This window comes from Bombyx mandarina, chromosome 23 (genome assembly GCF_030267445.1).
Source record: "Bombyx mandarina strain Sakado chromosome 23, ASM3026744v2".
NCBI lineage: Eukaryota > Metazoa > Arthropoda > Insecta > Lepidoptera > Bombycidae > Bombyx > Bombyx mandarina.
In genome coordinates, this window is record NC_143229.1 from 6,219,843 (window position 1) to 6,364,021 (window position 144,179).

At 34.8% G+C, this 144,179-nt stretch overlaps 7 protein-coding genes and 3 long non-coding RNA genes across 12 annotated transcripts in view; 5 read left to right on the forward strand and 5 right to left on the reverse strand.

Annotated features, from left to right (window-relative positions):
* Nucleotides 1-9,536: 9,536 nt before the first annotated feature.
* LOC114250574 (uncharacterized) lies at nt 9,537-10,538 on the forward strand. Its single transcript, XR_016325184.1, has 2 exons — nt 9,537-9,682; nt 10,173-10,538. It is a non-coding gene; the product is annotated as an uncharacterized LOC114250574 (long non-coding RNA).
* Nucleotides 10,539-17,436: 6,898 nt separating this feature from the next.
* On the reverse strand, nt 17,437-20,426 carry LOC114252535 (uncharacterized). 2 transcript variants are annotated; one of them, XR_016325182.1, is made up of 5 exons: nt 20,077-20,426; nt 19,686-19,936; nt 19,352-19,538; nt 18,891-19,021; nt 17,437-18,813 (listed from the first exon to the last, which is right to left on the reverse strand). It is a non-coding gene; the product is annotated as an uncharacterized LOC114252535 (long non-coding RNA). The 2 variants fall into 2 exon arrangements; XR_016325181.1 differs by lacking the exon at nt 20,077-20,426 and having other exon boundaries at nt 19,686-20,066.
* A 602-nt stretch (nt 20,427-21,028) lies between these two features.
* Non3 (Ribosome production factor 2-like protein Non3) lies at nt 21,029-23,587 on the forward strand. Its single transcript, XM_028186307.2, has 5 exons — nt 21,029-21,187; nt 21,269-21,484; nt 22,404-22,677; nt 22,998-23,139; nt 23,275-23,587. The coding sequence occupies exons 1-5, from the start codon at nt 21,165-21,167 to the stop codon at nt 23,562-23,564; spliced, it is 945 nt and encodes a 314-aa protein (XP_028042108.2). The 5' UTR covers nt 21,029-21,164; the 3' UTR covers nt 23,565-23,587.
* Nucleotides 23,588-32,575: 8,988 nt separating this feature from the next.
* On the forward strand, nt 32,576-94,054 carry LOC114248274 (organic cation transporter protein). Of its 2 annotated transcripts, none has more exons than XM_089737405.1 (7): nt 32,576-32,953; nt 86,078-86,259; nt 86,780-87,117; nt 88,736-89,056; nt 90,135-90,765; nt 91,708-91,835; nt 92,536-94,054. In XM_089737405.1, exons 1-7 carry the CDS (start codon nt 32,848-32,850, stop codon nt 92,600-92,602), a joined length of 1,773 nt encoding a protein of 590 aa, XP_089593531.1. In that variant the 5' UTR covers nt 32,576-32,847; the 3' UTR covers nt 92,603-94,054. The 2 variants fall into 2 exon arrangements, with proteins under 2 accessions (XP_089593531.1, XP_089593533.1); XM_089737407.1 differs by lacking the exon at nt 32,576-32,953 and adding an exon at nt 59,808-60,076.
* On the reverse strand, nt 50,901-53,570 carry LOC114251887 (uncharacterized). Its single transcript, XR_016325183.1, has 2 exons — nt 52,778-53,570; nt 50,901-51,797 (listed from the first exon to the last, which is right to left on the reverse strand). It is a non-coding gene; the product is annotated as an uncharacterized LOC114251887 (long non-coding RNA).
* A 5,222-nt stretch (nt 94,055-99,276) lies between the features above and the next one.
* LOC114248277 (uncharacterized) lies at nt 99,277-110,959 on the forward strand. Its single transcript, XM_028181481.2, has 2 exons — nt 99,277-99,437; nt 109,755-110,959. The coding sequence occupies exons 1-2, from the start codon at nt 99,423-99,425 to the stop codon at nt 110,787-110,789; spliced, it is 1,050 nt and encodes a 349-aa protein (XP_028037282.2). The 5' UTR covers nt 99,277-99,422; the 3' UTR covers nt 110,790-110,959.
* A 3,281-nt stretch (nt 110,960-114,240) lies between these two features.
* Bin1 (histone deacetylase complex subunit SAP18) lies at nt 114,241-115,199 on the reverse strand. The gene is made up of 2 exons (XM_028181487.2): nt 115,007-115,199; nt 114,241-114,676 (listed from the first exon to the last, which is right to left on the reverse strand). The coding sequence occupies exons 1-2, from the start codon at nt 115,079-115,081 to the stop codon at nt 114,272-114,274; spliced, it is 480 nt and encodes a 159-aa protein (XP_028037288.1). The 5' UTR covers nt 115,082-115,199; the 3' UTR covers nt 114,241-114,271.
* A 2,551-nt stretch (nt 115,200-117,750) lies between these two features.
* sra (RRM_RCAN_like domain containing protein Sra) lies at nt 117,751-121,154 on the forward strand. Its single transcript, XM_089737772.1, has one exon. It carries the CDS (start codon nt 117,927-117,929, stop codon nt 118,596-118,598), a length of 672 nt encoding a protein of 223 aa, XP_089593898.1. The 5' UTR covers nt 117,751-117,926; the 3' UTR covers nt 118,599-121,154.
* A 2,547-nt stretch (nt 121,155-123,701) lies between these two features.
* LOC149500133 (organic cation transporter protein-like) lies at nt 123,702-131,687 on the reverse strand. The gene is made up of 2 exons (XM_089737649.1): nt 131,674-131,687; nt 123,702-130,368 (listed from the first exon to the last, which is right to left on the reverse strand). Exons 1-2 carry the CDS (start codon nt 131,685-131,687, stop codon nt 128,859-128,861), a joined length of 1,524 nt encoding a protein of 507 aa, XP_089593775.1. The 3' UTR covers nt 123,702-128,858.
* LOC114248273 (organic cation transporter protein) overlaps nt 130,690-144,179 on the reverse strand; it is a 19,241-nt gene continuing 5,751 nt past the window's right edge. Inside the window, exons 2-3 of the mRNA XM_028181476.2 lie at nt 137,311-137,422; nt 130,690-134,872 (exon numbers count right to left, since the gene is read on the reverse strand). Coding sequence (XP_028037277.2) covers nt 133,372-134,872; nt 137,311-137,422 — 1,613 coding nt within the window. The 3' untranslated portion in view covers nt 130,690-133,371. The remainder of the gene's footprint in view (nt 134,873-137,310; nt 137,423-144,179) is intronic.

The following is a 144,179-nucleotide window of genomic DNA, read 5'->3' on the forward strand; positions in this document are numbered from 1 at the left end:
TGAATCTACTACCAGATCGGAATCGCGCCCCGCTGAAAAGATCCGGCGAGAAACTCAGCGAGCTGATTCATGGGTTAGGTTGCACGGCGAACTCTTTGTCGAGTTCGACGAGTACGGTTACCGGGGTCCCTAAGCCTGCTCCTAGTGTTAGAGCTGAAGGCGTCTAGTGCAAAGGTTATTGGATCAGATGGATCCGTAAGGACGTGTCTAGGGCGTCGACGGTGACTGGCTCCTGCGTGATCAGGATTCGGGGAGTAGTCAGCGGCGGCAACGATAAGGCGATTATCATGACGCTTCCGAGAGATTTTTTTTTTCCTACCTAAGCTGGTAGCCTGGAGCGGCTATTCCAGCGTAACCGTAACTAGTAGGTGAGCTCACGGGGCTCAAACCTGACGACGATCCTAACACGAACCCTAGCAAGAGTCGTGCTTCGCAGAATCTACCACCGGATCGGAAACGCGACCCACTGAGAAGATCCGGCGAGAAACTCAGTGGGCTGTGTTTGAGAGTTAATTTACTCGTCGAGCCCTTCGTCGCAAGCGACGGGTTCGACGAGAACGGTGACCGGTGCTTGACGTACCTAGAAGCACCGTTAATGGATCGGGAGGATCCGAGATGACGTGTTTTGGGCGACGTCGACTGCTTTCCATTCTGTCACGGCGGCCACGATGAGAGGGTTCTCGTGTCGTGCCGCTTTGTCGAAGTGGTCCGAGAGATTTGCAAAGCTGAAAGTATATATACTCAAATATTTGAGAACTTTAACCGCGATGCAGGTTTTTTGTTTAATAACTTTGTCAATTGTTACATAATTTCATCGTTTTCATCAATAATTAACATGTATACTGATATAACATGATTGGAATAAATTTGTTTTAAAATTTTATGATTTTTACTGGTATATTTTTAAAGAATTCTGAAAAACATTATGCTGGTGTTTGTTCTTTCTTGGTATAACAGTGGACTCCAAACTGCAGTGGGGACCTCATATACCTATAAATTGGCGAGTAAGCTCAGCTCTGCAGCATACGCAGTAAAAAATTAGAATGTTAACAAATGCGGACACGGCTCGTTTAGTTTACTTTAGTTACTTCCACAGTGTTGTGTCCTATGGCATTTTGCTATGGGGCAATGCGGCTGATGTAGAAATGATATTTTTTCTGCAGAAAAGAGCTATACGTGCTATTTATAACATGCACTCAAGGGAATCCCTGAGGGAAAAATTTAAAGAAATTAAAGTTCTCACTATGCCATCCCAGTAGGTATATCTTTGAAAATTTGATGTATGTTCGTAAACATATTGAGGAGTTTCTACATCTGTGCAATAAAGCTTACTGTAAAGTCAATGATTATCTAGAAGATTGCACAAGGTGGAAATGAGTTGCTCGCTCCGGGCATTTCAATATTGTAATAATTGTTATGTTATAATTACTTATTGTAAAAATGATATTTAAAAAAATCTAATATTCAAAAAAATAATCTAATATTTCAAAAAAAAAAAAAGACATGCCCGCTGTGTTTCTTGCCAATTCTTCTCAGGACGGAGGTTAATTTTTGTGAATTGGCGGTAGTTCTTTTGACGTTCAACAAGTATGTACTTTCATTTATGTTGAATAAAACTTTTTTGATATGATTTGATTTGTTTTTGGTGTACAACGCCATCTAGTGGTAGTTATTCAAAGATATTCTCTTAGAAGAGCTTATTTAATGTTCGTCGTTCAGTGTTTCCCAATTTAAATTTGATTAATTTTAATATTAATTGGATTTTCTGTCTAACTAATAATCTTGTAAATGAGCATTATTTTGGACTTTAAACAGACAATTTTCTGTTTAAATTTTACACTTCCTTCACTTTTACAGCACTTTCCGATAATGCTATTTATAAAGTTTTTTAAATTTAGCATATTTATTAGCTGGATAGTTATTGGAAAATCGTCGATCTTTTAAAGTTAAGTCATTTCGAAAGTTTATACATTATAGTATCCGCTACGTACTTTTAAGATATTGAGTAAAATATCATCAATGAACACTTTATGACACCATTTTATTCGCGATTCCATTTTATTACTTTATTATTCGAAACATCTGAAATATTAGTATGAGGAATTCGTTGTTAAGTCGTGAATCTGAATTAGATAAAAGCTACTTATTAAGCTTGAGAAAATACAGTATGGCGGTAGTCTAGTGGTATATAAAAGAAATTCGATTTATTTTATTATTGTTTTAATATTAAATTATTATTATCTAATTATAATTGCATAAGTCGATAAAAAATGCTATGCAATAGCTTTACCGCGGCAGTCCCAGAGTGCCACACGTGTTTTTTTTATATTTAATATTAAACAGCTGACCTTATTATAAAACCAACCTTACCTTATTTGGAAGCTAGATGCATTCTAAAATTCTATATTATAAAAAAATATAATATAACAATATATGGTTTGCGCTCTGTAAAACATTAAAAAAGAGAAAAAATAAACATTTTTAAATTCAATACTCGGTGAGACATTCATTCATCAGACAGCTTTTAAAGATTTATTTATTATAAAAAAAAGAACACAATATTCCTAACCTAAAAGTACATGTTATTATCCGCAACATGCTTCCTCAGATTACAGAAATAAAGTTATCAGCAACATGCTTCGTCAAAAAGTTAAGGTCATAAAATGTTGAAGTAAGTCTTTCAGAAATGTATTGCTCCACTATTTTATATCCTAAGAAAGAGAATGCTATCGTCTTAATATTTATACCACGAAACAACTTCAGCATTTCGGTTCTAAGGATTAGATATGTATCATCCAGTCCCGACATTGAAGGTATTGAAATAATAGAAGCTCTTCAGAGTGGGCTCCACGATTAATTAATGTCCGAATATAATTTAGAAATAGTTATAACAGAAGATTTCCTTTTCAAAATTTTTGTAATTTTTTTCACAGGTGTCAAGTTTTGTACAAGTGAGTTTTTATCTACGGAGTACAAGCATTTAAATAAATTATTAAGTCGACCCAGGAATTCTTGTGTAATACGTTCATTAACGACCATCACTTCATTTTTATTCATTTAGAAGCACTAGAAGTAAAAATACTTAAATTAGACTTAAAAATAAATTTAAACTAATTGCAAAAATTATAATTTCCGTAATTACTGGTGGAGGTTTTGTGAATTTGCACGGGTAGGCACTACCACCCTGCCTATTTCTTCTTAATGGGTTTCAGTTTGAAGGGTAGGTACATGTACAGTAAAAACTGAAACCTTAAAACTCGTATCTCAGGGTGGGTGGCGGCATTTACGTTGATGTCTATGGGCTCTGGTCACCATTTAACATTAGGTGAGCCGTGAGCTTGTCCACCCATCTAACCAATAAAATAAAAACTTTCAACATGAGGCGACTGATATTCCAAACAGAAACCACGGAAAAAACATTTCTTTTGTATACGCCTACTAGAGCATACGGCATGTTATACCAGCTGGTTGGTGGTTAGTGTTGTTCGTGTACATCAGAAATGCTAGCGACACAGCCAAGTCGCTGTCTACCGTTAAGTACTCTCTAAGTTTAAAGAAGGACATGTCACAGCGCCCGGGACACCCTGGAATGCAGTTCATCCTAGAGCCGCATGGTACGTGACAAAATAGATCTCTAGAAACGCACTATGGATGAACGTAGGAGTGGTAAGTGCTAATGTAAAAAGTAGATGGAGGGATCACGTAGAACAAAACTACAGAGCGCTCACCAAAGAACAGTACAAAACACAGAGAGTGACAGAGAACTGAATTCCCTCCGTAGACCACGAGGTTCCAAACGATTACTGTACGTTATGTTTGCAAATTTGATATCAAATACATATTGTTACGCGCTGGGGTTCGGGATAAATAAAATTTCACCAAAGTACAACTAAAAACTGTATTCAACACTTAAGCACTTCACAAACACTTTAAAGCACTCAACAAACACTTTAAAACTCTCAATTCGCTTGTTCCGCTTTGTTTCAGGTGATCCGTTCGCTGTTTCGCTTCGAGTAGTTCCGATTACTGACTGACTGGGCGCCATCCCTACAACGCTTCTATAGCCGATACCTCATCCCTAGAATTATCGAGATTATTCCACACCTCTCTAGTCGTAGTTTCCGGTATCTGTCAATAGATGGCGTTGTAATTCTCGAGCATTCTGGATCCTTCGATATTCGTTCGACTATTCGGCGATAGATGGCGTTACTCTTACCGGCGTAACAATATCAAAGTAATAGGTTGGGGAAAAAGTTTCTTCGCATTTTTTAAGAAAATTCGCAACATTTTTTAATATAGTTTATTTACATTTAACTAAAGTATGTAGGTACCATTTTGTCGATAACTTTTTGCCATCTTAAAGGTAGCGACATGATCCCATTGCTACAGAAATTTTGGGGCTTCTGATCAAAATACCGCGACAATTGGTTTTGGCAGTCTTCTCGTGATGTTAACCTGACACTGCCTAAAGAATTCTGAAGAGACCGAAGCAGGTGGAAATCTGAAGGTGCAAGGTCAGGACTATACGGCGGATGCATTAACACCTCCCAACCAAGCACTCTTAATTTTTGTTGAGTGGCTAAAGATGTGTGAGAGCGTTATCATGATGAAAAACCACACCCCTTCTGTTGATTAATTCCGGCCGCTTTCTCTCAACTTCTTGCTTTAATCTCATCAGTTATTCGCAGTAGAGTTCAGAATCAATGGTCCTGCCTGGTGGTAACAGCTCATAATGAATAATGCCCTTCCCACCACACACACAGCATCACCTTGTTGCGAGTTAACCCGGGTTTCGCCAGTTTGTGAAGCCTGACCGGTCTTTGACCACGACCCTTTTTCGCACGTTTTTGTCGTACGTGATCCACTTTTCATCACCAGCTATCAGCTTCTTCAAAAATGGTTCGATTTCAATACGTCGTAATAAAGAATCACAAATGAGTACACGGTTCATTAGGTTTCTTTCAATGAGCTCGCGAGGTATCCAAATATCGAGCTTTTTTGTGTGCCCAGTTTTTTTTCTAATACGCCAAAACTGTTTTGTGGTCAATTCCCAGTTCTTCAGCTACATCGTAACTACTGATATGCCGATCTTGCTCCACCTTTTCCAAAACGGCATCCATTTTACGTAATAGGGCGAACAGAGCGACGTGCATCAAATCATGCATTGACATCAAATTTTCCGAATTGAAAACGCTTAAACCAAATTTAGGATACTCTCATAGACACTGCACTAGGTCCATAAACATCGCAAATTTTTTTCGACGCTTGCGTTGTATTTTTACGTTTTTTGTAGTAAAGTTTTAAAATGTATCGAATTTCTTAGATTCATCTTGACAGTACCATGACATGGGGTAAATAGGGATTCTGGGGTAAATTGGGACAAACCTGCGGAAGATTCTCAAAGTACTTGTAGCACGGAATCTACCTAATTTTCTTTAAGGTAATATTTATCAATGTATAGAAGAAAAACCAAGCTAACTATGGAAGTACTAAACATGAGTTTAGTTGGTCCCAAAAATTCGTCAAATTAAATTTAAAATAGTGGTTGAAAAGTGCGTTTTAAAACAGCTTAAAGAACTTTTAAAAAAAGTAATATTATCGTTGTTTTTTCAATAAGATCACAGTTTATATAAGTTTTTAATACACCTGGAAATACCACAACAAACGGTAAGTTGCAATATTCTTATTTTAAATACAATATTTCGACAAAATAAAAAATGTATATTTTTTCCTTTCTTTTTGGGGAAAATTGGGACGTATGTAGGATAATTTGGAACGAGACTGGAAAAATTAGGGACGAGAAAACACAAAATTGGAACGCCAAAAGACAAAATAGGGATGGCTTGTTAGGGTTGTCACTGATATCTTATAATAGATTTTTTAGCCTATACTATCACTTAATTGCGTGATGTAAAGAAGGTTAATGTGTTTATCAGTTAGTTTATGTAAGTATTATAGGTAAAAGAAAAGTATATATATAATTACTTTTTTTCGCGACATTTACCTTGTAATATCTTCCCGGTCGTATGTTCTTTATAGCAATAAAAAAAATTAAAAGTTAAAAGAACTCGAACGAATCAAAACTTTTGTTATTTCAGAATCTATTCACGCGTCGAATCATGATTTTGTTAACATTCACAACGAACACACACAAATAAAAACAGGCCTCAGATTTTAAATGTAACATTAATTAAAAATCCGAGATATCCAATTATGAGTGAGTGAATTAATTGAATTTAGTTATTTAGCTTAGAAATAATTTCTTTTATTTTTGTTATTATTGGCAGTAATCAGATAAAGCTGTTTTTTTATCTTTTACTTATTCTTTACTTTTTCACTTATTATTATTTATCTTACTCTTGCTCAAAGATCATTTTGAAAATGTTGATTAAATAAAATTGTATTAATGCATTTCCAGTCCTTTTGTTTTCTATTTTTTATTCTATTTTATGATTTTGTTTCAGAGTTGTGATTTTTAAGGAAATTAAATAATTTTTTTTTTTTAATTTAACATGCACATACTTTTTTTGATCATTGTATTGTTGATTATCATTTACGTCACATCGCTTCGGAATAGAAACCAGCTTAATTTACACTATGTTGTGTATTGTGCTTAAATTATGGATTGTATTCATCATTTCGGTCCATATAAATAATTATATGGCACCTACCTATATATCGCAGTACTGCGAGTTGACAACCCTTACAAATATCCCAATTTAACCCTTAACCGTGTCAATTTACCCCGGACGCTGGGTAAATTGGGACGGCCATTATTTTACCGATTATTTCTTTAAAATGAATAATTAAAATAATGTAACGGTTTTTATCACCTAGGTACGTTCAAGACTCAACTTATTTCTTTGGTTGAGCAGTGACTATTTAATTGGAACTATTTTAAAATTCAATCTGAAGGTCGATTTTGTCCCTATTTACCCCATTGTACGGTACGAAAAATAAATAAAAATCACACATTTTCCTAATTTGAATTTGGAATTATCTTCCTTAAAATTTTAACTTTTAATGATACCAAAACCAGCCAGATACAAAAAGCATAGTCAAAGAGATTTTATTACAAGTCATACATACTATAATGCGAAAATACTTTTTCCCCAACCTATTAATTATCCAATACTGTGTTGAAACAGGAAAATACATCAAGTAATTCAAAACATTTTATACCTACCTACTGATAATATCTTATTACGACAACGTAAGACGCGAAGGCTTAGCCGGTTTTTAAGTGCGTTTTTCCTGCACGGGGTTTACCTAAGTGCAGTACTGTGTAAAGTTATGAAATCTGAACTGTACACACACGGTCTAAACTTATTAAACAGGATACTTGGTTGTTGAAACGATATGATAGACTTCAATGATTATTACCTAAAATTAAAGTAAATTCGACTTCACATAAATTATAAGGCATGCTGGTATGTATAATGCATGTGGTATTACGACGAAGTATACGAGAAGAAGTGAATTTATTTCGAAATGCTCTTTACATTATCAAAAGGTGCCTCCTCTAATCATATTTTATTATGATATGAGGCCCAAATCTGAATTGCATTGTATAATGTATTATATATCTAAGTACTTCGTGGCACAGATAGCCAGGTTTCGTTAGCATTAAATATAGCATGTACCCTTTTTTTAAGCCGTGCTTGCAATAGAATTTAGAAGTCGTGTAACAAATAGGATTCTTGTGCGATAAAAGTAGCCAGTCGCCATGTTTCTGATAATATCAGTTATTGAGTCAATAGACAATTCGTTCTCACACCCCAAGGTGAATGCTAGCAATCATGTTGTGACATTGTTGTGATGACTATTGTCTCCGATAATCAGTCAGTTATAATATATACAGTAGATTGAGGGAATAGAGACTAGAGTTAGAATAGGGACAAATCTGGGATGTCCAATAGTTTTGTTGAATTATTAGATTTAACTTTGTTGAACTGAAAATTACTTTTATAGTATATTTGAAGGTTTGTAACTCATTAAATATATTAAATAGTTATTAACCTAAAGTTAGGTACTTGCCTAACAATTAAATAATGCCAGCCCTATCGAAAAACTCTATTGTCCCCATACGTAACTTGATTCACCCCAAAGCCAAGGTGAATAGGGTCAAGCTAGGTTTTTCAGTTTTTGTGTTTATTTTGTAAAGAACTACGTATAACAACACATCGTATATAACATTTAAGCCTCCGGAACCATTTTTATCTCAATTTTAATGGTATTACTCTAAGAAAAACCATTGAAAATTTGTGTTGGATTTGGAAAGGGTCCCGATTACCCCAAATCTCCGGTAGCAATAGAAAAACCTACACTATTATCTAACCAGGCTTAAATATGGCGATTGTGGTGAAAAATATTTATGGTAAGTATAGGTACATGCATTCGCAAGAATTGTTTTTTTTCTTTATCAGTAGACATGCATTTGTAACTGCGGGAGCTCAAGCTACAGTTAGCTAAGTATCAGAAGAAACGTAAAGTTCAAGATTCAAGATCATTTTTATAAAAAGTTAAACCGTAGTCTTTCGTGACCACGAGCATTGTAAATTATTCGAAGCGTCCGAAATTATAAACGCGAGATTAGACCGTCAATGTACTTTTAATTAAACATTCACATTAACCAAAATTTACTTTTCGAATCAAGTAAACTATTTAATACTAATCGCTTATGTGTGTGTACATGGAAAGTAAGTCAAATGCCTTGTGAGTTGTTATAGCAATAATTAGTAGACTAAGAATGGATATATTTTTAATGTCAGGTGCAGCACACAATACGATCCTAACATTGTCATATTCATGCTATGTTACAGCTGATCTTCACTTCTAGGTATGAGCGGAAAAAAATTTAAAACATGAAAGTATCTAGCCTAGACAATATACTCTGGGGTCGGCTATGGAGGGTAGAGGTAAGGAGAACCGTCTCATATGGGAGAAGCTTGAAAAAGTGTCCCACTTTCACCACTAAATAACGTTAAAAAATCCTCCAGAATGGCGCTAGCATAGGCACAGGGTATGATATGAATTGAGGTGACTGAAGTTAGCCCCTCAAAAAAATTTTTTTTTCATGTTTTCTACTTATTTTCTATTAATTCGTTTGTTCATCATTTGTTCATGATTGTTCACTGTTAATAATTGTTTGTTCTGCATTTATTTATTTAAAAATATACCTACAAGTTAGCCCCCTTCTTGCAATTTTTTATATTTTTTCATCTTTAATGACTCGTAAATATTCATTTTCGATTGTTCTTATATAAAGCACGTTTGTTCTCTTTCGAAATTACTCATTTTTTGTTTAATGAACTATTTGTATTAGTTGAATAAATGTATGCAAAGTATGTGTACTGCGCATGCGTCAACTATAATGCCTAAACTTTCTACGCGGTTTTAATCGTCAAAAAAAAAACAATTATAAATCCTGAACGATCAATTAATTGGTATACAGTTTAATTAAAAAAATAAAAAAATTAATAAATGAAATAATGTGCAAACCGTTTGGTTTACCATCCACATTTGATTGTCGGGCAGATAGAAAACGAAAATTCACTCAAAGTGAACCTCGGCCTGCATTTGTGAAACGGCAAAGACTCACTAATACTCACTATTATAAAGAAGATTGAAGAGAGGACTAAAAATGAGATGTATCATATACCTTTGCCATCTTGTAGTCAAGGTAGGTGTAACTGTCAATAATTAGTTACACTCACAGATCTCATAATCAAATAACAATATCAGAAAAAAGGAGAATAGTTTGTTAGTTAGTGGAATTAGCCAGAATGGGCAAGTGGACCTCAGTTCCTATTACATAAGGTTCTAGGAAGTTTGCGATAATGAAAATTTATCACAGTGTAATATTACTTACTTACTTTAACAGTGAAGGAAAACATTGTGATGAAACCTGGACACCTAAATGTTATTAGGATTTTCTTAGGTGTGTAATCCACCAACCAGCACTAGGCCAGCGTGGTGGACTAAGGCCTAAAAACCCTCTCAATGATAGTGGAGGCCAGTGTCCAGCAAGGGGAGATTTATATGGGCTGATGATGATGACTAGGAAGCTACATACTACTACTATTACTACAGTACACATATAATCCTATATATTTACAAACTATAAGTTTGTTGGGTACCTAGAAATTGATAACATTATTTCATATTTCCAGATGTCCAGCCACTTGAAAATAGGTGTAGTAATGACAAAGCTATCCAAGTAGCTCCAGCGCAGGAACACAAAGGCAAGGCAAGTGTGTATTGCCACATCACCCCTTAATATATCTGAAGCAAGTACAAGTAAACAATCAGAACCAACAAAAAGAAAACTGTTGTACCTGAGGACAAATTTGACAGTGATCAGTCAAATGCAGAAGGATCAGCTGTTGAGAGTTATCTCTCTATATCTCCACTCCATCAAAGACTTGTGCACTTCATTTATTGAAATTAATATTAATGAATATTAATTTAAATTATCGTGCGAATTTTGTGGTCAAAACATTTAAGTGTATTTTATAAATAAATATTCATTCTCAGTATTAATGTTGTTTTAATCTTCGATTGAAAAATTGGTTCTTAATGAATTTAGTTGGAGCTAAATGCTGCTTGGAGCTTAATATTTTCGAATAACATAAACACAGGTGAATGAAGTTAGCCCCTCAAAAAAATTTTTTTTTCATATTTTCTACTTATTTTCTATTAATTCGTTTGTTCATCATTTGTTCATGATTGTTCACTGTTAATAATTGTTTGTTCTGCATTTATTTATTTAAAAATAAAATTTAAAAATATACCTACAAGTTAGCCCCCTTCTTGCAATTTTTAATATTTTTTCATCTTTAATGACTCGTAAATATTCATTTTCGATTGTTCTTATATAAAACACGTTTGTTCTCTTTCGAAATTACTCATTTTTTGTTTAATTAACTATTTGTATTAGTTGAATAAATGTATTATGTATGCAAAATATGTGTACTGCGCATGCGTCAATTATAATGCCTAAACTTTCTACGCGGTTTTATTCGTGGAAAAAAAAACAAATATAAATCCTGAAGGAGCAATTAATTGGTATACAGTTAAAAAAATTAAAAAATAAATAAATGAAATAATGTGCATTGGCGTAAAGTTAGATCAAATACATTTTTTCCATCCTCCTACCTATCGTTCTGAAGGTATAAAAAAGATAGGTTATGAGTTCACATAGGTAATATAAACAAATAAGTAAATATGTTCATTATTTATCTTTCAAAATTTATTTATTTACTGAATTATTTAAGAATGATAGGCATATAAATTATCCTGTTTAATTATCCTAACCAAAAAATATGTTTATGCTTAAAGTCACGTGTTTATGAGGTGAATGAAGTTAGCCCCTCAAAAAATTTTATTTTCCTATTTTATACTTATTTTCTATTAATTCGTTTGTTCATCATTTGTTCATGATTGTTCACTGTTAATAATTGTTTGTTCTGCATTTATTTATTTAAAAAAAATATTTAAAAATATACCTACAAGTTAGCCCCTCTAATGCAATTTTTAATATTTTTTCATCCTTAATGACTCGTAAATATTCATTTTCGATTGTTCTTATATAAAACACGTTTGTTCTCTTTCGAAATTACTCGTTTTTTGTTTAATTTACTATTTTTATTATTTGAATAAATGTATGCAAAATATGTGTACTGCGCATGCGTCAACTATAATGCCTAAACTTTCTACGCGGTTTTAATCGTGAAAAAAAAACAAATATAAATCCTGTAGGAGCATTTAATTGGTATACTGTTTAATTAAAAAAATTAAAAAATAAATAAATGAAATAATGTGCATTGGCGTTAAGTTAGACCAAATACATTTTTTCCATCCTCCTACTTATCGTTATGAACAAATAAGTAAATATATTCATTATTTATCTTTCAAGAGATAATATAGGTATACATTATAATAACTTTTTTACACAGTCGAAATTATATTCCTAACATTAGTAAAATAACATTTTAATACGATAGGTAAGAGGATGGAAAAAATGTATTTGGTCTAACTTAACGCCAATGCACATTATTTCATTTATTAATTTTTTTATTTTTTTAATTAAACTGTATACCAATTAATTGCTCCTTCAGGATTTATATTTGTTTTTTTTTTCACGATTAAAACCGCGTATAAAGTTTAGGCATTATAGTTGACGCATGCGCAGTACACATATTTTGTATACATTTATTCAACTAATAAAAATAGTAAATTAAACAAAAAACGAGTAATTTCGAAAGAGAACAAACGTGTTTTGTATAAGAACAATCGAAAATGAATATTTACGAGTCATTAAGGATGAAAAAATATTAAAAATTGCATTAGAGGGGCTAACTTGTAGGTATATTTTTAAATATTTTTTTTAAATAAATAAATGCAGAACAAACAATTATTAACAGTGAACAATCATGAACAAATGATGAACAAACGAATTAATAGAAAATAAGTATAAAATAGGAAAAAAAAATTTTTTTGAGGGGCTAACTTCATTCACCTCCTAGGCTCGGCTATTAGTAAATACAGATTGCTGGAAAATATCAAATATGCAACTACTTCCATAGGTAAGTTAATTTGTTTGAAATTTAATAAATTGGGGTGAAATTAAATGAAATGGAATGAAACGAGATATGATGAAATGAATTTACTGAGACTTCATTGGAGTTCTTGGTAGAATTCGAGAAATATTACATGTTGAAACTTGAAGGATCGTTAAATTAGCTGTGCGTCTCGATTAACTGTAATAAAACTCGTCGTGGCCCAGTATGGCGCATTAGTGCGTTCGTACTTAATGATGCAATATCGCTAAATACATTTCTGTTCAAGCATGTCAGTCAATGTCTCGTTTTTGTCCTTTCTTATTTCAATGTAATATTATCCTGAATGGACAGTTTATTATGACTGTTCAGTCAAGAATCAAAGCAGTATGTCGACTAAAATGTCAAGCAGAAAAAAAAGTTTGAAAATTGAAAGTATAGGACATTTCATATCTTTAGGGTATCGAAATGCCACTCGGACCATCACCCTACCCAAAAATGATGCAAAGCAATCATGAGTTCCTGTTTCACGTGTGTAACAGCTTCAAAATTATTTTAAGCGACAACACTTAAGTTGTAATATGTGCAACATGTAGATTAGCTTGGATAAAATTTCTGCTTCTATGAGCTATGCATGAACGCACCCATTACGTAATGGAAAAATGGAACTGATAAATTTTAAATAACATATTTAAATTACAACATATTTATAAGCTTGAGGGTAGACATTATCTTGCTGAACACCAAGTAAAACGAAGTCACTTTTTGATTCCTGATTTAATCAACAATATGTTATCTTAACAATTCACTTTAACACTTGTCCAACTTTAACCAGTACGTACAACAGCCATTGAATCACACAATGTAACAAGGATATAGTAAGTGCACCAGGCAAACGCAGTCCAACGAATGTTCCTTGCATTTTTTTTTTTTTTTTTTTCCTACCTAAGCTGAGAGCCTTGAGAGGCTATGTCAGCGTAACCCTAACTTTAGTAGGTGAGCTCACGGGGCTCAAACCTGACGATGTTGCTAACACGAACCCTAGCAAGAGTCGTGCTTCGCAGAATCTACCACCGGATCGGAAACGCGACCCACTGAGAAGATCCGGCGAGAAACTCAGTGGGCTGTGTCTGAGAGTTAATTTACTCGTCGAGCCCTTCGTCGCAAGCGACGGGTTCGACGAGAACGGTGACCGGTGCTTGAATTACCTAAAAGCACCGTTAGTGGATCGGGCGGATCCGAGATGACGTGTTTTGGGCGACGTCGACTGCTTTCCATTCTGTCCGCAGGATCGGGAATGTAGTTACCGGCGGCCACGATGAGAGGGTTCTCGTGTCGTGCCGCTTTATCGAAGTGGCGCATGGACGCCGACTGCAGATACTTACTGATGGACTCTAAGTCCAGGTCGTCATGGAGGTCGACGTTCCTGACGAACCACGGGGCTCCGACGGCTATCCTGCAAAAACGGGATTGAATAATTTGGAATGACTTTAAGTGAGTGCGGGCCGCGTGAGCGAACACTACACTTGCATAGGTCATGACGGGGCGTATGCAAGTTTTGTAGAGTGTCACCTTATTTCTAAGGGACATTTTACTTCGCCTACATATCATCGGGTAGAGACGTCCTAGAATGAAGGCGGCACGATCGCGTACCGTCTTGATGTGGGGGCGGAATGTCATCCTACTGTCGAGGGTGACGCCTAAGTACTTGACCTTCGGGGCCCACGGTATGGGCTGGTCGAACATCGTGATTGGGCGAACGGCGGGGGCGGGGTTATTGACGCGCCTAGTCGGGAGGGGGATGCTCAGCGTGGTGTTCGGAGGGCGACCCCTTTTGAAGAGCACCGCTGTGCTTTTCGTGGGGTTAATGTCGATGCGCCACTTCCGGAACCACTGTCCCATGGTGGTAGCTGCGGTCTGAAGTCGTCGATGAAGCAACGCCTTCTTCCTACACGAGTAGTAGATGGCGGTGTCATCGGCGAAGAGCGCCAGATGGGTCTCCGGAGACCGGGGTATATCGTTGATATACAAACTGAATAGTAACGGGGAGAGGGCGGAGCCTTGCGGGACTCCGGCTGTGACGTGGTTCCTTGCAAGGCACGTACCGCCATTTTATACTGGCCGGCGCAGCTGGCTTATTTATGAGTCACTTCTGTTGCACCTGTTGTTTACGAGTGGAACGACACGGCCGGCGCACCTGGCTTGTGTGAGTCACTCCTATTGCACGTGCTATATAACAGAAATATCGTTAACGCCGTTATATTTATATTTACAAATTGCATATGGATCAAAATATTTTGTTTTTGTGATTAAATCATTCGAATTGGCGTTCCTCTAGTTAAAAGTGCTCATTTTCAGATAAGCGTTTTTTTTCGTACCCGATCCTGTGGACTGAGTGGTAAACAGTTGACATCACCCTAAATACGTCATTACGGATCCTGCCGATCCATTAACGGTGCTTTTAGGTAACTCAAGCACCGCCCCCTGATCACGTAAAAATTTGCGACAGCCACAATTTTGCAGATGTTGTGCAGACGCGTCGCGACCGATCGCAAAACGTCAAATTATTTCGTATCACGTACCGCGATTGTTCGCTTACCGCTTACTGCAGTTTTCTGTCATACAACTAGCGCCAGTCGCAATCGGGTAGCAATAATTGGCACTAAAAAGCCACATTACTTTTTTTTTTGCTGAACAAACCGGCAAATGAATTTATAAAAGCGCGTTACATATAAACATTTCAAAATGTTTAAGTGGAATTCACGTTTGAAACGCCAAGTGAGAGCTGCTAATTCTGTTCTTTTCGATGAAGCGTTACTAAAAATAAGTGATCTAATAATAATTTTTGCTTTATTTTGAATAATAGCTATAAAAATGTAATTGTGTCGTGTCAAACACTGATAACATTTTTTTTTGTAATCGTTTGATAATTTGTAATCAGATAGTTGTTTACGTTACGAACCTATTTTAAAAAAGAATGGATCAAAATTATAGCCTAATTTATTAATTTCATTATCAATTAAGTAAGTACATAAGCTCACAACCCATCTAGTGTTAAGTGGTATAGACCTCACAACGTGAATGCCCACCTTTAGAAACGAGGTCTGAGTTTCAACTGTATACCAAAACGGCTGCCCCATTCTTCAAATTGCAACGCATTACTGCTTCGCGGTAGAAATGGGCGGAATGGTGGTCTTGCGGGTTAATCAAACGCTCTACCACCAACGATTTCTTAAAGAATATTTGCTAATTTGATTTTAAATAAAAGATGAATGAATCCTTAATCATGGAAGTCTTCCATGTATTTATGTCAAATACGTGTTTCATTGGATTTATTGATATCTGCCTGCGGGATTCTAACACTGGTTCAGTCGCATCTTTATTAGAAAGTCGACCGTCTCTACTACACCGCTTAGGCCACGACGATTTCAAATTAAATAGTAAATTCTAGAATAAATGATTTAGTTTTATGGTTTTATCAATAATAACGCGTACAACAGATCCATCTCAGGCCGACATGAGGCCGACAACGCTAGAACAACCAGTCGATGATATTCTAGGCGAGATGCTGCTATTCTTTATCAAGTAATAGATAGTGGATTTGTTTGACTTGGCTAGAGTAGGCTTTGATTTGAATACCAGAAATATAGTGCACTCTTTCACAGCTTGAAGGGAAATAAAATCTGTGCAGACTATTCAAAATAATGTTCACCCAGGTCATGGGCAGTATGACGTGAATAGGAAACTGCATGTCAGACATTAACTTAATGTTCTATATTATTTTTAAACAAATGAATCTAATATTTTAAGACAATAAATAAATATTTATTTTTATAATCAGCCCAGTTTTTCGTCGACGAAGCCATCTTAAGAGAAGCTTCATTGCAAATATCAGGCCGATATTTAGTAAGTTATTTTTATTCATTAACCAGGTACTCTTTGCACTCACTCACGGCAGTAAGAATGTTATCAATCATTATATTATCTAGACTACAGCGGACAACAACGAAGAGTAGACACATCGTGAGCTGTAGTTGTAGAAAGAGGAGAAAATGGAAACTAAGGCGAACCACTGGCTCATGCAGCTTTCATTTCAGCAGAGGCTGCTCGTACGCAGGCAGAGTCCGCGCATCTTCCAGCTGAGATATATAAAAAAATTCAAGGAATTGACCAATATCGGCAAAAACCTTGTTTAAAATAATAAGTTCAATTTTGTTTTAATTTTAGCCGAGTCCATAATAGTTTATATTACCATAAAAACGAAATAGCGCTTGTTACAATAGTCAAGCAAATCCAAATATATACGTTTTACTTTAGGCTGGTACTACAGTAAAATTTATGACACTAATGAGTATATTTTACGCTAATAAAACTACTCTCAACTTAACATTTCAAAATAACTATTTATTTCTTTATTGCTAAGATGGGTGGACGAGCTTACAGCCCACCTGGTGTTAAGTGGTTACTGGAGCCCATAGCCATCTACAACGTAAATGCGCCACCCACCTTGAGATATAAGTTCTAAGGTCTCAGTATAGTTACAACGGCTGCTCTACCCTTCAAAACGAAACGCATTACTGCTTCACGGTAGAAATAGGCGGAGTGGTGGTCCCTACTCGTGCGGACTCACAAGTGGTCCTACCACCAGTAGAATACCAGTATTTAGCTTCATTGTATATTTTGTATTCACAGTATTTGGCATGTTCTGCTTCTAGTCTATAGGGTTATAGAGCTATCACCTTGCTATCATCCTACTTATCTCGGCCCCAAGTTCAGTTATGTTTCTTTGAAGTTATCGGCAGTCGATATTATATTTCAATTGTGGCTTCAATTTCATGCGGCAAGAAGTTGGACATGTATTACAAACAAACTACGATTTCCTAATTTAAGAATTATTATTCAAATAAAACAAAATTACACAAAAAAAAATATTATCAAACTTATCTAACGGCCGTCTGGTGTAGTGGTAAGTGACATGGTCGCTACACAAGGGGGTCGCGGGTTCGAATCCCGCCAAGGGAAGATATTTGTATGATAAATATAAATGTATTTTCCAGGGTTATGGATGTATATTAAATATATGTATGTGTATAATAAAAATCCTACATTTATTTCCGTTATCTGGTATCTGTAACACAAGTTCTTTACGAACTTATCACAGGACCAGTTAACGTGGCGTGATTGTTAGTAAATATTTATATTTATATTATTATTATCACAATGAACAAAAATCAGTGGTGGTTGATCCACATTTTGTCTAAATTATGAATTATGTTTTTCATTTTGTAAGTAATATTCATGTAAGTATCCAACAAAATCTAGAAGAATTATGAATTACTAGTCGATTTGTTATTCATTCTATTCTATTATTTAAAACAGCAGTATATACAATAATATATATAACAATACATCATACAAACGGGGTTAATATAAAGATAAAATGATACAGAACAAATTGAGCACGACAGATTAAAACATTGTCTTAATAAAACAACCTCACAATTTTGCTTTCAAATAGTTATGAATCCATCCTTTACTATAAACACAAAAATGTTAAGGAAATATGTATATTTCCACTAAGCACAATTAAAAAATTATAGGGAGAAATAATTAGGCTATTCTTGCCCTCTCAGTTCACATAATTAAGAACAGCAGTTTTAAAAATCTACATAAAATTACTAGAATACAGAGGTTGGACTAAATTTAATGTCTGTTCTCCACAATCCAATTGAACCACCCTTGAATGTTGACATGGTGCTAAGTGCTGTGTTTCCTCTTCTCTCCCAAAAAATACAATGTTATGAATTTGATAAGAAACATCAATTTCAGCATCTTCATCAGAGTTGGGGCACTGGAAACCCATGTGTGTTTGCCATGTTACGCAATACAAGCTAACAATTATGGTATTGGCCATCATATGATGATCATAATGCAGTACTCTATGTACCAACAAGCATCTCCAACTGGCTTTCAATACTCACAATGGTCAACAGTGTTCCTGGTATGACAATAAACATTACTATAGTACTATATATTAATGGCCTTCCCAGTTTTAAATATACTTTTAGATTGAGTATTATTCTGTAGTCAGGTTACTGAGACAGAGCTCATGATGTTTTACTTGCCTAAAAACCAAACTTTTTCACTATTATGGTGCAGGTCCTGCATAGGCATATTCAGTTGTGTTAAGCCAGACAAATGTATCATGAAATGTTGCATCAATACTTAAAATGTTAAGATCACTATCACAGATCTGAAAAATGTAATTCTTTAGATAAGTACTATCAAATGTATGTTATTGTGAATGATAGGCTTCAGCAAAATACTTACTATTTGCACATTCTTGAAATGATAATGCTTGCGGTTCTAAAACCTTTCTTCATATACAGAAGATCTGATAAGTGCAAATGAGTGCCATCTATACACCCCGAAACCCCGGAAAGCCAAATTTATTGTAAAACCTATAATGAAAAGAAATTTATTTACTATTATATTATGTTTTCAATCACAAAATTATTATTGTTCAAATATCTATGTACTATAAAAATAAGACAAATTTTGAATTAAAAAAAAATTATGTAGGAAAGATTAATGGTGGCCTGAAGGCCTATCCAGTTTCACCAGGACTTGACATTTCTTAGAACTCTGTTTAAAATATAGCTATATATAGCAAAATATAGCTATAGTTATAAAGCTTCAAGAATATAACTGATCTATATGATTGACTCGTGGAAATTGTAAAATCAGTGGAACTCTTGTGCTCTATACTATAAGATAATTATTGAACTTACCCATTTATAATAACTTGTGACCCATTGTACTGTTTGCAGAAACTTTAAATGTTTCAATAAAACTGGAAGATTGTTTAATGGCATAGCCACTTCCCTAATGGCATTGGATTTACTACAGTTTAACTCAAAATGCAAAAAGCTCATTCCCACAGGTTTCTGGTATGCAATTTTGCAATGCTGTTAACACCTGTATAAACAAGTTATTTAAAACATTTAGTTAAGAATAAATCTGAAATCAAAAAAACAATGCTACTTTTGAAGACAAGATTTTGTGAATCTTTTATTTTCTTCATTATTTACACATTAAAATGTTAAATTGAATATATATAAGTACCTTGCATTTTACTTTCTATTCTTGTTCGTCTTGATGATCTAGGTTATTAACGGCTTTAATTCAGAGCACAATTGTAAATATTGATGTTTCGAAATTCTGTAATGTGTTCTGAACAAACTTTCCGATAGATAAAGGGGTCAAGCTTGATCCCGAAGACAGCGTCGCAAACGCACTGATTTGTATGTATCCGACCTAATTTCCTTAGACTCCAAAGCCCCATTTATTATTTGAGCTCTGTCCATAGTACATACCTAGAAGAAATATTAATTTGTAAAAAATAAACTATATAACCTCAACATTATTAATGTACTTAAATTGCCCAGCGTGGTATTTAATGTTAATACTATGGAAAACACAAACACAAATAAAGATCTAAACCAATTACACTTACCTAAATCAAGTTAATTAATTTAATTTCACAGATTTTACACTTGCAGATAGTTAGCAACAATTCAGCACCAGATACAAAGGGTGTCGCAAATTTGACAAACGAAATTGCTAAATATCTGCTGTTGTGTGGCAGACAAAAGCATCCGTAATACCGACTATATGCCAGTTGTTGTTAGTTGTATGGAAAATAATGCACTAAAGTTTCACAAATCGCTCTGCAGAGGCAGCACTAGTGATGGTTCGCGATCTGCTTTTTTGTTGTAAGTCCGTAATACGAAATGGACAGTTGACAGCAATATTTGCACAATATTTGTCTTCTGCTAATTGTCTGCGAAATACGTGATACAGCTGCGGGTCGAAAACGCGACCTACTGAGAAGATCCGGCGAGAAACTCAGTGGGTTAATTTACTCGTCGAACCCTTCGTCGGAAGAGACGGGTTCGGCGAGGATGGAGATTCTGCGAAGCACTGCTCTTGCTAGGGCCAGTGTTAGCAACACTTCTAGTTTGAGCCCTGTGTGCTCACCTACACGTTATTAAGGCGAAGCTGAAATAGCTAGGCTATCAGCATAGGTGTAGGAAAAAAAAGCGTTTTCACGCAGAATTTTTTTGTTTGATTAATAAAAAAAAACACAGAGTCAATCACACAATATTAACAATTATCACAATGAACAATATTATATAGACAGTTGTCGAAACTTATCCAAATAAGTATACATTTAAAATTATTTTTTTCTATTATTTGTGGTTTCATTCTATTTTCTTGTTGTATTTAATTGCACTCTAAAAATCAAATTCGATTTTCTACTATTTGATGTCGATTCAGAGATCTTTTTCGATGAAATAATCGATCTTTTGTGGTAAATTCTTATTAACTCCATATGTAAATTGAACTTAATCGGCATCTCTACTTTCGTTCTTAAGCATAGATTATACACCGTGATACACTTCATAAATTCCATAGACCTATATAGTAATAAATTCACACTTCAATCATTTATTATCTGTGATCACAATTTTCACGTGTTTGAGTTGACAATTAAGAAAAAGTGTGCATCTCGTTGTGTTTTTGAAATTTAATGTAAACAAAATGCCTGTGCTACAAAGAATAAAGTACTTTTCTTCAACACTAGCATGAACATTACTTATTCTTCACATAACTTGCATCATTTTACAGTAGTAAATTTTTTTTAGGAAACCTACAACTCGTAAAGGAAAAAAGGTTCTACTATCGAAAGAACCTAAGCCCATTGAAGGTCCTAAACAAAGTATCTTCCTTCAAGGCCGCAACCCGTCAGAAAGGACAAGAAAGCTACTAAAGGATATCTATGATTTAAAAAAACCTGACGCCGCTTATCTCAGCCGCAAAAACGATTTTGTCCCATTTGAAGACAGTAGTTTGATTGAGAAGTAAGTTACTTTGCATTTTATACAAGTGAATGTATATTAAACTAAAGTAGCTTAACTCCCTGTTCTCGTATCCTGCTAGGTAGGATCAGTATTAAATTTTTAACTAAGTTTTTGCACTCTTCAGAGCATACCTACATCGTTGCTTTATACTAGTTATATAGGTTATGGCAGTTATGTCGTTATTTAATAGCATTTATAATAATTTCGATGCACTTTGCTACATTGTCATTTTAAATTTTATCGACATAAAATTTCCTTAGTAAATTATATATGAATCCCCATGTTGTTTATTTTTAGAGCTCTTATTTAGAAATGGCAATACAATTTTTTTTAATTGTGAATAATGTAACTTAATTATGTGTCATGTTCTTTATGGTCTATTCTATGAATAGCCACATATGAAATATAATATAGATTGATTTTAAACCAAACATTTTCATTCAAGCATCAGTAATAACAAATCAGATTGGATTAAAAAGTTCCAATTTAGAGAGTTTACTTAGTGATTTAAACATAATATATTTGCTAAAATTATTTTCTTAAAATTTGTTCATATGAACCCTATATATAATATTGAAATTATTGCTCTTTAATTAATGTAAAAGAAAGTTTTCAGTCGTTGTTATTTGGATTTAAATGGCGATATTCATTAAGTCTGATTCTGAAAAGTTTGGAAATGCTACACTGTAATGACAATCAAAACTACGTACATGTTATATTCTCATTATTCTGATTTTCATTATATTTTTGTACAAACTGTAACATATTCAAAACACCAGATATAATATATTCACAATAAAAAATATGAGATTAAATCATAAAAGTAGTTGTAATAATGTCTACGACTCGTGAAAAGTGAACAAAATATTATAAAAACATAGTAAAAGTAGTTTTATACTTTCTATTGTCTGCTTTATAGGTTATGTTACAAAAAAGAGGCAGCTCTGTTTGGTGTTGGTTCACACAGCAAGAAGCGCCCCCACAACATTGTTTTGGGTAGAACTTTTGATTATGGAATATTGGATATGATTGAACTTGGTGCTGAAGAATACAAGGCAATGTCAGAATTTCACAATATAAAAGTCCTGGCTGGTTCTAAACCATGTTTATTGTTTAATGGACCTGCTTGGGAGCTAAACCAGGATTTAAAACGATTGAAGTCACTGTTCTCTGATTTCTTTCTCAGAGAAAAGGTAAAAAATAATATTGGAAAATTAATAAAATCATTTTTTCATGAATGTTAAATAAAGGAAGGATTTATTACAGTATCAGTAATTGAATTAAAATGTTATGTTGTTAAAATGTTATACCAGTACAGCATATCTTTAAAAATTATAATAATTAAGCAATTATAAGACAATTTAATAACTATAAGTGCTTTGTTGGTACTTCATATAATTAATTAGTAATACCAAATTAATTTCCCACCTATCATTAAATTACTATATTTTATTTCTATAGTAATGAAAATTGACAATTAATGTAAAAATAAATGGTATTTATATTTTCATAGGTGGAAACCATTAGATTGCAGGGATTAGAACATGTCCTCAGTTTCACGGCTACTGATGATGGCTTGATCTACTTCAGATCGTACAGAATATCACTTAAGAAAAGTGGCCAGAGAACACCCAGAGTGGAGTTGGAAGAAATAGGTAACAATCGTTGTTGAAATCACAGTTCAAGTGAATAAATATTCACAAGCTTGTCATTTTGCATATTTTGTATGATTGTTGACGGAATCATTTTCTTATCAGCAAACTGAATAAAAAATTTTTTGGCAACTGCAGGTCCGTCAATTGATTTCAAATTAAGAAGAACTAAGTTAGCGTCTGACGATCTCTACAAGGAAGCTTGTAAAATACCGAGAGAGATGAAACCAATCAAAAAGAAAAATATCTCCAGAGATGCATTTGGAACTAAACACGGCCGTATTCATATGGGTAAGCAAGATATCAATAGGCTGCAAACCCGAAAGATGAAGGGCTTAAAGAAAACAACCGAAGAAAAGAAAAAAATACTTCTTCAGAAAAAGAAAGATAAGAAAGCAGCAAAACAAAAACAACATGTAGAAGTATAATAAAGAGTACATTTACTATGTAACTTTTGTTTGATTGCCACTTTAGTGTCCATGAGCTAACGAATAGGATGCCCAGTGTACCTATATCGATCTGTCACACACATCTCATTTGATTTCCAAGAGCATGTACGTCCATACATGCTGTATCGACTAGTTTATTTTCCTGTGTGAGATGAGCAGATCGGCTCTTGACCGCACTATAGTTAAGTGAAAGAACTTGTTTCACCGTATAAGCCGTGTATAACTGGATATTGCTCGGTAGACCAAAAGGCCAAATTTTGTTGGAAATATGTATCTTGGTAAGTTTATTTTGGATATATTAGCGCGTTTTAGGTTTGTACTATATTTCTTTTGTTCTATGACGGTACCGCTACAACTGCATTAGTTGCATGATGCTAGGCAACCTTATGGTGCCTGATCTCTGGCTACCGTTTAGCCGTACGTGGAACACAAGTTTGTCAATCTGCTTAACGATACGATAACTATAGGACTCCCGGTATACCCTTATCGAGCAATACAGCTGTGCAGGTGCTCGAATCACCATATGCAGGTACCAGTTTATAATTTTTTTTCCTATCTATTTGTTGGTAGCCGGGCTTTCTTTTTTCGTCGAACCTCCTACGAGGTCCCCGCGCCTAGGGGGCGCGCGAGGTACGTGGGACTTGACGATCTGCAAGGTGTTGGGAGTAGACCGCGGGCCCATGGAATTTTAGGTCCCTACTACATTAAACGACTCTCCTGCACTCTTACACCTGACGTCCGATCTCCGTCCGGGGTCAGAACCCGGTCAGAGTAGGGGGGTTCACGCGGTCAACACTACAACCAGACATGCGGCGCCACCCCGAGGACACCCGACCGACGGGTCGTCGAGGGTATAGTCGACGACCAACGACGCCGGTCTCCGCGGTACGGCGGCCCTAACCTAAGGGGCTGTCCTAACTACGTATCGTTTGGTAGCTCACGGGGCTTAACCTGAGTCACTTTGCTCTAACATTTACTGTAGTAATCTACCACTGGATTGGAACTGCGACCAACTGAGAAGATACGGCAAGGAACTCAGTGAGTTATGTCTGTGGTTGCACGTCGAACCCTTCATCGCATTCGATGAGTTGGACGGGAACGGTGACCGGTGCGTGGAATACCTAAAAGCATCGAGAGTAGTTCGCGAGAATTTGAAATGACGTGCTTAGGGCGACGATGGCGGTATGTTGCCAGGTCGTTTTTTAAAGAAATACGTAGCAACACCTGTGTACGAATTTCAAGGAATAACATGTAAAAAAATATACGATGTATAATAAATATTTTAACACTACAAGTCCAACTGGCGGGGCTTTTGTGAGATTTGTGAGTTCGTTGTTCCGGGCTGTTGGCGAAGATGATATAGAAATAATGTTTACACTGATTTGGTATGAGGTTTTGCTATAAAAGCGACACAATAACTAAATTAAAATACAAAATGAGTTGAGATTCCTTTACTGGTCGTCGTCGCGCGCGCTGAGAGCGTGTGTTTTCGCGCTCAGAGAGCTCTGTCTCAGCGGGGGGTAAGGCGGCGGCGGGGGCGGTATCTCACGTTCAGAAATTTCGTTCCGTTATAATATGTATTATAATTTTCGTTATAACTGGTGGTAGGAAGTCATTTGAACCGGACCCTACGGGTAGGTAACACTGCCTTGTCTATTTCTGTTGCGATGCAGTAATGCGTTCCGATTTGAAGGGTGTAGCAGCCGTTGTACTACTTGTGTCTGAAGGCGGATGGTGGCATCTTTAAGTTGGTATCCAAGGGCTCCGGTAACCCTTTAACATTAGGAAGGTCTTCTATACAATAAAAAATGTAGTTGTAAAACATATAAATAAAGACCCCTACTATGGTCATAACCTTATTACGATAAAATACGGGTGACGAGAAATTACTATTAAATATACAAATAGACGTCGAACAAGACAGTGGACATTTGGCCGTCGATGCTATGACGTAAATGTCGCAATGTTTTTGTTTACACAATATTAATTTAATGCGTTTTTTAAGTAACAGCATAGAAAAAGCCCTCGTTCTATTTATCTCCATACTTTATCTGCCGTTGTAATAATTCAGCTAAGGTCTTTTTAACTTTAAAATGGAGCAATAATCACTTTATAATATTATTATGAACCTTTGAAAGGTACATTCAAAGGTCGACGTTTTTGTTTGGCTACAATATATAACATTCACTTTCGCAATGAACATATCTAATAGTATTAATTAATTTGTTGTCGAAAAATGATTTTAATTGAAAATTTATATGGAGATTAGTAATTCGTTCCCTTTATTAGACAATGTAGGTAGGTACTGGGTCAAACATGTTACAAAACCGTTGTTTTATTATTATAATATTTATAACTTTTCCTCGCGTAAATGCGTCGTAATATTAAAAGTAGGTACACGACATATTCTACTTACGTGTTCATCCTTTATGTTAAACAAATAAAAAACTACAATAAGGTACAGGTTCTGGCAATTTTTGTTCTTTTTAGAAAGTTGTAGCTATAATGTTGGGTTTCCGTGAGTGTAAAAATCTGCCTAATAGGTACCTATACAAAGTAGGATCATTCGGAATAACAGACATCGAAAAAAGTTCATATTGCTGAATCGCGGAGTGGAGGAGGCTTGTGTTTTAAAAATTGAGAAGTGATAGGATGAAGATACTCTAAAAGCGATATACGACAAGAAATTGTGCATCCGATTTGATTCGTCGATTTTCGGGTTCGGTAAGTTTATTTATTTATTTTTTTATTGCTAAGATGAGTGGACGAGCTCACAGTCCACCTGAGTTAAGTGGTTACTGGAGCCCATAGACATCTACAACGTAAATGCGCCACCCACCTTGAGATATAAGTTCTAAGGTCTCAAGTATAGTCACAAGTAAGGTAAGTGGTTTAATATTAATTTTATTCATTCGGGCGTAACTGGAATAACCTCATAAGCTACCAGCGAATAGGTAGGGGAAAAATATTATTACTTAGGGCCTAACATTTTGGAGTTTCGGATATTAAGAGAAATCAACTCAGTACCGTTCAATCATAATTACGTGAAATAATAGTAGTAATGATATTAAGTATTTATTTTTATGTCTTTTATGTTCGGTTACTTCGATTTAACGCGTATTAAATGTTAAAAACGATGCACCGCTGCCATAGTGTAGTGAAACACACGCAAGTTGGTTCAATATTGATTTATTTTTAAGACACCCTCACTTACAGTCAGTTATATTGAATGACTTACGTCATTATAAATATACTACACTATGTAATATAGTACAATGCTGTCAACCGACTTTTCCCTTAAGTTGACGAGCGCAAGCTTTAAGGAAAATTTTCAAATGTGAAAGAAGAATATGTTATTAGTGAAGTAGAGATTTTATACTACACTGTTTAGCAGGAAGTTTACCGAAAATCGAATAAATTTACAAGTAGTCCATGAGATAAAAAATTAGGGGACATCTAGTCTAAGCCAAGTTGAACGTATTAAATTTTCATCAATTTCGTGATTAACCTTTTATTTAATATGCCTACAACATTTATATGCGATACGCAGAAAATTAAATATCAAAACTATAATTTGAATAAATTTGTTTTACGCGGAATTAACATAATATAAACTTAAAGCTTATGAATAAAGTATGAGACCAAATTTACATAAAACGTCACAAGGAAACAAAGTGGGAATTCCCTGATTTATAAACTATCCATTTAAGATAGGTAAATACTTTCTTCAGTTATGTGTAAGCGTGGCTGTGATGTATTGTTTGCTGGAAGCTGTATCTTCTTTATATTTGGGTTTGTTTTATTCAATAATAATAAATAAACACCGATTTGAAATTGTTTAACTTGATAAACAATGTACTTGTATACTCAATAAAAATCCATTGAATCATAGCAGCTCTCAATCTATATCACTAATAATAATTACGCCCTTAGGCTATGGAATCATTTAAAACAGTAAACAAAATGAGAATTCAATAGATTCAAGGTTATAACTTAACAAAATCGTGTAATGATTGATCGGATACATAAACGACTACAATTATTAATTTATTACGACAGTGGTGGACTAATTTTGTATGACATCTTTGCATAAATAGGACTCAATTTCACAAAGAGCGTGAGTTATGTCGGCTTTCAGGGCGCGAATAGACTGATTTGTCTGCATAGACTAGAGTTCACACTTTCTCGGTGGCCAATTGATATCGCCACCACGTGAGTGAAGAAGCCTTCGAATTACTCATCCAATAAATTTAATGTCTCCCGTGCTGTTGGAACCACATGTTTGCGAGATCTATACCATCTATCCTAGGGCACAAAAAGTTTGTTATCATAGTCCGATATTGGTCGATATTGACAGTGGCGTGGCTTCTTGCGCATCTTCGAAAAAATAAGGGCCGATGATACCGCCGGACAAGCGTGTAGCGTTCTATGATGAAATCTATGGTAACGACTAAATACCTATGTGCTCATGCCATATTTGACAGTAGCCATCTTTGTAAAGCGATGTTAACAAAGATGGCTGCTATGAGCTGTCAAAGTTCGAGCGTCCCTATTGAAAAACCCTATTCAGAGATAAGTTCTGAAGCGCATTGTGCGAACCAATACGGACGGGTACCAACATTCTGCTTAACTCTACTGCAACACTCATTCGTGGAGAATTCTTTGTATAATTGAGATTTCGACTATGTATAAATCGGTACTTAGTTAACGGTAGGTAAGTTGTGATTTCGTAGACACATACAGTTCATTTATCTATATTTGATAATTTTTTTGCGATTTGATAGGAAATCATCTTCATATGTTACTGGAAACATTTCTAATACACTCTGTATAAAATACATTTAGGTATATTGAACTTTAAAAGCTTAAGGAAGCTCGAGCCTATATTTTGTCAGGAAATACAAGCAGGTACTTTTCCCAAGTACAAGGTAAAATATATAATAAAATATTGAAATTGTTAATTCTGTCTTCTCGTCAGACTACAAAAACGTATTTATTACAGGCAGGTATTTTATTGTCGCTATTTTATCCATAATAACGTCCTTGAACATGAAGAAGTTCAGAGATCATTTATGATAAATTGATCTCGTCGAACCAAACTCGTTATAATTAATTTGAATAAGTGTTACCTACCTAGTACGAGTATGTAATGTTTTCAGGATTTTGACAATTTATCTTGTTTATAACAGTATATATGCGTACATTTACTTTTAAATTACCGATAAAACAGAAAACAATAAATATTATATCTAGTGCGATATTTTTAGAATTTTGCAAAGAAATCACCAACCCGTTTGAATAATAGGTATATGTAATAGGTAAGATAATATACGTAACAGACCTGTTTCGCCACTGATTAGATTAAATTCGGCCATTTTGAGATTTATTAATAGTTTTATCTCAGGCGTACCATTCTGAAGAAGCCAAATCAAACTGCAAGACGCTGCAAAACTACTTGCTGAGACAACTTTAGCTAGAGATAGAAGAATAACATATTTCGACAATTTGGACTTTGCTCGAAGTTTCTAAGCAGGATTACTTTTATGTTATTCTTAAAGTAATTATAACAATTGTACCGAAAAACCATATTCTGCAACACATAATCTATATATTAATACGTGAAGCAAAAACTTTGTATCCCTTTTTACGAAAATTGCGCGGGCGGAGGAGTATGAAATTTTCCACACTTATAGAGAACTAGCGACCCGCCCTCGCTTCGCTTCGGAAACATTAAAACACACATGAAACCAAAAAAAAAAATAAAAAAAAAAATAAAAAAAAGTAGCCTATGTTCATCAGGGACAATGTCGGCTTCTAATGGAAAAATAATTTTTCAAATGGGTCCAGTAGTTTCGGAGCCTATTCGAAACAAACAAACAAACAAACAAATCTTTCCTCTTTATAATATTACTAGCGACCCGCCCTCGCTTCGCTTCGGAAACATTAAAACACACATGAAACAAAAAAAAAAAAAAAAAGTAGCCTATGTTCATCAGGGACAATGTCGGCTTCTAATGGAAAAAGAATTTTTCAAATCGGTCCAGTAGTTTCGGAGCCTATTCGAAACAAACAAACAAACAAATCTTTCCTCTTTATAATATTAGTATAGATTATAGTAATTATAGTATAGATATAGAGAAGAAGTGCACAATGCTAATATTTTTTTCAAATAATGCATAATAGATACATTAAATCAATAAAGAATATTACCATGTATTTGACGCACACACGCATGCATACAATTTATTGTCAAACTTTTGTTCTTGACATCTGTGGTCAAATTGAGAATAGATTCAATATTATTTGTCTTTATTAATATTTTTTATAGTGTAGCCTTGGCGAAATTTGTGATTATAGAAGTATAAAATACAATCATAATAGTGTACAAACTTACAATTCCAATTATAGTCGAATTTCGACTACTGCGGGACCTCTAGTTCCCTCAAATACACGTATGCAATAAGGCTTTTATTACTGTGAATGATTTGAATGTAAATGGTTTGCGTGCGGTTGAGTAACTACTGGAGTGAAAAACATTACTTTTAATTGAGGTCTCAAATAAAATTCAACTTAAAAGTTAAAGGCGCAGATTTAGGACACAATACATAAAACATACTACCCTTATACCCTTTAATTAAAACAACTTTTTGTAGTTTAAAGAAGTGATTATTTTACAGAACAATAGCATTATTACATTACTTTTAAATTTAATGAACATACACGTATTAGAAGAATAGATTAAAATCAGAATTATCAAAAATCAAATCAATCAAGCAACTATATAATTGAAAATAAATTTAAATGAGGCCAACGTTCCTTTGTCGGTAAAAAGAACATGAATTTATATCATCGAATGAAACCATTTAAATTATATCAATATTGTATATCGTTTAAACTTTACCTTATATTTAATATTAAAATGGAATAATTCAAGTCAAAAAAGTTAAATTCCGAGTATAAAAAATACGGAAAAACCATCCGAATATTACTAAGAAGTGAGTCGATATTAAGGCAGAATCGAAAATTGGGCGTTATATTTTGATGCCGGTTTTCTTAGTTCATTATTATCAAAGAAAAATTTATATAAGCGGAACACACTTGGAAATTAAAAAAACAAAATTTTTGATCTCTTGGTCATACTTCTAAGTGACCGAAACCGCGTGTAGATATTGCATGCAAAATATCAAAGAAATCAGAAACAATATCAATCGAAAAAATTTGAAATGCATTATGTTCTAAGCAAGACAAAATTGTCGTATTATAAACATGTCTTGTCAGATCCTCCGGATTTACTCTCGCTGCATAAACTCTCCAAGCACCGGTGACCCATCTCGCAGAAGGAGGCGGCGGGGCGAGTGAGGGAAAGCTCTCCTCACTACGCAGAAACCCGCCGCCGCCGAGCAGGGGGTCGGGACCGGGGTCGTATCCGTGACCTGGCCCCCTAAGAGCTAGGGGTCCCACCCGTTTTGTGCGGGGAGGGACCCAGACGTGGGGTGGCGTGCTCTGCACGCTCACCCGCAATAGGAAGCCGGGTGATGGTAGACCGCGTTCCCCCGACCGCTCTGGGGGAAGGTGTAACGCGGCGCCATCAAAGCGGGCTCTCGGCCCGCTGAACGAGGGAACCGGTGGTCGTGTCGCTGGCGGCCACCGGTCCGGCGTCCGTGGGACGGTGGGATGGATGTAATGTGCTCTGCGTCAACCCTGTCCCGCCGTTTCAATAGCCCCGACTGGGCTCCGGCCCGGTCCGAGGTAGGGCGCCGGTTGTGAGCGGCAGGAGTTTTTAGTGAGGTTCAACTCCCACATACCCCACCTGCCGCGCGGGTGGGGATCCGGCGATTTTCTCCTGTGGAAAAAAAAAAAAAAAAAAAAGCACCGGTGACCGTTCTCGTCGATTAGAGTTAAACGTGCAACTCAGCCCATAGACGCAACTCGCTGAATTCTTCGCTGGATCTTTTCTGAGGGTCGCGATTCCGTGCCGATGGTCGATTCAGCGAAGCACTGCTATTGCTAGGGCTAGTGTTAGCAAATCCTCTCCGATTGAACCTGTGAGCTCACTTACCCGTCCAAGCTCAATTAGAATACACCCTTGGGCTACCAGCGATTAGGTAGGAAGAAAAAATCTCATTTGCAGTGGAAAGCCGATAAATAAGGTAAGTTCTATTTTGACTTCGCACACTAGCACAGCGAAGCGGAGTGGCTGAAAGCTAGTGCTATTCGTGAAATCTATTTCGGACAACATTTTCGGAATTACCCCCTTTGATTTTTTATTTTATTTGTTTTTCGTCTTTCAACAATAAAGGCATTAAATGAAATTTGTGTTTTTAATTTATTTAGGATCGTTTTGAATTGAATTTCGGTGAGCCGGTAATGACAAATCGATGAAATGGAAATTAAATTCAAAGGTGACACTGAAAAGAGACAAACATTTACAACTCTAAGAGCCGCGAGAGAATGAGATAGGATATTGCGGAAGACTTCACTCCCACCGCGTGTGAACTGCACACTTATTATTTTTTACGTTCGCCTTTTCAGCTCCGTGAACTGTCTTTTTACCTCCTGCCCCCTACTATGTGCATAATGGTACATACTTATTGTATTACATAATCATAGGGAAGTAAAATGTGATCACGGAGTTAAGTTTCTATAACTTTGTTATTTTCTTAGAGAAAGAAAAATACGATTAAAAAGAAATTTAATTAGCAATTTGTAGTTCTTTAGTAATATATCTGAGGATAAAAAGTTTGCTAATCGTATTAAACTAGAAATATAATTTTTGTCTCCGATTCTCCAGCATATTTGTAGTACTAAACACTTTATAATAAAAAATACACAAAATCTAAGGCTCCGCGATGTAGCATGCGTTCTGTCAGTCAGCTGTGATACTTCGTTAAAAGATAGATAGAATATGATTATAGGATTATCTGATCTGTTTGAAAATCGTAGAACAGTGAGGAATGCTGGTTCGACAGGCGCAGGCTGAGTGGTCCACTGTGCGAGGTTCTATACCCTTGACCGGATGCCGGTCGCGCACATTCAGTCGGCTCGCGACTTCGTGCTCGAATCCTCGCGTCGGTGCCTCAGAGTGCCGATCGCCAAACTATAAAGGCAGGCTTACCCGACTGCCACCATAGTCCAGAGCAATGCGCGTCCGCCGGACAGATACAGGCTCGGACGTCCGCTTTTTCGAATACGATCAATTACCGTCAGCTTTATACGAGTATTAAAATAAAACCGATGTGATAGTGATTTAATATTTGTGAAAATGAAATCGAGAACTGACTGCTCGGACCCGCAGCCGGAGCTGCAGGAGTTACTGCAGAAGCCCAGGAGCTTGCAGCTCTTGACCGATGGGGACAAACATGCGACAAGTACGTTTCAGTTTCGTTTACTTACTGTGATTATCTATTTGAGTTACGAGAGTGACATCTCAATAGGATTCGCTTCGGCGAACGGACGTACGTCTCGTAAATCGTGCATAACAATTAGTCATTATTGCCTGAATATTATACAATAATTTAACTCCCGACTTGCAACAAACATAGGGTACCTTACGCGTAATATTTTTCAATTCAGTCAGTCATTATTTATAATGGCCTGGAGGTAACTATACTTTGATTTTAAGTAATTAGTTTGCTGTCATCGTAATAAGTTTCAATGTAAGCGTTTACGTAAATACTAAATAGTTTTTGAATAAATTTATTTTCAAGATCATACAATAACCCAATTTTATTCTTGTCATTTAAAGCAAAGCTTGCGAATGCAATACTAAATAGATTAAAATTGGTTCTGTTCTATGCATTTGTTGACAATATCGTGATAACCTTAAATTGAACTCTAAGCAAAATAGTTAAAAAAAAAATAACTAATGAAACCTGTTTTTTTAGGTATGTAAAATATGATTATTGAAAAAGAAAAAAACTAATTAAGATCAAATTTTTCGAATCAAATCGAATTTATAATTTTATCCTTGGCGGAACCGTTTAAGCTTCCGGGTATTTAAAATTCAAATGTTTTCCTAAATAATCTTATTGACAAGATATTCATATAGTTTCCGAAAGATAATTATTTAAAAAAAATTTATTTTATGTTTTGTTCACATTTCGTTAATTTAATGTATATCCTGGTGAGTATTCGCCGACCTTTCATTTCGACTATGCATTTATGTGACATGTCTGTAGCAGTGAGGCCTTGGACTTGGTTGGACGAAACGAATGCACGAAACTTTTTTATTTCCGTCCAATTTCGGATTAATTTAAGACTCCGCTATTCTAGGCTTACATTGGGACATGCTTCATTGAACAAAATTTGTTTTTAATATTTTAATTAAATGTAAAGTAGTTGGAATAGACCCGTAAGCTACCATCGATTAGGTAGGGGGGAAAATAAAAGTTTACTTTACTAACTTTACTCGTGGTAGTAAGGACCTTTTGTGGGTCCGCACGGGTAGGTTACCACCACCTTGCCTATTTCTGCCGTGAAGCAGTAATGCGTTTCGGTTTGAAGGGTGGGGCAGCCGTTGTAATACTGAGACCTTAGAACTTATATCTTAAGGTGGGTGGCGCATTTACGTTGTAGATATCTATGGGCTCCGGTAATCACTTAACACCAGATGGGCTGTAAGCTCGTCCACCCATCTAAGCAAAAAAAAAGTTATAAGATACGCGCATTCAGTGTCAATATATGTTTCATCAAATTCGGTCGTATAATACATTAACTCAATGGCAGTAAGAGCAGAATCCGAGAACTTGTTGGTACTTACAAATCACTTAAATCAAAGGATGTAAGATTGAAAACTGGGACACAAACTGTCAGGGTGAGAGAACTTATATTACAGCTATCGGTGACAGTTAATTATCACAACTATACTCACAACAGAACACGAGGTACTCATCTCAAGTATATTAAGTGTATAATCTATGGTACTCATGATTTGACAATTCATTGAGGTATTTTGTTTCAATACAAAAGATGGACCAAATGAATACTAATTTGAGAAAGTGTAAACTAAGTAAGGCAAAGCTGTCGTTACAGTTTCAGCAAACACATCATTTGTTTTGTTGCGATTAAAACAACTTCGAATCTAAATTATTTAAACGATGTTAAAGTTATGGGAATACGTTAAAAAAATTTACCAAAACTCAAAATTTTCCTATCGTTCACTCAGGTAATTGCTTCTTCAAAATTGAACAAACTGGAAAGTTTGATGAGCTCATTGACTAATAAACGATAATGTGGTGAAGTCAGCTTGACATTTCATTAGGTTCTTTCCTTCATTGCCTCTTATTTCTAGTAATATCGATTTTGGGTAATTGCAACACTAGGGTTTAAAAAATATATTTTAATATAGCCTGTTGGCATGACCTCATACAGCATCTATGTTTGCACACGAAAATATTTACTTACATGCGGTTCCTATAGTTCGGAATATATGTATGTACTAATAAATAAATAAATAAATATTTTACTAACAATCACGCCACGTTAACTGGTCCCGTGATAAGTTCGTAAAGAACTTGTGTTACAGGTACCAAATAACGGAAATAAATGTAAGATTTTTATTATACACATACATATATTTAATATACATCCATAACCCTGGAAAATACATTTATATTTATCATACAAATATCTTCCCTTGGCGGGATTCGAACCCGCGACCCCCTTGTGTAGTGACCATGTCACTTACCACTACACCAGACGGCCGTTAAATGCTTTAAATGCGTTAATGCTTTTCAACCACTTACAAGACATCCCATTACTTACATACAAATATAATATCTACCGTTTCGTATTTGAATAAAATAGTGAATAAAAAAATTATGTAATACAACTACTTTGGATTTTGCATTTGGAAAACTATATTTGTAGCGATGTACTATATTTGTACGATGTACAGGATAGAAAAACAATGCTTTAAAATTAATAATTAAATACAATTCAGTCATGGCTTTGGTATTTTATTTTGTCTGTGACAAAAAAGTACTTTGAACGATTTATTTATATTACAAACAATAGAATAGAATAATTGAAGAGAAACAGAGAACAGAGCTGAGTACCTAAAAATATTAAGAATCATTTTAGCCCCACCCACTTGGTAGAGATTTCATCCAACATTTTTAGAACCATAACACTCGTTGTCTCTGTGTTTCTAGAGACAAATTTTCCCTATCCCATTATGCTATACAATAAACACCTCTCCTTTATATTTTCACAGATTAAAAAAATATTCTTGCGGCCGTTTGGCTCCGTGTTTTTTAATGTTTTTATTGCATAGATGTGTGGACGTGCTCACAGCTCACCTGATGTTAAGTGGTTACCGGAGCCCATAGACATCTACAACGTAAATGCCGCCACCCACCTTGAGATATGAGTTTTAAGGTCTTAGTGTAGTTACAACGGCTGCCCCACCCTTCAAACCGAAATGCAATACTGCTTCACGGCAGAAATAAAAAGGGTGGTGGTACCTATTCGTGCGGACTCACAAGAGGTCCTACCACCGGTAACTATACAAAAATAAAATTTTGCGGGTTTGATTTTTATTACACGGTGTTATTACTTCACCGTGGAAGTCAATCGTGACCATTTGTTATGTACGTATTTCATTACAAAAATTGGTACCCGCCTGCGGAATTCGAACACAGGTGCATCGCTCAACACGAATGCACCGGACGTCTTATCCTTTAGGCCACGACGACTTCAAAATCAAGCCGTGTCCTGTTGGGCATACCAATATTACTTCAGAAAGGTCGCGTGTCCCTAAATGTTGTAGACCTTCAATTTCCACAAACCACGCTCTCCTTCCAACCACGGACACCTTGCATGAATTTCGAGACCCTTTCCCTAAACAAAAGTTTCCTAAATGTAGTTATCATTGTAATTTCCTAATCTTTAAAGTGTGTATTGTTATAATAAAATCGTAGACTGCTTAGTGTTGGGAATGATAATTTGCATATTTATTTTGAATCGAATTTTCAGTGATGTATTGAAATAATTCACTCAAGGTTATTTTATAAATCGCTGGGGCAAATATAATAATAGTATTTTTTAAAGTACATGTGTAATCGTGATCAGAATGTAAGTATACACATATATATATATATATAAATAAACAAGAAGGATTTCGATCGCTTAAGAGCACCGGTGATTTAAACATAAGTAATAATACAAATAAAAGTGCAAATATTCTGTATTTGCCTATTCCAAAACACTTTGTATAACTGTGTAGGTGTCTTCTTTAAATTGTTATATCAATAGACAAGTCGACCGATCACCTCATCCATCACTCCAGGTCACTCCTTGATAAATATTTTAAATGAATTTAATCCGTATGATCATGTATAAGTAAAGTCCTTTTTTGCGTACCTACACTGATTTAATTTTATGAATCAATAAGTTCAAAAACATAAATATTGTCGTTTTGTATTACTCGTAGTTGCGAAGCATAATAATAATGACGTTTAATTTATGATTTATGAATGTTTGTCTGGTAGCGTACCGGTTGTACGTACCTACTTACTTGGTCCTCGATATAAATATGTGCGTAGATTTCTTTACCTACAGACAGACCTTGTAGTATCTATATAGTAAATTTAATTTAATGAATAGCTGATTATCATTATATTAAGGCTAGTGATTAATTAATGTAAGTTGTTTGTTTTTGTACGAAGTGGCGGTTATTGTTTTTTAAATAAAAAACATGTTCTATAAATATGAATTATTATGTATAAAACAAATATGAATATAATAACATTATGTAATTTTATTTGTAAATGTAATAGTATTTTTCGGATTGTCGGATCAATCACATTTTTTTTATTGCTTAAATGGGTGGAAGAGCTCACAGCCCACCTGATGTTAAGTGGTTACTGGAGCCCATCTACATCGTAACCCATCGTACCCATATATCTACAACGTAAGTTCCACCACCCACCTTGAGGTTTGAATTCTAAGCTGTCAGCATAGTTACAACGGCTGCCCCACCCGAACTACTCTAACCGAAACGCATTACTACTTCACGTCAGAAATAGGTGAGGTAGTGGTACCTGCCCGTGCGGACTCATAAGAGGTCCTACCACCAGTAATTACACAAATTGTAATTTTGTGGGTTTGATTTTTATTACGCGGTGTTATTTCTTTACCGAGGAAGTCAATCGTGAACATCTGTCAAGTGCGTATTTCATTAGAAAAATTGGTACAAGCCTCGGATGCGAACATCGTTGCATCTCTAGATACGAATGCACCGGACGACTTATCCTTTAGGCCACGACGACACGATTGTATTGGTAGGTATACTACGAGATTGAATGGATTTCTCACTAGAAAAAAAATTCTGTCGTGTTATTTACTTGTATCACTGCAACCATTTTCGCATTCAGACAGCAATCTTCTCAGAACTGGACGCTAATGTAGCGCTCAGCCTCTGAAATGTGGAGAATCTTCTCGTGGTCATGTCGACAATGTAAGCCGTAACTATCCTGCGAGTGGAGCCTGTAAGTTCCCTGGCTTCACATCTGCTGCCAAGACGGGTAGAATGTGAATGTAATGCTAGTTTTTTAATAAGATTTTTTTAAGACAGAGAATTTCGTGCCTCTGACAACCATCGGAATGGTAATTAATGGGAAGAGATCGTGCGGTAAACGTATCATCTCATATAAGTTTCTCCTTGAGCTCTGTAATGTTACGATACAGGTTTTTATTAACAGTCGGCTTGTGTCCAACGTACTCCGTTCAAGACATCCAGTGCATCCGTCAATAGAACTGCTATTCCCTGTAGTAGCTCAAAAAGCTTACTTTTACAACTAAATGCTGAATGAGTCATATATTTCAAACGAATCTGACGACAATCTAAGAAGTTGCGATCATAGAAGACTGGTAATACCAAATAACAAAGTAATTAATATATTATACCTACATATAATATGTATGTATGGATGCAGGTAGCGCAGGATCGATCTTTGTGGCGAGGCTTGAGGGAGGCCTACGTCCAGCAGTGGACGTTTGTGGGCTGATTGAATAGAACAGAAACATAGTATTAAAAATCATTCGTACTAATTTGAAACTACATTAAGAAAATTTTAACGACACATTTATTATAATCTGAAATAAAATTAACCTAATTAACTTAGTGCTAGAATGTTAATTAAAATTTTACTACTTTATTGATTAATTTGATAAAACGATTTAGGAAATTTTGTAATTGTGATTGGTCGAGACAAAAGCGATGAGGTGGCGGGAGTTGAGGGATGTGTGAACACACAGTCGTTTTTTATTTTTTATTGCTTAGATTGGTGGACGAGTTTACAGTCCACCTGGGGTTAAGTGGTTTTACTGGAGCCCATATACATCTAGGTACAACGTAAATGCGCCACCCATCTTGAGATATAAGTTTTAAGGTCTCAGTATAGTTACAAAGGCTGCCCCACCCTTCAAGCCGAAACGCATTACTGCTTCACGACAGAAATAGGCAGGGTGGTGGTACCTACCCGTGCGGACTCACATGAGGTCCCACACCAATAAAAGGAGTAAAATTTTTCAATATTTTTTAAATTGATATCTGGAATAAATGATAATGTTAGTAATATTTCAACGATTACACACTTATGGACTAGCTTCTGATATAAATGATTTCAATTTAATTTAAATAAACGATGTCATAAAAAATATAAAAATGAGTATGAGTTAATTCTGTTATGTAGAACACGTTCATTATATTATTTCTTACTCATTCACCTTAATGCTTGGATTCATATCGTTTAATTTGATTTATTAACATAAAGGTATGATTTTGTCCGCCTCCGCTGATGAGGAATCAGTAACGTCAAGGAAAACATTTGTGGTTAATCTGGAATGTTCATATGAATATTCAACTGTATACTAATATTTATTTTTTGTATTCTACGGCTTAGGGTTTAAAAGAGTTCATAAAAAATAGTTTTAAGCAGAGTTTTGTTCTTATCATATTTTTGAATGTTAGTTCATGATATTTATTATTAGTAAGAACATTTCTTCGATAGGCGGTTCAACGATCTTACAGTTCACCTGGTGCTTAGTGGTCATTGTCGCTCACATACATGACACAACGTGAATACCGCCATCCACCTTGCGACATTGGGAGGGCGAAGTTATACAACGGCTATCCTACCCTTCAAATCAGGCATATGACTTCTTCGCGTTAAAAATAAACGGCCAGTAGGTAATTACGTAAATTAAAATTTTTGGATTGTTGAGCTTTATTGTACTACACCTAGTGTTAAATGATCACCGGAGCCCATAGAAATCAACAACGTAAATGCTGCCACCAACCTTGAGACATGAGTTCTACGGCCTCAGTTTTTCAGTACAACGGCTGTCCCGACCTTCAAACTGAAACGCATTACTACTTCACAACAGAAATAGGCATGGTGGAGGTATCTATCCATGTGGGTCACGTCCTAATATCGGTAATTACGCAAATTATAATTTTTGCAGGTTGTGTGTTATAAGTGTGTTATGTGTTGAAGTCGTCGTGGCCTAACGGATAAGACGTCCGGTGCATCCGGTGCACCGGTGTTCGAATCTCAGGCGGGTACCAATTTTTGTAGTGAAATACGTACTCAACAAATGTTCACGATTGATTTCCACGGTGAAGGAATAACATCGTGTATTAGTAGCGTCGAACTCGGCAAGGAATTGAACGTGCAAACTAATCCATACATCAGCCCGCTGAGTTTCCCGCCGAATCTTCTCGGCAGGTCGCGATTCTGATTCGGTAGTAGATGCATTCGCGAAGCAGCTGCCCTTGAGCTGTTAGGTCTCCTTCGGAGGCGCTCGGCGGGCTCGGCGGGCAGCTATTAGCAAATCCCACCCCTCCTGGCCGAATCTTTGCTCGCCCACCTGTCTTGGTGAAACTCGAAAAGCTTTCGGGCCAGCAGTAATCCTACCTTCCTAAATAAAATAAAAATGCAAACGAATTCTTATCTTAAGATCGAATTAGCTACCGCATAGTACTTTCCGCATTTTTTTACATTACTTTACAGCTTTTGTCATCTGATAGTGACATGAAATAATAAAATGATTGCCGAACAGCCATGAAAGTGGTCTTTTTTGAAAGAGGATATAAAGTATTTTTACCTCTAAAAATGTGAATTCCCTTCTCCTCGCTTACCTTACCCAATACGTTGGTGTGAACGACCGCCGTCGCCTCTGGTCACAACGACCCTATCTGTCTCGTGTTGGCTATGCTATCACTCGTTTTCGAAAACAGGGTCGCTGCGATTTTAACTGGACAGTGCTACCACCTCACGAATCCGCTTACGATGTGGAATGCTATCTGCACTAACCACGGCTTCTAAGGGCAACAGACGCAACATCGTTCAGGCGAAAGTGATCATAAAGAATGTCATAAAAATGATAGGACTTTTTTTTTCTCTCATTTATTCGTTCTACGAAAGGCTAATTATTATTCTTATTCGTACACTCTTGACAGAGTGGTCATGGTCATGCATCAGTCGGATCCTGCGATACCGACGCTCTCGCGATGCGACGCCATGTGGCACGATGTTTCGCAGAGCGAGAGCAATCATTTATGTTGGAGTGAATCACAGATTTTATGAGGTCGGTCCATCATATACATTATACAGTATTGTTAATAATATTGCATAACCTTAGATCAGCTTTGTCTAAGATATAAATGTATATCACACAAATGTATCATTGTACACATATTTATTTAGAATTTTTTTCGATTCAACTTTTTTTATAATATGGAATAACCGATGTTATAAGCCTGGTATCCCGATAGCGTCTGTAAAGTTGTGATGTTGTAAACTACACTCAACAACAAAAATAGTATTTTTATTAGGATTTCCCCTAAAATTCAGTGATGAGTCGTTTCATTAATTCAATTATTACTAAAATGTGCTCGTCTAAAGGTCACGTACATTGCCTATTACATTTGCAATTGTTTGTGAACGTCATCAAGGCTACGTTAACTGCCGGTAAACTAGTAGCTCATTGATCTAGCTAGCTTAGCAAATCTTCTCATCGATAGCCATGGAGACTATTGTTATTGTGACCTTAATGAAGAAAGGACAGTAAGTTGAAATATTGATAAATTGATTGAAGCGAGAAACCCAACACTTGATTCAATATTACAGAAAATTGTGATTGCATAATAAATAGTTGTACCTATTTTGTAGCCGTACCGGAAGCCGTAGGGCAGGGTAGGCTTCCCACAAGGTGAACCGATCACCTGTTGAATATGTCGTATAATAAAAATCAAACCCGCAAAATTTTCATTTGCGTTATTACTAGTGGTAGGATCTCTTGTGAGTCCGCGCGGGTAGGTACCATCATTCTGCCTGTTTCTGCCGTGAAGCAGTGGTGCGTTTCGGTTTGAAGGATAGGGCAGCCGTTGTAACTATACTTACGAACTTATATCTCAAGGTGGGTGGCCCATTTACGTCGTAGATGTCTATGGGCCCCAGTAACCACTTAACACCAGGTGGGCTGTGAGCTCGTCCAACCATCTAAGCAATAAAATAAATAAAAAAGAAAATGTCGCGAAAACCCACTGGATGCAGGCAATATAGGACCGGTCGTTGTGGCGAGGCTTGAGGGACGCTTTTGTCCAGGAGTGGACCCCTGTAGGCTGAAAGATACAGTCTGTAAACCAAAATTTGTTGTACCCAAAAATATTTGGGTTGCGGAGTTGTATGACAAGCGAATTGAGATTTTGAACGCGTACAGATCATGGTATCATAACAATAAACATTAGTTAAGAACGACAGATCGAATACAAATATTTATTGTTGTTGTTGTTGTTTTTTTTTATATTTTATGGATAGTCCAGAAAGGTATCCGCTCTTACATAATGTGGTTTTCTGCATCAAATAAGTCGCATCACAGTCTCATGTCGTATCCCATAATTAATGGAACTATGTAAGAAATGAAGATACAACATCGTATTTTATATAATTTTATAGCCAATAATTACTAGAATTATTAGTATTTTATTGACTTGTTTTCATTGAATAAATTAGATTACGTTTCGCCCATTACATAGCGCGTTTGCATGGGTAAACAATGGTAAATAAGCGTAAAATAAACACACCTTTACATATACATATGTACATACAACCGGAAAAATGTTTGAAATTTTGTGTATTAAATTAGTATAATTACGTTGTAGCCTAAATATATTTTACAAGTAAATTATTTTTTATTTCACAGCTCTCTGTGCTGTTTTATTTTAAGTTAACGCCGCAATTACCTACGACCTACTTATTTTATTACGCTAACAGTTGAGTTGAGGCAAAGTTAAACTTAGCACATTATTTCAGAGGATCAAACAACAAAACTGTATACTTGAGACAACAAACTAAAAAAAAGAAAGATGTGTGGTGTCGTGGGACACCGGATAGGAACGAAGTTTCTTATTATAAAAATATTAATTTTAAGTTATATTCGAGGCATAAAGAAAACAATTATTCGGGTATACATTTTTTACTATGATTTTTTATTCATAAAAAAATATAAAAAAACTACTTTACAAAGTTATTAACTTTATTTTATTCACAATGATTTATAAAAAATATATAATAAAAATATGTTGTTTTTTGTACGTCATTACAAGTTAAGTCGTACAGTGTGTGCATTACTAATAAAAAACTTACGTTACGGACGTTTTTTCCCGGTTAAGGTACCCCTCCGCATCATCCCATAAGGCACTTCTTCCAAAAAGGACATCTTACATATTAGTAATCACGGAGACACTTGGAATGTAAATTACAAAACTACCACAGTATCAAACACTAACTAGGAAAATTTAAAAGGACACCAACGTTACGAAACGACCTCAACACCATGCAAATCGCATAAAATTTCACCACAGTAAAACAGATCTACACTAAGCGATCTGCATTTAAACAACTCTTTGATTTGAATCTATCAATTGCGAAATTACGCCGAAATACACGGACTTCATGACAGATTCGTTAATGGACCAATTTTTTCACAATAGATAAATAGATCGTTCGATTTAATGTTAAAAATATTTTTTTCAATTAGCTAATATTTTCTCGAGTGTCGCTACAAAGAAAACAATAAATCGCTGTGCTGTAACTCGGAACTGTGGAAAATCGTACGTATTTCAATTAGTGTGAATAATAACATAGACGTGTGAGAATATGCAAAGTGTTAAATTTATAACAAAATTTAATACAATACAAACGTGAGGCCAAAGATTGATGGTCGATAACAATCAAGATAATTCAGTGTCGTGTGAAAGTGTTTACATGTATTTGTATAGTTCACTCAATGCTAAAACACTTAATCTTAAAATTACCTACCGAATACATTACGATTTTAATATACCAATGCAAATTTTACCTCAGTTTACAAGAAGTTCATGACATACAATAACTTGTTTTGGTTGGAATGCAGAAAGGTACCGTCGGACACAAAATTTACAATACGAAAGATTAATTATTATTTGTAATGATCGAGTTTAGATTTTTATAAGTTCGTTGTTTACGAATTTTCATATTATTCTCGTTTGATAATAATACGATTTATGTCGCCACTCAAACATTTTGCGACTAAAACTTTGGAAAGATTTATTGAGGGCAGCTAATTAACTGTGTGAAGGCTACTTTAAATTATAATCGGCTTTTGATGACATTGATTTTGCTAACTTCACGACTTAATAACTGCAATTTAATGTAAAAACTTCGTGTTCGTCAAACAGAGCAATTAATCTGACGGCAGAACCATGAAGCCGATTTTTTGTTTTATCGTTCATGCGTGGAACTCTCGATCCTCCTAGATTGGGTAGAAACCACAGCGTGAATTTAAATTTTTACGAGGTCTATATTTGAATTAAATACTGGCGATCTTACTGCTTCAATTTACACTCACCGGTGTTCTCAGTATTGATAACAAGTAAACAAAGTACTTTATGTGAGGTTGATTGGATGCGCGTTGGTTACATGCAATTCGCTTGGTCCTTGGACATTTTAATTAAGTACATTTATTTTTTGATTGTTATTTGTGAAACGACGTAATTCATTTAATTCATCTTACAATAGTATTTTGCTATCGTCTCTCTGTGGGTAGTAAACACTGATAAATTTCCTATTTAAATTCATGCACGTTCCTGTTGAAGCTGTTTAGGCTTGTTACTGGGATACTATGAATGGGCTGATACTACTAACTATTTCTACTGTGAACTTATCACGAAGGGCGAGGGAGTTCTTAATAAATTTTGTGCATTTTCGTTCTTCTGCTTATCAGCTCTGCAAGTTGCTGCATTAATCTAGTTAGTCTCAATATCGTTGCTACATGAAACGGCCTATAAAACTGTTAGCTTATATGTAAAGAGAGGTGAGGTTCTATCTTCATTACACACGCAATTTGAGTATCCATCCAAAAGGACTTTTTGAATTTTTGATAATCCAGATTTCAGATCGCTTGGAACCTTTTGGCTTACGGAGGTACTTTAGTAGTACTCTCTATCCTGTATGTGCTCTAAAGAATTGTCACCAACCACCACTAGAACGGAGCTCATCCTTATTTACTAGAACCATTACGCTCATTCACTCTGCGTTTCAACGATTTTTTCTACTAATCAAGGTAATAAAATAAATATTTCTGGTTTCATATTATTTATGCTCTTATGTGAAATCACGACACACCCAGTCTCTCATAAAAACGCTAAGCTTATATCATAAATATTTTAAAATATGTAAAAAAAAAACCCTAGCCTTAAATATGAGTCAACATGGCCATCAAATTCCGCTGTTGTTTGCTGGTCCTTTTTTACTCTTTGTATGGCTTACCGTGAGCTCGTACGGGTCAGTACCACAATTTTGCCAACGTTTTCCGGTTTGATGGGTTAGACAGCCGTTTTACAGATAAATTGATATTTAGACCTCATGCACTCCAATTGGCATTTACCATGTGATATCTAAGGGTTCTAGTATGGCTAAGAACTCGTCTCGGCATTTGGAGTAATAAAAAGCATAAAAACATAAAGAATGTACTACAATTTTATCCCTATTTCCAAAGTCATAGTTATAATTGGAATAAAACATAAAAGAAAAGAAAAAATATAGAAAAAGATATTGGATGGATTCTTTAGAACTTATTCGAGTTTTCCGATTGCATCCGGTTTTTCTGCGACTCTAAAATAATTTGTTCAAAGACGAATATTTATGCATAATGTATTCTACTAATCTAATTTTATTACAACTGGCAAGTGTGTGATCTGAATTCATCGTGATACATCCGTATTAAGTAACAATTATTCCTATCTACAGTTTGTGCTTGATTCTTCTATTCTACAGTATCAATATTAATGTTGCAACTTAACAAAAATGTGCTTAAGTTGATAGCCTCACGTTGACTGAATGTTTGATTCGTTTTGTTTAAATCTAGTTTGAACGCCCACCTTATTATTTTTTTGGTCAAATCCTTTTGTCATGTAAATCGTAGCTACGGTTCGTTGTTAATAATTATTTTTTAAAGAAATAAACCAGTTCATTCAAACGTTTATTAGGTTTAATTTACTGTCATTGCATAAACGCCATGTGAGCACGTTTAAAGAAATATCTCTACAACTATTCAGTTTCCATAAAATAATATATAATCCATACTTTTATACTTTACTAAATAGGAAAGTGTGTTTGTTTATCCTTCTTTCATGTCGAAACGAAACAACAGATTGACATGATTTTTTTAAAGTACCAATATTAGATCTTTAGGGCTACCTTTTATCCAGATATAATATCTTATCCCCACGGGAAGCTACACTGAAACCTTTCCTTAACCATGCGGGTGAAACCGCGGCTAATACCTAGTGTATATATATTTAAACGTAAATTGATATGTATTTGAGTCTCTGGTTTCCAGTGTATTGAGAATCCTAATTTGGTACCAGAAGACCATTTATTATTATTTTATTGCCTTTGTAGCTACAAGCATACGGCCCACCTGATGGTGAGTGGTTACCGTCGCCAATGGACTTCAGCAATGCCAGGATCACCAAGCCGCTGACTATCGTTGTCCATAATTATTTATTATCACTGATGTCCACATGCAACTAATCATCATCAAGTGTGCCGTATACTTTTTTGTCTACAGAAGTAATAAAAACACCAACAAATAACCACAAATAAACTTTATGTAATTATATATATATATATAGCAATTTGACAATAGCAACTTCATACCTAAATTCGCCTAAACGGACATTTTCTTCAGGCAGAGAACAGAGTAGCGATAACTAAAAATACGAACTTATAATATGAGCTTATGAGCTTCAACGTTTTATTACCAACATGATTATATGAGTTTGGCCCCGGAAAAAATTATCTCATATTTGGACAAAGAATCACATTAGATTTAGAGAGTTAAATTACTTAGCGCTCAAGAAAAGAGAAGGGGCGATTTTTTTTTTTTAGGATTGAAGAATTATTGGTGGCCCAGAGGCCTTTCCATTTTCACCAGGACAGGTGGGCGAGCAAAGGCTCAGCCAGGAGGGGTAAGATTTGCTAACAGCTGCCCGAGCGCCTCCGAAGGAGACCTAACAACTCAAGAGCAGCTGCTTCGCGAATGAATCTACTACCGGATCGGAATCGCGACCCGCTGAGATGATCCGGCGAGAAACTCAGCGAGCTGATTCATGGGTTAGGTTGCACATCGAACTTTTTGTCGAGTTCGACGAGTACGGTTACCGGGGTCCCTAAGTCTGCTCTTAGTGTTAGAGCTGAAGGCCTCTTATGCAAAGGTTATTGGATCTGATGGATCCGTAAAGACGTTTCTAGGGCGTCGACGGTGACTGGCTCCTTTGTGATCAGGATTCGGGGAGTAGTCAGCAGCGGCAATGATAAGGCGATTATCATGACGCATAGCCTTATCTAAGTACCGTTCCGACGCAGACTTCATATATATCTGGATTGATTAGAGGCCTATGTCGTCGTGTAGGCCAACGTTCCTCACGCAGCACGGAGCTCCGACAGCTAACCTGCAGAAGCGGGATTCTAGAGATTGGAGGGTGTTTATGTGTGTGCGGGCCGCGTGAGCGAACACCTCACTCGCGTAAGTCGTGACGGGGACGGACGATTATTTTAAAGTATCATGGGGTGAAGTAAAAACAATTGAAAGAACATTGTACTTGAGGTATGTAGTTCAAGGTTCTACGATTTACTCGTCACTGCTAAAACATTAGCTAATCGGTAGCACGCTCAGAACGTCAAAGTCACCGAATGATTTGTGAACTCAGACCACGAGTGGTATCTGCCAACTATTATAGATTCATAACACGCGTTACAAACAGTTCCCTCAACCGGTATCAGTGTGCTTAAGGCGAGTCTTTTTATGTTCTCGATAGTGTAAAAGCTAACTATTATTTGTATCCCCCCTTACGCCCTGTAGCGCCCCTTACCCCAAACGTAGGCAAACATACCAACTCCAAACAAATTTGAGTTAAATTGAACGCTATCGAGAATGTTAAAAAAAACTCGCACTAAGCACACAGATAATGAATTAATTGACTCATAAGATGAGAATACTACGATGGACGGTTGATAAGGGAGTAATGTTAAAATCTGATAAATACAGACTCATTATGCATTTATCAGATTTTAGCAGCTATTAGTTTAGTTTTCTGGGGGGAAAAAATTAGGTAATTATATTGGTTTGTATAGACTCGTTAGTAGCTTGTGACTTTTACACGCACGATACCGATAGGCTACAAGTGAACTAAATGGTGTTAATCAATTTGTTAAAAACACCTAGTGTAGTTTTATAGCAATGCACTACATATTGTTGCATCAATCGTTTAATTTACTTATTGAAGCTTAATATGTGATAGTAATGTAATTAACTTCACGTATATATTATTATTATATCTACATCTAGGCACTGGCAGCATTTATTACCATACAGTATAATATACTCTGTGGAAGGAAAATAACTCTGGCAAAATTAAAAAAAAAAATTATGCTGAATTATTTGTTAGACTCTTAAAAGCCTTCTTGAGATTTAGTCTATTCTTGATATATCACTCTGAATAATGTTAATAATAGTACACGGCAGCATACCTGCGGTATAATTCTCAGAATTTATCTCATCCAAATATAGGCCGATGAACAAATTCGAAATAACGATCAGAGCTAATATTTGCTAATAATTGTATCAGGCGTTTTCAGTAAAATTCACTCGACTTAAAATTTTAATAGCATTATCTCCTGTAGACTATTTAGAAGCAATCGGTTTTTAGAATGATGTTTTGCTATTAAAATTACTTCAGATTACTTCAGAGTCTAGAAAAGATTGTTACTGTATTTGCCGTGGTAATATATGTAACTAATTAAAATTGTATTATATTGTAGTTGAATGACTTTCTGAAAGTTTTGTTTTATTTATCGAGCCTTCAATATTTTCACTGTACACCGATTTATGTAAAAATTCCTAAGCATAGCCAGTGGAATATTCAAATCAAATGTGTCAGATGCATTATTGAATTCTAGTTACAAGATCATCATTTCACGCGCAATTAATATGTCGTATTCGCAACTTGAAATAACGACAAAATCAGCTACGTAACCCTTCAACAGGTACCGTGGAACTGGTTCGTAATATAAATAATAATATTATATTGGCCTATGCGGATTATTAACCAGCACTAGGACTATTTAGTTGGAAAAGGCGAGAATACTCATGCTACAGACGGAAAATAGGAAAGCATTATAAGAAAATCGATACGATCAGCGTTGTAGCTTCTGCTTAATCTAATATACGACATCGAAATAATCATTGACGATAAATTAATCGTTCTTTATGGGAACGCATGAATTGAAATTGGTATTCGGGAGTCGTAAATTGAATTTTAAAAAATTGTAGTTATTTTTTGCTTCTGTCGTGCAATTTGGGAAGACTTCATTGGATAATGAATGATTAAGGATGTAACAAGCGACGGGAAGTGTGCGTTCAAGGACAGGAAGGATCACATTAACATAGTTAGTCGTGCTACTGGTTTACGTATTTTGTTATAATTTCACCCGAGGTAAGTTTTAATATACCGGAATTCTGTTTTAAGAATTGTAGATGATACAATAATTTTACTGCAGCTTTTTTTATTGCTTTGATGGATGCCCGAGCTCACAGCCGACCTGGTGTTAAGTGGTTACTGGAGCCCATAGATATCAAAGTAAATGCGCCACCCACCTTGAGATATAAGTTCGAAGGTCTCAAGTATAGTTACAACGGCTGCCCTACCCTTCAAACCGAAACGCATTACTGCTTCATTGCAGAATTAGGCAGGGTGGTGATACCTACCCGCGCGTTCTCACAAGAGGTCCTACCACCAGTACATGTACCAATTATTCTAATGAAACACGCACTTATCACTTGTTCATGAACTTTGCTTACGATGAAAATCATTGTATAATAAATTCAAACTTAAAATTAATAATTTAAGGAATTACCGGTAGGGGTACCTAATGTACACGTTAATTCATTAAAATTAAAACACTTAATAATCCTAGGTAACATAATGTAACGTAAGATAATATAGAGATCAATGATTGATTTGAAATGTACGAATGTAGAAATAAATATACCAGTGAAGTGTCAAAAGTTCTGGCTGCGATTTTCATCGCGGATCGATCATGTATTGAAATAGATCGAAATTATTATTTTATGTTTATTCGGGTACATTATGTTACGTAAGTAACGGCTTTGCAAAAGACGACATCACAATATTTGTCAACAGATAATTTACGAACGACTTCCCCAACGAAGGAATAACATCGTCTAATTAAGATCAATATTCGTAATTTACGTAATCAGCAGTGGTACGGCGTAATGTGTATGAGTACCACTATCCTCTCTATTTCTGTCTCGAAACTGTTGCGTTTTGGTATGAAGAACTTTATACTGTATATAACTTTATACTGTAGGACCTCATGTGAGTCCGCACGGGCAGGTACCACCACCGCGCCTGTGTCTGCCGTGAAGCTGTAATGCGTTTCGGTTTGAAGGGCGGGGAAGCCGTTGTAACTATACTGAGACCTTACAACTTATATCTCAAGGTGGGTGGCGCATTTACGTTGTAGATGTCTATGGGCTCCAGTAACCACTTAACACCAGGTGGGCTGTGAGCTCGTCCAACCATCTAAGCAATAAAAAATAAAAAAATGTAATTCAGGTGAGAACCTGATGACACCACTCAAGGTGAGCGGTAGATAACCTTTATATTGTGATATCTCTAGGCTCTGATACCCTACTAACACCAAATGTCAACTTGTACATTAAACAGAAATAAAAAACAAGTCGTTATTTATTGTACACTTTATTGCACACATACCTAAACCACAACAGATTGTATTATATTAAAAAAGGTCATCATTTAAATTATAGGCATTTAAAAGCGAACTTAATTTAGATATGTGTTTTTTTCCGACAAATCAAAATTAGAGAAACATAAGAACAACCTTATTAAAATATAATAGAAATTTAATATCGGTTATATTGATAAGAATATTCGGTAAGGCGCTGGGATATTTTGCACAATACATACGGACGGCATGACTATTTTAGCAACTTCAAGAGGAGGTTCTCAATTCGTTCCGTGTGTTCAATTTTTTTTTACAAATCGGAAAAGGTTGTTTTACTTTAACATTGAATCTGTCGTACATTATTTCTGAGTTTTGAAAATGATTTATAAAAATTTAGAGAAGATTAACATAAGACTTTTACATTTATGATTTTAAAAAGATAATAGTGAAACGAAATGTATCACTGGTAATATATTCACAATTTATAAGGACTTTTGTAAAAATAATCAGAGCTCGTAATTAAAGGCTGCTTAGATTCCTCCACATTCTCTGCAAAAACTTCGTACGCTGGATCAATTATAAATTCATTAACACAATTCACCAGAGCTTCAAAAACTTGAGAAAGATTGTACTTCGCTAATTTTTTTTGTAAGTATACATTGTAACGGGCGAACCACTCTTTGATTAATCTGAAAGCTTGTAATGCAATATCTATTATGATTTCTCTGAATTGAGCCTTAACATCCATTATTACAGACAAGGCGGAACCTAATAAGCCGTCGGCTATAGTATATTCTGAACCAAGGTCTACTGGTTCAACTGGCTGCATTGTGTAAGGATTTGCTGAAGAACTCGCTACGAAAAGGAGTATAGCCGCAGTTAGAACAAGACACATCTGAAATAAGATAAATGTGTACTGTAGTAACAATCACACTATAATGTAGATTAACATTAAATCATGGAATGTGAATCGTTTGACAGGCAAGGGCGGATCCAGGGGGGGGTCATGGGGTCATGACCTCTCCCTGAGCTGGTTCCAGGACCTAGGTGGACCACATATTGAACATAATGATTTTAGGACCACGGTTATGGAATATAAATAAGCTGCCTCATTCCGGGCGTGATAGTGCTTCTCTGGATGTCTTCAAGAGAAGATGACAATATGTACGTGTATATGTACAAGTTATTATGTGTTAAGTTTTTCAAGTGTACAATAAAGAATAAATATTTTTAAGTACAGTACTTACGTACATTGATAAAATACCTACTTTTTACTTGTATCTATTGTTATCAAAATTAATTTAATTTTGTTAAATATATGTTCAATAATAAGTTCTTTAATAAGTTCTTGACTTGACCATGACTATGTGACCCCCCTCCTGGCACCAAAGCTGGATCCGCCCTTGTTGACAGGCTGCTAGTACCAATCATGACCTTTCATGAACATATTTCAAGTTACGACGTAGTCATTCGTTTAGTTGATACAATCATGTAAATACGCTCATCGGCGGGCTACTTTTGTTAGTTTTTTTGTTCATTAATAAGATATAAGACCAGGAAACTTTTAAAAATAAAATTTGTTCTCACAAAAATTACAAAAACTTTGAAAATGTATTGTACAAATTAATACAATAAAATTGGAACCTTGAACTAAATGAGAAATTTAAGTATATAAAAACTAAGGGTAAGGCCAGTTATTTTTTAAATATAATTTTATGTTATTTCAACATTCATGGCAAGGCATTATGTACTTCCACAAATTATTTCGAATTGACAATTCATTTGAAATATGTTCACATTTACTAATCGAATTATTACTGTCAAAATCTAATCTGATGAATTTAACATTGTTAAAAACAAAGTGGAAACACTCACCTTTTAAATACTGAAATGCTGTTGAAGCTTTGATCTTAACTTTTACAGTCCTACTTTATCCCGTAGGCTAGGTACTTGTGTATGTGATGAACTGAACTATAAATTTGATTGGTTATCTAGTATTTATGTTGTATTTAAAAATTTATGTTACAATCAACCTTTCGAAACAATGTTCGGAAAATAGTGAACTATGTTAGCTCAAACACTATTTATATTCATCATAGTGAATTAAAATGCAATTTATTAATGTCCCTTAATTTACTTATTTCACATATTTTTATGATTCACTAACAAAACTCACTTTACGTGTAATGCGTTTCCAAGATATTTTAATTGCACAAAAAAACTTTTGGTAGTTTGTTTCGTTATTTATTTTTTATTCCACGACCCCAAATTAGGATCCGCAACTGCGTTATAAGTACCGGAAACACAGACGACACAAAAACAACTACAAACATTTTTCACAAAGATATTGATTTCGAGTGAGAATTTTAATCGGGTTTCTTGGTACAGTCATGGAAATCGTTACTTTTGAAGCGTTTAAAGAGTTTCAAAGTCTGAATTGTAATGGATGTTTCTTCTTTTCAATTCGTCATACTCGTAAAGTAAGACAAGTGCTGGATTTAAGTATGAATTTTTAGTAGGCAGGTATCAAATTTTGTTCCCCTTATCTGGGGTCCAATCTCCTCACTCTACGACGGCGCCAGGCTGCTCTGTCCTGGGTTGTCGGTTTTGGCAATTCGCTTTCTTAATGTCTTTTTCGATGTTTGACCACCAGGTCGATGGCGGGCGGCCTCTACCTTTCTTTTTTTCTGGCAAGCCCAATGCGACTTCCACCACATGATCTTCGTCCCGTCTCATGACATAGCCATACCATCTAAGGCGATTTTCCGTCATTTTGTCTGTGATTGATGTGACTTTAAAGCTCCCCCGTATGTATTCATCCTGGTCACCCTACCCGCCCAGCGCAACATCTTCGTTTCGTTTATATGTGTCACAATAACATCGCTTAAAAAGCAAACCCACAAAAGTTGTAAATGTGGCATCCTGCCTATTTCTGTCACACATATAGGTACCACCAATTTACTCGTTTTTGCCGCCCACTAATGTATTCCACTTTGAAGAGTGGGAAAGTCGTAGTATGTCCCAAGAAGTGTGAAAATTCATGTAACTATGTTATTAGGCTCCGGCAATCTCCTAATATCGTGGCAGTGAACTAGCCTACCCGTTTGTTTTAAACATTTAAAAGTTCTTTTTTTACCTACACTTGATGCTTCGGTTTCATCAGGATAGCATTTTCCCTAAAATGTAATTCATAATACAGTCATTCATGCAAAAAAGTATAATTTGTTTAAGATTCCAAACTCAATTCTTTTTGTTGTTGTTGTTAGATTGGCACAACTGTTTTTCATTTTGACGCAGGTTTTGAGTTGTATCAGCTATTTAGATTAAATACAGTGCTGTTTTTAGATACTAAATTATATCTAGTCTGTATTGGAAATGCTCAATAGAAAAAATCGGACAAACAGTCTTCTTAAAATTTGCATCACCTTTATGTTTTACAAGTTGATACGTACCATTTTAAATAATCGGTTAGGGATGAAACATGTATCCGCTCGACTAGTCCAAAAAAACCCTGAACTTTCAGCAAAAACTTCATTGTATAAGATCTGCCAAGGACATGCAAGTCATTTTCGAGCCAATATTCATGAAACGCATCGTTACTGGTGATGAGACGTGAGTTTACGAGTTTGATATGTAAACTAGCCAACGAGGTTCGAAGTGGCGCTTTCCGTTGACCGAAACCGAAAAAACTACGTTAAAGTCGATCAAAAGTCAAAGTCAATTGACTGTTTTCTTTGACTATCGCGGTGTTGTACACTCAGAATTTTTGCCAGTTGTAAATATGTATGGACTCCTGTAACTACTTTACACCAGGTGGGCCGTGGGCTCGTCCACCCAACAAAGCAATAAAAAAAGACTCAAACAATATGTAGATCAAACAAAATTGAGCATTATGTGGCGTTTATGAAAGCAAATTTGACAAATTAGGCCAGATTTGTAGAGAGAAAATTCCTGATTTGCACTACGATAGTGCACGAGGCCATCATTGTGAACGAGTTTTTGACCAAAAACTCAACAAATACAATCCGACTTCTTTCCTTCCTCGTCAAAACTCAAATTACCACTTCGTGGTATCGTTTTCATTCGGTAGAATAAATACAGCAGAATTAACGGCGAGAACTGAACTCAATTCCCAAAAAAGCGTTTAAAAATGTTTTAATGATTGGATTATTCCCTATCGTAAGTTTATTGTTTACGAATACCTATACTTTGAAGGTGATAAAATAAATTTGGATGATTAACTAACATTTTGTGTATTGTTGTTTTCTCGGTACTTTCTTGACGGAGTAGCACAAGTATAGTCCCCGTTAAAGGTAGTTAGTGTAAATGCCGAATTTCCCGAATTTATAAAAAAATTACTTTTAAAATAGCGCATAACATCAGGTATTATTGAATATTAGAATAAAATATTAATCCACTACAAAATAACTTGTTGATTTGATTTGAACACGTCATTTTATTTATATGAAAGAACAATTCTAATTCAAAATTCAAAATTCAAAATCAATCAAATATACCATTATTTCGTAGATTTTAGCCTGTTTACTAGTAACATAACAATCATTATTTGCTCTTTTCATGAATCTAATCAAAAGGCTAACGTTTTCAATAATGCAAAAATACTTTACCCAGTCTGGAATTTTTTTTTGTTTACGCAAGTGTATATTGTGGAGTGACCAAGAATATTATGAGAATGTAAAACAATTAGTTTTTTCTGTTTGATATGAATATATAATAACACTAACTTGCGCTACCATTGTCATGAAGAAGTCATCGTGCTTTAAAATATAATAAGACGTTCGCTGTATTCGTATCAAGCGATGCGACTATACCCCTATTTCTAAAGAAATATGTATCTAGGCAGTGCTTACATAAACAACTTCCATAATACATTATCATTCTTCTTTTGACAAGAATAAAATAAAATATAGGTAAAATACTTCATGTGATGATAAAATCTGCAAATTTCATTATCTTACGGAATTATCGGTTCGGGATGCTTTTATACAATAGAATTGAGACTTCCACCTTTTTTCTCAAAGTCGGTGGTTGGTATTCGGGTAATGATGTATGTACTTAAGTGGAATTTGTTATCTACTTAACACCAGGTGGGCCGTGAGCTCAACTCGTTTACCCATGAACGCAAAAACAAGATATTCTCTCATTTTTTTGTAAAGATATTAACAAAAGTGCATTGTTGTTAATAAATTGTTAATAATTTGTTTGTAAAATTGTAATTTTAAGGGAAAATTTCATTGTAATTTGTATAAATGTAAATATTTTTTTTTCAAATTTACGTCTCACTTAAAGAGTGTAACTTAGAAATGTATATTTTTTATAGAAAAAATTACGATAGTTAAGACAAAAATCAAATGTCCAACCTATCCGGATATCATTTTCAATTAGATTTTTCTTACTGCTTAGATAGGGGGCCGAGCTCACGGCCTACCTAGTAGTAAGTATGTACCGGGGCCTAAATACATCCAGAACGTAAATGGCGCCACCTACCTCGAGACAAGAGTTCTAAGTCTCAGTGTTTAGTATAACTGCTAGTCAAATCGAAACGCATTACCGCTTCAAGGCAGGGATAGGCAGGGTGGCGTTACCAATCCGTGTGGGCTCATAAGATGTCCTGCCACAAGTCAAACGCAAAGACATTAATAAGAAAGAAGTATATATGTAAATAGGCACATATCGTCTTCTCGCATTAAAACTATATAATCTCAAAACTTACTAATTTTACAGGAGAGTGTTTTAAAGGTTTAACATGTGATATTTTTAATATTAATCATCTTTGCAACATTTATTTTTTTATTGTGTATCATTTACATTATCTGTCTTTTAAAGTAAGATAAAATTGAATATGCAATTTCAAAAAGGGCACATATCGCATATTCTGTCAAATACGTTTTTTCATATACATGTAGTTTTGAGGCTTACCTACACCCATTTTATAATAATTCCAGTAATTTTCAATTGCTAATTAACACTAAATTATATATCATCTCAAAAGCTTATATTTTAAATTTTACACTGCTTTAGAAAATAATCAACTTTTTATTTCCTGAACATTTTACGTTTTCGGAGATGTGCCCTTTTCGAAATTACATATTCGGTTATGTATTAATTTTGTTAATAGTAGTCAAAATATAGGTAAACTAAAAAAAAAAAAAAAAAACTAAACTACGCTCTTTTGACAGTATTTATTAGAAAAATACTGGTGATGATACCAAATGATTCCGCATATTAACACAATTTTGAATATTTATGGAAATTGTACAATTTTAATCCCGTACTATGCACCAATTGGCGTTACTGTGACTGTTCTGGAACCGCTGGCCTATTTTTGTCTTAAAGCAATCACGTGTGCCAGATTCTAGTTCAGAGTAGTCGTTATTCGGATTAAATTGATTCAATTTCATTTCCTTTGTTTATTAGATTTGATAGACGGAAAGGATCATATTAAGCAGCTATCAGAAGAGCTCATAAAAACATAGCGCGATTACCGCAATCCATCTATGATGTCGGAATCTTATTTTTATTTATTTATTGCTTAGATGGGTGGACGAGCTCACAGCCCACCTGGTGTTAAGTGGTTCTTCTCAGTCGGACACTCTTGTCAGAGTGGTCGTGGTTGCGTTGACGCCGTATGTGCAGTAGGACCTGTTAGGTCGCCCATGCTCCCGACAACCGTCCTCCAGGCAATGCGCTTCCAGGTCTGGCGGTTCGAAGCGTTACGAGTACATTCGACCATAGTGGACTCAGTTGCCTTCTTTATTAGGTCAGTCCAGCGGGCGCGTGATCTTCTGCCTTCCACCTGGCCCTGGACTACCAGTCTCTCCATCGAGTGCTCTTTTCTGGAGATGTGACCAAAGAATTTTAAAACCCTCAGTTGCACTGTTGACGAAAGTCGGTCTTTGATACCGAGTTCTTTGAGGATGGATGCATTGGTGCGGAATGCCATCCATGGGATCTTCAATTAAGTGGTTACTAGAGCCCATAGACATCTACAATGTAAATGCGCCACCCACCTTGAGATATAAGTTCTAAGGTCTCAGTATAGTTACAACGGCTACCCCACCCTTCAAACCGAAACGCATTACTGCTTCACGGCAGAAATAGGCGGGGTGGTGATACCTACCCGTGCGGACTCACAAGAGGTCCTACCACCAGTGAAACCAATTTTTCTAATAAAATACGTACTTCACAAATGTTCACGATTGACTTCCACGGTGAAGGAATAACGTCGTGTAATAAAAATCAAACCCGCAAAATTATAATTTGCGTAATTACTGGTGGTAGGACCTCTTGTGAGTCCACACGGGTAGGTACCACCGCCCCGCCTATTTCTGCCGTGAATCAGTAATGCGTTTCGGTTTGAAGGGTGGGGCAGCCGTTGTAACTATACTGAGACCTAAGAACTTATATCTCAAGGTGTGTGGCGCATTTACGTTGTAGATGTCTATGGGCTCCAGTAACCACTTAACACCAGGTGGGCTGTCAGCTCGTCCACAAATCGAAGCAATAAAAAAATATATCAAAATATAGAGGTAAAAAATTAGTAGCGAGATAGAAACTGTTTTATATAACAGAATAAACTTCGATTGTAAATATAGTGCTTATTAATCTCTCCGTTAAATTTAATGCGTGATTGTTACGCAAAAAATAAAAAATATGAATTTCTTGGTAATTAACAGCAAATGATTTTTTTTAAATAATCTATATAGGTATATAAAAATGAATTGCTGTTCGTTAGTCTCGCTAAAACTCGAGAACGGCTGGACCAATTTGGCTAATTTTGGTCTTGAATTATTTATGGAAGTCCAGAGAAGGTTTAAAAGGTAAATAAATATGAAAATGCTCGGAATTAAATAAAAATAACAATTTTGTTTTTCCTTTGATATGTCCTCCATTTAATTTTAAAAGTTTAGGTCTTTTATTTATCGATTGAGGCACTACGAAGTCTGCCGGGTCAGCTAGTTATTTAATAAAAAAACACTTCTATCGCCTTCTGTAGCGTAGGTACATAATAATATCTCGGATATATAATATGTATGACGGAGAAACTGGGTCCATGTCCTTTTATAATTAGATGATTCTCTTCATTATTATAGTGACAGTAATTAAAACTTATTTTTCCAAACAATTATTTTTATTGAATTTCTGCGGTACAACAATATCAACCCCGAGGTCCAGCGTTTCGGCTGCTTAAGTCGGAATGTGTGAAGCGACAATAGCCACTCGTATTTATAGTAGAACAGTGGTGTAGTTTGTTCATTAATTTTCCTAAATACCGTCTTAGACAATTGTTGACATGCGTTGGACTTATAACAGTTATCCAACAATATTAATTAACATTGAGGAAACAGTTAACTCTAACCATCTTAGTTAAATAGCAGGGTTGCGCCGATATGTATAATATAAAAATAATATTAAATTATTCGTGTACCTATGTAATAATGTAATATTTGCATTTGAAATTATTAATATAACTTGACATCGCGTCGTCAGTTTTTTTTTAACATTATCCGTTAGTTTTTGAACTTTCAACTTTATTTTCTAATTGCGAAATTTACTAGGGACTATAACCGTTTTCAGCCTAACAAATCTGCAATACTTCACTTTCTTCTCCTTCTTCTTTTTCCTAGCGTTTTCCCAGTCTAGTGCCAGGGTCCGCTATCCTACTGCCCGGAATTCGGCATCCTTCTGGGTGAGGTCATTCTCCTCCATATCCGGCATATACATATATCCCATATGCAACACTTCACTTTAAAAAATATAATGGAAAAAAAATCACTGATGCAAATCTACGCATGTCCTGGAAAAATAAGTATGACAGCCCCATGATATAATTTGGCGTGGCAATGAGAGCGGTCGCCGCGCAATCATTACCGGCGACTGCGCCGCTATACGTTCAGTCTGATAAAGAGTCACCCCGTAGACGATCGCTACACAAACACCGCTACGAATTTTTCATGAAAAGATCGCGACAATTTCAACACAATAAATTCAAATTTGTGTTCTATTCGTTTTAGTCAATAGAAGAGCTGAACTAATCGGTTTCGTGTTGTATTGATTAAATATAAAAAAGTGCAAAGTACATGGGCGAAATAAACAGATTGAACACATTTCCCCACATCATGCGAAAGTGTTTTAAGATGGGTTTTTTCAAGAGTGAGTATAATTTAATTCAAAATAAAATAAGAGAATACAGGAAAGGTTAGGGTTAAAGCTACGTATTCGAAGCGATTTCAAAATTTCTTAGTTTAATAGCTTACGTCCAATACACTAATGGTACTGAGTATAATTACATACAACAATTAAAATAAATGTGTATTTTTTATTTAAGAATTCACAACCTAATGACTTTTCTGGTCTTAAGAAGAGATTTGTTAAACAAGTCTAGTAGAAAGTGCATTGATATTTAATTTACTTTTATAATTCAATGAAGTTCTTAGTTAAATATTGTTAATGAACAATACTGATATATTCGTATAAGATAAATGCACTTTAATTATCAACAATCCAAATAAAAATAGTGGTGATATTGTACATATTACAATTTCAAGTGTTTCTTGTATTATTACAGATTGTGTATAAATATACTTGAACATGGTTTGACATGCTGCAAATTATATTTGTAATATTCTTATGTGTTAATCATAGTGCAAAGAATTTAGTTTCAGTACATTAGATTTTCCAAAGGAAATATTTTATTTAAAAAAAAAGTGCCAGTCAGTAAAATTACTTACCATTAATAAAATTTAAACGTTAAAGATACAATGAAATGTTTCAATATTTGTACATAACTTAATTAATAACAGTATTTTAGTATTGCAAAATAATCGGTAATTAATATTATTTACGAAAAGTACCTACTCAGTATCAAAAATTCAAATAATAGTTTGATCACGTGTTATCTACAATCGCTTTGAATATTTTTACCTCTTTTATATTCTAAATTTATTTTAAAAACACTTGTTCTCATTTTTTCTCTCCATTGTATGCAAATAATCTCGAATTAATAATCCTCATTTTATAACGCTTGACGGATAATATTTTTCAAAAAACATTTTAATATGAAAACAAACAAGAAAAACAGAGAATAAATTCACAGTAAATGGTTGACCGAGTTCGTTGATCAAAACGGCCGCAGCAATCAGAGCGATTGGCATGCATCGTCGCAACTCCTCATTCCGACTATACACAATATCATATGCGGTAACAACACACACGGACTGTTGTAAACAAACGGATGCGTCGTAAATTTTAAGCAGTCAACTTTCAAACTGTTTATGTATTATTGAAAATCACTTTTAATTATTATTCTCGTAATCCTCTCGCAGGTCTGCTGGAAGAGATTTCTTAAAGAAATAAGCAGCGCCTTTGTACATAATTTTCCTATTACTCTGTCCTATGTCTTCTTTTTTGTGTGTACATAAATAAATAAAATAATTAAATAAAACTAAAATTCGTTGGCTTCGTCTATTTGATAGAAATGGTCAAATTGGATTTCAATCCCCGTGGTTCATTTTAATGCTTAATAATTACATTTAAAACGTTACATCAGAGGAAGCATATTACATCAGAGGTAAGCAGTGGCTTGGCTCTGCCCCTGGCATTGCTGAAGTCTATGGGCGACGGTAACCACTCACCGTCAGGTTGGCCGAATGTTCGTCTGCCTACGTGGGCAATAAAAAAAAGCCTGTTGTACAGTCGTTACTGGAGTCCATAGACATCACAATACCACCCACAAACATGAGGTCGAAGCCACAATTGTATTATGCAATGGATGTCGTACTCTTCAAATTGCAATGCATGTCTTCTTCGCGGCAGAAATAGGCACGAGGTTGATCACCAGTGCGGCCTACAATATGCCTTGCCACTAGTAAAAAGGTTTAGGTTTCTATCTAAATTTAAGGATCATAATTTTACAGTTCATTTTATATCTCATTATACCCCCATTAAATAGTTTCGTGATGCATAATATAAAAGATTACGTACCCTTCAAATTAACCCACACAATCGTATTAATTTTATTTCTGCCAAACACTGTGATTAAATCTACTCATTCTATATCTGTACAGAAATTTCAACTATCAATGTTCACCAAATGATCGAAATCCGGCTACAGACGCTTCAAGATTTAGATCACCTATTACATTTTCTCTTTTGTAATGTTATTGATATTTAAAAAAAAAACAGATTATTTCCAACATGTTTACTAAAAAAGCTCATTAAAGCTCATTCAATAACTATTAGAAATGATAAAATTGGATAACAGACAGAAAATTGTGTATAATTATTGTCTTTGTCTATCATATATAATTATATGTCTTGCATTTTATTTAAAATCACAAGATTTAGGTACATATAATATACTAAATTCACAAAGCCTCAAGATTGAGTTCAAAATGCAATTATTTAGTTTTTTGAGGTTATTGACACTTTAACCTTAAACAGAGGTCAAACGGATACAAAATTTTGTATTAATCTGTCTAATTACACTTTTTTCTACTATATACATTAAAGAGGAAATAACACGCATTATGTCCACGGTTTCATTCAAATGAATATGTAACAAAAACGTTTGTTTGTTGCTCGTTGCTAAATATAAATATACAGATCTCGGTTACATGGTCAATCTATATATTAATACGTGAAACAAAAACTTTGTATCCTTTTTTACGAAAATTGCGCGGACGGAGAAGTATGAAATTTTCCACACTTATAGAGAATATAGAGAAGAAGTGCACAATGCTAATATTTTTTTTAAATAATGCCTAAAAGATACATTAAATCAATAAAGAAAACATTACACATACTACATACCATGTAGGTATTTGACGCACACACGCATGCATACTATTTATTGTCAAAATTTTGTTCTTGACGTCTGTTGTCAAATTGAGAATAGATTAAATATTGTTTGTCTTTGTTAATATTTTTTATAGTATAGTCCTGGCAAAATTTGTGATTATATAAGTATAAAATACAATCATAATAGTGTACAAACTTACAATTCCACTTAATTATAGTCGAATTTCGATTACTGCGGGACCTCTAGTATTAATAATAAGCCCTAATGTTTACACCTGCTGTATTTTTTTCCAAGAAATTGCGGCACACAATATAGTAACGCTTCCGGTTTGAAGTGAGGGCACTCAATGTACAAACATTTTACTTGAAACTCGTATCTGAAGGTAGTTGGCAGGTCCGACTTAACGCAAAGTGGGCCCGAAGCTGGTTCAGCCAACAAAAAACCTTATTAAATAAATAAATAACTGGGAACAAATCACGCACGGTTATCCTGCCCCAAATTAGGATTCCCTGTGTTATGGGTACCACAGACTGACATAAATACTTAAATGTATACATATATAGATAATTAACACCCAGATATAGAGCAAACAAACTTGTTAGATCACACGAATGTTTGCCCTATCTGAGAATCGAACCCACGACCCTCGTGGCAAAAGTCAGTGCCGCTAACTACTTGACCACCGAATCAGTCTCTGCACCACCGAGCCAGTCTGATTCAGTTAGTCTTATTAGCTGATATATGTACAATAAGGTCCAGTCGCAGATTCCAAACTTGACTTACCAATGCCGTTTAGTATATGTATGTATATGTATATATAAAGTGTTATCGAGCTCTGTTTCTGAACCAAAAATAGCAAATACGCGGCTTTGCTGCCTACCTTGTGTAACTCAACGTTGCAATTTCTGCAATCGGGTAATGGATAAAATAACAATATTGCAACAATGCCCATTATTCAAACAGTAATGGGAATTTAAGCAATTACGTCTCGTAAATATAATAGCTTTCGCACGCATTATGCACTTTTACAATAGAGGACACTTAGAGAACCGAAGATTTTGTTGTCTTCGATTAAATATTATAATTTATCGATCTCGATTTAAACATTGTATCATATTTTGTTAGAAACGCAGAACTGTTTTCATTTAACTGAGATCCTGTAAAATTGTATATCGTAAACATTCTAAACAAATAACAAGAACCAAATCTGTACCCATTAATTTAAATATCCATGCTTTATAAAACAAAATAATAATACACCCAGAGTTTCATAATGAACACTTATGTAATTGAGTTTCCGGTGCCGGAATTAAAATTGATTATATTAATTGACTGTTTTGTTTTAATATATATTATGTTTATATATTTCTTAACTATATGAACATAGTTAGTTATAAATAAATATATGTTACGAAAACTATAAGACCTTGGCATCATTTTTCACAGAAAAATGTATGTTTATGTAAATCCACTTAAAAAATTTAAATCTCAGTGTCGTGATAGAAAAATCTTCAAATAGTTCAACGTTTACGATAACAAAGCAATCTCGTAGTAGACAGTAGAAAATCGTAACATTTTATTGCTGTAGATGTGGAGACGAAGCTGAACTCACTTAGTTTAATAATAAATTGTGACATAACCTTAGATAGTCCTGCGTTGTCTATACACGACAGTAATTCCGCCACTTTTGACATGAGATCGAAATCTCAATTATCTATATATTAATACATGAAGCAAAAACTTTGTATCCCTTTTTACGAATATTGCGCGGACAGAGGAGTATGAAATTTTCCACACTTATAGAGAATATAGAGAAGAAGTGCACAATGCTAATATTTTTTTTAAATAATGCATAAAAGATACATTAAATCAATAAAGAAAACATTACACATACTACCATGTATTTGACACAAGCACATACATAAAAATATACTCTTTGTTTACTGTCAATGAAAATAGATTAATATTGTTTGTCATTAATACTATTGATCTATAGTACAGTTTTGGCGAATACTGTGATTATATTATCGAAATATAATGGTGTTTGACAATAGAACCATAATAATGCTTAAACTTATGATATCCATTAATTATAGTCGAATCTCGACTACTGCGGGGCCACTAGTAAAGCTTATTAGCTGTCGCACACCACGAACTATGTGGACTCACAAAAAAAAACCTAGTAACATTTCCTCTCCGTGTGTCGTTTCAAATCATATATGTTAAACGAGTACATCACTCAATGGCAACCGCTCGTCGACAGCCAGTCACAAGTACAGGGTCTCAACAAATAAACACGGGACAACCGGCCACGTTGTGTACGGAAGACTTACACTTCCGGTTTTAGTTCCGGAGAGGTTTTTTTTGTACAAGTCAAGGTCGAACTTTGATTGAATTTGTAGTGGGCCCTGATTTGTGATTTGGATCTTAATATCTATCAATCCTGAGTGATCGGTCAACAGTTAATAAACCTATTCCTGTTTTTTTTTCACTGAATTAAATCTAAATACACCTATATATAGTGTTCATTCAAACAAAGCTTGTTCAAAACTCAACGACTTGAAAATGTAGATAAAGTAAATGTAGTAAAATAAATAACTGTTATCACAACGTTAAACGCTAGTTAAGTGATTTCTCAAGCCTCTCATTTGAGACACTGCGAGATTAAATTTAATTATCTTTGTAGGGTAAGCACAGTAATAAGCCCTATGGAGTTGCAATGTAAGCATACATTTCGTATCACCGTTCGCCGGTGTAACCCGTAATTTTTAGTGTCGCCCTTCGTTAAAACATGACTGATGCAACTGCGTAATAAATACTCAGTCTAGGAAACACTTATAGAAAATGTGTGTTTATGAGTTTTGTCCTGGGAAGTTCAAAGTACTTCGTTCTAAATTCCATATCGAGAGTCACACGAAACTATGATTTAAATTGCAAATTTATTTAAATAATTCATTATTTTAATTAATATTCGTACGAGTGTACATATTTACACGTGTAAGATTTCTTAATAATGAAGATTAAAAATAGCTGTTGATGTATCTTGTAGCAAACTTAAATGTGAATGAAATAAATTTGGAATAAACAATAACAAAAAAATGTTATTAAAATACAACTTTTTTAGTTTTTATAGAATTCTTAATTAACGCTATGACCCCTGAAAAACGTAAAAGGAATGGCGGAATCAAAATAATCGAATATCCTTGTGCTCCTTTTAAGGATATATATGTATACTTAAATGTATATTAAGAACTGCTCCATATCGATCATCACACAAATACATGCCCTTAATAAACCACATACGGTCGTAAATTTAATCTTATTGTCAAGGCAAAAACCTTGCTGATACATAACATTTAATTAGCGCACATTTATAATTATTCTGACTTTGTTGTCATATGAATCAATAAAATGATAGTTGTGTATAGAATATTTGTTATGACTATAAGCATCATAGTGTTCATTGACTTTTTAGTTTTTTGTAAATCATACCATATCGGAATATCAGAATTTGTGAAAACTAATAATGTTACTAAATGATTATTACAATCCATCGGATTTAAAGACTTTTACCAAATTATTAATGGAGCGAACGTAGAAAATAAATTACATTTTTTAGATGTCACAATATCAGCGGATCTAACTGATAAATCTATTGATAAAAAAAATGATATTTTTCTTGGGAAATCGTGTCGAAAGAGTGCGACTTGTTTATGTTATAACACAAATTTTCTATTATTACTGATCTAATACCTGATTTCGGCCCACTTGAAGTGTTTACTGGAATCCATATAAAAGAACACAACGTGAATGCTATTTGCAACACCTATTTACATTTATAAATAGACAAAGGAAAAGTAGTTAGGTACCACTTTGTCAAACGATTTAATTTTTTTATTACTTGCTTCAATAGGAACTTAACAAGCTTTGTTATTATCAAAAAAAGAGATTTGGAAACAGTTACTATTTTCCCATCTTTACAAGAAAAGATCTCAAGGACAAAACAAATAACTAAATGAACGTTAAGAAGCGAATGTAAATTTTAAGATGCCATTGTTTCGATCATTAAAGTGGAGGTACACGTAAAATCAAAAATATTAAAATTCCAATTGCTTTGATAATATACACATAAAGCACTGTCATAGTAAGCACGGAACTAGCGGGATTAGAATTACGGATTACGGAAGGAAAATGTTAGAATACAGCTACTACGAAAAAATAATTAAAAGAAAGCGAGAGGATGCAAGTGTCGCATATTCGTATTAAATATCTGGGTAAATAATAATAAATAATAATAATAAATAACTGGAAACAAATCACGCACGGTCATCCGGACCCAAATTAAGTTTCCCAGTGTTATGGATACCAGAGACTCATGTACATACGTTTAAATATATTATATGTCTTATATACATATCGACGCTTGAAAGGCAAAAGTGACTAAACGACAATAACTGCTTTGTACATAAATGATAGGCAATAGCCATATTAGATACGCAAAAAAAAATTTTTTCTATGTCTATTAGAATCATTTCAATCCTACAGCTAGATTCGTTAAAATAGATTTTTTTTCAGTATTTCAACTTTAAATTAGTCTACTGTGAAGTTCACGCATTGTCGCTTAGTCACGTTTGCCTTTCGAACATCGATATGTATATAGGTAATAAGCACCCAGACAAAGAGCAAACAAACTGAACCAAATTCATCAGACGAATGTTTGCCGGATGTGGGATTCGAACCCACGCCCTCGGCGCAACAGTCAGGGGTGCTAACTACTGCACAACCGATTCAGTCAATATAATAGATAAGTTCCCGATCTTGGGATAAAATCAACCAATCTCGCTTTTGTGGCTACAAATATAGTTCGGAATCACAAACATTCCGATAGGTGTTACAAACACTCATTTTACCCATATTCCAGTAAAATTTAAGGTAGGCAGAAACTTGTCTAGAGTCCTGGCATTACTGACGTCCATGAGCGATGGTAACCACTTACCATTAGGTAGGCCGTATACTAGTTTGCCTCCAAAAGCAATAAAAAAAAATTGTTTGAACAATTGTTTTGTTTTTCTACAATTTTAGTTATGATTAACGGTTTCACTTGTGCGTAACATTACAATTAAACGGACTGATAAGATATTAATTAACATAGATATTTGTATGACCAAAGATAATTAAGAGATTTGTACTGGAATTTTAATTAACAAGTGCATAGTATAAAGGGTTAAATCAAGGATGAATAAATAGATACATTCCGTTTAGAAATACATCCACAGAGAGCCCGCTGGGTTTCTTTCTTGCCGGATCTTCTCAGCTCCTTCCTGTCAAAATAAAATATTTTGTGCAGAGATTTCAGAGAATAGAGAGGTGGTGCTCGAATTTGATATGTGATATGTGACGTATCTTTTTTAACTTTAAAAAATAGTAATCACAAAAATATATTGCAACCAGAAAAATAAGGTTAAGTTTTACAAATTTATATACACATACATAGATAGAATTTTTTTTAATTCATTGTGTAACGGGGCTCTTGTTGCTGTTAAAGTATTAGCAGAATGAATTATCAAAAACACTGAAAAAGAAAATTTTATAAAAGAACTTCTACTTAACTGCCACTGCATACGTAACAAGACGATTTATTTGATGATATGCAACATGCTATAAAACAAAATCAAATGAAATACGCATTATCCCTTCCCATTATTACGTAAAAATCAGAATCCATTAACTTAAATTATTCGTCCGAGATTAGGACATCTTCCTGTGTGTGAGAATAATATGGTCCAAATTATCTACTAAGCCTTCATCGAATACATATTCAATATGACTTTCGTAACTCATATTATACTATTCACTAATTAGTCTTAAGGATAATTGAGATAAAATAATACTTCAATTAACACTAATTAATTACTAAGTTAATTTCTCATTTTGATTACTATTAATAATTAGACACGTGAATTTCTGAATTAATTAACTTAATTTTGATACTACAAAAACTTTAAATGTAGTGCTTAAATGCAAAAACGAGCGAGAAAAAGAAAACCGAACAAAATAATGCTTCCAGTTTGAAGACTAGGAATAGCTATTCCGATGCACTATGTAAATAGGTATCATTTTTTTTTTTTTTTTGCTTTTATGAGTGGACGAGCTCATAGCCCACCTGGTGTTAAGTTAACCATGTCAAGCGAGTTCAGGTAACAAGCTATGAATAGACGAAACGAAAACAAATCTGTTTAACAAAAAAAAAAATTTTTTTTTGTTTTTTAATTTTTTTATTGCTTAGTTATGTGGACGAGCTCACAGCCCACCTGATGTTAAGTGGTTACTGGAGCCCATAGACATCCACAACGTAAATGCGCCACCCACCTTTAGATACAAGTTCTAAGGTCTCAGTATAGTCACAAATACATTCGTAGTTCAAATCATCAGAAACTTTCTTGTCGTTCTTCGTTTTAATTTTATCTGCTGCTTTTCTCATCCCATTTTTAACATATATCAATACATTAATACGTTTGCCATGCATACAGTATATCATCATATGCATATACATATATACATCATATACATATATCTCAAGGTGTGTGGCGCATTTACGTTGTAGATGTCTATGGGCTCCATTAACCACTTAACATCAGGTGGGCTGTGAGCTTGTCCACATAACTAAGCAATAAAAAAATTAAAAAACAAAAAAAAAAATTTTTTTTTGTTAAACAGAGATGTTTTCGTTTCGTCTATTCATAGCTTGTTACCTGAACTCGCTTGACATGTCACAGCGTCGTCTCTGAGGCTGGTTTGAATAAATAAAATGTCACTTAACTTCTCCCTTTCACAGGGTGCTCAGATATTCAGACACGCTTCGTGCTCTCGGGATATTTACATTAGGCAGCGACTAGAAAAAGCTGACAAAAGTCAATTTTTCTTTTAGTTCCATTTTCTTCTTGTAATAAACTAAATCACTACTTTTACAATATTATTTTTAAACAATATAAATGTTGAACTTAAACCATTTCTTTATTGTTAGGCATCTTATCTAATCACGTGCCCTATTTTTGGAAATTAATAATTCTTTGATGCATCGCAATTCAATATATTTAATAAAATTATGTTTTTTTTTACTTTTTAGGTAGAATCGCGCTATAGCACTAAACTTATCATAGCTATAACTTCTTTTTGAATCTATAACTTCTAAAAAAATATTCATTTTCAAAAATATTCATTTACCCGTATTTTGAGAAATGTGATATGTTTTCCCAACAAACTGACGTTATGGCTACCAAATAGCGGATTTGTTTTTATGGAGCTTGTACTAGACCTTAGAATTGCTTTGCTTAGGACTAAAGAAACAGACACAGCCAAATGGGCAACTGTTTTATTCATTTCTGTCGTGTCAATGGAAGTCACATCCTCGCGTTTTATGTAAAAAACGATCCTGTTGATCGTAACATCAGCTATCTCATTATTAATTATTTATTTGGCTAACATTATAATTAAAAAAAAAAACTAAATGCCTAGTAGGCCCTAAATAAGATTTACATATTTAATAAATGAACGGATATAGTATTGTTAAAGTTGCATTTTTCTGAGGTTGTTTATGATGTTTCCACCATCTTGTTTTTACTATCGCAACGCCTGCCACTGTAGCAGTGAGAGCAGCTACTACCTAGGACTATGCATTTATCAACGGTACGTTTCTAGAGATCTTCCTTGCCACGTTACCTACGACTTTGAAATAAACTTCCTTCCACGATGTTTCCTGAGCGCTATGCAATGTTCTACTTCAAACGAGATTTGTGGAGAGTTATAGCAGTTGGCAGCGTCTTGGCTGTACTGCCAACGCTGACGTCTGTGGGCAATAACATTAGCACTCACCATTGATTGGATGATTACAGCGTATTAGGAAATATCGTGATTAAATGCTCGGCTTACTTATTATGTATAATATGTAAGTTTTTGTAAAACAAATCGTTGTTGTTTTGACAGAAAACACAAAACACACTTCTTATGGCACTTTAAGTACAATTAAAAAACCAAATTTAAGTACTATATTACCTTTTAATTACATCTCAAAACCCTAAATCAACATGTCTGCACATTGTTTAAACATTCCTTATTTTAACAAATTATTTTATTAATTTTCATTTTCATTTCGACGTTAATATTATCTAATTAGTTCTAAAAACAACTATAATCTTTGTAGGTGATTTATGTTAATTAATAAAACAATCTCAAGTCAATTAAAGCAGTCGAATCAATGTTTCCAAGATCGAACAATAAGATACATTAATTATGAAAAAACATTAATAGCAGTTGCAGCCATAAATGAAAACGACGGCTGCACCGTCGGAAGTAGTTTGTTTTGATTTGCATAAAATAAAGTTCAATGCTAAAAACGATTTGACCTTACTAAGCTATTCTGATAACTAAACGATACGAGCGCTTAAAAAATAAGAACATCATTATCATTAAATCTGATATAATGCAAGAGGTCTAGAGATCTATATGGATCAAGGTTGCATATTCGTCAAAGGTTTTACTTTCAATTCCGAATATATTCACATTCTCTGCATTGGAGATTTAAATATTAAAAAAAATCAATAGATATGAATGCGAATGTCACCGCTCATCTTGGAATTCAAAGTAGAGATCTTCAGACCAAACACACGTATGCTTCGTGACAGAAATAGTTAGGCAACGGTGCGTATTTACAAAACATACAATTGGAGGCGGGAGACAGAAATAACTTAATAAAAATAATACTACGGATGAGTTTAGGGGATTTAAAAGTAGTAGTAGAAAATTCTTAATAATTTCGCTCTAAGTAATAAATAATAATAATAATGATAAACGTAACCTTGCCAAATTTTGTACGAAGCTAATTTTATGAAAATTAATTTAATTTATATCGATGTGCAATGAAAGTTGCTCTATTTTTTTTTAGCTAAAGGCTATTACAGTTAATCATGTAGTAAAAATAGTTCAAATATGGAACTCTCTAATAAGTGCAAATAAAAATAAATAAATGATGTCTTGAATCTAATAATACCTATCTTTTAAGGTGAACTAAAATATTATGTTACTGATTGTCAAAAATTTTATTATTCACAACTATAAAAAAGGCATAATACATAATAATATATTATGTTAACTTTGACTTTTAATTTATACAGGCTATTTTATGTTATGCAACGGCTAATATGCTCGAGGTTTTAAAATCGCGTTCTGAGGTCAAAAATAGATTCTCATAATAGCTTTAAGAATGTTGTTGTCCTTTTCACCTTATTGTTTACATATATATACAGCAACGTTAACCGTTTTTGTTATTTCACGTTTCGGATTTGAAAATGTCACGGCGATTTTGAATTGAAAATTTATTTTAATATTTTATAATTACATTTGAGGTCAATCGATTGTTAAATTTTTATGGTTAACCAGTGTTGTTCGATATTTTTTTTTTATTGCATTTGTAGGTAGACGAGCATACGGCCCACCTGATGGTAAGTGGTCACCGTCGCTCATGGACGTCAGCAATGCCAGGGGCAGAGCCAAGCCGCTGCCTACCAAAAAGTTAAAAGACTTACACATTTGATACGTGGCTGTTGAATTTTAGCTGTTTTGAATTATGATATGAAATCAGGTCACTGTGAAGTGTGAAGAAGAATAGCGTTCCTTTTTATGGTCTTTGTGGGCAAAGAAGCGTACGGTCCTTCTGGTGGTATGTAGTAATGGTCGCTCATGGACATCAACAAGGCTAGAGACACAGCCAAGTCAAGTACTGCTAAACAGGTAGTGTTTTATAATTTACCCGATATTATAAGAGTTCCGTGGATGAAATATATTAATAATCCTTTACGGTAGATGACAAGTTTTAACAACGCAAATATTGCGAACTATTGACTTAAATAATAAACGAATATATTTACCTGAAATCTACATAATTACATATAAGACAGATCGTAAGGCGCTCCACGTTCTAACCTGTTCGAAAAAATTCATACCTCAACTAGCCCTTCTATTTAATTTTTTTCTGATTTTTATATCAATAATTGCTGTTTACAATTAAAATGTAAACATAATTAACACGAATATAATAGGGGTTAAAGTATGAAATTGACGTTTTATTGTAATAGGTATTTCGAATTGACATAGAACCTTCATGGTTTGAGATTTTTGAGTGAAACTTTTTCAAAAGGTACCTGTGAGATTCTTCTTTTTAAAAATGTGCAACATTCGGTTATCGACTTTCAGTTGTTTTTTTATTTAACTTAGACAAGAAAGATGGATACTTCGAAAATTCGAGTGATTTTTGAATCCGAGTTCCGATGCGGAACTAATGCTGCAGAAACAGCTCGCAATATCAATGTTGCGTTTGGAGAGGGGACTGCTAATGAACGCACCGTGCGATTTTGGTTTAAACGCTTTCGTGATGGAAATTTTTGATTTGAAGAACGAACCAGATGGAAGACGCCTACACATGTGAATAACAATGAATTGAAAGAGATGGTGGAAGCCGATCCGAGCCAAACTACCCAGAAATTAGCGGCATGGTTTATCGTTACCTTACCAACAATATTAACTCATTTGCGTCAAATCAAATTTTTTTTTTATGAAAAATGTGTGCCTCATTATTTGACTGATCTGCTGAAAGAAACGCTGTTGAAACTTATGTTGCATTGTTGAATCACTACAGAAATAAAAGAATATTGGATCGAATTGTTACATATGAAGAAAAGTGGATTCTTTAGGATAGCCGTAAGTGAAAAATGCAATGGCTGACCCCAGTTCAAACGCCGCAACAATGTCCTAAAGCAAAGCTTATCAATAAAAAGGTAATGGTTACTGTTCGATGGTCTCAGCATAATGTTATTCACTAGGTATAGCTTTCTCTGATCTGGTCAAGCAATAACAGCAGATGTCTACTGTGCCGAATTCCGAACAATTATAGCAAAATTTGTAGTGAAACAGCCTCGACTCATGAATCGATCTTCACCATTATTGCTCCATGATAACGTGAGACCTCATACGGCACGAGAAACCGTTTTAACTCTACAGGAACTGCAATTAAAAACCGTTCGTCACCCCCGTATTCGCCAGACCTTGCTCCAACGGACTACCATATTTTTCGTTATTTGGACAATTTTCTACGTGTAAAAAAGTTTTCTTTCCAGGAGGCAGTACAAAATGCTTTCACATAGTTTGTAGAACCTAGATCAACAGATTTCTATCGCAAAGGCATAAATAACATTCCTATTAGATGGCAGCCATGTATAGATAATAATGGTAGATATTTTGATTAAATAAATATGTTATATGAAAAAAAAAACGAATTTCAATGTTTCAGTACAAATCGGCAATTTCGTACTTTAACCCTTAATACCTATTAAGTTTTACGTTGTTTTCCATTCGTCTATTGGTAGAAACATATTCGTTCAGCTTAAAAAAATAAACAAATTCGCCATTCCTGTGTAATAGCGGTATAAACCTAACCCTTAACAGAGTGTGACTACTCAATACACTAAATAGTACTGAGAAACAATTGGACCCGCATAGCTCTTAAATTGACGGACGGAAGTTATATGATTTCATTTTATTAGATCCGTCAGTACTCGTCAGTCTGAACTGTACGTGTAAATTTTGCCATTTCGTTATCTTACGCCGTACGTGTTTTAAATACTCAACGAACTGGCGAATCAACGACTGTTAGTAATCATAGGAATAACAGGCTAGCTTTATAAATACGAAAATCTACCTAGTTTTATTCCCAGCAAACATAAACTTAAGTTCTACATTGAGTTAAGTGCTTATCCGAGACTATAAAAATAACGTGTAATTGTCACCGCTTAGGTGAATTAAATGCTGATGAAAATGACTGTTCCTAGCAGAAGCAGTCAAGATGGTAGTTGGTAACAGTGGCTCGCTATACGCCTTATAGGTACAAAATATCTTTTCGAATAGTCACACAAAATTATTCTTGCAACATGTCAATTACATGACTATGAACGTACCGAAGATACCAAAATGCAGTTTGACGATGTGCACAAAATAACTTTGAATACATTTTCTACTAGACAAGTTTTTTTTTGATACCCTCCTCATAATCACATAGATATACCCAGCTCTTTTCATTTTTGTTTGACATAATAAACTTTTAATAAAACCTCGCCAATTAAGTTCTAATACGACGAGAGTAGTAAATACATATTTAATTTTTTATCACAATTAAGTTTAGCGAGTGTATTAAGTTTTCTAGTTACCTGGACTTCTGGCATTGTTGATGCCCATAGGCGACGGTACCATTTTTCATTAAATGAACGATAAGCTCATCTCTCATCGTTGGTAATTAAAAAAACTAATACAACAAAGAAAAATCATATTATTTTCCAACATGACTAGTTATTGCATACACAAGTCATAATTCTGATTTATTAGCGACAACTTACTTTGACTACCAAAAATATTATATTCAAAATACTCATTCAACAACTCAACAACATTACTCTTGTTGATTATAATAATTGTAGAAACCATTGAGAATCTAAGATTTATTTGTCGGATAATAAAAGGATTGATAAAATTATTTTTGAAAACGAACTAAAAATACAATTTTAATAATGTGCACTAAAATAGTAATAAAATCATATCATTTATAAAGATCAAAGCAAAAAGGACTACAGAGTCTACAGGCGGATACAAATGTAATTTTTGTAAAAACGAACTTTAATAGCAGCAAAGTTTTTATGCAAAGAAGATTGAATTGCTAAAAACCATTTGTATTGAGCAACATTTATCAAATAAGTAATAAAACTACGAATGCCATTTTCATGCCAGTTTTATATTTAGATTTCGTAACAATATGAAATGAAATTGATTGCTACTAAATTTAGTTTCACGCTATGTGGTAATTTAGTCGTAAAAGGGTAAAATTATAAGTGATTTAATTTGCATGACATTTTGTTTCGATTTTTTTCAGACATAATACGGTGTGGATAGATCCACACGATCTTAATAAAGAATTATTTTCGAAATTAACGCAAACAAAATATTATAATAGTTATACCAGATAATATTTGGTACCTACAGAAGTTCAATGTTAACTGGTCGTAGCAGGGTCGACGCTCTAAAGGTTTGATTTAGGGACGGTCATTTATGATGACACTACGAATTTTTTAGGTGGAATGATAATTTATAACAACCATTATTATTCTATCTTATTAGTTTTCATAGACAAAATAAACAACACAGTAAAAGAATTGTCAGCAGAAATTTCTTTTAAACTAGACGTACCTCGAGATTTCATCAGTCAGAAGGGATTAAATAATTTACCTTTCCACAGTAAAAAAAGTTACTAATGTATTCTATTTTAATCCCTAAGCTACCAAATTTGATTATATGAAATCACGAGCTAGCGAACACATAGTCGTAATTATTATAAACAATATACGGCATTGCTAGAGTCACTATTTACCAGGCTGAAAATCATTATTTGCGTTAATCAAAATTATAAACTATATTTGTGCTAAATTTCGTGTAAATTTCTTTAAGCATTAATAAAATCATATCATTCATAGTACAATATTACGATATCCGTAATAAACATTGGCGTGTACAAATTTTTTGTTTATTAATTAGTTCATTGTTGTAAAGCTATCGAGACGCACGTACATATTTATCTATTAACAAGCAAATTGTAACAACGTAATATTCAACGATGGGTCAGTAAGTGCGAAGATGCACAAACAAGCGATAGTAAAACGTATAACGAGACCAGTGACCGCGCACAGGATCACGCCGCGGCGTCGACGCATCGTTTACATTGAGTACTTTTGCTTCCGGAGTTGTCCCCCAACGCAGACGCACTCGCACGTCTCGATCCATATTATCATAATAATAGTAATAAACTTACATCTAAATAGTAGTAGTATAGTAATTTCGTATTGCTCTTCTATATATGACTTCGCTTATATTCAAACAAGTCTATGCCGATTTTAAGTAGAAGTAGGTTAAAATAACTGAATAAGCAATCCGTCTGGTGGTAAAGGGACAAACTTTTGGTACCTCTGAAGTTAAGCGATTGCCAAAAGTAATATCTACCATAACTTAACTATCCTACAGCATTGATGTTTGAGATCAAAATCTCAATATATGTTCATCTCTACATTGGAATAACGGGAATTCTAAGGACGTGATTCAAACGCATCATTGTTACCATATCACCAAATGACGATTTTTCTTTACTTTATTAATCGCAAGCGATTCAAGTGAGCGAAGAAATGGTATATGATAGAAGAGTATGGAAGGAGAAAACATGTTGCGCCGACCCCAGGTGACTGGGAGAAGGGCAGGATAATTATGATGATTAATCGCAAGCGAAAAAACAGTATCTGCAACTTTCACAGGGTCTGTTGTATCATCTCATGTCTGCAAGGCACCTTCAGATCTCAATTTGTTTTCACTACTCGGTTCTGTCTGTATGATTTTCTTTTCAACATCAAAATAATCTCACTTAATCTTGACTGATCAAAAAATTCTAACTTCACCACCGATTCCACTTTCTTGCTAACTTATACTTGTACCATTAAATATTTTTACTCAAATACGTTGGCTTGTTGTAAAATAAAACAATGCAATAATAATATTGTTTTTGAAACTATATCCACGACAAAACATTGAAACAATTAATGAACTCTATTCACGTATAATAACAAACTTGGTACTCTTATAGACAAAGAAAAATAATAAACTAGGTCAGTGCAATTCCTTTTAATACATTACAATGGATACGGTCATCTCATATTACGTGCATTACGTCTCCGTTCAAGAAGCCACATCTATATAATATGTCCTACTAAGACAGTTACTATATACGTATGTTACATACAAAACATTAACAATTTTAACAATAAATTTTAAGTACCCAATTAATACAACTGTGCGCGAAAATCATTTTTGCCAACCCTAAATCTCGGTACAGTAATTAACAGGTCACTAGGTTATTAGTTTCCATTAAATGAATGATGAATGAACTGGAACCGTCACAGATTACATTCTTTTTTTCTGTAGGAAATTCGCCCATCTACGATTTGGATGTAAATTAATTAGTTTTTTGTCTGTCTCATTGACTGAACATAGTTCCACTGAGAATTTTTCTGCCAATTGCCGGCACACGGACAAGTTAATATTCATTTTTAATTTGAAATTATACGGCGCATAATCGTACGTCAGTTTTAAAATTATTTGATGCAACACACAGAATAATATTATAACTTATTAGGTTATATTTTTCTCCATCTCTAAAACTAATCAAGAATCATGAAGTCCAAAAGACATGTACAACTTCTAAATAACCAATTTTATTTTCTATAACTGCCTGAACAACTTTCTAATATTAATTAGTATTGATTTATCTTTGGAAACATTAAGTAATGGCAATAATAATAATAGTATAATTTATTTTCTTGTAAATTGCAATCAACGAACATAGAAATAGATTTTAGCATTACTATTTTAGGTTTATTATATAGCCTTTTTTTACTATTATACATAATTATATCCGAATTAACATATTGTAAAATGTTGGTCAACACCATTAGATTCGGTACGAATAATTAAAGTAATTGCACCTTATCGGAGGGATGTTGTAATCACTAAAAGCTGCACACCTAGAAAGCCGGTCACGGACAGACACTTTTATATCTTGAATAAAAAAATCATTGGTATGCAATAAAAAAAATAGTAACTTTGCAAAAGAAATAACGTTGTTTTTTTGAACCGTTATTAAGTCGTAAACTTAAAATTCAGAATCTAGCTCTAGCTAAAATGCTGATTGTAATGTAATAAAAAGTTAAGTTTTTTATACCTATTATTAATCTTAAAATAATACGAATGCACGATCGAATTTATTTTAATTTATACATATAATAAACAATTGAATCCTGTGGGCTATATTTAGAATTTACGAATAGTAATAAAATTAGAAAGGTGATAAAAGGCGATTTTTTAATTCTCATATCTCTGTCTGATTGTTTGTTCGTATCGATCGGTTCGGTATTACCGAAGAAATTTTCATATAGTTTTCAATTGGTAGACAGTAAATAATATGGAACAGAATTGCATGCAACAGATTCTTTTCATGTACCTACTGCTATTACTGTTTTCAAGGAAATAAGTATTGAAATTTACCAACAATATTTCGGACAGTAATTTAACTCCAAAAGAGGAGGAAGACCATTCGAATCATTGTTATTCCAGATTTACTAGTGGCAGAGCGTCATGTGAGCCCGCACGGATGCGTACCATCACCCTGCTTATTTCTGCTGTGAAGTAGTAATACGTTTTAGTTTGAAGGGTGGGGCAGCCTATATAGTGTAATAACTGAGACTTCAGAATTGCGGCGCGGCATTGACACGGTTGATGTCCACCGGCTCCGATGACCACTTAACACCTGGTGGGCCGTGACTTCATACACCCAACTTAGCGTTAAAAACATTTACCATCGTTTAGAACTTCTAGGAATGTAACACTTCGAGAATGGGGGACCATTCTCGAAGCCACAATTTCTATTTAATAATACCACCGCGCCAATCACTACTAGAAATGAGTCTATCTACAAAATGGCTTTCAACAGATAACGTTTGCCATTTACCATCCTACTATGAAATGAGCTTCCCTCTACCATGTTTCAAGACCACAATGATATTTATTTTTTCCGAAAGTGACTTGAAAATCTCCTCAATGATAGACAGAAGCTGTATCTTTTACATTGCTAATGGCAATGAGAGATCTAGAGTCTATTAAGGATAAGACGAGTGCTCGTGTATCTGACATTTCACTAAATTGGAGCACTGGTTCACAGTCGGTCTTAGTAAGATTTGCAAAGGCAATGAAATTAATGTTACAGGTAATTCGCCTTTATATAAATACGTGCTTCATAAATGCATATTTATTTTCCTTTCATTTAAAAAACTGTACTATATGCACAGCTTGTCATAAATATGAGTATGTCACGTTTTAGATATAAAATAAGTTACGTCTCTAATAATATGCATTGTTTGTGCTTATTGGGTGCATGATTTAAATCATAGAATGTGACAATTTTCTTATTTAAATATGATTACTGCGATGTAATAACAATATTGAAATGAGAAAATTGAGAAATCTTATGTTAACAACAGACATTTTAACTTCATATGTACCTTTTTGTACAAATGGTTGTACAGTAGTAAAAATTTTGTATAAAATCATCAAGAAACATTCATCGTTCATTCATTTATTAATTTCAAATTACCAAATATTATTTGTTGTAATTTGTTGTTCTAATATATTACTGGTGGTAGGACCTCTTGTGAGTCCGCACGGGTAGGTACCACCGCCCCGCCTATTTCTGCCGTGAAGCAGTAATGCGTTTCGGTTTGAAGGGTGGGGCAGCCGTTGTAACTATACTGAGACCTTAGAACTTATATCTCAAGGTGTGTGGCGCATTTACGTTGTAGATGTCTATGGGTTCCAGTAACCACTTAACACCAGGTGGGCTGTGAGCTCGTCCACACATCTAGGCAAAAAAAAAAAAAAGTTATCAATACTTAAGAAATATCTTTTAGAAGAAACTAATTGTTTTATAAATATAATCTATCATTGAATTAACTGCAATTCTAATGTTGGTGATTACGATTATTTCTTGAATTAATAAAAGAGTATCATCAATTTTAGGCAAACTATTCGTATAAATGGAAATGATTGTGAAGATTAACTACGAACAGAGTTTTTGCCTTTAATTCGTGGTTCATAATTGAGTTCTAGAATAATTCAAATAAGAACATTAAACTGAACCAGCGACTATAAAACGCCACGGTATATAAAATTTAATTGTGTTGTTAATGAAAAATAAAAATAAAACATATGATTATATTATGTGGCATTATGTGTCTTTGTATGGTGTGTTTGTGATACATTTAATATTGTCGACAGGTGTATATTTAACATTGATAATAAATATAACTTTTGCTAGATTTATGCTGAAATCAATTGTATTATATTTTTATATTATATTATTATAATTGAACTTTACGTCTCATGTTTATTATAAGACATATTATTATTTCCTTAATCAAATCAATGTTAGCGATAGGATATTATAGCAGCTATATAGTATGCCAGTACGTTAGCTATATATTATTAAGATTTACAGAGAGTAAAAGGAATATGATAAATTTGAATGGTACTAACGGTAGTTCCAAGAGTTCCATGCTTTCTACGAAACACATACCCGGTGGGTGAAATATCTTCCCTTTACATTAGAAATACACACACATATAAAAAAAGAATACCAAACCCTTCCCCTTTATATGTACCTATATAGTTTAAAATCAATATATAAGATTTTTAATTTTAAAATTTGGTATTAATGTAAAATTATTTTAAACTTAAATGCTATATATAAGCTGTCTACGTAACTATTTATCGGGTGTGGCCCGTACTGACTTAAATAGTTTTTTTCTTTCCCTTAATTAGCGAAGCTGTGATGGAGATTGATCTCTTCATTGATTTCTTCCTTCTTGTTAGTCAGCTACTATAGCAAATAACAAAATGACAACTAATAAAAGAAAATTGGAAAAATGGTACCTGCCTGCGGGGTTTGAACACCGGCCGTCTTTCTCTTGACGTCACGAAGCTTCCTAGCTTACTTCTATTGCATCCATAATGTAGACATTATACTTTCTCCGAATTTGCCAAATTCAAATGTAAACGAGATGTATAAGCTACAGAGCGTAATTAATGCAATGTATGAATGAGGACAAAAAAAACGAAACAGCATCTTAGTCGTTCATGATCACCAAACTCTAAAGCATTGGAAACGGCGGGTATAACAAATGTAGATATTAATCAAAAAGAAGACAAAGTTAAAAGAAAATCACAAAGAGAAATTTGAAGGTCTCATAAATTTATTGACGGATTCATTGGCGAAGTGCCGCAAATTCATGTCGTTTCTAATTGTCGAGCGCGCCCAGCCGCACGTGGAGACGTACTTCACGTGAAATACCAACTGTAATTGAACCTTGATTCAGAAATTAAACACACGCGAAAGGCTACTATTTGTTGCAATTCCGAACACACCGATATTAAAACATTTTTTGTTTACGAAAAAGATTTTGATTTCGATTTAAATACTAGGTACGTAGTGACGGTGGCTGTATTTAAAGTATTGTATGTAATTAATTGTTATGATAGGATCAGGATGTACAGTCACTTAAATTTAATTGTCGCGATGTTAGAATAGTCATTGCTTCATTTCAAATTTTCAAAATCCTCAAAAGAAATATACAAATACCTGATCACGTGTTGTACAAAATGACCACTTCTCGTGCTATAAAAAAATCGCTTTAGCGCTTCCGCCTCACTTGGTGTACCTACTCTTTGCTACACTCTACGCCATCTAAGGACTTAAGCTCTCAAATGTCAGCTATATTGTTGTCAGACCCGTCGCTTGCGACGAAGGTTTCGGCGAGTAAGCTAACCCATAGACACAGTCCACTGAGTTTTTCGCCTGATCTTCTCAGTGGGTCACGTTTCTGATCCAGTGGTAGATTCTGCGAAGCACTGCTCTTGCTAGAGCCAGTGTTAGCAACGCTTCCTAGTTTGAGCCCCGAGAGCTCTATCTATCTAACTTACGCTAACCTAGCCTCTCAAGGGTATCACGTTAGGCAGGAAAAAAAGAAGAAAAAAGCCAGCTATACTCTACTACATATTGCATAGATCCTTCGAAGTTTTAAAATTTCACGGTCCACCTGATTTTAAGTGGTTACCGGAGCCCATAGATATCAACAACGTAAACGCTATCATCCACCTCATAACATGAGTTCTAAGTCTCTGTTCTATAATATAATATATCATAATCCTGTTTTACATACATATAAAAAAAATGATTAAAAAGATCCGATGCGATTAAGTTTACACAAATGTGACTGGCAGTACTAGTGTTTTCTAGGTCATGACAACTATACCATATATTATTATTCCAGTCTATAGACGCATGCTTGCCTTGCGATTTCCTAATGACGCTTCCTTAAGGAAATTATTCAAAATGTCACTAATACCGAAGTAAATTTAAAACTTTATTGTTTGCGTAAGCTAATATGTACATATATTCAGTTTCAAATTTAAAAAAAGGCTTCTGGAGTGGTGTTAAATAATAAGCTTTTATGTCACAATTTCCACAATTCGTTTACAATAAATAAGTTTAACTGTGATGGAGTGACCTTCACGGGTCGGTTTCACTATTCTATCTAAGACTGCGGCTAAGAAATCGTAAGGCTTAATGGATGTGACAGCCGGTGAACAGCTTAATTAAGACTTCGACTAGACGGGTGATAACATTCACACTCTGATATCTATGGGTTCCGATATATAGTTTGAAGGGTAGGGCAGCCGTTATACTGTTAATACTGAGATTGGTGGGTGGCGTCATTTACGTCGTAGGTGTCTATGGGCTCCGGTAACTACTTAACACCAGGTGGGCTGTAAATTCTCCCACCAATCTAAGCAATAAAAAAATACACTTATGACCACGTAAACAGTAATTTGTCTACCAATCTAATTCAGTAAGAACATTTATGATTGTCCCTCTATTTGTTAATGTTTAAATACAGAGAGAGAGAGAGAGAGAGAGAGAGAGAGAGAGAGAGTACACTTTATTGCACACCAAAACACAATTTACATGCAAAAAACAATCAAAAAAAGCAGATACATTTGTACAATAGGTGGTCTTATCGCTAAAAGCCTTCTCTTCCAGACAAACGTTTAATTTTTTCGGTTTGAAGGGTGGGGCAGCCGTTGTAACTATACTGAGATTTTAGAACTTATATCTCAAGGTGGGTGGCGCATTTACGTTGTAGATGTCTATGGGCTCCAGTAACCAGTTAACACCACGTGGGCTGTGAGCTCGTCCACCCATCTAAGCTATAAAAAAAAAACTAGGAAATATAAAAATATATCATAAATAGCCGCGCCATAAATCCGATGAAGTTGTAACTTCGTTGTTTTTATCATATTACCTTTAAAGCACAACAGTTGATACTCGGATAGTTTCAGCAAAATCACAATTCAACTACATTTGTATATCATTCAATTGTTACTGATTTTCATAAATTCTACTGCCGGAAATTGTTCGGGTTTTTCAACCGTATTCGAAAAGTTAAGACTTTATGCCTCTTTCGAGAGGCTATACGATTCTGCGCGTATTTTACTGAATACATAATAACCAAAAAAAAAAAAACATTTTGAATATTTCATTTCTTTTATCATTCGTCAGTGACCGCAACCAAGTCTCTGAGTTTTTTTTAAACGTTTTTTTTGTTCCATTCACAAAAGGAACGTTAAGTGAATAATGACGGACACGTGGAGAATTGACGTAAAACACAAATTTTATGAAGTACTCTTTAATAAAATTGACTTCCATTTAGTCTGCTACCGAAACAAATATACTAATTATCATACGCATGAACACGACAGAAACAAATAAGAATGACAAAAGACATTTTTACCATTCATCATTTACATATTATTTATATTACATTACATTACATCATTTACATATTAATACTCATTTTTGGTTAAGTGCTCCAAATACGAGGGCGCCACTGAAAATTTCGGGAATTAACGAAGTGACACAACATTACTATTTAAAAATGTATTTATTGCTTTTCGAAGTATTCTTCGCGAAATTTGACACATTTTTCCATACGATGGAACCAATCATTGAAGCAACCATTCCATTCGGAAGTTGGGGTCTCCAAAATGGCCGTTTTGTAGGCGTCCACAGCTTCTTCAGGTGATGAAAATCTCTGTCCACGCAATTTATTATTTATTTTAGGGAAAGTATAGAAATCATTAAGGCTTAGGTCGGGGATGTACGGCGGATGGTCTAATAATTCTATGTTTTCTTGCTCTAAAAACTCTTTTGTTCTGTGCGCGGTGTGAGAACTCGCATTGTCGTGATGGAGGATGATGCGGCGGTTGCAGTTCTCTTTACGGAGTTCAGAAACGACCTGTGGCAAACAAATGCTAGCATACCATTCTGCATTAACCGTTCTTTGTCCCTCAAGAGGAATAGTCGTAACATGGCCGGTTTTGGAGACAAACGTGGTCACCATTTTTTTTGCAACACTCCGTGAACGAACAATTTTTGTTGGCTTTAACTCATTTTCGAACACCCAAACTCGTGACTGGTTTTTTGTTTCGGGTTCGTACGCGTATATCCAGGATTCGTCACCTGATACAATGTTGTATACAGCATTTGAGGATCCTGCGTGGAATCTTTCGAGAGTTCTGACGCACCAAGTAACGCGAGCCGCTTTTTGCTCTTCACAGAACGAATGCGGTATCCATCGGGAAAACAACTTTTTTACACCTAATTGCTCATGCAAGATTATTTGTATTTAACTCATGCCAATGTCTAAAGTTGCCTGAATTTCGCGGTATGTCACATGTCGATCTTCCTCAATCAGCTTACGCACAGCATCAACGTTTTCTTGGGTGACTGCAGTTTTTGGACGACCTTGACGGGGATCATCACTGAGCTTGACACGTCCACGTTGAAACTCAGCAAACCAGCGATAAATTGTGGTTTTGGATAGGGCTTCATCACCAAATGCAGAAATCATCCGGTCAACACACTGTTTTTGTGTTAAACCACTTCGAAAGTCATAATAAATCATCGCTCTTGAATTTTCTCAACGACTAAACAAGTTTGACAAAACCTCGTGACAAGACCGAGAATCTTTTTTTAAATAAATAAATGGTATTAGATTTTTAAAACCAAGGAGTTTTCAATTAAAAAGATTTTAATATGACAGGAACAGTGGAAATATTCCATTCCCGATACTTTTAGTGCAGCCTAGTATGTAATTCAGTTTTCATATTTCAAGCAGATGTTTTCGGCCATGACAGCTCACAGTTTTGTGATTTGGTTGTTGACAATTGTAATGACTTTTGGAATCTTTTTACAATGTCGATAATAGAAAACTAATTTTAGTGCTTTACTTAATTTGTAATACAAGTACATCTAATTATCTTGCTCTGATCTGCTACGATACTTCAGTTTATTCAAAAGGTTAATTAATGTATCAATAAATATACAGCGATTCGATTGGCAACGGTTTCGCGGTTTTCTGGTGCTCAAATATTATCTAAGAAGCCCAATTAATAATTGTTGAAAAATATACAGCGCCTTGCCTTATTCCCTTCACAACAGACATAGTATATAAATCATACAGTAGGATTGAGCTTCTATTCGAATTAACGAACACTTTTTGAAACACTTTGCGGCGACCGCTACATTAAAATTTAAACCTTCGTTTCAGTAATCCCAAGCCAAGGCTCAAACAAGGAAAAAACCAGACCGGTAGACCTTGTGGAGGATGAAGGCCCAGATGTAGTGTCGACAATCATTGGAAAATATGGACGATGGCAGCTTCTCATGACGTTCCTACTCTCCCTGTTCTCATTACCATGCACGTTTCATATTTACCTGCCTACTTTTACTGTAAGTAGAATATTTTTTTAAGCTATTGTTTATAGTACGGCAATGTACATAATAGTCAACCTATCTATGTGTGCTATAAATGACTACTCATAACTACTGTAACCAACAGGAATGATTCTTAAGGGTAGTCGGAACTGTGCTACGATTTAATGTACTATTAGTAAATTTGTTATACTATATAAAAAATGGACATTTATTGATTTTACTGGGTCGAGTACCACATATTGTTAGTTTATGGTGTGTCTCATGGTGTGGCGAAGCACCGCTCTAGCTAGAGAGAGCTAGTGTTAGCAAATTCTCTCAGGATGAGCCTATGAGCTCACCAATTCATCCAAGCATAGCTGGAATAGCCCCTTAGGCTACCAGCGAATAGGTAGGTTAAAAAAAAACCTCATTCACAATGTGATGTGCAACAATTTAAGCTCGCCGTAAGCTCGTATACCCTTACTGTTAAAGAAAGTACTGTCTCAGTTTTTACTGGAACGCCGTACTAGCCCTATGGTTTATCTTTATTTTCCAGGCAAAAGCAACTAAATTCTGGTGCAGTAGGCCCGACAATTTGTCAAATTTGTCAATAACCGAATGGATCAACTACAGCCAGCCGATCAACGCTTGCAGTGTACGAAAACTGCCTCCAGGAATAACAGCTGAAGCGATACTCAATCACACTGCTCCAATTTTGGCAAATTTATTCGAAAAATGTACTGAATGGGAGTACGATAGATCAGAAGTAGGGAACACAATAATAACCGAATGGAACCTGGTGTGTGATAACGCAAGTCTTACGAGTTTGGCTGAAGTCGTCTTTTTGATAGGAATTGGCGTAGGTGGAGTTATCGGAGGATGGATTTCAGACAGGTGAATGCATTTACGTTATTTTAAATGTGCAATAAAGATTACTAATCTCAATGGGCTGAGATTCATTTAATCGTTCGTAAAAAACCAAACCTTACAGTCAGTTGGTTATTGAAGTTATTTTTTTCCGTCACTCATATCCGCATTGAGCATTTTGTTTGTCCTTAATTCAGCGAATCGTGGATGGAATACACACGACTTGCGGTTGTTTCCTCAATTTCCACACAAATAATTATCCAAAAAACACCTGATTTTCGGTCGAACTTACTAATGAGATCTTGGCATTAGACTTTATTACACGAATAAGATTTATTTTGCCCGTGTTTTTTTAAAGTGAGCATTGGTACCAAATTTGATCTATTTGTACCGCAAGGTAATTAATCATACGTTCCGGCTTCTTAGATAGGTCAGCCAGTATTACTGAAGACTGATTGCTACACTGAAAAACTATTTCAAAATTGGCGCTATTACTAAGTACAGTTACCCAGAAATATATTATTACGAGTATTACACAATGCAGATGTATGTAAATGTTAGCTGTAATGTGGATTATATTTTTTATATAAAAAAAACATAATTATTTACTTTACCTAAATTTTAGTTTACAAACTTTCCATAAGTCTAACCTTAAATTTTCAAGTTCATTTTTATTAAATACTAGCTGACCCGGCAGACTTCGTAGTGCCTCAATCGATAAATAAAATACCTAAACTTTTGTATTAAATAAACTTAAATATTTAATTCCGAGCATTTTATTAATTATCTACCTTTTAAACCTTCTCTGGACTTTCACAAATAATTCAAGACCAAAATTAGCCAAATCGGTTCAGCCGTTTTCGAGTTTTAGCGAGACTAACGAACAGCAATTCATTTTTATATATAGAGATATTTTATAAGATTTCATCACAGTTGAAAATAATTAAAAAAATGTTTCAGTTGTATCAATGTTAACAACACTGCTTTTTCACTTTTATATTCAGTTAAATAATAATTAGAGCTACTTGTATCTCATAATAGATAAAGCAGTCGTTTCTTAACTTTTATGCAATAAACAAACTAAACGAAAGCAATGAGAAAATAATATGTCTAGTTAAAACTTAAAAAAAACACGCTTAAATAGCAAACCGAACTAACAATTCATTATTTTTTTATCCTGATGATAATAGTTGGAATATTAGAGCGAAGTTATAAAATTGTTGTATTGTCATCGGTCCCTGATGCGTGTGCAAAGTTTTTAATTAATCAGGCCTCTAGAAGTCCGTGGAAATGTCATCCAAAGATTCCGTCACATAAGTTTTTTTTTTTGCTTAGATGTGTGGACGAGCTCACAGCCCACCTGGTGTTAAGTGGTTACTGGAGCCCATAGACATCCACAACGTAAATGCGCCACCCACCTTGAGATATAAGTTCTAAGGTCTCAACTATAGTTACAACGGCTGCCCCACCCTTCAAACCGAAACGCATTACTGCTTCACGGCAGAAATAGGCAGGTTGGTGGTACCCACCCGTGCGGACTCATAAGAGGTCCTACCACCAGTAAAACAAGTACATAACAAGCTAATGAAAGGATGTTAATAAGAATATCCACATCAATAATAAACAAATTGATTAATCTTTCCAGATTCGGACGTAAACGTATTTTGATGGGCATGATAACAGCGCAAAGCGTTTTGGCCATTCTGTCACTACTGGTCAGGTCATACGTCCAATATGTGGTCGTGAGATTGATTATGGGGTTCGTCTCCGTGTCAGTGGTGTATGCAGCTTTTGTTCTTTCTGTAGAACTCGTCGGTGGTAAATGGGTCACCATCGCCGGTGTATGCAACTTCTTTCCTTTGCCGCTGGCGTACCTCATTGTCTCACTGTTGTCTTTAGTCCTACCAAATTGGAGAGATCTACAACTGGCATTGTCGATACCCGGGTGCCTATTGATTGCGCTATGGTGAGTTTTTCCTATTAAAAACTATTCTATTATAATTATATATCATTACAAACTTGATAAAATTTATTAGTTGTATAATAGTACAGCTTTTAAACCACAAACAGTTTCTTACTCTAACTTAGAATAATTTAATGCTATACTAAAATACTAAAACAAAAATGTAGCTCGGAACGCTACCCAAAAAAAAACCTTTAAAGTAATTTGAATTTACATAACAAACCTTTTTACTAAACCACAAACGAGTACTTCAAAACTAAAATGGATTTTATCATTAAAATAAAGCATTTTCGTGTTATATAAAACATAACATTAAGAATAGTTACCTATTTCATGATTTTCTCAAAAAAATGGTGCTGTGAGTCCGCACGGGTAGGTACCCCACGTCGACAAAGCGGCACAATACGAGAGCCCTCTCATCGTGGCCGCCGGTAACTACATTCCCGATCCTGTGGACAGAATGGAAAGCAGTCGACGTCGCCCAAAACACGTAATTTCGGATCCTCCCGATCCACTAACGGTGCTTTTAGGTACCTCAAGCACCAGTCATCGTTCTCGTCGAAACCGTCGCTTGCGAAGAAGGGCTCGACGAGTAAATTAATCCACAGACACAGCCCACTGAATTTCTCGCCGGATCTTCTCAGTGGGTCGCGTGGTAGATTCTTCGAAGCACGGCTCTTGCTAGGGTTCGTGTTAGCAACGTCATCAGGTTGAGCCCCGTGAGCTTACCTACTAGTTAAGGTTACGCTGAAATAGCCTCTCAAGGCTATCAGCTTAGGTAGGAAAAAAAAAGGTAGGTACCACCACCCCGCCTCTTTCTGCCGTGAAGTACCTAATAATGCGTTTCAGTTTGAAGGGCGGGGCAGCCGTTTAACTATACTGAGACCTTAGAGCTCATGTCTCAAGGTGGGTGGCGTCATTTACGTTGTAGATGTCCTATGGGCTCCAGTAACCACTTAAGGCCAGGTGGGCTGTGAGCTCGTCCACCAATCTAAGCAATAAAAAAACTATTCTTTTTTCATTTTTATACACGTCCTGCCAAATAAACAAAATTTACTTTAATGTCCTCATTTCGTGACAGGTTTGTTTTGCCGGAGTCACCAAGATGGCTACTGAGCATGGGAAAAACTCAAGAAGCGAAACTGATGTTGCAAAAAGCAGCTATGTTCAACAAACGAGAGCTTCCCGCGGATATCGACAAGCTGTTGTTATTACAAAAATCGGAGACACGAGAAGAAGGTCCCAGCGTCACTATGCTCTTTAAGGGACCTTTACGCAAACGGACGATTTGTTTATTCGTAGCTTGGTTTTGTATGACCATTGTGTACTATGGACTATTATTGAACATTGGGAATTTTAACATAGGAAATCTCCACATGACATCAATAATCCTGGCAATAGTCGAGATCCCTGCCATTGCCGTGAGTGTACCCATTCTTTTAAAGGGAGGGAGACGAATCCCAATTGTCAGCAGTATGATAATATGCGGTCTGGCCTGTGTGGCCAGCGAATTATTCTCGATAGCGTTTGAACAAGAATGGGTGATGATATTGTGTTTGATGGTTGGAAAATTTGCTATTGGATCAACGAACATGATGTTACCGATATACACTGTGGAACTATATCCAACTGTAGTGAGAAATTTGGGCGTTGGAGCGAGCCAAATGTCAGCTGGTTTGGCATTGATTTTCATTCCGTATCTGTGGAAGTTGGTAAGTTAAATTTTTTTTATTATTAGTTAACGAATAACCGGACTCGCAACTTAAGATTAAATGATAATTGTCAGAATTTATAGGCATCTCAACGAGAATACGGCAGCCCTCTTTGATATAGTCGAAATTTTAATAGTGTTGTAATAATGATCCTTAAAACCGAAAAATGTTTGATGAAGCTCACGACGAATCGGGTGTGTTACCGAAGCTCATAGATATCACAACACAAAAAACCTCACTCACCTTGAGACAAGAGGTCGATGTCTTAATTGTATTGTATAAGAGCTGCCCCACCCTTCATACCAGTACACAAACAACCAGTAAGTCTTACGGCGCAAGAAGACAAAATCACCACCTATGCGGACTTGTTATATATCCTGCCACTAATAAAGTAGTATCCGCGTGAGCTCATGCTTCTTTTTATGCTTAGATCGATACAAGGGAGCTCTTGTATCGATCCACCTGGTCCACCTGGTGTTAAGTGGCTACTGGTGCCCAATGATGTCAAAAATGTAAATGCCGTCACCCAACTTGAGACATGAGTTCTAAGTCACAATTTTAGTATAGTAAATACAACGGCTGCCTTTCAAACCGAAACGTGCGCAACAAAACTCACAATACGCCCTACCACCAGTAATTATATTTTTTGCGGGTTTGATTTATATTACACGATGCTATTCCTTCATGGTGGAAGTAGTTCGTGAGCATTAGTTAAGTACGTATTTCATTAGAAAAATTGGTACCTGCCTATGGAATCCGAACACCGGCGTAGTCGCATGGCTCAATACGAATGCAACGGGCGCGCGGGTCTTGTTCTTTAGACCACGATGACTTTAAAACAACCTCTCATAATAGATAGATTGCTATATTTCATAAAAAAAAATCATGCATGTATTTTTGTATTGTACAAAAGATATAATGTATGTATGAATGTGTTTACAGGCAGCACTGAATGAACATTTACCGATGGTCACAATATCAGCTTTAGGGGCAATCGGCGGTGGCATTGTGCTAATCCTTCCGGAAACGGGACAGTTGAAAGAGCCACCAGCGACTGTTGTTGGAAAATTGTAAGTACTAATCTCATTAAAGTTATATACTTAATTTGTAGGTAAGTAATTTTTTATCGATGATATGCTGTGTACGTTTAACAAAAATATAACCAAATTTTTCTCCTTGAAAGATTACAAGGCGAGACATCTAAATCCAAACAAGAAGCATGATAAAATTTCCGCAAATTCATATAATTCACTCGTTTACGACCGAAAATAGGGAAATAATTTGTTTTATGACTTTACAGTCTAACAACCATAATATAATAAGACATTTATTTTTACTGACTAAATGTACTGTCGAACGCACGGTTCACCTAGTGTTAAATAGTCACCGGGGCCCACAAATATCACAACGTGAATCCCACTATCGCCCACCTTTAGATTTTGTCTATAGCCATATTTAAGGCCGTTAATATGTTTATTCTTTCATAATCGAATCGTATTTATCCACAGTAAATAACAGATTTTAAAATAGTTATGACATATTTGTTATCCAGTAAAAACCTTCAAATAATGAGTCGTGAAACATAAATTACATTAATTTACACCGTAGTTCTCGGTAATAATGCATTCTTCGGCATATCTACACCGTAATTCTCACTTCTTGGTAGTAATGCATTCTTCAGCATTCACAAACAGTTTTTACCGCCATCTGTATTTGACTTTAGGAAATTGTATCATATAATAATTTGTACATCAATCGTTTTGTTCGCAGACCGCAATATGACAGCAGCTCTCCTTGTAACGGAACGTTTACGGTCGCCGACGAGAGAGGGCATTAGTTAATTAAAGCAAGAATGATTCTTGGATTGGTTTTGAATTCGATTTCTTTTGTGAACACATACTTTAAAGTATAAATGTTTCAAAATTTTGCGACAATCTATTTGATGGTTGAAAGACAAATTCACTTTGTTAATTATTATAAGTTTGACAAAGTTTAATCATGATTTGACCACGTAGAAGGGGATGGGTTATAAGTTCAAGAACTAAACTCTTTCTTTACGCTATCATGTCCTGCTTCAGGAAATGGTTATGCGAATATTTTACGATAAGCAACACCTTAGCATTTTCGGTGACCGTAGGTTATGCCAGACACTTCAATTCTTCAATGTCGTAAAGATCCTCATCAGGATAATCGGATAATGTTGTTAAATTATTGTATTGCCATCGGTCCTTGATGAGTGTATTAAGTTTCAATTCAATTCGATATTTGAAGGCGGTTGAATTCAATTTCATAGATTCCGTTACATAAATACATACCAAGCTACCTACTAAAAGCATTTTAAAAAACACTGCACTACTACTCTCTGTTAAATGACATTAAACTTTAATATATTTTAATTTGATCTTGTAATTAGTTAACAACTGAGATTTTTTCGAATTTAATTTTAATTCTTATATTATAAATTGTGTTATTTTTAAATTATAAATGTAAATAAACTTTGTAAGTTCAGTACGTACCGTGTATAAGTAACGCTAGCTATAAGTTCTTACTTAGTGAAATAATACATTTATATTATATCAATTCTAACAAAGATATATATACTATCATATCGTCTGATATCGTGATATTTATGATAATTTATATTATACAGCTACCACTTTTCATTAGGCAAAAGGTTTTTATAAAAACAAAGAACTAATACTCGTTTCTTTTGTATAGTTTTAGCGGACAAAAAGTAATTATACTTAAAAAAATATAATTTACTAGTAATCTGTTGAAAATTTAAAACTAACCTCAAAACTTAAGCTTACAATTAAGCATATACGTTATCCGTTAGAAGTTTTCTGTTTGATTTTTTAAATGTTTGACAACATCATTAACATTATGAGTATAAAATTTTAAGTATTACGAAATTTATCATAAGAATGCATTTTTTTTTTAAATTCACGGGTCTTCAAAGAGCAAAACTTTATGTAATACTAATATAGAAAAATTGTGTGTATTATATGAGTGTTAAGTCTTAAGTTAGTTTTATTTTGGTTAATTTATTGTTACCGACTAAGTATATCAGCTGCCTTATGTAGTACAATTAAGTTATGATTATGTAGTTACCATTTTTGCTTACATTCGTAATATTTACACATTTCATTAATAACAGGCTTATGTACTTATTTTCTAACGGCCTCGAAATGTTAAAGGAACTGGAAAAAAATTGGTGCCCATTAGTCAAGGACAGTGACCACCATTCATTGTACAATCATGTTCAAAAATTAAAGTACACATTTGTTAATTATGTTCGTTTCATTTTATTCTTCTTCTATTTAAAAAAGTGTTATTTCCATTTTATACCCTCTTCGTTTATGTACAGAACGTGATATTTTCTTTATAAATACCTAAATGTTTCTCACTTTCTCATTAGTGGCGTCTTTGAGTTATATACCTATAAATTTTCATCCTGTATATCAATGACATGCTGTCTATTGATGGCATGCATTGCTATGCGGATGACAGCACGGGGGATGCGCGATATATCGGCTATCAAAGTCTCTCTCGGAGCGTGGTGCAAGAGAGACGATCAAAACTTGTGTCTGAAGTGGTGAAATCTCTGGGGCGTGTCTCCGAATGTCAACCCGTTGAAGACACAAGTTTGCGCGTTCACTGCAAAAAAGGAAACCTTTGTCATGGTGCCGCTATTCCAAGGAATATCCCTGTAACCTTCCGAGAGTATCGGGATACTTGGGGTCGACGTTTCGAACGATGTCCAATTTCGGAGTCATTTGAAAGGCAAAGCCATGTTGGCATCCAAAATGCTCGAAGTCCACGTCTGGGCTAAGACTTTTGCTTTGTAAAGCACAAGTCCGGCCTCGCGTGGAATACTGCCACGGAATAGATAAATAACCTTATTTATCTATTCCGTGAGTACTGCTCCCATCTCTGGGCTGGGGCTCCTAAATAGCAGCTTCTTCCATTTGACTCCATACAGAAGAGGGCCGTTCGGATTGTCGATAATCCCTTTCTCACGGATCGCTTGGAACCTCTGGGTCTGCGGAGGGACTTCGGTTCCCTCTGTATTTTGTACCGTATGTTCCATGGGGAGTGCTCTGAGGAATTGTTTGAGATGATACCTTCATTTCATTTTTACCATCGCACCGCCAACCACCGGAGTAGAGTTCATCCATACTACCTGGAGCCACTGCGTTCATCCACAGTGCGTTTCCAGAGATCTTTTTTGCCACGTACCATCCGACTTTGAAATGAACTCCCCTCCACGATGTTTGCCGAGCGCTATGACATGTCTTTCTTCAAACGAAGCTTGTGGAGAGTACTTAACGATAGACAGCGACTTGGCTCTGCCCCTGGCATTGCTGAAGTCTATGGGCGACGATAACCACCCACCATCAGCTGTGCCGTGGGCTCATCTGCCTACAAGGGCAATAAAAAAAAATTTTAAATTGAATTTTTATTTTTAATTTAGCTATAAATTTCACAATCAGGTCTCGGCCATTGGAGATATCGGCACGATCAATTTTAGCCTGTATTTTTTCCCACTTAAACGTCACAGTACCCACAGAAGTCGAAACTCCAATAAGATGACAAAAGAAGAGCTCAAGGCAGATCTGGTTTTAAATCGTAAACATTACTAGATGCTTACGATTAAATTGAGTTGGAATAATACTAATAATAAATTTAGGTTCCCTTCAAAGCGCAGAACGGACATGTGTTTCGCGGCAGAAATAAACAGAGAGGTACCTACTTACCTGCGTGGATAGAACACGATCTACGTAGGAGTTACGCATCGGCACGCTGGTTTCTCTTAATTGTGCCTTTTATTCGTGAAAATATATGATAGACCAAATTATTTACAAAACCGATACCCGCCAAAGGGCCTAAGTGCGGCAAAATTGTAAATACGCATATATCGTTCCAATTAAACCACATTGTAATGGCTACTAAATTAAAGAACGTTGACATTGTCGTCTCGGGCAATGCATTCCCAGGCTATAGTTACAAAATTTCGGTAACGGTGACGATTCGGCGTCACTCCGGACGTGATCAGCCTACTCATCACCTCTGCGCCTTACAACCTCAAATTTCAATGCCTAATTTTCTACGCCTTACTTAACGTTCCACTGAGATCTTTTAAAGCTAAAACGCTAAACAAAAGCAAGCAGAGCTAATAACTGCTCATAAAACAATGTTTTTATTTTATTTCTTTACTATATGATTTGTTTCGTTTCTCCGCAATAAGGAATTGTTTGGACACAATAATGGCCGTTGGTCACCTTTGAGCGAGTGTCAAATATCAATTTAAAGGTCATTTTGAACTGAAACACAGATATCAATTAACCGTTATCGGCGTCAGCGCAAGCGGTTCCTCAGTCATCGAACATCTTGCAAAACATCTGCAGCATCTGTTTCGTAAAAAATATGGTTATAATTCTGCAATCGAACAATCGTTGTAAGACGTAAATCAAACGACATAGTGTCAAGCTGCCGTTCGTTGAACTCTGGCACTCCTGACATGGATACATAATATTTAACCGATATGAATATGACCCGGTAGCAAGTGCTATTGTAGCGGCATATAGAGTACGTGTCGAATCAGAAACAAACCATTGAAAAAGGCGATAGAGGACGGATAACGGAGCATTGCCATCTATCCGTGCCGTCCTACCATGGCAGTAGTTAAGGGACCCAACGCACCTCCAACGACATTTGATAAAATCGAAGAAGTGACTAAGAACGACAACTCACTCCTTCGAAATGGTTACATTTAGTTACATTGTGATTAAAGATATAATTTATGCTTTGGTTTGTAATTCCATGATAAATAAAAAAATACAGATGTTGACTGTAGTCGTGATCAATTGACAAAATGCGTACGGGTTGAAATTGCTTACTCGATTCAAATGTATGTAATATTTTCCAAGCTCTTACTGCAATTTCATTTTAATCACTTTAATTTTAAGAATAGTACAGGGTTTGTACTGATTTTTTATAATCTTTTTGGAACATGACTTAAACTGCTTGAAGATATTAGTCATTACCTTAATATTAAAAGATCCTGTGTTTATCTTGACGTATAAAACTAAACTATAAAACAAAGGGGCAGTTTGAGTGTTATCCACTTCAAAAATTATATAGGTTATATTCAGCTTAGATTTATTAGCTTAATAAGTAAAGGCCTCTAGAGTGATCGTAGTCATAGAACGTTAGTCCAATATTACGGCAGATCTCAACTCTTCTAGATACCTTTAAAATTGCACGATGAAGGAATAACTTGATAACTGTTGTACCTACATCTGCCTTGTTACTTCGTGTCTGAAACTAACTACGGACATCATCTTCTGATTTGGGATTCTCTAGAATAGCCATAGCCATCAGGTCACTTACCTATTCATTTCAATAAAACTAAAGTGGACTATAATATAGACACTTCCGTTGGTACAAAAGTAAAACTATTTTATTATTCTACACCAGATACGCATTGAATTCACTTTAACATTACACACGACACCGAGTATTTTAGTGTTGCAGTTTAAAAATTACAACACCCTTTATAGTTTTAGGTTATAAAGAGCTAAAAAATTATAATCATCGTCAAATCTCTCATAATTACAGGGTTTTCATGATTCTTTAGCACCATCAAGAATTTAAGGCGCTCTAAATCAATACAAAGTTATAAATCATAAACATGTTGAAGAAATAAGAAGAATAAAGCATATTGCAGTGCGATACATTATCCGACCGATATCAGTCATGGAGTAATGCGAATTTGAAGATTAGTTGTTCGCTACTTCGACATGATGCCTCAAAACGATGTTTTCCTCTCAAACAAAAAAAAACACTTTAAAATAGAATAGGCTTACTTTTCCCTACCTTTTCGCTGGTAGCCTAAGGGGCTATTCCAGCTATGCCCAGACGAGTAGGTGAGCTCACGAACTCCTGAGAGAATTTGCCAACATTAGCCCTAGCAATAGCAGTGTTTCGCAGAGTCTACCACCGGATCGGAATCGCGACCCACTGAGAAGATCCGGCGAGAAACTCAGTCGGCAAACGGCTTACATAGGCTCCATATTACGTACTGCAGGGTACTAACTCTCACTTGCGATGCTGGTGATACACTTTCCTGAACTCCGTGACCTGACTACTACGCTCGCGCAGTATAACATCAGTGATGTAACACCCTAAATGCATTATCCTGCCAATCTGCCACATACCGAACAATATTAACATGGCAAGTATTCAGTGTTTTATGTAAGCTGCTTTGTAATTTACACGTGTAACGCCAAGGAGCTATCTAGAGCACGTGCTTATAATAACTACTACTGTCAGGTATGCGATATAGCCTTTGTTAAAAGTTGTTTGTGTTTAATCCAATCCATAATATAGTTTTGTTACACGAAATGCGTCATATAATTAATTAATTTATTAGAAACATTAGTTTTTTTTTATTGCTTACATGGGTGGACGAGCTCACAGCGCACTTGGTGTTAAGTGTTTACTGGAGCCTATAGACATCTACAACGTAAATGCGCCACCCGCCTTGAGATATAAGTTCTAAGATCTCAGTATAGTTACAACGGCTGCCCCACCCTTCGAACCGAAACGCATTACTGATTCACGGCAGAAATAAGCAGGGTGGTGGTACCTATCCGTGCGGACTCACAAGAGGTCCTACCACCAGTAAGAGTCTTAAATTATGTACCGCAAACCGGAAAAAACAGAGTCCTACTCATCAAACCTTTTTTTTGCATATACTTTTAAAATCATTTTCATAAGAATTGAGTGACTAGGTTTTGGTGCTCTTGTATTATTTACATGATACATTGATATTAGTGACTATAAGTCAAATGACAAATCTGACAATTAGTTAAAGAACACAAGTAACTCTAGCTATTTCTACTACTTAACTCATTCGTAGCAGTCTCTTCTACTGAATAACCTTCTCCTCCCCAAAATTTTTCGGCCAAGCTTATGATTGCAATAATGGTGGTGACCATCCTAGCTATTTTTGATGAGAAGCATTTGTCATAGAACTTAGGATAGCAATGTTAGAATATTGTTGAGACCTCCTTGGTTACACAGAAAATACTGTAGACGAAATTTATAGAATTGTACGTTAGGCCACTTATTGCGTATTGAGCGATCTTCTTTCACTGATACAAACTTTTTGTTTTGAATGTATCATTTGAATGATTGATCTTAAAATACTAAAGTAAATCTTCTGAAATTATATCATTCATTCAAAATTAAATTAAAATCGTTATGACAATGCCGATTGTCTCTTTAAAAGACACTTACATATTCGAAAATCATAACGTAAACGTATTCAGGGTATTAATATTCTCGAATGTCCTCAAAGACATGAGCGTTCTAATCAATGATGGGAATACGAAAAATGAACCGAATTTTTAATTAAATGGCTCATTTAGCGGTACTCCGGTGGTTAGCGCAGCCGATTTGTAGAGTGGTACACGTGAATAGGCGTCGGTGGTGTGAAGCATACGTTCGTAGTTGGTCACCTTGCAATAAGGTATGGTGGTCGCGTCTGGTGCAGGGCGAGAGTGGGCGACCTCATAAAGCGTGCGCGGGAGGCATTTCCTTTATTTGTTGGTTGTTCGCCCGGTGGTAGTGACGTGCGACAGCGGAGCATCATGCGTACGTTACTGGTGAGTAGCAGCGTCCCGCCCTTAGCAAGGGCATCATATTCATAATATACAAACAATATCAACGCAATTATTTAAAAAGCTTTCGTTATTTCTTCATTTGTTCGATTTAATCACAAATACTCGTGAGTTTGGTTCATAGTTATTTACTAATTATTTTCGGCAAGCTTAGAAAAGAAAGAAAATATTTTCTTTTCTCATGTACGTAAATGCGTAAGGCAAACAAAAATTCGAGTTTAGAAAAAAAATCTTACGTATGCAATGTATGTAATATGCATTAAAAAAAAGGTTGTGGTACCAAATTAAAACTCAGTGATTTCGTAACGACATAGTATCGTGAAAGTTAAATTGTAATGCAAATATACAAATCACTGTACTCAGTCAGAACATTGAAGTGGACGGTCGCGTTTCAATGAATAATAATAGGTACATACAAGTAAAGCAATATCGATATCGAATTCAGGTCGACTTGACACGACGGACATTCAAAGTGTCGGTTTCGCATACCAACCTTGAAAGCTATCGAGCTGGTAGGTCACTTCAGAGCGCCCACAAATCTCTTGTTAACCTTAAAATATGTACTTTATGTTACATAATTACCTATTTATTTTCACTCAAACTCGTAATATCACACATAGTTTATAAAAATGTCGGATATGCATCTGACATTGCCGTTGTCTACGAGCGACGGTAATCACTTTAGGTCTGGTGGCCCCAGGACCATTTGCCTCCGTTGACTATATAAAAATATAGATTTATTTGTTTGTGCACTCTGAACTTCATATCTAAACCTACTCAGACCTAATTTTCCATGTTTTCTTAAAATAAGCATAGGCTAACATAGCGTATGTATATTATGGACTAAATTGTGAAAAATATGGTACCAGTCCTAAATAAGCGCATATGCTCGTTGCTAAGAAATCGTTTATATTATCAGCGCATATAAACCTAAAATATGAATTACGTTTTTTAATTAAGAGAGTACCATAACGCGTTTTTTTTATTACGTTAATTATTAATACCGATCGGTTAGTGTCGAAAGAAATTAGAACTTGTCTTGTCTATCGTAATGTTTTATTAACATTCGCTACGAAAACTCGCGGCAGCCGCACCTAAAATGAGGAATGATACGATAATTATCTCTGTGCTTCAAAAATAAAACGAGCAAGAACCCTCTAGAAAACCTTGATACAATTCTTTTGGAATTTCAAATCACGTGTCAAATTGCAACTTGTATAAGTTTTTACTATTCTATTTAAATATTAAAGGCCAACACAATACCCTCATTATCTTCATTGCTTCAAAATTTGGGGGGATAGCTGACTACTATTTCATCCATTATGGAATCCTTTGTGTCGTATCCTTAAGTATTATCTCTTCTCTTCATTCGCAAACACCGTCAATAGTCAGAGTATAAAAAAATATTATTTAGATCACATACACATTCTCATAAATAAATTGACACTTTTTTAAATTGAGTATGGTTATTACAGGTTTGTTAATATTGCATGCCTAATAATTAATTCAGAAATTAAGTTGTTACCTTATTTTTGAAATCATTCTTTCACAAGCGAAAGCGAAAATTTTAATAAATGGTTTTTGAAAAATAGCCTGATAATTTTGTTAAAAATTCAAAATTTTAAAATTTACTAACTACTGCCATGACGTTATTCTTGACAAAGTGTGAAAAACGTTCTTCACCAATATATGATCTATCCGCCTTCTATTCTAAAAGTGCAACAGAAATGTATTAAATAATTGATATTATTTGTCCGTCTGTTACTCACAAAGGCTTTAGCGGAATTCCATGAAACCTTTTGTGTTTAAAACGGATTTTTAGAATTAGGTTAAGATGATTAGAATTAGGTGCAAGCTATTTCACACCTTACCTCTCTTTTATACGGAAGACGAAAAAACGACATTTTCTCTTAACCGAGTACACGCACTGTATTGTAATGATGAACTCAAATCTATATATTATATCACTAATTCGAGTCACGTCTCCTTGTAACTGATAAAGTATATATGAATTACGTTTGTTAATTGAAAGTAGTTCCTCATATTTTCACATTTGTTGAAGCTTCTATGCTAGAAACTTTCCCTAAAGCGTCAACAACAACAACTGTCGATCAATTTCAAGTCGATCTGATTAACGACGCCTGAACATAGAACACGAACAAACAAATGAAACCCAACAATTTTAAACATTATAAGATAAGACGTTATTAAAAAATCACGAAACATGATTAATTAATAAAATAAACAATAGTTTAAATAACTAAGAAACACGCCTTTATAGAAATCCAACTAATAAAATAGAAAATAATTTTAATAAATTTGAATTAAAAATAGTGTAAAAAAAAAGTGAGGTACTTGATCGGCGCGCCTGGTGGTTTCCCTTCTTGGTCTTGACGCAAAAACTGTCCGGGTTTCGGGAAAACAAAAAATCGCTAATACTGATTATCCAAGTAAGGCTAACGGATCTAACTGTTTAAAATATTGAATTGTCATCGGTTCTTAATAAGTAAGCCACATTTTGAGTTAATCCGAAGTTTAGAAGCGGGTTAAAATCATATTAAAAGATTCCGTTACATACTAACATAGCTATGAATCTTATAAAAGCGTATTAAAAACGTAGTAAAAACACTAGACACGTACAAAAATGCACACTCAGACCTCGACTACCACACCCAATAAAACACAGAAACCAGTACCATAATTTACCAGTAAGGAAACACATAGTATTTCATACCATCATCATTCTCCTGCCCTTCTAACAGTCACCTGAGGTCGGCGAAATATGTTTTCTCCTTCCATATTCCTCTATCATATACTATTTCTTCGCTCACTCCCCTCTTTCACGCAATCCATCCATTTCTTCTCAGGTCTACCTCTTCCTCTATATCTTTCCACATTCATAGTTAACACTCTCTTACCAACCTCATTTTCATTTCCTCTCATCACATGTCCATACCATCCCGAACGCGCACTTCTCAGCTTCTCTGTCACAGGTGCCACTTTCAGACTTCCTTTAACATATTCATTCCGTATTCTATCCATTGTCGTTACTCCACACATCCATCGCAACATTCGCATCTCTGTTGCATGCAATCGCCTTAATATTTATATTTATAAATATATCGACTAGCCGTACAGAAATACGACGAACTAGAAATCACATGTAGAGATCTTTTGAACAATAACATAATACGTATGTTCAGACAACTATAATTACGAGAAACAAATTAACACTTTTCACTTAACACAGCTTTCTCTCAAGCATTGCTTAGTTTAATGAGTTTTACTTCAATGTAATATATTTTACACTAATGAAAAAAAAAAGTTAACAGATTCACGTTCGGAAAGGTGCGTACTATTCTACTCCAAAACAATCTGGTATCTGTATTTGGAAGATGAAATGAGCATTGTCATTGTTGCTGTTGGTGGCATACAAGCCAACAGCTATAGTATAGTATAGTTGGTATAGCCAAACCGTTATCTACAGCTACTCTTAACTACATAGTAGTCTTTCCGAAATTGCAATTGAGGAAAGATATACCTCCAATGCAATCGATACTTCAGTCTTATATCCTAATATGGTTAGTGACATTCATTTTATGGTGGCTATGTATTTTTGTAATTTCTTAACTCGTATCTCGTAACTTATCTATTTGAAAATCCTAAAAAAACTCGACAATAAATCCACTGAAATGACTTTCGTCTAAAATTCAATATAACCTCAATTTATAATTAATAGTTATTTATATGTTAATTTCTAGTGATACCGCGTATAAATTATTATTTAACCAAACAATATTATTTGGTCTCGAATTCTTCATGACTTAATTGAATCTCTCACACTGCTGGCTGCTAATTATTATTTTCAATATAAATAGTTGGACACTGTTTTTTTTCATTGCCCTTGCATCAGGGTTGTTACGAATATTCGCATCCGCATCCGCAAATGCGGACTATTCGCATTATTTCAGACATCTGCATCCGCATTCACATCCGCATCAATCAATGCGGAGTTTTACGGATGCAGATTCATTTCAACAAGTAACAACATGTAAAGAAAGTGGGCGGAGCCAGAGTGGCACGTTCTTCACGTTTGTTTGGTAATTGCTAACTTCATTCGGTAACTGACGAATAGGAAGGCGCATATTGGTAACAAGATCCTACAGGTTTTGTTTGTTGTGTTTTTTCTCATTGTCAATAAATTATAGTTACAGTCAGTGTTTACTGTGTATTTCATAGTTTTTTTGCGTGTTTAATGAATATTTGATATAAATTTTAAGTGAAATGTCGCCACCAATAAAAAGAAATATCTGGACTATAAGTCTTATATAATAATATACAATAGACAAAAATGATCCGGAGAAGTCGGAGTGTAAGATATGCAATAAAAGTTACTCGTGGAAGGGACGCACTACTACTTCTTTAAAAATAAATACACCCGGATGAGTTTTATTTATTCCAAAGTGCGAATAACGAAAAGGAATTGAAGAAAAAAAATTATGAAGCCGGCAGGAAAAAAAGTTTATCTCCAAATTAGCATGCAGATATTTACCAACTCCACCAGCCAGTGTTCCCAGCGAACAACTATTTAGTGGAGCTGGGTTAATATATAATCCACTAAGAAACAGGTTGGAAGCTGAGAAGGCTGCAATATTGCTATTTATTAGATATAATTCACCAATCTTTAAGGTTAATTATTAAACAAAGATTTTTATTATGAAACTCTAAGCTTAAAATTCTGTTATTTCATAAGTAAAACCAAAAACTTGATAATTTTGTTCAAAAAATATGATTAAATAAATAAAAAAGTAAAATTAAATTGATTTTCAGTCATTTATTCATGGATTTTGGGATTAGAAAAGCATATTTTTTTATTTTTTTATTTTAAAATTTTTAAAAATCGCAAAATCCGCATCCTTATCTGCATTACATCTGCATCCGCATCCAATCCGCATCCGCGGATGTGAACTTCTAATAATCCGCATCCGCATCTGCATCCGCGGATGTCTAAATTATTGCATCCGTAACAACCCTGCCTTGCATGCAGACTAGCGTACGGCCCACCTGATGGTGAGTGTTTACCGTCGCCCATGGACGTCAGCAATGCCAGGAGCAGAGCCAAGCCGCTACCTACCGAATAGTTGCTTTTAACAAAAATCACCTAATTTTTTTTAGTTTTATTCGACTTCAGGTTATTGGTGATTTAACCATCGGAATTTAGCTTTATATGTTCATGTAATAGGAGTGCATCAGTACACGGTTTTATAATGCGTGACTGTTATGTAGCTTCTGTTTATTTTAACAACATGCGATCGCAATTAGACAATTTAACATTATGTAACGCCAATTTAGGAACAACGAAAAATATAATTTAAAAAAATACCTTTAAAGTGTGCCTAATTAAAATTATTTTTTGGTAGTAATCGTTTTTATCCGGGCTACTCCAGACGGGATATTAGGTTAAGACAATAAAATGATTGCGCTCAAATCAATGAAAATTACGTAGATATATAGAGCGCTAAAGTCAATCATTTTTTTTTAAACGTCTTGAACAAAAGACATCAACGCGCACCGCTATTTACAGTTTTTATACAATAAAAGGTAAAAATATTTTATTTTATTTTATTTGCCGACACATCAGATTTTGCGAGTATGTATATGCATGTGAGTACCACGAAAAATTTTTACTAGCTCGAAGCGTTCTTGCGTTTCGGTTTGTATGATTCGGTGAATAATACGGTATTAGCGTGGTTGATGTTTATGGGCTCCGGGGCCACTTATTAGCAGGTGGGCCGTGAGATCCTCCACCCATCTTAGCAATAAATAAAAATCTACAGTAAATACCTATAGTAAAACAAAACAAGTCCTAGTCACCATGTATGTAAGTGCATTATTTGTTTACATAATCAAGGAACGATGTTATCTGGTCTCTGAATGTATTTTTTGTAAGTATAATGTGATTTATTCCACGTTTCAAAATTACTTTACCAACATTGCTTTGTTATGTGCAATTTTGCTATAATGCGTATGAATTGCGTGAAATTCTAACTTCATTCTAATTAGTCATATTAATATTTTAATTTGTATAGTTTCAGTATCATGTTTGTTAATTGTTCGTGTATTATAATAATTACACGATATTTTATTGTTTGAGTGGAAAGACGAGTTTACCGTATACCTACCTGATGACGTCTTCAAGTCTGTTAAAATGACGTTCAAAGATTCCATTAAACACAAACAAATACACATAAATAAATCCAGTAAAAACTTTTTAAAAAGAACGCTTTCAAGTAGATCGCAACCGCTGACCTATGTTGAGTATTAAAACTGATAGACTTCACAAATCCTTACAAATGCAAATAAATAAGTAGTCATCTGATAGTAAGTGATAAACATCGCTTATGGCCATCAGTAATGCCGGGAGCACCACCGGATAGTTCTCGAGTGACCTAGGTCGTAAGAAAGGTCTTATTGACGAACTATGTGAACTAGTTCGTCAACGATCTCGCTCTTTGATTCCATTACAAAAAGTTTACTTTTGTAGCGGCCGCTGCATCACGGTGGTATATCAGGTGATACTGATTATGCGACTGATCTGTTTTTACTCAATGTTTTGAGGTTCCGAATACTTCAGTTGTCATACAGATATACACAGTTATACAGATAACTCCCTCTGAGTCACCTCGAAGTAAAATCGTAAAAGTATTTTATTTTTATTTAGTTATTACACTAAACGACTCGATCGACGACGACCGCATCAATTCTCAGAAATGAAACAAAATTTCAAATAAAATATTATAGTTAAACATCGTCTTTTTTGTCTAGTTTACATCTTTCATATTAAAATTTTTACTTTCTAAACCGAATTAATTGCTTTGTTTTGCATTGAAACAATCGATTGTCAATGAAATAAATAAAAATATTCAATTTAAAAAATGGTGATTAGAATATCCAATTGAAATTGGAATATAGAAATTCTATCACATCATAACTTATTATCGGTCAATTTCTCACTGACTTCTATGACTCATTTCCTTGTTAATACAAAAAAATAGTTATCTTGAGAAGTGTATAGGATGCCAATTTAATCAGAAAAAATAAACGTGAGCGATTTTTTATGTACTTACAAAATTATAGCGTTAATTTTAGTTGTGACACAATTTCAATCAAACAAATCGTCAAGTGATAATGAACTCAATCATTAAATTTTGATTAATGATCCTGATGCATCACTGACAATCAAATCAACTAAGCTATTGTGTGTACACTAACATACAGATATACATTGAGATTAAAATATTATATAGAGGTCGTAACATGTCTAAGTATGTAAAATTGTTTTCAATTGACCCCGAGAGCTTTTATACACAAATCCATTATTTTTATATGACACACAAATATTATTAACATAGTGCTTTGAGATTATCAGTTCGTATATTCGATGCGTCAGAACAATTCGCATGCAAACCTGCTTTATTTCATTGTGCATTAAACAAGGTAATGCTAAGGTTCATGGGTACATTACCTATCCATTATTGTATAAATGCCATTTCATTTTTAAAACATTACTAAGAGTCAGAGGTTCGAGTGTTCAAATTACGATGTCGAATTATGAAACTGTAGGTACTTTAATGTAGTTCACAGTCTTATAACTTTCTGCCTAACTGCAATTAACTATAGGAATAGGTGTTGGATTTTCTAACAAACATAACTATTCGAAGGAGTTCTCATATGAAATAAAGTGACTAATACTATGGATGGTAATGAAATAAAAGTATCTATCTATGTAAATTCCCCTGACCATGTTCTAGTACTTTTTTGTATGACTTATATATAAATTTTGTCATATACGATTGCTACTCAAGCAATTTGTATGTCGCACGCGTCACCTTGACTGGCGGAAGCGCGACCGGTGTCCTTACCACTTTCAGATCGCTCCCGCCTTAAACTAGTCCAATGGTCGTGATGAATTAATTGCTGTCATTATGACATACTAATAAATGACTTAAAATTTAGTTGTTTTTTTTGTTTGTTGATATTTTGGAGCTTGTGTTATATGGGCTGATTGTAGTATTTTTTTTATGTTTATAGCATTATTTTACTGTTCATATTGTATATAATATATAAATGTGATAGTTACGAGGAGTGAGTGACCTTCCGCTTCATAACGTACGATTAATTAGTTACAAAATGATTCCGATTCTCTCGACGCACGCCAAGAAGCCTAGTCAACGAGAGTAGATAAAACAAAAGGTCTTGATCATTGCAAAACGTACATTGATTTCTGAAGCCGGTGGGCGGATACATACCACTTGCATGGCCATTGTCGTAATCTATAACCCGACGCAATAACTTGCTGCCTCAATAAACCGAAGTACCTTGTAGCTCGAGATATTTCCTAATAAACTTCATACCAGTTCTACAAAAAAAACTTCGAGTTCGTTTCATTATAAAAATAATATAAAGCGTAACCTACAATAGTCACAAGTCAGAAACAGCTTTACGTTCTGCGCTTAAACTGCGAAATATGAATTGCTGATTACAATCTAAAATGTTTCAAGTCTATTTACTCTAAACCATAACGTAGATACTGTTAATTATAGAAGTGTTACTATTTATCCGAAGGGTAGTTGAGCCCACTGCTAATGTATTATAAAAACCAAGATCTTTTGAGGTGCACGTGAGGTGCCTATTGTATTTGATTAGGTACATCTCTGTAGAAATATACATGGTGATAACAGTCCATGCACTCTAACAGGCCACCCAATCCTTATGTTACCTAATTAATCTTAGCCACCTTTATTCCTATTAAGGGTTACGTAACAAATCGAATTGTTAATTGATCGTACAATTATATCGTGTGTGATGTAATTAAAGAATACTTGAAAATATGCTAATTTCAATTATGCACATTAATTTTTTTAATTAAATCCACCGCAGGGTTTCTATCGTCAGGTAATCGTTTATCCGGTTATCAATTATGTATAAACTATGTAACTTCTTGATTCACCGATTCTGAAACTATTGTGAAATTGACGCAACACGTACTTATTAAATCGTTGGTACTTGTTAAAATTAAGAATTATTTGCGATCATCGAGATTATATCAACAAATGTATTTATTTTAGACAAGTAGTAAGACAAACAAGACTAGTAGTAAGACAAACAATACTACTTTCACTCCTGTCCAGGTGCTATCTAAAGAGATTTTAACCTTTTTTCGTTCAATATGGGTAGACTACCCAACGTTCATTTTGTTCGTCGTATGATTGAAGTATCGCATGTATTTGTACAACGGCTTTGCTGGGCTTCAAATCAAAGCCGTCGTCAAAAACGTCTACCGGCTAACCTTCAAACACTAAATTAGGTGTAATAACGCACATAACTAGGTTTTTTTACAATAATCTTGAATATATAGACGCATGTCCTTCACGATATACAGTAAACAGTATTTAGGTACATATAGATTATAATTTCACTCAGTCCACAATCAACACAGCCTTAGCCTACATAAGTATCTATTCAATAGAAAAGTCGTCCTCACAAATTACGCACAAGTTCTCCGTGAACTCGTAATACAATCTCAGACATTTGAATACATAACAATGGAACGAAAAGGCGCGCCATGAATACGTCTCACCGGATAAATCTGTCAGGTGTAAGCATCGTGCAAGGTCCACGATAGAAAGTATGCCATTGCTTTATACACTTTACACGACTTAATTCTGGTAGAGATTTTGATTTTTCAGAATTTTAATCTTTATTTAGCTTAAGTTTTAATAATGTTTAAGTATTAATAACCCCTGTTTCTTTGAATGATTATGGTAATCTTCTATCTCTAAATATGGTTACTACCAATAACTATGACAATAAGCGGGTTACTTTTGTTTAAACAAATCTTGACCGGATGCGATTGACCGTTAGAATCAAAATCTTTACTTAACGTGATTGCAGTTCTAGGTATAGTCGACACTTTTTCGTTTCTCATGTTTCGGGTACGCATATCTTTTCTTTTTCTCGCCCTCATCCCCCATTATGTGAGGTAGGCGCAGTATGATAAGGCATGAGTTTTATGTCTGACGTTCACTGACCTCAAATCCACCCTTCTTGGATTATACATATATACATATACCTAGCTATTACAACGTGCCATGAGGAAGTTTTTCTATTTCTTGTTTAGGTATTTCTTTTAGTTCATCCGTTTTTGGTTCTATGTTTGGTATTTTATTACTAAAAAATACATTACACGATAACTTAAACGTAAAATTTATATAATTAAAACTCTTTTTTTTCTATTTTCAGATTTCTATGCTGTTTGCTTTAACAGCTTATGCACAAAATGACTCTCCTATTCCACCGAGACTACAAATACCAGGAGCCATTCCTGTCGGAGGACCAGTCAGGCAAGGCGGCTTCAGGCAAGGAAGGATAGCACCGGTGCCTGGTTCAATTCCTAGAGTAAGAAGACCAGGATTTGCCAGACCGTCTTTTAAATCCGTGGATGCCTCACCTCGTCCAAATCTTCAGTCACTTGATGAACCTGCGAAACCTGTTACTGAAGAACCAGAAGATGAATACGAAATTAACACTCCTACAGCTTTTTCGTCCAGCGGCTACTCTACACCCGAACCTCAAAATGACTTCTACGACATCACCACCACTTCTCAGCCAAAACCACCTATAATCTTTAACCCGTTCCCACAGTCTTCTCCTAGCCCGGTCAAGCTAGATCCCATCCGTCCCACGCAATACAGACCGTCTTCACCCACACCTTTCAACCCTATCAGAAACGAACCAATTAACAAACCTCAACCTGCCAGAATTCAACCACTTTCCAATAGACCTCAACGACCTATATTCAGGCCTGAAACTAAGCCTTTTGTAGAAGAGGAAGAAGAAATCCAGCCTGTCAGACAGTACACAAGACCTCAGGAGCCAATCCGCGCCCCCGTCAGAAACACACAACAGAAATACAGCCCAACTAATACAAGAGAAAAGAAACCAGTCGCTCAAATTATTCGTAAATACAGAGATGAAAACGAGGATGGAAGCATTACATGGGGCTTCGAAAACGACGACGGTTCTTTTAAGGAAGAAACCATTGGAATAGACTGTATTACCCGCGGTAAATACGGTTATGTCGACCCTGATGGTCTTAAACGCGAATACAATTACGAAACTGGTATCCTATGCGACAAGAACAAGGAAGAAAAAGATCAGAAGGGTTTTATAGACTACCAAGAAAATAAGGCTGTCCTACCCAATGGTATCACAATAGATCTCTCTGCCATGGGTAAGAAAACCAAGAGACCATTCAGGTCACCCGTCAATCATTAGATTTAGGTATGGTATATTTATTTTAGGGACTATTTTTATAGTAGGTACATTTTAATTGTCATTAAATTGTGTCGACATTAACTCAATTTGTTGTTTATAAACAAGGAATCTGTTAAGGTTTATAAACCAACAAATTAGGTGCAATCAAAATAAAATTATTAAAGTGATAATTTGTTTTATTCATGGATATTCAGCAAAAAGAAATAAAGGAAATTGTTTCTGAACTTGAGTACACGCATGTTTTTATTTAAAAAAAATTGTGCTGCATGTACTAAATGCTAATTAAAATGTGAGAAAAAGCTTTCGTCATACATACCTGACGTCAGATGGAGGGGTGAAATACCATTTACGTCCGTCTGGTGTAGTGGTAAGTGACATGGTCACTACACAAGGGGGTCGCGGGTTCGAATCCCGCCAAGGGAAGATATTTGTATGATAAATATAAATATCTTTTCCAGGGTTATGGATGTATATTAAATATATGTATGTGTATAATAAAAATCTTATATTTATTTCCGTTATCTGGTACCTGTAACACAAGTTCTTTACGTACTTATAACGGGACCAGTTAACGTGGCGTGATTGTTAGTAAATATTTATTTATTATTTATTTATTTATTTGTTTTAAAAAAAACACTTCAGCTATTTGATTGGGGTCAACTTAATTAAAGTTCCATGATAAATGTCGCGTATTAAGCGAAATCTCGCTTATATCAGATAGCCTTTCACCGCTCGATATGATAATTGAACTTTTGTAGTGGGGAAAAAACTAAATCCTAGAAATGTTCACCACAGCGATGCTCTGGTTCTATATTTATGAAGGTTCTTGCGGGCGCGATTATCGCCAACAGTTGATCAAAAAGAAGGGCAGGCTGAGGCTAGGTAATGAGAAGTAGACGTACCTAACAACCCGTCGCTGGCTTCTTGCAGGCTGCAGAATCCAAGAAACGTGACTGGTGCACGACGCGTATTGGCGGCGCTCGGTCTAACGGCTTGACAGCTCTCCTCTAATTTATTTGTGTTCGCTAAGCCGGTGTAACACTCGGACAATGACGAGGATGATCGCCCGTAGCAGTTCATAAGAGAAAAGTACATAGTGAAATTCCAAAAAAATAATAAGATGAAATATAAACGGCGCGGCGGCGGGTCCGTGCACAATGCGCGCAGTGCGGTCGGCGACAGTCTTTTTTTTCTTCGTCTTTTTTTTTATAACTGGCCATGCAATAGGTTGTATGTCTACTGGCAAAAATAAATAATTAATTTATATACCTTCTAAATTTTAATAATATACCAGGTCAGCTGTGAGAATAATTGTCTCTTGATAAAAAAAATCCAATCATAAGTGTCAAAACAGTATTTGAAGTAGACCTTTGGTTCTTTTTGGACCTGATATTATAAATTTATCTTTGTAATTACAAACATAAAGGGAAATGCCCATTTCAGGCCCAAGGTGGACAATAGATTAGAGAAAAAATACTTAGTGCATTAATTTTGTCATAAATAAATATGCATTTAATTTCTTCCAAATGAGCGCCACTACAGTTTACAATAAGTAGTTTAAAAAAAGGAACTCTATTGAAAAAACAAGGCTTTTGATTTTTGCGGGAAAAATATTGCCAGCTTTAAACCTTTTACGTATTAAATAAACATTTTAAGTGCATAAATAAAACATATAAACAAAACGTTTTAAGTATTAACATTAATCAATCGATTTTAATCGATTATAAGCACATAAAATAACATCAAAGACATACCCATTGGACTTCAACTTGTAACCTTAAATACTTGAGACCTTAGAACTTATATCTCAAGGTGGCGCATTTACATTGTAGATGTCTGTGGGCTCCAGTAACCACTTAACACCAGGTTGGCTGTGAGCTCGTCCACCCATCTAAGCAGTAAAAAAACCCACCTTGAGATATAAGTTTGCACCTACCACTATTCACTCTGCACTACCTTTGGTTGACTGGTAGATAATGCCTTAGGCATTAAGTCCGCCAATGTAAATTTTACATGAAGAGTAATAAATAAAAATAAATAAATAAATAAGTTCTAAAGTCTCAAGTATAGTTACAACGGCTGCCTTCAAACCAAAACGCATTACTGCTTCACGGCAGAAATAAGCAGGGTGGTGGTACCTACCCGCGCGGACTCACAAGAGGTCCTACCACCAGTAATTACGCAAATTATAATTTTGCGGGTTTGATTTTTATTACACCATGTTATTCCTTCACCATGGATGTCAATCTTTTTTTTTTTTTTTTATGATTGAAAGTTTACTGGTGGCCCGAAGGCCTTTCCAGTTTCACCAGGACAGGTGGGCGAGCAAAGGCTCAGCCAAGAGGGATGGGATTTGCTAACAACTGCCCGAGCGCCTCCGAAGGAGACCTAACAACTCAAGAGCAATTGTGTCGCGAATGAATCTACTACCGGATCGGAATCGCGACCCGCTGAGAAGATCCGGCGAGAAACTCAGCGGGCTGATGCATGGGTTAGGTTGCACGTCGACCTCTTTGTCGAGTTCAACGAGTACGGTTACCGGGGTCCCTAAGCCTGCCCCTAGTATTAGAGCTGAAGGCATCTAATGCAAAGGTTGGATGTCAATCGTGAACATTTGTTAAGTATGTATTTCATTAGAAAAATTGGTACGCGCCTGACATTCGAACACCGGTGCATCGCTCAACACGAATGCACCGTACGTCTTATCTGTTAGGCCACGACGACTTCAAAATAATCAAAATAAAAACCTGACTGACTGACACTTCGCTTGCTGCTTGTGCTTACAATGGAAAAATGGTCAGTAAAATGGATGTGTTTTGATTTTTTATCGATTTATTTTACTGACTTTGTTTTATGGATTTTATCCTCCCTTCAACGACGACTTTGACTCAGGAGTTAAGGATCACAGCTACATTCGATTATGGATACCGATCAATAATGTTTCATACTACGACTAAAACATAGTGTGAATTGTGGTTTTAACCTGAACGAGACTCAAAACCGTGGATATGCCCTCCTGCGCTATTTTTAGATGATTTATTAATTGTGTATGAAGATGAAGAAAACATAGATATTTAAAAAAACATGTGTTTTTTATACCCTAATACAATTGGATAAATTTACATTAGGAACATCTCCCTTATCATAATTAATAAATTAAACATTAATAAAAGTTCTTGAAGTAACTCATAATCAGACACTTATTTATATAGAAAATAAACCTCAAAACGATTTTTTTATTTTATTTTTATAATAGTGGCATCAATTTCAATATATTTTTTAGATATCCAATATATTTAAGTATTTCTTATATTTAAGAAACAGTCCAGTTTTATAGTAATATTTGATGTCCATCTTGGGCCCAAAACACTATGGAGAGTGGGCGTTCCCCTTTATAATAGTAATTTAATGAAATCCAACTTCACCCTTTTAATCAAGTGAAAGAACACAGTTGATACACATTCTTTTATTAAACTTAATTATCAGTACTGACGATTATTAATATATGGTTGTGGACGCCTCATTGGTGGTGGCATTCTGTTTGGGGGTGTTATTGAGATGTCTAGATAGTTCCCAATTTGAAATTTCAGTTGTGAAAGTGTCTTGTTATCATCGCCTCCTCTCTGTCCTGAACATGTAACGCCTATTTCCCTCATACGATATGTAGGCGAACGCATATCAGGATACACAATGGCAAAATCAAAGTATGTGCCTTTCCGTCTCGTCTCAGGATTAACTTCTTTTACAAGTCCTGTAAGTTCTCGCAGTGTAGCATCCATCCATGTATATATTTGTAATTCATTCTGAGGTACGTTTCCTCTAACATAGTCTCCAGGAGAATTATGTCGGCCAGTTGAACAAAACACACGGAGCAATAGAGGACAGGTCTGAAACATTTTAGGTTAGATTTATATCTCTATATAATCAGGAAAAAGCATAACAAATTTCCTCTGTCAATTCAATTATTGTGTTTTAGTTATTATCCTAATGAACGAGCTCTAATGTTATCGAAAACAAATAGATCGTTACTTTATATCTCCCATTTACAAGAAAAAATGTAAATTACGAAACAAAAAAGAACAGTGCTTTAGTAGACACAACGGATTTGAATCTTCTGTTGATTATTATGGTCAAATTAAAATCAGTTGGCGAACATTAATTTAAAGTAAATGCTGTTTATAGTAAAAAATAATCAATTACATTGTTTAACAAAGTACCTTTTCTCTGTCCACCGGTTTTTCTGTCGGTTTAATTTCTTCAACTACCATTGATTCTAAGCCCGCCATTTTCATAATATTTGGAGAATTGTGGTCCTACTTAATTTTTCCAACTTAAGTAATTATTTACGTTAAGCGAGTCTTTAAATACATGTACCTGATGTACCTATCAATTACCTACTTAACAATTTCTGATGATAAATGATTTTTTTTTTGAAGGGCTTTTATGACCTGGTAACTAAGACCTTTAGGTCAAGTCTTATTTTAATTTTAATGATACGTAACTTTTTTAAATGAAAATGATATTATGAAATAAAATGAAGTTGATTATAATGAAACCTAAAGTGAAATGAAAACAAAATGAAATGACATGAGATGAGATGATATGGGATGAAGCATAATCTCAGTAAAATGGTGGTCATTTACTGAGACTTTTTCAGTGGACTTTTTAGAAGATCCCGAGAAGTTACGTTCAGTGGCTTTGTTTTATTTTCCCAAATTTGTGCACTGTCACAGATACTAAACAGTTAATAAACCACCGTTATTACACATTTAAACCTGAAGAAACACTAAATAGGCAAAATAAAACAAATCACACAACTTCACTCCTCGCGTTCCCGCCAAAAAGTTTTAGATAAATGAATTGGTTAACTTAGCCATAGATAATACACATAATATAAGGTCTTATATTATTTGTATTATCTATGGCTAAGCCATTATACCTACTCGAAGCGGACTCGAGAAGCGAACTTCTTGTGATGCATTATTGCTAGCATCGAGTTTGTTCAATCCAAAATTAAATATCAAACTTATGATAGCAAATTTTATAAACATGACCGAGAGAACAATTAATGTTATATTGAGATATAGATTTCATTACCATTATTTAAATGACATGTTTGACCTAAAGGTTGGAAATACCAGGTCATAAAAACCAAAAAATAAAATAAAAATAAACGACATGTTGTTTTAACTAGAAATTTATGACCATGAAGACTAAGGCCATATGTTCGAAGTCGTCGTGATAAAAAGGATAAGACGCCCGTCGTGGATCGAACGATGTGACTAATCGACTATGTCATTGTCAGTATTCAAATCTTGCAGAGAGGTTGCATTTTCTAATTAAATATGTACGTAATATATTATGTAAAGTTCACGAATACTTCCAACTACTCAGAAAATATTTCCATATCAGCTATTACTTTATAATGAGTATTGATGATTTTTTCTTTTTGATACAAAAAACCATTTCGAGGAATAGGTTGCTGTTAATGAATATATTATAATATGAGCCAAAAGAAATAAAGTTGATTTATTAAAGATTGTAATCATTTGAGGTGCAACTAACTGAAACGACATGAGATCAGAGATGAAAGATTATGAACACAACCAAATGTTACTAAAAAAGGTTCAGTTTTTTTTTTCCTACTTATGCTGATAGCCTTGAGTGAGAGCCTATTTCAGCTTCGCCCTAACGTGTAGGTGAGCTCAGGGGGCTCAAATCGGAGTGTTGCTAACACTGGACCTAGCAAGAGCAGTGTTTCGCAGAACCTACCACCGCATCGGAAACGCGACCTACTGAGCAGATCCGACGAGAAACTCAGTGGGCTGTGTCTGTGGGTTAATTCGCTCGTCGAGCCCTTTGTCGCAGGGGACGGGTTCGACGAGGACGATGACCGGTGCTTGTGGTACCATTCAGTCTACAGGATCGGGTATGTAATTTCCAGCGGCCACGACAAGAGGGTTCTCGTGTCGTGCAACCTTCTCAAAGTGGCGCAATGATGCCGACTCTAGATACTTACTGACTGAGTCGAGCTCCAGGTCATAAGGGAGATCCACGTTCCTTAGGAACCATGGTGCTCCGACGGCTATCCTGCAAAACGGGATTGAATAACCTGAAGGGGTTTGAAGTTGGTGCGGGCCGCGTGAGCGAACACTACACTTGCATACGTCATGGCGGGGCGTATGCAAGTTTTGTAGAGAGATTCAGTAAAATGGTGGTTATTTACTATGACTTTTTGGACTTGTTTCATTTTTCATACTTGTGCACTTTCACAGATACTAAGCTACCTTTTATTCTAAAAAGGATGTCATTGTCCTCATAAACTATACTGACATTGTTTCACAGCCACGCGGACGAAACCGCGGCTAACGGCTAGTAATTTCTATCACTATTTTATTAATTGTTTAGCTAATGTTTCCGTTACTGAAGTACAATATCTCTGATAACATGTTTCGATTATTGTACACCGCATTAATAAATAAGTCATAAAAGTGTTCAAAACTACCTATAGATAATAATACACATAAACTAGTAGACTACCGTCATTTTATATTAGCAGTGTCTTTAGGTTGTCAATAAGATCATAATGTCCTATTATTTTGGCAGATAATGCAAGAAGCGAAGTTATGTTAATTTTGCTTTATTTTGGACACCGATGAATATTGTGACTTTGAGAACAAATTCGAGAAAGAGAGAAATATAAGAAGCCGAGAATAGCCTCTTGACATGGCTTCTACCTGTCCTTGTGAAACTGGAAAGGCCTTCGGGCCACCAGTAAGCCCTCAATCATAAAAAAAGGCTTCTCCTAATATAGTAAGTTTTAGTAAGCTCTCGCTTTTTACTGTGGCTTATTATTGAAGGTTGAAGAATTTGAATAGCTAACATTAGACTAAAATACTGAATAGCTAATAGTCGTTCAGTACGGTACTTGAAACTAAAAAGCGATTTCAATCTTCAGTTTTATAAATTATGTGTATTATCTATGTTCAATCGATAGCTGTCAAATAGCATAAATACAGTCAAATTGAAAAATTCAATAAATAAAATATCCTAAGCGCTAACAGTAGAATTGTTAATGGTATTACTGTATATAAATATTCAGATACTGTTATATACGTTATACAGTAGCGGGGAAACATGGCACACCAAGAAGACTACGATCTATTTCCCGAAGAAAACGTTTACATAAATCCAGAAGATGGAATGCCTAATATTCATCCTAATATAGTTAATTTTGAACAAGAAAGTGATACTCAAGATGAAGTCGATAACTTTGATGACCTACCTAAATCTGTTATTGTAACAAACATTAATAGCATCGTTTTTTCTGATGAAAAATTGAAAAAAGAGATGGAAGACTTATTCCGTACATTTTCGGAAAATGTAACGTTTCAGTGGCTCCGCAGTTTCAAAAGATTACGCGTTAATTATGACAGCCCCTTAGCTGCCGCAAATGCACGAATTCAATTACATCAATACCAATTTTACGATTCATGCATAAATTGCTATTTTGCCCAACCTGTGACACCAATTTCATTTAAGAATCTCAGACCCCCGGCGCCTGTTAAGCAATTTTTGATTTCACCTCCATCAAGTCCTCCAGTTGGCTGGGAGCCTCGAGAAGAAGGTGAACCCATTGTGAATCATGACCTTTTAGCGGCACTTGCAAGTTTAGCTCCTGGTGAAAGTCGAGAGCTACATGCACCAACACCAACACAACCAGCCATTGTAGTGCACACTGCAATATCAGAGGTTTCTCCTCCGCCTGGTGCAAAAAAAATTCCTCACACTCGTTGTCCAGAATACTGATAAAATGCCTTATGAATTAATAATGTTGACATAAAATAGAATTTTAATGCTTTTATAAAAACTCATGTCATGTTTGTGATGTGTAAAGCCAAAGATGTTAATTTATTTAGCTGAAAAATAGCCATCATGGAAAAGGCATAGTTGTATATGATAGTCAACTCAACTCACCAATGATAAACTAATTTGTTATAGATTTGCATAATTTTATTAATTAATCATATATTATTATTGTAAATTCAATTTCATTCAAGTTGGATTGGTGCTACATTCTATTAAAGGGTAATCATAAAAATTGTTTAACAAACATTTTATGGTTTAATAAGAAATTTAATCTGAATAGTTCCAGACAGAAGAAAAACCAATTGTGCGATAGAATTTTAAATTATAAATATTGTTAAAGTAATAGTTTAGTAAGCTAAAAGCCTGCAGTTATGACTATAGTTCAAAACATATCAGTCATTGAAGCATATTAATGAAAATACAAAAGTAAGATTGCTTTCTTGAGCTTACAAAAAATATGAACATATATCTTTTTTATCTTACATATTATTTTGTTACTATTTGCTGTAATTTATTTTATTTGCAATATGAACATCATTTAATATTGTTTGGGCTAGTTAATGTTTTCAGTTAGTGGTATACTTGTTTCAAAGAAAAAAAAAGTAGTGTCACATTTCTTATAATGTTCCTGATACATTTAACTGAAAATTTTCATCAGTTTAGTTTCAGATAAAATAAAAAAATGCTATGGGACCCAAAATTCTTGGGAGGAACTGTTTATTGTTTTTGAAGAGGTTTCTAAATTTTATCTACTCATACTTACCTTATATATTTAATTTTAACAAAAAAAAAGAACTTTTTACTTACTTATTGGCTTCTTTGATGTTATTAATATTATTTGCAAATACTATTAGTGATAATATAGTAATATTATATTAATAAAAGATGTTCTTTAAAAACAACCAACATTTTTGTAATTTTTTTTAAGAAACTTACAAATTCGAATTTATTTTTGCAGCTGTTGAAATTTCTAGTTAGATAAGTGTTATAAAAATTTAGACATAGTTAAAAAGTTTTGTGATAAAACAAAGTGACACAAAGTTTTGTAAATAATAAAATTATTTTTGAGATTTTCGAATATTTTAAGTACAGATAAAATGCAGTAGTAAAAAAAGGTTTGTTGACTTTTACTAGGAAGCATAATTTATCTGGTTGTCTAAATTAAACTCCACTGGTTGTCTAATTGAATGGAACATATAATATGTTCATTTTTGTGGTGGTGTGTTTATTTAATGTAAAAGTAAAGATTTTTTGTTATCAAGAACTCTAATAAAATTAATGAAAATACCAAATAAACCAAACATAACATAGGTATCTATGTTTTTGCTGAATTACATGAACATTATTAGAAAACCTAAAAGAGTTTTTGATTAGCAGATTTTTTGATTTACTCTCAACTGACCAAATTAAAGTAAATAAGCTCTTAATAATTTTAAATTAATTTTTAACTGGAAAAAATGTGTTCATCCCCATGCACGTAAAAGAAATTTTTTCATTTTTTTTAAGAACCATTTATGGTTGACCACTAAATAGCAAATTTATCATGTACCTACCTAAATAGTTTTAACAATCAATCCCGATTACAGATTGGTGAAATTACAATAATAAATAATCGACAAAATTTATAATTGGTTTTACATTTTATTTCAATAACGAGCACATGTTATCATCGCTCGTGATACACCTAGAAAACCACGGAATAGATAAGTAAGGTGGCCTTAATTATCTATTCCGCGTAGAAAGCTATTAAGTACTTCATAAAAAATATTTATTGTATTTGTATTTCATGAACTGTATCCTTTTTATCCTGATGGTCAATCCAAAGCTATTCTGACTTTTTTCTGTTTAGGTACTAAAGTTTTTTTGAACTGGGTATTTTTACTGTTTGTTTTTGTATCTTTAAGGTTTTATTTATGTTACATTCATAAACTGAACGCCTATAATAGGTACGTTTAATTGTGTTGCACCTGTTAACCTTTTCCTGTTATTTATTATTGCAAACAGCTAACACAGTATAATATACCGTGTGACCTCATCTTTACAAAGTCTATTTTTATAAAACACATTTAGAGCCATTGATATTATATAAATATTTTTTAAATTAAGACGTTAGAAGGAATCGGGCCTAAATACCCGTATGTTTTATCTCGAGTGCAAAAGAACTTCAGTTTTAATTAAAACATTATAGGGATGTACATCGTATAGCTTAAAAACTAAAAAAAACACGCCTAAATAGCATAGCGAAGTAGTAAAATTATTGTATTAACATCGGTTCTTCCATCGATTTCAAGTTTATCGTAAATAAATTTGTCTGTGAAAATTTCGTTACGTATGCAATACATATAAAAACGTCACAATCTAATAGCAACGTGCTTAATACTGAGGTTCCATATTTTTCCTCTTCCATGAATTTCGCCTTCATACTCGGGAGGTTGTCACTTGGTTTAGTCTTAAAAGCATGTCTTTGTTACAAGTCAATAAAATCTCCATATTTTAGTTATTGTTTTAATACATTTTCGTCAGATAAGACGTCCGGTGCATTCGTGTTGAGCGATGCACCGGTGTTCGAATCCCAGGCGGGTACCAATTTTTCTAATGAAATACATACTCAACAAATGTTCACGATTGATTTCCACGGTGATTCCATCGTGTAATAAAAATGAAACCCGCAAAATTATAATTTGGTACTGGTAACTGGTGGTAGGACCTGTTGTGAGTCCGCGCGGGTGGGTACCACCACCTTGCCTATTTCTGCCGTGAAGCAGTAATGTGTTTCGGCTTGAAGGGTGGGGCAGCCGTTGTAACTATACAGATTTTAGAACTTATATCTCAAGGTGGGTGGCGCATTTGCGTTGTAAATGTCTATGGGCTCCAGTAACCACTTAACACCAGGTGGGCTGTGAGCTCATCCACCCATCTAAGCAATCAATGCTTACCTTCAACAACTGACCTACAAATTTTAATATTTGCTCAGACTTTCGCGCGTCGTAGACATGTTTAAAACTACTTTTACAGTTTAATCTGTCTAGGTAATCTAAATCTTAAAATGATAAGTCAGGAGAATGAATTTTTATCCAAAAAAAACATCTATTTCCCACGAAAGACTATGGACACTTTTACTTGAACACGCGAGCGAAGCCGCGGGTAACAGCTACCTAGTATAATATGATAATTTTGTTATATAATGAGGACAAGACCACTTTAATTCTGTAGTGAACTACTTTCATAAATATTTTGAAGTGATTAATGTTAAAAGTGCATTTGTTATCTGTCCTATCGCATAATTTTTGAAATCGATAGAGAAAGATTTCATTTTATACTTATCGGTGGCACTGCGCATTGTAACCCCACGCGGACAAGTGCAATCATTTTACCATTTTCTGCCGTGAAATAGTGACGCGTTACGCTTAAACGGACTGTCGTCATGTCGTCATAAAATACCATTTACAATACAAATGAGATGTTTACCTCGTGTATCAAGGTACCTAGATAGATGACAGTCACATGGTTAATGTCTTTGAGCTCCGGTAGCCCCTTAAAACTATTCGGGCCATGAACTCGCTCACCCATCTGTATGCAATAAACTTTGAATGCAAAATAATGAGTACATGCTTGAAAGATGTAGGTACGTTATCACAAAGCCAATGCCGCTTAATTTTACACCATTTTATATCTCACTTTGGCTAAATTTCCAACATTTTAGACATTATAGATTCCAATAGGTCTATAAATCTATAAACTTCACAAATCTTGAAAGAAAACACTGATGTTATTCTTCGGGTCTGTTTACTTACTCTCACATAATTTTGCCAGCATGTTTGTGTAACTGTACGCGACTCGTAGTCTACTTTTAATAGTTGATAAAGTCAGGTCATTCCAGCAATAATAGATTAGTAGTAACGGTGATTGTAGGTACCTCAAGCACCGATCATTGTTCTCGTCGAACCTGTCGCTTGCGACGAAGGGGTCGGCGAGTATAACCCACAGACACAGCCTACGGAGTTTCTCGCCGGATCGCTTGTCCGATCCCGTGAAGCACTGCTCTTGCTGCGGCTAGTGTTAGCAATGTCCTCAGGTTAGAGCCCCGTGAGCTCACCTACTCGCTCGGTATCGCTGGCATAACCCTCTAAGGCCTATCCTAGCCTAGGTAGAAAAAAAAAGAAGCTATACAAAGTGCTGTCGCTTCCTTAAGTGAACCATCAATGCATTCCGATTTGAAGGTTAATACAATGTTATTAAGACCTCGACTTCATGTCGAGAGGAGTGCGGCGGTAATTACATTGTGGTGTACTCTAACATATAGATGAAACCCACCGAGTTTCTCGTCGGATCTTCTTAGAGGGTTGCGATTCAGACCCGTTCATAGATTCAACGAAGCACTGCTCTTGCTAGGGCTAGTGTCAGCAAGTTTTCTCAGGTTGAGGCCCATAAGACCAACTATTCTTCCGTAAGTAGTTGAAAGAGTCCCTTATATCAACAATTACATTGAAAAAAGAGTGTTATATCTGTACTGTCTGCAGCACCTATTGGCTTCAGGCTTCTCAGTGATGAAACTGCATTCCAGATCGGTGTTAGCTGTGATGATTTGAATGTCTTATTTGAATTTGAAACTATACTTAAGAATGCTCTCTGTATTTAATTTAGGTAATTGCTTATAAAAGAGTCCAAACAAACCATTGAAAAATCTCACTGATGAGTAGTGGTGAGATAATATAAAGAATAACTTCAATTTAATGCCCTTTTTTGCCTTATGTTAATGTTAGTACTGAAGTTAGGAGATCAATGCCCACCTAGTATTTAGTATCTTTGTTTAGATGGTTAATCATTTAGTAAATATTTGTAAAAATGCATAAATTATGTGTACATACATGACAATGATATTATTATTGTGATAAAATAGAACTTTACTGAGATTCTATCAATAAAATTAAAATATTTTATAAAAAAGTCTACCCCGTATTTTAACAAAACTAACTTTTTTATTAAATTCTGACATGTGTACGAAACACAGATAGGATAGGAATAAGGTTTCATTAAACATGATTGTAAATTTGTATAATTTTATTACTGTATACTATGTTCCTAAGTTGTAAATACATAGGGACCTGAACGAATACTTATGGTGAACAACTTAACTTTAAGAGCTGCATATTCAAGGCACTCGATTTTGTTACACCTTTCGTAAAGGTACAAAACATAGAGATCGTTCAAAAAAAGACACAATTATAACTTAAATAAATACTATCACTACTAAAAACATGTACATCATATTCAAATAAAAACAAATTCACTGAAATTCTTTAGAGAAAGAAAAGGTTTGTGTTATTTCCGGTGATCGTGTGATTCACATAGAAAGATCTACATACAGATTTAAGCATAAATAACATTTATATAAAAGAGGCACCTATACCCAATAAATTTGTGATAAATTTAATAATAGAGGTTACGGTTTTAGTGACGAAAGTATAAACACGTTTAAGTGAGACCTCCGCAAATACGATTAAATTAACATTGCAAAAAGTGGGTAATAACACATATACCTTGTCCAAATCTTTGGAAAATCAGACTAAATTAGTGTTTATAAAGATATTACAGTGAAATAATCAGATATCTGTGTGTTTTACATTTCATTTCATTTTCTTTTATAATGGCGGTCCTTTTTGACTTCGCCAAAATCAAGTTTTATAGAGTACAGTTTTACATCAAAGAAAGCATCGATTATTATTTATAATTAATAACCTCAAAATCGCTCATCGTTCGACATCTGACATTAACAGACATAGACAACTCTTGATAGTGCTGCTGCGAGTGCTGCGACAGAAACTAAGGTGATACCATCCTAATTGTTATTAATCAACTATATTAAATTACGCAATATTTAAAATAGAAAACCAAATAGAAATTTTACTCTCCAAAATAAATGAAAAGTTTAATGAACAAACAATAACACTAACAACAGCAATAACGAAAAATTTTAGGTGGCCCTGGATGAAAAGATAAAAATAAAGAAGAAAATAATAACCTTAAAAACAAAATCACCAATTTTGAACAAAAAATAAAACTATTAGAAAAGGAAAAACGAAAAAATAACTTCGTTTTATTGAATTCGTTTTCGTTTCGTTTCGTTTAACTTCGTTTTTTTGGCATTGAAGAAAAGGGAAAGTTAGAAATAGAGTTATCAGATTTTGTAAAGAAAAATTTAATGGAATCAGGAACACATTCGGAACGTACAACAACTTGGAAGAAGCATCTTATTTTGAGAAACAAGCGTAACCTTCCCACAAATGTATACTTCAAAGAGGACTCTTCTAAAGAAGTTCTTAAAATACGCAAACAAGCCAAAAGTGGACACAAAAAAAATATGGAAATATAGCTCTTATAAAATACGACAAGCTAATTGTGAGAAAAAAAATCAACACTAACCGTGAAAAAGGAAAAAAGGAAATAACAGGATCACCAACTACTTCTTCGCAGAGAAAGTTAATGAGGATTACCCAAAACGTAAAGGAACCATTAACACGCGAGTGATTTGTCTCCTTGATATAAATGCCAAAAAACAAGCAAAGGCTCCATCCAACCGAAACCAACACAGAGACTCACAACAACAAATATAGCTTCAAGAAAAACATTAACAAGTCACTCCCCAAGCCGGTTGGTCACCGTGGGAGAAGACGACTACCACTTTTCAACAAATCTGTCAACTAAAACTAAATCTAAAACTAAAAAAAGAATTACAAAAAAGAAGCAGTTTATACACTGAACACACGAACCTTGAAAACACCTGAAAATGTGCAAGAGCTTGTTATCGAAAGCATCAAATGGGATATTTTTGGGAATAAACGAGATGCGCAGAATAGGAGAAGACATAGAAGAGAGAACCCGTTGTATTATTTTCCACCAAGACTAAACCTCGTATCTTTAGTCGTTCACACGAGCTTAACTCGACTCGACTCAACCTCCAACGCGCGTTTTGGTATGCTTAGTCGTAAAAATAAACTCCACTCAAATGTCCTTGGAAAATGTTCCTAACCGGAGTGAAGTAAGCAAACTGTCAAGTCAAGGTACGTCGCGACGTACCTCAAGGCTGGTTTTCTATCAATGTCCAAATAGTATGTGGACCGCAAATGGAAATATATGATATTGTTGTGCAATGGCCTGGATATGTGCATGATTCGCGCATATTTTGATAATTTAATTTTGATAATATTTATTAATAAAGTAAATAGTTCGAGGTTAGACTCTTGTTTAGACTCCTGGTTAGACATTTGAAACTCCTTATTTTATTTACCTACATAAGAGTCATATTTTGCTTACTACCTAATAAATAAAGTCAATGCGATTATAAGTTTTATTTATATAATAATAAACTGGTGATTGTGGAAAAGCACTTCAACAACACGATGCAATAAAAATCACACAAAAGCGGCGAATAAAAATACAAAGTCGGGTCTGAAATCTAAAATAATAATAGGTTAGAAAATAAATAATACACTTTCAGATTTACCGCACGCACACATATTTACGAATAACTCAGCAACCAAAACATCAAACAAGTTCAATGCTTCTAGTGTCAAACAGACAGCGGCAGCTTGACTTTGACATTAAACAATGACCATAGACTATAGAACTCTATGGGTTTGATGCTAGCTTGATCAAATTTTCCCCAAACTGTTGTCGTAGTGAAGCAATAACACGACTCTACCTCACTCGAGGTTCGTTGAGGAATATTGTGATGTCGACTAAAAATACCAAACTCGAGTAAGTTTGGAAGGAATGCTCGAGCATCATCGGATGAGTTAAGAGTGGAGGACTATTTTACAAAACGTCTAAAGATACGGGCATAAGAATACCAAACTCGAGTAAGTTTGGGAGGAATGCTCGAGCGGCATCGTATGAGTTAAGAGTGGAGGAATATTTGACGAAACGTCTAAAGATACGGGCATAAGTCGTTGGACAGAGTATAGTATGATTTTTGAGGAAGTAAAAACTCAAAAGATAGCTCATTGGGTTCGAAGGGATATCGGATAGAATAAAGGCGATTAATATAAATTTGCCAAATTACGTGAAAACTTGGACAATCATTCAAGTCTACTCGCCGATAGAATAAGCAACAAAAACAGCATAGATAAATCTTATGAAAAATTAAATGAAGTTACGGAAAAATATTCCCTGTAACGCAGCGTTCTGTTTCGCGGGGCAACATTAGCCAAAGGGGATATGAATCAGGTCCGTGCCGCGACGACCCACTCCGCGTTACCCGCGCCTGCGCATCTATTGCACTCAGCAGGACCAGACTTAGTAGATTTCTACTTTACTACTAAAACCAAAAAGAAATTTAAAAAGTTAGCAAACAGGTTCTTGTAAATATGAAAAAAGATAGGAAAAATGGATGAATAAAAATCCTGGACAATCACATTAATAGAACGGGAGGCACTAGAAAAACGCAAGAAAAATTGATACCTAAGCTAAGAGATAAAGAGTCGCCTATCACTTCTCGTAGTACAATCCAAAATATAGCAACAATATATTATCTTTTTCTATATTCAAATCAGCAAAACATATAAGCGCCCATCATAGAACATATAGAAAAATCAATAAAAGAAAGTACGGAAGTTATACCAAAAATATTAAAATCGGAAGTTGAAAAAGCGATAAAAAGTCAAAACATACATAGAAAAAGTTCCCGGTCCAGATAGAATCACAAACGAATTTATGAAAGGGACAGTCAAAGAAATAAGCCCAACACTAACAAAGGTTTTCAATGAGATTCTTTAACAGGCAGTATCCCAAGCCAATGGATAGAATCACACAATAATCCTATACAAGAAAGGGAAATTACAACCCATATTTCATATCCAATGTATATAGAGTCGACGATAAAGTAATTTTTGACAGAATTCAACCAGGCTCGATGAAAATCAACCTATGGAACAGGCAGGGCTTAAGAAATATTTTAATACAATTGATCGTGTACATACAATTAATTAAGCAGCTGGTACAAAAACACAACGATTACAAGAAAACTAGCTTTTATAGGTTACTACAAGGCTTTCGATAGCTCTAAACATGAATTTGTATGGTAAAGCCTGGCAGACAGGGAATACAAACCGTTTACATAAACATCATCAAAAATATCGTAAAGGTAGTATTAGGCTGAAATCTACGGAAGATGTTTTTCCAATTGAAACAATGAGCCCCTTTTACTAAAGCTGTTTACAGCAGTGCTAGAATAAATGTTCAGAAAATTGGAATGGGAAAATCTGGGGCTAAATATTAACGGATCGAGATAGAAACATGTAAGATTTGCAGATGACTTAGTTCTATGGTGCAAGCCCTAGCAGAAAAAGTTAGAGAAGTGAGTCTAGAAGTTAACTCGAGCAAAACTAAAATTATGGCAAATTTTACCTATAAATATAACCATCAATGGATAGAAACTCGAATGTGTAGAGAAACATTTATATCTTGGCCAGATAATATCACACAATAACCAAATGCTTAAAGAAATAGAATTGGAGAATTAATAGAATTGCAACTGGATGGAGAAAATATTGGGCCTTGAAAGAAATTATGAAAACCAGGAATTGGGCATTAAGACCAAGAAGAAGACATTTGATACCTGTATCCTACCCTACATCACATATAGTTGTGAAACCTGGACTTTGTCGAAACACTATAGGGACAAACTAGCAAGATATTAGAGAGGTATGGAAAGGAGCATGCTAGGTTTGAAACTAATGGACAAAGTTAGAAGTGTAGACATCAGGCACAAAACGAAATCAACAGACATCCTGTCGCGTATTGATCAACTCAAATGGAGATGGGTTCCGGTTCAAATGGAGTTGGGATTCCATTCTTGCAAAAAGAAGATAGGAGGATGAATTAAAAATTACCTCTGGATCCCTTTGGGTAAGACTAGCAGCAGACAGAAAGCAGTGGAAAGAGTTGGATGAGGTCTTTGCCGAAAAGCACACCGAAGAAATGTAGATTTTACTTTTATATTTTGTTTTTATATTATATATTGTTTTTTTTATAATAGTCTACTTGAAATTATTAGTTTAAAATGTAAAATGTTCGAGAAATAAAGACATTATTGTTATTACTATTATATAAAAAGTTTAAGCACAAAACGATAATGAATGTGTGAATTATAACAAACAAGTAGATAATATTATTTGTCCATCTTCACAGTTATCGTAGAATTTAAACCTTTTTACTTACGTCTTCTAATGGAACCATTGATTCGGCAGCTTTATCATCAGCTTTATCATCATATTTTCTATTTTTCTCCTTTCCAAAACAACTCGCAAAAATAGTATCTCCCTTACCGAATTCTTCACCATCGGTTAACGATTGAGGCATAGGCTGATTCATCGTTTCTGGCAAAAAGAAGCACAAAAATCCTGATATAACCGCTAACGCTCCAAAGGTGACAGCAGGGATTTTTGGATTGAAAGAATCTAATAACGTTATTAGGGGTGTCAAAGCCCCTGAAAACCTGGCACACATTGAACCTAAGCCCAAAGCAGAATTACGAACAACAGTAGGGAACAATTCAGCTGAATAGTTATAGATGATGGCAAATGAACCCGCAATGAACAATTTTCCTGCTATTACTATCGCAGTTGAAATTATACTGCCGGCTGGTAAAAATGTGGCAACAACACATGCAATTCCACCCACGAGCATCATAGAACTTATAAGCGGTCTCCTACCCCAAATATCGAGAAAGTATATCACAGCCCCATAACTCGGAAATTCAACAAATCCCATGATTGCCGTAATGAGATATGGGTTACCTTCTAACTTTCCTGTACTAAGAGTTAGCCCATAATAGGCAATAGAGTTTGCAAACCAACAAAAGCATACATTCAAAGTTTTTATTCGTAAATTTGGGGTTTTGAACAAGTCAGTTGTGCCAGCTGTAGTGGCAGCTTCAGATCCTTTACACGATTCAACTTTTCCTCTTGAAACGAAATGTGCTTTGTCTATATTTTCAGAGTTATTACATTTTAAAGCTTTTTCAACGATGTCGACAGATTCTTTGACACGCCCTTGAGCCCAAAGCCAACGAGGAGATTCATCCATGATCCAGATATGTGGGATTAAAAGTAAGCTGTGTAAGCCGTAGATCATTTGAAGGATTTGTCTGTTATCAATCAATGCTCCCCAGCCTGCTACTAACATAATCCCAGCAGCGAATGCTGCCTGGAAAGCTACACCACAACTGGTTCTTTTACTCGGTCCAACAAGTTCCATTGTCAAAACGAATCCAGTTATATATGAACCGGCTGACCCGAAAACACCATACAAAAAGCGAATGACTAGAAATGTCCAGTACTCTGGAATGAAAGCAACCGCGACACCGAATATGAGTTGTAATACGCCTGACCAACAGAAAATAGTTTTTCTACCATATTTATCGGCCATTGTCCCCAAAGTTACAGCACCAGTGAACACCCCGAGCATGTACACAGTTTGCACAAAAGAGCCCAGCCATCTTTGTTCACAAACTAAATTCCATTCTATAGCATGCGATGAAGATCTATATGTTGTATCGAAAACCCACTTGGTGCAAGTAATCGTTTCATTATCTTGATACATAAGACAGTTATGTAGGCTGCCTGATGATGTTTTCGGTACTGCTGCAAGTATTTCCGATGAGTTCCATGCCGCTATAGATTCGTTTGTGTCGACGCCGTCGATCCAGCATCTGGAAAAATCATTTGTTTGTAGTTTACTTACTTTTATATAGCTTACAGAACCCTATCAAATTGTTTATTTAAAATCTTCATCCATAAAATAGCTGATGTAGATGAATACAAATGGTAATTGATATATCAGTGTTACATTAATAAAATACTAACTTTTTTTTGAAACTTAAACATTATTTATTAAATTGACCACGTTGGTGTACTTAATTAATAAATGATCATTTTCTAAATGAAATGTCATCTTTACAGACTTTTAGCATGTAATTTATACCTACTGATCTAACATAGATTTAGGTATCTGTTAGAATAAATAAAACAAAAACATTTTAAGATATTTATTAATTGTATTAAGTAAAATTAACACTTACGAGATACAGTATAGTTATACGGTTTCAAAAAAATTATAGTTATTATAGCACCAAACGCTTACATTCTAAAGGTAAATGCCTCATCTTATTATTCTGTCTTTTAGTAAAGCTAATGCTTAATAATAATTTAAAGTGAACGTCATGCGCTCATACTCCTCGTACCTACTACGAGTATGCCTAACATTTGTTTCTATTGAATGTACAAGAAATATAGCACCTTTAGCATTGTACGTACAAATTTTTTGTTATAGGCTGGTTGTAAAAAAGGCCTTGTCATTAATGATAGTTGGCGTTTATTTAAATATATATTTTAAGCTTTATTGTCATAACAATAATAATATTTATATTCCTTTAACTAAATTAACTCATTATTGAATTCTCTGCTGTTAACAGCCCGTCGTCATCTTCTTTATTTCAGTATGGCAATCGGTTTCTTGTTCATAATTAGTTTTCGTTTCAAAAAGTTGAATAGTGAATATTTGTACTAAGTACATAGTATAATGAATTTTTTTTTTTTTGTATACGTAAACGTGGTAAGCACCCTCTATCCAGCACGATGTACAATTACTATACCAATCGTTTCCATGTTTTTTAATGCTTTGGTAGGCAGATAGTCATACCGCCTACCTGATGGCAAGAGGTCACCGTTGCTCATGGGTATCAGCATTACTTACTACAAAATTATTTTCATGTTAAAAGGTTTAAATATTTTAAATTTTAATTAGTGGCATTTTGAACATACTATTGATAATGATTTCGCTCTAAGTTATTGAATAAAAAATATGTTCTACCTTTTTCGTTTAGCTACATTAACTACGGTTACTTATCTAATGTAAATTGAATTACCTACCAACTAATAATTAAGTAAGTTTTAAAATTGGATAATGTAATTTCTATAAACTATTCCACGAATGTCGCGAGGCTTTGGCAACTTACGATTTCGAAATCATTGTATTGTTATTATTTACTTTTAGATGTATAAGACTGGTGCACGAACTCATGGCCCAACTAGTGTTAAGTGATTATAGTAACTGATATACATACATTCCAACGGGAATGCCAATACTCGTCTTGAGCAATGGCGTCGAAGCCTCAATTGTTTCTTATGACTAATTAGCCACTGCAATTCTTGGCGGCCGAACCAACAGGGTGTGGTTCATAGACGCGCAGGCTTACAGTACATCCTACTACAAGTATTTACACAAATCAATTTTTTTTTTATGTTTCATGAACACGGACTAAGTAAGAATTTTCTTAGAAAAAGTACGGTCAAGCCTGTGCGATTCAAACAACAATCTACATCGCACACAATTAAAAATCATTAAAATGCTTAGGTTAAAAAATAAATTCTGAAATTTAGAAATATGCATTTCACCTTTTTCATAATTTGAACAGAATAAATATTGTTAAAAATGTTCTTTGCATTGAGGAACTTATTGAGTATAGTTTCGGTGTTGCTGTAAGTGTAAAAAAAATTAAATTTAACTAAAAACATATTACATATATCGTAGAACACTACATATAAAAGTGTTAAGGTTGTGTCCTTAACATAATTTATCAAAGAGACTATAGTTGTTTTAATTGATTTATTTAATGCATGCATGTGAACCTGTCAATCTGGCGAAAAACCCATATTTATTGAGGCTACTTTACGTACTCTGAGATGAATAAAGCCATTAATTTAGTTGTGATTATTTTTACTTTACCTTTAGCGAAAGCAGCACTAGTCTCCGACTTTTTTCAGACCCGATTCGGTCGGTATGTGAGTGAAGATCGAATGAAATATATGGTTAATGCTGCCGTATTTTATCAAATCGAATATAACGAAATATCAACAGCTACTACTGGTTTATGTTTAAGACATATGTACCAAATTATCGAATTCGATTGCTGGACACATATTCATATTACATTCGAACTTATTTTCGTTTACTTCTACATATATATTAATTAAGATAATTTAATTTCAACAATACATTAACAATAGTAGGTAATCTATAGTTTTCTACATTCCTATTTAAAAGAGTATAATTTTAAAGCAATATACATTTCACTAAAAAATGAACACCTCAAAGTCTCTGAAAGGCAATTTTATCTCTACACAATAAATGTAAAGACTAATTAATTCCTATGCTTAAGACTATTTTATTAAAACTACGACAATGATTAGAATGGTTTAAGTCTCTTTTGAATTTATTACATCTAATGATGCACATATAGAACCTGCTTTTTCGTCATATGAATATGATATATTATTATATCAGCCAGTCTTCATGCAAATGTTCTAGAGCACCGATCTTGCTTATTTGTATTGTTGACTAGACAACCTTAAGCTTGATAAATATCTAAAAGTTCTTCAAGTAATCTCTGCCTAATTTAATAATAATATATAATATATATAGTTGCTTTTTATTTTTGTTGTTATGTAGATAAATGAATTTGCGTTGGGTGCCCACTATACGTTTTTGTAATCTAATTTGTTTTAAAATGTTGGTAGTAAATTTAATTTGGCAAGTTTTCCATTTTTAGTGTTCGTATCAATTTTCTTTAAAAACATTGCGGAAACTTTATGCTTATACGCTGAAATTTTACTTTAAAATTATACATTATATATGTTACACGTTCCTAGTTCAATTATTCCTTTGTTTTCTTGTTTTCATCTAGAGGAACCATAGTCTCAGGAATATCGGGAATACTATCAGTCAGTGGCTGACCACTGCAGTTGGTGAAACAATTGTCGCCGATTCCGAATTTTTCTCCATCTTCCAGAGATTGGGGTAAGTGGCGGCCAATGGTTTCCGGTAAGAAGAAAGTAGAGAACCCAGAGAATAAAGCCAAAAATCCGAATAAAATAGTCGGAATCTTGGGATTTAGGGTATCTAATAAATTTATCAGGGGGGTTAAAGCTCCGGACACACTGGCGCACATACTGCCCAGGCCAACTCCAGAACTACGAACAACGGTCGGGAATAATTCTGCAGAATACTTGTAAATAATAGAGAATGAACCTGAAATGAAAAGCTTTCCTACCATTACCATTCCAGTGGTAGTTATAGATCCATGAGGAAGAAAGAATATAACCAAACATGCTATTCCACCTAGCAACATCATTGTACTAATAAGAGCTCTGTGTCCAACCCGGTCCAAGAAGTAAGTTATAATTACATAGCTAGGTAACTCTACGATACCCATTAAGAACATAAGAAAATATGGGTTTCCATTTAATTTTCCAGCGTTCAATGAAATCCCATAATAGACAACGGAGTTTGTGAACCAGCATCCGCAAATTATAAGAGTTTTCTTCAACATTCTTGGAGTCTTGAAAAGATCATTCGTGCCCGCAGATTGTTCATCTGAATATTTTGCATTTGTCGCTTTACATTGTGAAATTAAAGAAGACGTATCTATGTTCTCAGTTATACCGTTCATCTTCAACGCTTTTTCAATGATTGCGACCGATTCTCGAGCACGGCCTTGTGACCAAAGCCACCTTGGGGACTCGTCCATTATAAACCAGTGCGGAAGTAACAGAGCTGCGTGCAGACCATACAGTATTTGCAAGTAAAATCTATTATCAATTAAATATCCCCAAGCAGGAACTAACATAATTCCGACTGCGAACATTACTTGAAATGTAACCCCGCAAATTGTTCGTTTGCTTGGTCCGACGAGTTCCATCGTTAATACGAATCCAGTAATATATGCTCCCGATCCAAATATTCCATATATAAATCTGACAACTAAGAAAGAGTAGTATTCATTTGTTAATGCAACCAAAACTCCGAGCAGCAATTGCATAACTCCAGACCATACAAAGGCAGTTTTCCTTCCATATTTATCAGATACTCGACCAAATATGAGAGAGCCACCCACAACGCCAAACATGTAAACGGTTTGAGCGATAGCGCCCATCCAACGCTGATTGCATACAAAATTCCAATCAATACCCCTAGAAGAAGAAAAGTACTGCGTGTTGTAAACCCAAGATTCACATTCCGCCGTTGATGTGTGGTTCCTTGTGTACATTCTGCACGAATCAAATTTGTCATTTTCATTCACTGGAATAGCTGCCATTACCAAAGAAGAGTTCCATGAATTTGTGGCATTGTAGCTGTCAATTCCGTGTAGGAAGCATCTGTAAAACATTTTTAAATAATTATTATTATTGCACTGTCGTAAACATTCATAGATTTAAGGGTGCAAATATGCTAGCGAGTGTAAGCTACTAAATTTCATTAGAAGGAAGTTATTGGCAGTGGTGTAGCGATCTTAACTAGCGCCCGGGTCATAATGCCTTTTTAACGCAATATTTTTCATAAATCAACTGTAATAAAAATAAAAGTTATCCAAAAATTTCTTGTTTTGTTAACGATTGACGCCCTTTTGTGAGAAGCGCCCGGGCATAATGCCCTTACTTGTCTCCCTCGCTACGCCACTGGTTATTAATATCCATATTAAATAAAGTTTACACATTGAAGGATTGTTTTATATGCCTGGTAAAAAAATTATGATATGTGTGCAAAATGCATGTTCCTGTGACATGTGATGGACACCAAACTCTATTTTAAGTAATGAAAATGTACCTACCGTTAAAATCAGAACTAAAATGTGTTAGAATAAGCTTTAGTATTAGTAACCCTTGCACTCAATTTTTATGTTAACTACTCAGTTAAGTTAGCCCACACTAAGTGCACGAATTTAGTTAACTTTAATTAGTTGGTTGATTACTTCGTTTATCTGGTTAGTTACCATGACAACTGAACCACGTGGTCTGGGTTTGATTTCCAGTCGAAGTCTATATTAAATACATTTAATTTTCAGGGTCTTAGTGTGCTTGTGTTCGTTCGGTATGTCTGTTTTCGTCAACCATAAAACGGGAGTTCATTGTAGCATTAAGCCTGTTCAATAAGTAACGTTTATTTATTTATACATCAATATTCAACTTTATTGCCAAATCTACTATTTCATTCTTAGTCTTAATATTGATATTGTGCATTTAAATAAACAGGTATTTAACACGTTGACTTTTTTATTATTGCTTAGGTGGGTGGACGAGCTCATGGCCCACCTGATGTTAAGTGGTTATCGGAGCCCATAGACATCTACAAAGTAAATGTCGTCACCTGCCTTGAGACATGAGTTATAAGGTCTTAGTTTTTAGAATGCAACGTCTGCTCCACCCTTCAAACCGCAACGCAATACTGCTTCACGGCAGAAATAGGCAGGGTGGTGGTACCTACCCGTACGGATTCACAATACGTCCTACCACCAGTAATTACGCAAATTACAATTTTGCAGGTTTGATTTTTATTACACGATGTTATTTCTTCACCGTGGAAGTCAATCGTGATTAAGTACGTATTTTTTCATTATAAAAATTGGTACTGGCCCGCGATATTTGAACACCATTGCGTCGCTACATACGAATGCAGCGGACGTCTTATCCTTTAGGCCAAGATGACTTCATTGACTGTAATGTAAGTCACCGGTACCCTACGTACGCGCACTGAAATAATTATGTCGATTTCTATTACTGACTGGATTGTCTAACATTCCTTCTTTTGTTTTTAATGTATGTTTTGGTCTTTTAGGTCTCTTATAGATTCATTCTCAGTATCTTTTGATTCGTCTTTCCCATAGTCTACTAGATACTCCGGCGCCTTAATAATAAAATTGAGGAGAGAAATCCACATAACTACTTCAGTACGTCATGTAGGGCACTGGTGACCTACACGGTGTTTACATTTCAAATAAATCAACAATTCCACGATCAATAAAATCAAGAAACCTTCACCGATGAATAATAGACGAGAAAGAACTCATTTTACAACTAGATATAATAACATTTCACAATATAACAGCACCATCACCGTGAAACAATGAACGAAACTCAAGTGCTATTAAATGTTACCGAAAAATATTTACTTACGTTGAATAAACCAGTCATAGCAGCACTTTGTCCACGTACAAAAAGAACACCGTGGTGAAACTCAACATTACGTACTTAATACGTCTTGACCTAACTCCCTCAAGCAAAACTATGAAAACTTAAAGCAAAATAATGTTATGCCAAACCCAACCATCCGACAAAACTTTAGGAATAAGTACAGGCAGGAAAACTCTATTCAACTTCACACATGTATTAAAATTTTTAAAACAAAATTTATGTTCCTTTAATAGCTTCACAGTTCTTACTCTTAGTAAATATTTCTAAACACTGTAAGTAAACAGGAATCCGGTACATTAAATCCCAAAAAAAAAAAACAATCATGCACATGCAATTTAAACCAGTATCGCAATATTGTGTTTGAACTATGCAAACATAAAGATCTTAGAGCTTTTCATGTATATATATTATGCTTACTTTACGAACTTTTTTTAACTTAAATTAAAATTGACATGATTATACATTTTTGATTATGTTCTACACATCAGAACCATATTAATAATTAATATAACCGTTCGCAAAAAAATTATTCGTAGGATCAAAAATCTTTGAGTGTGCATACACAAAATATTGGTCATAGGGATTTGTGTATTAAGCATAGTAGTTAAACATGTGATGTCCATTACCTGTGATCCGGTACTGCGGCCACTGTCACTAAAGACAGCATATGCATACCAGCCGTCATAGCAGCAAGGATATGCAGAATAAATTGAAAACATTGGTACCGCCCGAAATCACCTGAAAAAGGAACAGATTCATAAGGTATTTTTTTATTTATTGCTTAGATGGGTGGACAAGCTCACAGCCCACCTGGTGTCAAGTGGTTACTGGAGCCCATAGACATCCACAACAGAAATGCGCCACCCACCTTGAGATATAAGTTCTAAGTATAGTTACAACGGCAGTACGCAACGACAGTATAGTTATTTTTGAAGAAATATCCGAATCGCCTTGTAACGTTAACTAATATCATGTAAGATTTTCTGGGTATGAATTCGAATGCATAATTAGTAGCTGTTATGCGTTTATACAGTTGTAATATGCACAAATATACGTAAGATATATATTTATAACAATATTTGTAGAGTAAGTATGTATCTGACTGTTATCGCGTTTGGCCTACACTGTGACACATTGACCTGTAAACGTAACCGCAATAAGTACTTTTGTCACATAATTTTACATGGGCTGTAGTGCTGCGCTGTTTTAGGACCAAAAAATTCTAGTTATGATTCTTACTTCCATCTGCGGTGCAAGAGTAGGTTATTTAAACGCGATTAATATAACGAATAATAACATGACCTGTACACTGGTCCGTTCATTAACACGAAAAATATTAAAGTTATCGGGTAATTTGAGTCAAGAAAATATCTATTGGAATCATATAAAGTGACAAATTATGTTATTTTTTTAAGTTTGTGTAAGTAGTTTAGTAGTTTGAGTTTAGTTTATTGAGTACTAATATATATATTATTTTATTGTTTTTCAACAATGTGCCTGTTTTATTATCAAGAATCTAATTAAATTAAATTGTTATAAATCTAAGTTACAGTAATGAAAGAAATGAACCTTGAAACAAAATTAGAGAAAATGAACCCGCTAGTTTAATGCGAACATGTTATGACAATCAACTCGTAATTAAGTATTTTTGTTTGACTTTGTAATGCCTGTAACCTCTGAGGGCGTATTCGGTATGGGCATGAACTATCGTCGGCATTGTTGACACAGATGCGGATGCCTTTGATAATATTGAACGTTACCGATAACAGAAACCTTGATAACTATTTTAACAATCCGTTTTTATTTTTGAATCAGGAAGTTAAAAATACAAGGAATTAAAACACGATCCGTGAACTCCAGCGGACTACAAAATCAATTAAAATTATTATTTCGTGTCACTGTAAAGCTACTATAATGACCGCCAAACGAATTTGAACGAATAATATTAATAAATCATTTCAAGTAGTTAGAAAAGCCACTATTCAAACAAAAATAGAGCTCTACTAGCTTTTGCCCGCGACTTCGTCCTCGTGGAATAGTCCACAAATAATCCTTTATTAATATATTACCATTGTGTAGACACTTTCTACTGGTGGTAGGACCTCTTGTGAGTCCGCACGGGTAGGTACCACCATGCCTATTTCTGCCGTGAAGCAGTAATGCCTTTCGGTTTGAAGGGTGGGGCAGCCTTTAGAACAAATTTGGTTACCATAATAAACGTTATAGTGAGCCAACCTTTACATATAGACATATGCTGTTGCGGACTTTTCTTAGATCTTTTAAAGGGGGAACAATTCTCTCATACATTATTTTAGCGAAACTTTAACCGTTTCTGCAGCGCATGCAGCGGAAGCTCTCAAAAGGGATTAAAACCCGATTTTGAAACATTATTTATCGGTGCTCCGCTTGTATTGGTCTTAGCGTGACGTTATATATATACCTTCCTCAATAAAAGGGCTATCTAACACTGAAAGAATTTTTCAAATCGGACCAGTAATTTCTGAGTTTAGCGCGTTCAAACAAACAAACTCTTCAGCTTTATAATACATATTATTAAAATAGCGGCTTGAAGTTATTCACGAAAATGGAAACATTGGTTAAATATTATAATATATAATAGTTGATAACTGCGGGATTGTAATGAGGACATAATCAGCCAACACCGTTTGTAACATTATTTCCGTAAACAATTTAGTTGTTTTTTTTAAACTTATTGATTACAAACAAGCTTACAGTTTCCAATATCAAGTGCCACAAAAATCTTAAAGGCTTGTGTGTGGTACCTTATCCGTAATAGTATAAGATATGTGCTAATTAATGTGGTCAAGAAAACGTTTCTATGCTCCTCTAAATGGGTCATCTAGTTTTCCACTCGTATGCAGTAACATTGTTTCGACATAGAGACGAAAATAAACGTCACACAGATAATATTCTCGGATGTCTCGTTTAATCTGCGTTAATGAATCAAGCCCAAGCCACCTACAATCCAACGTGTCATCACTGAATAGAATAAAGGCCGTTATTTTTGTTTGTCTATGTATAAGATTAGTTCTTCTAAACCACATAAAGTATTTTGATATAGTCTACACTATAAAGTAGATACTTTCTCCGGAAAGGTTATGTTTTAATACATTATTGTTTGTGATACTGTCCTTCCAAAAAACTTTTAAATTTGCAATAGACACTATTTACGTATATAGAAGAAGAAGATTCTATCCAGAATGGATTTTTTCATATACCATCGCCAACATTAGCCCAAAGTGACAACACTTTTTTTTTGTAAATTTCAGCGTGTTTCGCTCCTCCTGATTAGACAGTAATCAAGCCGCGGGGCAGCTCTACTCCATTATATCGGTGTACATAGCAGGCGAAGTTTGGTTTCACTATTTGATTAATTAGGTACTATCTTAACAAAAATCAATATCTATATAGATTACAAGTACACGGAATATCTATAAACATTATAAAGATAGCGCGCCGCGGGCTTCGTCCAATATTATTTTAGAGGTAAAATAAGTTCTTTTTTTAAACTTTATTGCCTTTGTAGGTAGACGAGCATACGGCCTACCTGATGGTAGACGGTTACGGTCTGTCATGGACGTCAACAATACCAGGGGTGGAGCGAAGCCGCTCCCTACCAAAAATATTGTTATTTGTAAAGTTTAGACATAATCTAAGTGCTCTCAGCAAAATATATGGGTATAACCAGTCCGAAATCGGAGCAGGCGAATAGTTCAATTAATAAAAAAAATCACATTTACATGTATAAACAAAATTACGACTGTGTTAACCTAAACTAGTCTCTAATATATTATATAGGCTTTGATAAGAACTTCATAAAACGCGAAGATGCCCAAATTGCGAAACCTGGAATTGTAGTCCGGTATAACCTTGCAACATTAAACTAAGTTCGAATACGACTTAACAAACAGCAGTCATTGCCTTCTGCAATTCAACCGATAAATTCAAATGTTCTCGATATGCAATTCTGAAGTTACTCTGCATAACATATTATCTTTACACCTATGGCCTTATTAGATAAACAAATAATTATTTATTAATTGCACGTCATTACGATATGGAAAATAAGTTATTCATTAAATTTCATTGCAAATAGTAAAACGAAAGTTTATTGACTTCTTAACTTCTAATGATATGAAGTTTATGAAGTAAATTCTAGGAGTTAAAAGTTAATTGCTTTGATATTGTATTGACCGCTAAGTACTGTAACATTTTTATTTCTTGTCATAATATTTCTGTGTCCGGCTGAATCGGTCCTTATGTTTATTAATTCCAAATTACGGGTATGGAATTTTGGTTACGTTAAGCTACTGCTAGGTACCAACTTCTCTTCTTTCCGTCGTACCATTTTGGCCGCCACTCACTACTTTGTGGCCAGTTACGATAATCTATCTTTTATCCTACAACGTACTTAATAAAAAAACAATAGAAATAAAGATATAAATTCCGCTATCCGTTCATGAAGCTGGCGACAATAAAAGTTCAAGTAACACTTATTCAAAAACTGAGAAGAGTTGCATTGAGGAAAAGCTCAGTAGCAGCCTTATCTTCAGCCCTTTTTCCACGCAACTAATAGTTTTCAACGCCATAATTCCGAGACTAATAATGAAAATGAGGCATAACGGCAAGCCCGCAGGTCGGATACCATTACCCTAAATAGTCTAGCTAAAATATTGTCCTCAATAAACACATAATATTTTATTACAACTTTGAGAGGATTGAACATGCCAATATAATGCTAATGGAGGTATTATTAATACTTAAATCATTTGTTTTGTAAATCATGCTAAAACATTTATAAAATGAACAAAAGTAAATAGTGTTTTTCTTTCAAAATCTAACAACACGTAGGTAGGTAAACAGAAAAATACTTGAGTCAAATGTAAATGAGAGCTGTTTCCGCTAACTCAATGAATGACATTGAGAAGCAAGTCTAATAGTCCAGGTCGATTAACGTGAAGTCGTCAAACATTGTTTTAGGGAATTCTTGTGGGCTCATGCTAACTTCAATCGGTAAATATCGCTAGTAAATGTATAGAACGCGCCTAAATTTTGTGGCATTATTTGACATACTGATTAGCCGTAATGATTTAGGGACTTTTTTACTAATTACAAAAACACTTTCATGATAACGCGTGATTACTGTCTATCAGATATGTGTTTCAACATTTTTGATAATAGATATTAACAACATTGTTAATTTTCATCAAGTATTTTTCTGAATATAATTGCTGATATGTAAAATTGTAATTTAAAAAAAATCGCTTCATATACTTAAGAACAGTTTGCAGTTTACAGAAACTTCATATAATTTAAAGAAATTTTAAGGTGAACAGTTTGGATATACTCCTGCTATTTCAGTCGACCATAATCCCCGCTATTCCTGACCATCAGGCGGGTTTAAGGTCATTTAGCGTCGATGTCAATAAAAAGGACGGTCATCATAGAATTATTCGAATGATATCATATAACTAATGTTTCTATATTTCTTATCGTAAATTCGGCACGTTCGGTAAGTAGCTGATATTATCTTTAATACATTACTATATCTACTGGGTATGAACTGTTTATAGGTACATAAGATTTTAAAATATATTATAGCTTTGAATTTAAGACGTTTAACACGTTGATGAGTGATACGTTAATGCATGGTCTGAGCACAAAATAAATATCTCCATTTGTTCCGTAACGAATTTAACACGGAACAATAAGTTATCACGTCACTTTGGAATTCATTTTAAATCAGTCATGCTCATTAAACAAACGTATGTAACCAATTATTTTTCGTATTTCTACGACTTTACGGTTGTCATTTAGTCGTAATTTAAATTCATACACAATGAAGGAAAAGATAACGTACAAAGAACATATTTCCGTAATCTTAGTTGTTGCTTTTTTTAATAATTACTTTTATCAAAATTCATCAGCACACTTTAGTGATATTACGGTAAATTAAACAGCCACCTAATGCCAGTTTTGAATTTTATTGATGTTAATTTATAATGTTACTTTATTCATGATTTACTGCGTTTTATATTTAAGTGTGATAAATTATGTTGATGTTATATTTTTTGTACAAATGAATTTAGAGTATTAATTTTTAGTCGTCGTGGCGTAGAGAACAGGACGTCCAGTGCATTCGTATCTTGCGATGCACCGTTGTTCGTATCCCGCAGGTAAGTACCAATTTCTCTGATGAAATATGTACTTAACAAATGTTCACAATTGACTTCCACGGTGAAGGAATAATATCGTCTAACAAAAATAAAACAAGCAAAATTATAATTTGTGTAATTATTAGTGGTAGGACGTCTTGTGAGTCCGTACGGGTAGGTACCACCACCCTGTCTATTTCTTCCGTGAAGTAGTAACGTGTTTCGGTTTGAACGGTGGAGCAGCCGTTGTACTGTAAAAACTGAACCATAGAACACATATCTAAAGGTAGGTAGTGGTATTTACGTTGTAGATGTCTATGGGTTCCGCTAACCACATTAACACCAGTTTATAAGGCAAACGCTTCCCTTATCACTAAAATTATCATTTACAATGTTTACAGTCCGATTTGTAAGGCTGGTGTAATTTGGCTATTAAATTTTAAAGATTTTCTTTTTGTTGCTAGTTACATTTAAGTAAGTAGGTGTGTAAAATTAGTTATGTATGTTTGTACTACATATGTAATATTTGAAACATTATTCACGTAAGGTTTTTAGCTTTCCTTGTCTTAATTTCTTAAGGGCCAGATAGTTACCCAAATTTTACCTTTAAGGATCTTTTATGTCAAATCAATAAATTTTATTCTCAAACACTGTTCTGAAAGCCTGTCGGTGTTAACTAATTTAGTATGACTTAGAAACAATTTCCTATGCGCGAGGTACATATGTATATCTCCATTTCAAGCTGGTCAATCTCAGTAGTATTATAAAGCGGTCCCACCGTTCGACCAGAAACACTTGACTATATAGTTCGCGACACAAACAAGCAGAGCGGTGGTACCTACACTTTTGGCTCATAATAAGTATATCTTTCCTATGTCATAGTCGAAATTGTTTTTTTTTTCCATACCAAAACTGAGAGCCTTGAGAAGCTATATCAGCGTAACCTTAACTAGTAGGTGTGGTCACGGGGCTCAAACTTGACGATGTTGCTAACACGAACCCTAGCAAGAGCCGTGCTTCGCAGAATCTACCACCGGATCGGAAACGCGACCCAGTGAGAAGATCCGACGAGAAACTCAGTGGGCTGTGTCTGAGGGTTAATTTACTTATCGAGCCCTTCGTCGCAAGCGACGGGTTCGACGACGACCGGTGCTTGAGGTACCTAAAAGCACCGTTAGTGGATCGGGAGGATCCGAAATGATCGAAATTGAGGTGCATACTTACTTAGTAGGTATGAGATAAAAACCGAATAAGGGTGACCTTAATTTGTTATGATAGCGTTTAATAAGGAGCTATTGAAAACACACTTCCGAATCATA

Bases quoted from the DNA above. Each gene is read 5' to 3' on its own strand.
- Non3 (XM_028186307.2), top strand. From the start codon at position 21,165: ATGCCTGTGCTACAAAGAATAAA. The intron at 21,188-21,268 runs GTACTTTTCTTC...AATTTTTTTTAG, and splicing joins CCTGTGCTACAAAGAATAAA to GAAACCTACAACTCGTAAAG. The intron at 23,140-23,274 runs GTAACAATCGTT...TGGCAACTGCAG, and splicing joins AGTGGAGTTGGAAGAAATAG to GTCCGTCAATTGATTTCAAA.
- LOC114248274 (XM_089737405.1), top strand. From the start codon at position 32,848: ATGAAATCGAGAACTGACTGCTCGGACCCGCAGCCGGAGCTGCAGGAG. The intron at 89,057-90,134 runs GTGAGTTTTTCC...ATTTCGTGACAG, and splicing joins TGCCTATTGATTGCGCTATG to GTTTGTTTTGCCGGAGTCAC. The intron at 90,766-91,707 runs GTAAGTTAAATT...ATGTGTTTACAG, and splicing joins TTCCGTATCTGTGGAAGTTG to GCAGCACTGAATGAACATTT.
- Bin1 (XM_028181487.2), bottom strand. From the start codon at position 115,081: ATGAAAATGGCGGGCTTAGAATCAATGGTAGTTGAAGAAATTAAACCG. The intron at 114,677-115,006 runs GTACTTTGTTAA...AAAATGTTTCAG, and splicing joins AACCGGTGGACAGAGAAAAG to ACCTGTCCTCTATTGCTCCG.
- sra (XM_089737772.1), top strand. From the start codon at position 117,927: ATGGCACACCAAGAAGACTACGATCTATTTCCCGAAGAAAACGTTTAC.